General features: G+C 38.5%; 9 protein-coding genes, 2 long non-coding RNA genes and 5 pseudogenes across 13 annotated transcripts; 8 read left to right on the top strand and 8 right to left on the bottom strand.

The window, feature by feature from the left end:
* Nucleotides 1-1,647, bottom strand: part of LOC121993087 — an 8,428-nt pseudogene extending 6,781 nt beyond the window's left edge.
* A 39,426-nt stretch (nucleotides 1,648-41,073) lies between these two features.
* Nucleotides 41,074-43,857, top strand: LOC121993085 (tubulin beta chain-like). The gene is made up of 3 exons (XM_042547757.1): nucleotides 41,074-41,567; nucleotides 42,592-42,861; nucleotides 42,991-43,857. The coding sequence occupies exons 1-3, from the start codon at nucleotides 41,174-41,176 to the stop codon at nucleotides 43,665-43,667; spliced, it is 1,341 nt and encodes a 446-aa protein (XP_042403691.1). The 5' UTR covers nucleotides 41,074-41,173; the 3' UTR covers nucleotides 43,668-43,857.
* Nucleotides 43,858-44,348: 491 nt separating this feature from the next.
* Nucleotides 44,349-61,844, top strand: LOC121991227 (annotated as a pseudogene).
* On the bottom strand, nucleotides 52,737-53,741 carry LOC121993084. The gene is made up of 2 exons (XR_006115065.1): nucleotides 53,683-53,741; nucleotides 52,737-53,520 (listed from the first exon to the last, which is right to left on the bottom strand). It is a non-coding gene; the product is annotated as an uncharacterized LOC121993084 (long non-coding RNA).
* Nucleotides 54,636-55,892, bottom strand: LOC121993083. Its single transcript, XR_006115064.1, has 3 exons — nucleotides 55,165-55,892; nucleotides 54,974-55,076; nucleotides 54,636-54,694 (listed from the first exon to the last, which is right to left on the bottom strand). It is a non-coding gene; the product is annotated as an uncharacterized LOC121993083 (long non-coding RNA).
* LOC121991226 lies at nucleotides 61,845-70,449 on the top strand (annotated as a pseudogene).
* A 6,537-nt stretch (nucleotides 70,450-76,986) lies between these two features.
* Nucleotides 76,987-78,274, top strand: LOC121991225. The gene is made up of 2 exons (XM_042545237.1): nucleotides 76,987-77,366; nucleotides 77,462-78,274. Exons 1-2 carry the CDS (start codon nucleotides 77,334-77,336, stop codon nucleotides 78,272-78,274), a joined length of 846 nt encoding a protein of 281 aa, XP_042401171.1. The 5' UTR covers nucleotides 76,987-77,333.
* Nucleotides 78,275-79,019: 745 nt separating this feature from the next.
* LOC121993082 (tubulin beta-4 chain-like) lies at nucleotides 79,020-82,330 on the top strand. The gene is made up of 5 exons (XM_042547756.1): nucleotides 79,020-79,504; nucleotides 80,605-80,749; nucleotides 81,588-81,702; nucleotides 81,798-81,954; nucleotides 82,069-82,330. The coding sequence occupies exons 1-5, from the start codon at nucleotides 79,111-79,113 to the stop codon at nucleotides 82,164-82,166; spliced, it is 909 nt and encodes a 302-aa protein (XP_042403690.1). The 5' UTR covers nucleotides 79,020-79,110; the 3' UTR covers nucleotides 82,167-82,330.
* A 1,302-nt stretch (nucleotides 82,331-83,632) lies between these two features.
* LOC121993287 lies at nucleotides 83,633-83,763 on the bottom strand (annotated as a pseudogene).
* Nucleotides 83,764-84,097: 334 nt separating this feature from the next.
* LOC121993080 lies at nucleotides 84,098-92,103 on the top strand (annotated as a pseudogene).
* Nucleotides 91,455-95,400, bottom strand: LOC121993079 (uncharacterized protein At1g32220, chloroplastic-like). Its single transcript, XM_042547755.1, has 9 exons — nucleotides 95,248-95,400; nucleotides 94,591-94,646; nucleotides 94,451-94,507; nucleotides 94,203-94,296; nucleotides 93,844-93,923; nucleotides 93,396-93,438; nucleotides 93,125-93,216; nucleotides 92,862-93,031; nucleotides 91,455-91,814 (listed from the first exon to the last, which is right to left on the bottom strand). The coding sequence occupies exons 1-8, from the start codon at nucleotides 95,315-95,317 to the stop codon at nucleotides 92,876-92,878; spliced, it is 648 nt and encodes a 215-aa protein (XP_042403689.1). The 5' UTR covers nucleotides 95,318-95,400; the 3' UTR covers nucleotides 91,455-91,814; nucleotides 92,862-92,875.
* A 1,276-nt stretch (nucleotides 95,401-96,676) lies between these two features.
* LOC121993078 (pentatricopeptide repeat-containing protein At1g30610, chloroplastic-like) lies at nucleotides 96,677-105,306 on the top strand. The gene is made up of 9 exons (XM_042547754.1): nucleotides 96,677-98,464; nucleotides 100,101-100,292; nucleotides 100,494-100,575; nucleotides 100,670-100,861; nucleotides 101,366-101,479; nucleotides 102,402-102,492; nucleotides 102,607-102,764; nucleotides 103,346-103,777; nucleotides 104,345-105,306. Exons 1-9 carry the CDS (start codon nucleotides 96,906-96,908, stop codon nucleotides 104,723-104,725), a joined length of 3,201 nt encoding a protein of 1,066 aa, XP_042403688.1. The 5' UTR covers nucleotides 96,677-96,905; the 3' UTR covers nucleotides 104,726-105,306.
* Nucleotides 105,307-107,412: 2,106 nt separating this feature from the next.
* LOC121993077 (probable UDP-arabinose 4-epimerase 2) lies at nucleotides 107,413-111,197 on the top strand. 3 transcript variants are annotated; one of them, XM_042547753.1, is made up of 11 exons: nucleotides 107,413-107,544; nucleotides 108,087-108,256; nucleotides 108,633-108,757; nucleotides 109,025-109,138; nucleotides 109,244-109,351; nucleotides 109,451-109,542; nucleotides 109,893-110,034; nucleotides 110,137-110,231; nucleotides 110,316-110,445; nucleotides 110,521-110,665; nucleotides 110,768-111,197. In XM_042547753.1, the coding sequence occupies exons 2-11, from the start codon at nucleotides 108,178-108,180 to the stop codon at nucleotides 111,007-111,009; spliced, it is 1,272 nt and encodes a 423-aa protein (XP_042403687.1). In that variant the 5' UTR covers nucleotides 107,413-107,544; nucleotides 108,087-108,177; the 3' UTR covers nucleotides 111,010-111,197. The 3 variants fall into 3 exon arrangements, with proteins under 3 accessions (XP_042403687.1, XP_042403685.1, XP_042403686.1); XM_042547751.1 differs by having other exon boundaries at nucleotides 110,137-110,445; XM_042547752.1 differs by lacking the exon at nucleotides 107,413-107,544 and adding an exon at nucleotides 107,750-107,771 and having other exon boundaries at nucleotides 110,137-110,445.
* Nucleotides 111,198-111,557: 360 nt separating this feature from the next.
* On the bottom strand, nucleotides 111,558-112,661 carry LOC121991224. Its single transcript, XM_042545236.1, has one exon. The coding sequence runs from the start codon at nucleotides 112,659-112,661 to the stop codon at nucleotides 111,558-111,560; it is 1,104 nt and encodes a 367-aa protein (XP_042401170.1).
* Nucleotides 112,662-115,940: 3,279 nt separating this feature from the next.
* Nucleotides 115,941-119,318, bottom strand: LOC121993075 (probable alpha-glucosidase Os06g0675700). Its single transcript, XM_042547749.1, has 5 exons — nucleotides 118,927-119,318; nucleotides 118,191-118,846; nucleotides 117,867-118,097; nucleotides 117,144-117,784; nucleotides 115,941-117,057 (listed from the first exon to the last, which is right to left on the bottom strand). The coding sequence occupies exons 1-5, from the start codon at nucleotides 119,145-119,147 to the stop codon at nucleotides 116,176-116,178; spliced, it is 2,631 nt and encodes an 876-aa protein (XP_042403683.1). The 5' UTR covers nucleotides 119,148-119,318; the 3' UTR covers nucleotides 115,941-116,175.
* Nucleotides 119,319-119,758: 440 nt separating this feature from the next.
* Nucleotides 119,759-124,145, bottom strand: LOC121993076 (cold-responsive protein kinase 1-like). Its single transcript, XM_042547750.1, has 7 exons — nucleotides 123,907-124,145; nucleotides 123,306-123,451; nucleotides 123,063-123,178; nucleotides 122,766-122,976; nucleotides 122,406-122,643; nucleotides 122,013-122,163; nucleotides 119,759-120,374 (listed from the first exon to the last, which is right to left on the bottom strand). The coding sequence occupies exons 2-7, from the start codon at nucleotides 123,373-123,375 to the stop codon at nucleotides 119,985-119,987; spliced, it is 1,176 nt and encodes a 391-aa protein (XP_042403684.1). The 5' UTR covers nucleotides 123,376-123,451; nucleotides 123,907-124,145; the 3' UTR covers nucleotides 119,759-119,984.
* Nucleotides 124,146-143,765: the final 19,620 nt, after the last annotated feature.

Genomic DNA, 143,765 nt, shown 5'->3' with positions numbered 1-143,765 from the left:
TCAAGTTGATCATGCTAAGTAATCATGGTTGGTTTTGGTTTCTCGATTGAGGTATATTGTGTAGTTAAGTTCTTATTTTGATGTTACTTTAGATTGTGTGAGCCAATTGAAGACAACTATTCAATGAATCAACCTTGAGCATAGCATGACAATATATAATATGTAGAGAGTTGGAAACCATTTATCTTCAAGAACAAGTGGAAAATTAAATTACACAATCAAGCACATAAACTATCTTACAGATTAGTGAGGTAGGGTAGATTCTGCAGCTCCAGCGGAATAGTTCCGGTCACATCCAAGGAAAATACCTTTCTGAAAGTGACATGAATAAAATTTACACATATTTACAGGAAAAGGAAAAAATCTAAAAAAAAAAAAAAAAGGGAACACATGTATGAGGTTTAGTACTGGTTCAAACACTATTTGCTCATGTTATAGAGGAGAAAATGTGACTAAGCTTGGTAATGCCAAAAATTGTGGTTTAAAACTATACTACATCATTAGTGGGCCACTCATGCCAAAAAGTGATGCTAAAAAGAAATCTATTGCAACAAATGATGGTACATATAGAGCTGATCCAAACATAAAAAGTATAATGCTTATTATTTCTATATGAATGAAATATGCTTAAGATAAAATTAAGCAAAACTAGTAATCAAGACATACAAGTTGAATGCTCAGAAACGTCATCAGTCACATTGATTTTCCAGTGCTTCAACAAAAACTGAAGCATTACTATGTTAATCATATTTCAAACAGGAAATAGATTTACCTTTAGAACCGTAATTACTGACACAATCTGGTGATTAATTCCTCTAAAGAGGTATAGGAGTAGCAATAATTTAATAACCCAATCATGATTGTTGTATGTGATTTCTTTTCCCTTTCTTTGGATAGGAAAATCAGCATTTGTGACGAGATATGACATAAAACTGCCAACGATTTGCTATAAAGAAGAGTAATAGAAACTCTAAAGTAAGAAATAGCTCTAAATTCACATTATTTTATCATACAGCTTAGTGATATGGCAGGTGTTGTTGTTGTAACCGCAGTCGCATTTGATTCCTGGATTGAAGTCGGCATTATCTATGCTAGTTTCATCCACTGCAGCACCACGGCACGGTTCACCACTAAAATTCCATTTTGACGATGCCTTCAGACCCCATCTCCCAAGAATCTCGTTCAACGCCACAACTAAGTTCAATAAACTCAAGTTAGCCATGGTTAAATGAGTTATTTTCATCTTGTTACCATATAAGGCAATGCCTCTTTATTAGGTCAACGGCTCTCCGAGCCATTAAAATATACGACTCTTTTACTGAACTGTAAAGAATTATGATTGTTTTTACCATAGCACAGGACATGAATATGCAATATCGAGTGAAGGATAATGTAAAGATTTTTAAGAAATAGAGTTCTAGAGAGATTACACCGTTGAGAAGAAGCTTGAACAAAATCCATTCCAGAGACGAAGGGATCTACTCGAATCCAGTGAAGGAAAAGGGCAAAGAGGATAAAACCAGAATCTTTCGCAACTCCGTCTCCGATCCATTCCTTCACATCTGAAGTGTGTTTGTAACTGCGTCTCCAATCCATTCTTCCACATCCGGAGTGTGTTTGTGAGGGTGGCGGATTCGGAAACCGAGACTAAAGTTATTTTTTTTATTTTTAATTGCAGCATATATTCGATTTAAACTGATTAAGATGTTTGCAATTAAGATAAATCAAAATCCATCCATCCTATTTTTAGTCAACCCTCCATTAAATAAAATTCCTCGATGAGAGGTGCTTTTTGCACCCCTCCTGATACGAGAGCATATTTTGGATCATATGTTTTTTTTTTTTTTTTTTTGTTTTTTTTTTTTATCTAGGAGGAGATGAACCAGTCGGATCGTGATCGTGATCGTGATCGTGATCGTGATCCTGTCGTAATTGATTATGATCTCTTTCTGAATTCATCATCCCTATCAGAATATAATTTGGTTCGGAGCGACACCAGTGATGAATAAGTGGTCAGGTTGTTGGGCGTCGAGCGAGGGTCTCCTCCAGGCGGCTTTCGACCGCTCGCTCCAAACCAAACTATAATATGATGGGACGATAAACCCAGAAAAGGATTACAACCAGGGGTGTCAATTCGGATGGGTCGGGTCATGTTGGGTTGGGTTGAGTTTTTTTTTTTAACCCAACCCGAACCCGACCCGAACCCGAGTTCAACCCAAAACACCTCAACCCGAACCCGAACCCGACCAACCCGATCAACCCAAACCCGACCCATATAACCCAAAAATCCGATTCAAAACGATTTTTTTGGACTATTTTCCCTATAATTCTTCACTTTTATCTCAATACTCCATCATTATCATACAAACATCATATTAATATACATTAAAACATCTAAATTTTTAAAATAAAATTTGATTTAACACAAAAAAAAACCTACAAAACCCTATATTTAAGCCAACCCGGGTCAACCCGGGTCAACCCGAACCTGACCCGACCCAACTCGAAATTTTTTTGCTCTCCAACCCTCCAACCCGAACCCGACCCAAACCCGACCCGAACCCGAAAATGCCCAACCCGAACCTGATTTTTTTCGGGTCGACTCGGGTTGGGTCGTCGGGTCGGGTTCATTTTTGACACCCCTAATTACAACTGATTACAACTAGATCGTAGTCATGATTTGACCGCAAATATGAATGGTACATCTTGATCATAAAAAGTCCCATCGTGAATTTTAGTTTTATTTAGGTTTATGCCCTTTTATTGATTTAGTTTTGTTTTTTTATTAGTTTTTTTTTGTTAACTATTTTTTTTATCAGTTTTATTTTTCTTTTTAAATATTTTTTTATTATATGATGATAATCTTTTCTTTGTTTATAAAAAACATATCAAAATAAAAATTATATATATATAAAATAAAAAAATACTAACAACTAATAGTAAATACATGTATAGGTTATGAATAATTTTTTTTCAAATGAAAAAAAACAATAATAATCCAGTTAGTATTTATGGGTTCGGCATCCTTTGATTGTGTGACAATTTAGATATCCTACCGCGACACTATAATCCTAAGGGCATGTAATAATATAAAAAAATAATAATGAAAATATATATAAATAAAATTTTAATCAATATTGTCTCTAAATTCTTCTCTCGACACGTTTAATGGTGTATCTATTATTTCGTATCATAATTGAATATGTGTCCTATAATGAGTGACATCTGTTAAAAATTATATAAAATAAAAAATAAAAAAATTGATGAAAAAAATAATAAATAAAATTGATTAAAAAAATGAAAATAAATAAAATTTAAAAAAAATACAAGTAAAGGTGTTAAAATAACTTGTTATTAGAAGGAAGGGTATCAAGGTCGTTTAAAAAGGAGACCAAAGGGGGTGCTGTGCATGGGAGGGGAGAAGCAATTTGCTTCATCGATTAATGTCATCCTAAAACTCAATCCTTAAGTGTACTACTGTTGAGATACTAAAGTTTTTTAATAAACAACTTCATCACTAAAATTGGATAAACTAGGTGGCCCATTCAATCTTTTTCAAAACCATGCAACTCCATCCTCCCAACTTACTCAACACTATTAATTTGAAAATTCATTAAAAATATTTTTTTGTTAATAAATATTTCTTCATCTCATTGAATTTTACCCATGTTTTAAAATTTAAATCGTATCATAATTTAAATTTATTATCGGAATAATACCATCTTAGTATGTCATATGATTTTGTTATTTTTTAAATATAAAATATATTAATTTAAAAATATTATTATAATATTTGATTACTATAAATACTTATTATTAGATTAAATTAATAGTTTAAAAATTAGAATGGAATAAAAATTAATTTAGAATTAATTTATTTTATTTTATTTTAATCAATTTAAGGTTTTTTATTTAAGGAGGGAAAGAATAAATAAATAAACAATCTTATGTATTTGAGAATAAAAAGAATTTTAAAAATAAAATATGGAGAGGAAGGAACTAAAATTAAAAAGAAATAATTAACTATTAAAAAAATAAAAAACTTAACTGTTAAAACAAGGAAAAAAATCAACATCCTAAATTTATTTTAAAAATATAAATTGAAAAATAAAAAATTCAGCAGTCTCGCGCGAGACCTCACGTAGCCGCAGGGTTCACGGGAGGCCTCCACGTGGCCATGGGATCATTGCGGTCGGCGGATAGAATGATAAATATATCATCCATACCATCCGGTAAGATATAATATTTAAACCATGATTTTAACTTAAGCTGATAACACACACACAGATACCTTCAGCAGGATCTGTCTTAGGTTGAGTTTGGGCCGCTGCTCTCTCCAGCGACGCACAGAGCAGCAAACAGTAGAGGACCGTGAAGAAGGACGCCATTCTTAACCTTGGAAGTTGGCTGCGAAGAAGAAAGCCTCGGCCAGTTTGGTGAGCACCAAGCAGCTGCTTAACAACAAGCTGCTGCATCAAAAGCTTCTTATAATTTGATACGCAGTGGGAAAAACGTCCATATATTTTGCATGGGACCAAAAGGAAGACTTTCAGGATCGAATTTAATGTTTTTTATTGAATGAAAACTAGCATAAAATCCACTGTTTATCCAGCAAAATGAAGCTGATTTGGTTCAGGTTTGAACGAGCCTCAGGTACTTTTTATTATTATGACGTGGTGAGTCTTCAACTTGTAATTATATTAATAAGTAAAATACAAATGGATCCTCATTTCATCCTTGTCCATCAGAATCAAGATGACTGCTGATATGAGGAACTACCATTAGTCAATTAACAGAGTTAGGCAGTGCGCTAATAATAAAATTAAGATTGACTAGCTATATAGATTACTCGAATCCGTATTATATTATTATTTATATTTAAATAAATTTTAATTTATTTTATTATTCCTAACTACGTTTTTTTAGTCAGAGTTTTCTTTCTTTAATTATTTTTGTTTGACTTTCTCTTTATATTTTCCCGTTTAAATTCACATTTGTTCAGACATTCATTTTGACGCCTTAATCCGTGTGATTTTACTCGTGTGAAAGTTGATTTCACATTATAAGCCCCATTAAATTATCAAAATACCTCATTCTTCTTCGTGATGGCATAATATAAATGTATTGGCAGAGTTGGTACGTGGTATTTCTAGTAGATCTTAAGATTAATTTTTAGCGGAGATAAAATATCATCTCTTCTATGTAAAGAGTTTATGTGCTAAAATAAAATATCTCTAATGATTTATTTAACTGTATTTTGTTGTGAGGCCGATGAAACTTGACCGTTTGAGATGAACAAGTCCAATATAAACGTATTCTTCTTCACAAAGGTTACTTAATGATAGAGTTATTAGACGGGTCGACTCATGCGACGGGACGAGGCGAGCCAACCTATTATCTTTGTGGGTTGGAAAATCTCCAATCTTACCCAACTTAAGATGGGTTACGGGTTAAACGGGTCAACCAAAAAGTCCACCAAAAAATAAAATAAAATAAAATAAAAAAGTCTACGACGACTTAAGTTGGCCCGTGAGTTGTTTATCCGGTGAAGAGAAAATGTTCATAAAGCAAATTGAATTCAATACCAATTACTCAGGAAAATTTGTCAAAACAAATTAAGAAAGTTTACCATAAAGATGATTATAAAATAAAAGAGAAGCAAGTGTGCTCTTAACTCCGATGAACACGAGAGAAGCACCAAGGGACCTCTATGACTGTTCAAAGTGCATGAGCAATAACTGCTTCAAAATTTTCTCAACTAGTGGGCCAACCCAAGCCCATCGCGGCCGGACCCATGTGGGTCGCGAGTTCATGCGGGCCAACCCACCTGGACATGACTTTAAATGAGTTAATAAAATTTTAACACAATCCACTTAAATTATTTGGTAGAATGGGTCAATCCGACGAATCTAACCCAAATTGACGGTTATAACTTATACTTAATGAACTTTAGGTCTTCTCCTCTTTGAGTACATGCTGATGTAGTCGATAGTTGCATCATGGTGTTTACTGTAATAGATCCGGGATAAATTCTCAACGGGTGTCATATATTAATGGGCATATGATATTCTTCGTGCAAAAGACCACTATATATATATATATATATATATATATATATATATATAGTGGTCTTTTGCACGAAGAATATATATATTCTCTCTCCCTTTCCACCCTCTATTCAAAACTCCGTCCTCGACTTTTAATCTCTCAACTTTTCCAAATCTAAATTTTCCTTACTCTCACTCCTTCCTTCGTTGTTCGTCTTCCGCTCCATCTTGCTATTGCTGGCAAGCAAAGCAAAGGCGCTACAAGCTAAGCAGTCGCATACTTGTTCTCAAGCTAACTGGAAGCAAGATGAGCTTGCCATCGCAAACAAAGTCGACGCTGCTTTGCTTAGCACCCCTCTAGATTCTCGATCGTAAGTCTTTCCACTCCACTGTCAATTTTTCAGCTCTGTATAATATTTTGTATTAAGATTTATCCTACAATGTACAAACCCTAGTTGCTACAACGTGTAGCAACTACTTGGACAATTTAAACAATATTTTCTTACTATTTTTTTGTTATATAATTTACAAAAAACTTGTCAAACATCATTTTCCATATTTCATAACCAATGGTAAGTCGTTTCATTTTAAATTGTAATTCCTTCTAATCCTAATATATTATTAGGAGTTATGCTACAACGTACAAGCCCGACGCCTGCTACAACACCTACTACAATGTGTAACAGCTACTTGGACAGTTAACTGCTACACATTGTAGCAATTATTTGGATATTTAGCTGCTACAACATGTAGCAGTTACTCATTGCAGTTAAATGTTCAAGTAGCTGCTACACATTATAACGGTTAAATGTCGAAGTAGCTATTATACATTAGAGTAGCTAACTATCTAAGTAGTTGTTACATATTATAGCAGCTAAATGTCCAAGTAGCTATTACAACGTGTAGTACTTGGTAAGTCATCATTTCATTTTAAGTTGTAATTATCTCAAATATTAATATATAATTTATACATGATTATAAATGGTTTATTTAATTAATATAGAGGAAAATATATGTTGTCTTTATTAGGAGTTAGTCGGATGTTAATGACACCTGGATAAAAGCATCTACATAAGTTAATCATTTTAAGAGTGTTATACACTAATCCTTCGAGAGTAAATAAGATGCAATAAGATCTTTTGAAACTTACAACGTACAATCTTACTATATTAGTAATCTTTTTTTGATAAAATTTATTTTTTTTGGTTATATACTTTGCAACAAACTTGCCAATTTAAGTCGTTTCAATTTCCCGTAATTAATTCTATGGTAAGTCATTTTAATTTAAGTTTTAATTCCCTCTAATCCTAATATATATTACTGAGATTTATGCTACAATGTAAATCCCTAACTGCTACACATTATAGGAGTTACTTCGACAGCTAACTACTACACGTTGAAGCAACTACTTCGACAGTTAGCTACTACACGTTGTAGTAGTTACTTTAACAGTTAGCTGTTATACGTTGTAGCAGCTAGTTGAACACTCTAAACAACCTTTTCTTACCATTTTCGGTTATATAATTTTCAAGAAACTTGCTAAACATCATTTTCTATAATTCATTTGATGGTAAGTTATTTCAATTTAAGTAGTAATTCCCTATAATCCTAATATATATTATCCTGCACGGCGTGAAAGTGAAATTATATTATGCAATTACCATTTTACCCTCATGGTTCCAGAAGAGTTTTAACTCCTAAATCGGGCATGCGATAGATATTTCAAAAGATTCTCATTGAAAATATATCAGTGGCCTACGGTGTCTTCGTCTATCAACCTCACCATGATGACTCATTTTTTCCTCCGAAGCTTCGCTTCCATCGTAAGTATTTCATTAGGGTTTAGTATTTGATTCTTCTCCTCTTGTTTAGGGTTTTGATTTTTTAGGATTTTGATTCTTCTCCTAGCTGCTATAATGGTGTTGAATGATTATAAGTCTTTGGATTGAAGATCTACTTTCAAAAAATAGAGGTTTAAAAAAAAAAGGTTGTAATGTTGTAGCAATTACTCGACAGTAGGTGCTACAACGTAGTTAACCCTAATGACTGCTACAACATGGTTAATCCATACCATCCATATTGGCTTGTTGACCGCAACTACTATAACGTGATCAATAGTCATGTTGTAGTAACTAGTAATCGCATTGTAGCAACTAGTCGGCTAATAGACATCATAATGTATCATATTATGATTAAAAAATAACATTGTAATGTATCATATTATGGTTAAAAACTAATAATATTATAATAATGTCAAATGATTATCACTAAGATCTAATGTATTTGTTTGACATAATTAAATGGTGAGCCAGAGAACTTCTGCTTCTCATGCATATTGTAAGAAAGTGTATTGGAAAATTAATTGCCCTCGCTTCAAGATTTTTTTATCATCACTAGACATAAATGACCAGCCAATAGCGTTGATAAATGAAATCTCATTTGCTTGGGTCGTAGCCATGCCTAAAATTGCAAATATCCAAAGCCTTATACAAAATGTATTTGACAATTGGGACGTTGAAATCAAATGTTTTATCTTTCATAATAATGATATTAGCTTCACAAGAAAAGATATTTCACTTATTCTAGGACTCCCAGACTAAGGCGACGAAGTTAATTTGCAATAACATGCAACCGCCACCCCACTATTTCTTCAATGCTTCAGTAATGTGGAGTGTTCACAAAAAGAACTAGAGAATAAGATGATCAACCTCAACAAACAACCTTCATCTACTGAATCTGATACTCTCTTTTGCCTACTTTTAATATTGTATTTCTTTGTTTGTGTTTTATTTACTACTACTAGTAGTATATCTAGATTATCAGTACAATCACTAATTAATTGTATAGATAATTTTAAGAATTTAGGTAGGTATAATTGGTGTAAGACTGTATATGACTATATGAGCCCATAGTTGGGGACATTGGTGTGATACTTTCACAGAGGCCAAAGCAAAGGGCCTTGAAGGAAATTAAGCTCCCATGCTCAAAGGGTTTACACATCTTCTCACTATAAGTTCTTAAATTAGATGATAGATTCATATATTTTATGTATAAAATTTTAAATTTAACCATTGTAATTATATTGTAGAATAATGGATCCTTACAAACAACATATCCTTCAAAGAATATGCAGATAGAAGTGGTTAGACTCTCGTATGAAGACAATACAGTCTAGGATTGTAGAACTACCTACAACCTAAATAATTATTGATTTAAGTTCATCGGATCTAGAGACACATCTGCTCATAAATAATTCCCTAGAAGATGTTGTAGAGCATATAGATCAACAAATTACTGAGGGGTTTATACAACCAATTTCTGAGGAAATCCCTGAATAAGTTCCTAAGCAATTTCTTGAACAGCATGCAGAAGCTCAGGAATATATTACAGAATATGTTCAGGAGAAAACGTCTTATACATTTTGATAAGCAAGGGTGTACGAAATTATTTATTTAGAGTCTCTAGTTGAGGACAATGTCCAACTCATTACAAAGATAGAGACTAAAATTAGTGAGTTAATTGATTAGATTAAAATCTGTGTTAGTGATTTAGAAACTATAATAGCTGTCAAGAACAAAATAATTGAAGAAAAGGATAGAATTAGATCTATAAAATATAAAATTATAGCAGAATAAGAGAGAGAAATAAAAAAAAATCTTCAAAGTCAGTTGCTTGCTAAGAATATAGAGGCATTAGCTACTAATCGGGCAATAACAAGGACAAAGAGGATTACTATAAAGAGAATCACACCCCCACCTGCAAAAGAGATTGAGGGAGTGCCCGTGGCCAAGAGAATTAAAAAAGTAAGTTTTCAAGATGAGTATGAAATGCAGATGGCCAAGGGCAAAGGAGAGGGCATTATCGAGCATCTTGTTAAAGTTCAAGAAGTCCCTGTCTCATCTGCGATAACTGTCACATCTTTAGCATCTAAACTCTTGCATACACTTATCAAACACAAATCTAAAATCATGAAGGTATGATTTAGGTTGGTTAATTATTTTGTCTTCTATTTTTATATGACATTTAATTACTCATGGAGAAAACTTTTGTCTATATATTTTTTCAGTGAGCAAAGTCATATTTTAAGAAAAAAAAAAATGATTTAGTGACAGAGGTATTATTGAAATTGAGTCCACTAAAGTGAGTCAAATGGTGGTTGAGTTATACACTTATTGTAATGCAAATATATGATTAATTATGTTAATAATTATATTGTGAACACATGGATAAATTATATTGGAATTATTTTCTTATTGTATTGTCAAGCAAATATTTCATAATGTTGAATAAATTAAACCACACATATTTAGAAGTTTCTATAACACATATAATTTCCATAGCTGCTACAATTGTTGCAGCAATAGGTACTAGTATTGTAAAACATAATTTATAGATATGTTTTATTTTTTATTTATGTAGGACTACGACAAAGACAATATGACTCAATGAAATGATTTCATTGAATATAACATCTTTCATTACTGTTTTTTGATTGGACTGTACTCATAGATGGCGATTGCATAAATGCATATTTTACAATCATTACAGAGGAAGCCAAAACATCTGGCATACCATAGTGACTATCTATATTTTGTGCTACTAGTTTATTGTAAGTATAACACCAACTGCTACTATCGAATTTTTTTCTCAATATATTCCTCTTACAATGTTTGTCTCTATACACAAGATTTGTTTGAATTGATGTCATTTGAGGCATTTAGTCTACATCAAAAACTATCAATGACAAGTCAATCAGTTATATATTTTGTTCATTAAATAATGTAGATGATCACTGGTATCTACTGATTATAGACATGCAAGAAACTCAATATATGCATTATAACTACCTTGGAGGTTTAGAACTGTATACTTGTAACGCCCGAAAATTCTCAAAATAATTATTAGAAATATCCTAGTATTTTTCGGGAATTTTAGGATATTTTTATGGAATTTTTTTAGAGTAGCGGAAGTAGCAAAAATAAATAGAAAACAAAAATAGCCTACGCGGGAATTGAACCCGAGACCTATTGGGTCCTACGACTTATAGCGGACTCTAGTAACCAAGTGAACCCAGCAGGGCCGTGCTGAAAGGAAAGGGAAACAATTGTATTTATGTTTAAGTTGGGTGAATTTAACCACTTAATATAAATAGGAAATTAAAAGAGGAGTTATTAGATTTTATTTCGTGACTTTTCTCCTCCTCACCCTAACCTCACGTCGCCCCTCCCTCCTGTTCCTCTCTCGGCGCACCAAGCCCTAAGGGCTCTAGCAGCACCTTCCGGCGACGACTCTGACACAAGGACGCTTCTCTCCGCGAGAGGAACCCGTAGACGCGAGAGGATCGTCAAGAAGATCTTCTCCACCGGAAATCTAGCAATTATAATCGTAAGAAACCTAGCACAGGAGGTAAGAAACCCCTCACCTGCAGTATAAGTAGCTTTCGTATGATTGTATGCATTGTTTTAGCCGTATGCAGATTTTTAGCAATAGGGTGTGAATTAGCGCACACCAAGCGTTTGATTAAATGCTTAGCTTAGTTAAATGTCATCCTAGGCATTTTAATAGCTTAGATAAATGCAATAGAAGCATTTTTTTTACAGCTCATATGGTCTTGCTACAGCTTTGATGGAACTAGATGTCCAATGGGTGGGCTCCCACAGTCGCCTCTAGGTTTAGACAACGTAGCTCTAGGTTCAGATAACCTAGAAAGAGCAAGACAAGCAATAATTAGCTATATTCAGTATTTTACTTTCTCAGTGGCACTGTACTGGATTAGATATCCATTGGGTTGGGCTCCCATAGTCGTCCTTAGGTTCAGCTGGCCTAGTAACCCTACTAGATTCGGAATTTGTAACCCCGGGTTTAGTTAGGGATGCGCGCATAGCAAGTACAGTTACCGGGCCCAAACAGCAGCATGATTATGTATTTTCACTTATTATGTAATTAGTTTTCAGAACTTCACAAAATAGCTATGTGAAAGTAGTACAACTCTAGCATTAGTTTAGTATCAGCTTAGTCCAGTCCATGCTCTGTTTAGTTTTCTTATAGAGGCATGTGATAGTCTGATGATCAGTTTGATTTCCATATCGTATGAACCTGTATGCCATGTTTTAGTATTCACGTGTAGTGATTTCAGTGTGCCATGTTTTCTCAAGTTCAGCATATGATTTTGATAGCATTCTTTCAAAAACATAATTCGCATCGTATGCATGTTTTTATGAGGTAGATGGTTTCTTACTAAGCGAAAGCTTACAGATACTTTTTCCTTATACTGCAGATAAAGGTAAAGGAAAGTTGGACTAGCGGAGGCTGGAGGTCAATGCAACGACGAGGATGTGTGTGGATGGAACTTGGGACAAAGATCTTAGAGAATTTCAGTGAGTTTTGTTTTGAACGTTAGAATTGGTTTTAGTATTTTATTATTCCACACTTTAGTATGTTAAATGCCATGAACTAGTGAATCATACACTCTATCATGCTTAAAACATTAGTTACATGATGTTAGAATGTTTTCTAACCATTTCTGAACTTGTATGTGTGATTGAGGCACGAAACAGTGCTGAAATCAGACTTCTGGTACGAAATCAGAAACCCCAATCGATCGGCCGATCGATTGGAGGCTTCTCAATCGATCAACCGATCGATTGAGAAGTTCGTACCGCGAACAGTAGGCCTCTGGATCGATCAGCCGATCGATTCAGCAAATTCTGTCGTGAACAGAAGGCTCTAGGATCGATCACTGGATCGATTGGCCAGTCTGGATCGATCAGCCGATCGATCCAGAATATTGCCCGAGCACAGTAGCGTGCTGGATCGATCACTAGATCGATCCAACCTAGGCCCCACATACAGTAGCCTGCTGAATCGATCATCGGATCGATTCGACCCTTCCAATCGATCTGTGGATCGATTGGGAGGCCTAAAATCAGCCGGGAAACCTTTAGTCCAGCTCCTTGACCATGAGGGATGTAAAATATATTATGAATGGCTTAGATTACACCCTCTAGCACATATAGAATAAAGAAATGATAATAGTTTAGCAAAATTTTAAATAGTACAGTTTCGCAACTAGGTTTAATGATGGTTAGGGGATAGTTTAGCACAGCATAATGTGACGGTCCGACCTTACAGCTTAGTTAGTAGAAGGCGGGTCGTCACAGAGTGGTATCAGAGCAGTTCCCATACTTCCTACACACACATCAGCATTGAACCTGCAGCTTCCAAGTAAGAATACCTCTCACTTTGTTATGTTTATTGCTTTCATGTTGTAGATAACTAAAGTATGCTTATCTGTGATAGTAACTAACATGACAGCATTAGCTATATAAACGTGATAATTTAGTTATGTATGTCCTTTGTTCCTCTAGAAATGGCACGAGGACGCCCAGCTAGAAGGGCACCAGGTACTGAGCCCCAACACGAGGCAGGCAGTTCAGTGCCTCCTCCAGACCTTACAGCATTAGTGGCTCAGTTACAGCAGCAGCTAGCTGAACAGCAACAGGAGATAGCCACCTTAAAGGCTAATCAGCAGAATACTCCCACAGTTACCCCGGAACCAAACTTAACAATGCCAGTAGTCTTAGAGGTTCCACCAGTCCAGCCTGCAGCACCAGTAGCCCCAGCAACAGAGGCAAGAAGAGAAGCCTATCTGATCCAGTGGCAGAGAGTCAAGCCAGAGAATTTCTCAGGCACCAGCAAACCATGGGATGCTCAAGCCTGGTTCAAAACACTGGAGAGCACGATGGAGCTTCTGGACTGGCCAGAGCATGAGAAGGTGAAGTGCGCCTCCTTCTGTCTGACGGGAGATGCAGGCATGTGGTGGGAGAGAATTAGAGCGAAGCACCCAGTAAATCAGATGACATGGGCTGACTTCGAGGAAGAATTCTTCGAGGAGTTCTTTCACATGCGGGTCACGAATCGTCACTACGACGAGTTCACTGAATTTCGCCAGGGCAACCTTTCAGTGGAGGAAGCCGTGAAGAAATTCAACAGATTGGCTCGCCTATGCCCTGAACTAGTCAGTACAGAAAAAGAACAAGTTCGGTTGATGCTCAGGATGCTGAGGCCGGAAATAGCGATGAACGTGGCTGGCGGCATTCATAAGCCACAAACCACCGAAGAACTAGTCAGCAGTGCTCTGACCACCGAGCACTACCAGAGTAATATCAAGCAACATAAGCAAGTCCTCTCAGAGTCCAAGGGACAAGGAGGCTCAGGTACTCAGAAACACCAGGGCCACAGCTCCCACAGCTCTAACTGAAAAGGGAACTCCAGCAACAAGCGCAAACCAGGGAGTTACCCGAAAGGAGGACCAGCTAGCAAATAGCCCAGCTATCCAAAGTGTGCTACTTGTGGGAAATTCTACCCTAGAGTTTGTCGTAAGGGCACACGAGGATGCTTTGAGTGTGGACAAGAAGGGCATATGACCAAGCAGTGTCCGAACAAGATCAGCTTTCCTCCACCACAGCTGATTCAGCATGAAGCCAAGCCAGCACAGTTGCATCAGATGCAGGCCGCTCTAGATGGTCCACACATCAGCCAAGGCAGACTAGAAGCCCCTCCAGCTACGACAAATGCACGGATCTACTCACTGACCAGAGAGGACGTAGCGAATGCCTCGACAGTTGTTTCAGGTCAGATTAGTATACTACAGCAAAGTACAACTGTCTTATTTGATACTGGGGCAACTCATTCTTATATATCCAAGGCATTTACAAGGAAATTAGCGATACCCCCAGAGGTACTCAGTAGTCAGTTTCTGACGACGTTACCTTCAGGAGAAATTATGGCATCCACGCACTGGCTCAGAGCAGTGTCAATCATTATAGCAGACAGAGAACTCTTTTGTGATCTGATAGTGCTAGATATGACTGATTATGATGTCATCCTTGGGATGGACTTCCTGATCAGATACGGTGCCTCTATAGAGTGCCGTAAACAGGAAGTCGTATTCAAACCTAAAGCAGAAGTATAATTCGAGTACATCGGAGAACCGAAGAGAAAGGCCAAGAAGTTTCTCTCAGCTCTAAAAGCACAGAAACTAATGGATTCAGGATGTACGGGGTTCTTAGCACATGTAGTCAATGTCAGTCAGGATAAGGACCAACAGCTAGCGGAGGTCCGAGTCGTATGTGACTACCCAGCAGTCTTCCCTGAAGAGTTACCAGGCCTAGCACCAGACAGGGAGATTGAATTTGAGATAGAACTCATTCCCGGTACGAATCCTATCTCCAAAGCACCTTATCGCATGGCTCCAGCAGAACTGAAGGAACTTCATGAGCAACTACAGGAGCTGCTTGACAAGGGCTTCATACGTCCTAGTCACTCACCATGGGGAGCGCCTGTATTGTTTGTGAAGAAGAAGGACGGGAGCATGCGCTTGTGTATAGATTACAGAGCACTAAACCAAGTCACGATTAAGAACAGGTATCCTCTTCCCAGAATAGATGACATGTTTGATCAGCTGAAGGGAGCAGCAGTGTTCTCTAAGATAGACCTCAGATCAGGTTATCATCAGGTGAAAGTTAAAGAAGGGGATATACCCAAGACAGCATTCAGGACTAGATACGGACACTACGAGTTCGTAGTCATGCCCTTTGGCGTGACGAATGCTCCAGCCACTTTTATGGACCTCATGAACAGAGTATTCAGGGACTACCTAGATAGATTTGTTATTGTTTTTATCGATGACATTCTTATCTATTCAGGAACTCAGGAAGAACACGCAGAGCACCTGAAAATAGTACTGCAAACCCTTCAGCAGAACCAGTTGTACGCCAAGTTCACAAAATGTGCATTTTGGTTAGATCAGGTGTCCTTCCTGGGTCACATCATCTTAAAGTATTGTATTATGGTAGACCCCAGTAAGATAGAAGCTGTGAGTAACTGGAAAAGACCCAAGAACGCTAGCGAGATCAGAAGCTTTCTGGGATTAGCAGGTTATTACAAAAAATTCGTAGAGGATTTCTCCAGGATAGCCTCCCCACTGACAGCTCTCACCAGGAAGAACAGGAAATATCAGTGGACAGAGGACTGCGAGAACAGCTTCAGCGAGCTAAAAAGAAGATTGACCAGTGCACCTATTCTAGCTCTACCCGAGAACACAGACAACTTTGATATTTATAGTGATGCCTCTAAGTTGGGCCTAGGAGCAGTGTTGATACAAGACGGCAAGGTAATCGCCTACGCCTCCAGGCAACTCAAGGATTATGAGAAGAACTATCCTACTCATGATCTTGAGCTTCCAGCAGTAGTGTTCGCTCTCAAAATTTGGAGACATTACTTGTATGGAGCTCAGTGCAAAGTGTATACAGATCATCAGAGTCTGAAGTACTTCTTCACTCAGAAGGATCTGAATATGCGACAGTGCAGATGGCTAGAGCTGGTCAAGGACTACGATATAGACATCCTCTACCACCCAGGAAAGGCAAATAGGGTAGCAGATGCACTTAGCAGAAAGTCCAGTGCTGCCCTATTATCTCTAGCAGCCATGTCACCGCCCCTACAGAAAGAGATCACAGACTTCGATCTTGAACTCATAGTTGGACAGCTCTCTACTATGACGTTAGAGTCTACCTTGCTTGGTGATCTTCAGACAGCTCAGGAACAGGATCCTGAAATTCAGAGAATCAAGCAGGGATTAGCAGAATCAGACAGTGGAGAATTCAGAGTATCTGATAGTGGGGTATTGTACCTTGGTGACAGATTATGTGTTCTAGATTAGGAGGAATTACGCAGGAAGATTCTAGATAAGGCTCACAAGACTCCTTATGCGATACATCCTGGATCCACCAAGATGTACCAGGACTTGAAGAAACATTTTTGGTGGCCCGGGATGAAAAGAGACATCGCTAGATACGTTAGCACCTGTCTGACTTGCCAGAGAGTCAAGGCAGAACATCAGAGACCAGGAGGAGTTCTGCAGCCTATCCAGATTCCAGAGTGGAAGTGGGAAGACATTTCTATGGATTTCATAGTGGGATTACCCAGAACCACGAATGGTTTTGATACCATTTGGGTAATAGTCGACAGGTTGACGAAATCAGCCCACTTATGAGTTATCAGGATATCTTACTCCATGGAACAGCTAGCACAGTTGTATCTCAAGGAGATCGTTAGACTACATGGAGTCCCACGAACCATTATATCAGACAGAGACAGCAGATTCATATCACACTTCTGGGAGTGTATACAGTCAGCTTTGGGCACGAAGTTAAAGTTCAGCACAGCCTTCCATCCTCAGACAGATGGTCAGACGGAGCGAGTAAATCAGGTACTCGAAGATATGCTCCGAGCATGTGCCCTAGACTTCAAAGGAAGTTGGTGCAAATATCTGAGCTTAGCAGAATTTGCATACAACAACAGCTATCAGGCCACTATCGGTATGGCACCTTACGAGGCTCTCTATGGGCGGAGGTGTAGATCTCCAATCTGCTGGTATGAGAGTGGTGAACAAAAAGAACTAGAGCTTCAGACAGATCTAGTAGCAGATACCACAGCAGCTATACAGCAGATCCGCCAGAGGATAAAGATAGCTCAGAGTCGCCAAAAAAGCTATGCTGATACACGGCGCAGACCTTTAGAGTTCTCAGTTGGGGATTCAGTGTTCCTCAGAGTAGCTCCCATGAAGGGAGTAATGCGTTTTGGGAAGAAGGGCAAACTAAGTCCCAGATATGTGGGACCATACCTTATCAGCAGGAGAGTTGGCAAGGTAGCATATGAGCTAGAGCTACCACAGGAGATGTCAGTCATTCATAATGTATTTCATGTCTCTATGCTGAAGAAGCATATCCCAGATGCCACCCAGGTGATTGAGCCCCAATCGGTACAAGTCCGCGAAGACCTCAGCTATGACAGTCGGCCTATTCAGATAATAGACCGAGCAGTTAAGAAATTACGGAACAAGGAAGTATCATTAGTGAAAGTAATTTGGCAAAGTCATACAGCAGAAGAGGCAACCTAAGAGACAGAAGCCAGTATGAGACAGAAGTACCCAGAGTTATTCTAAGTTCGAGGACGAACTTTTTATAAGGTATGGGGGATTGTAACGCCCGAAAATTCTCAAAATAATTATTAGAAATATCCTATTATTTTTCAGGAATTTTAGGATATTTTTATGAAATTTTTTAGAGTAGCGGAAGTAGCAAAAATAAATAGAAAACGAAAATAGCTTACGCGAGAATTGAACCCGAGACCTATTGGGTCCTACGACTTATAGCGGACTCTAGTAACCAAGTGAACCTAGCAGGGCCGTGCTGAAAGGAAAGGGAAACAATTGTATTTATGTTTAAGTTGGGTGAATTTAATCACTTAATATAAATAGGAAATTAAAAGAGGAGTTATTAGATTTTATTCGTGACTTTTCTCCTCCTCACCCTAACCTCACGCCGCCCCTCCCTCCTCTTCCTCTCTCGGTGCACCAAGCCCTAAGGGCTCTAGCAGCACCTTCCGGCGACGACTCTGACACAAGGACGCTTCTCTCCGCGAGAGGAACCCGTAGACGCGAGAGGATCGTCAAGAAGATCTTCTCCACCGGAAATCTAGCGATTAGAATCGTAAGAAACCTAGCACAGGAGGTAAGAAACCCCTCACCTGCAGTATAAGTAGCTTTCGTATGATTGTATGCATTGTTTTAGCCGTATGCAGATTTTTAGCAATAGGGTGTGAATTAGCGCACACCAAGCGTTTGATTAAATGCTTAGCTTAGTTAAATGTCATCCTAGGCATTTTAATAGCTTAGATAAATGCAATAGAAGTATTTTTTTTTACAGCTCATATGGTCTTGCTACAGCTTTGATGGAACTAGATGTCCAATGGGTGGGCTCCCACAGTCGCCTCTAGGTTTAGATAACCTAGCTCTAGGTTCAGATAACCTAGAAAGAGCAAGACAAGCAATAATTAGCTATATTCAGTATTTTACTTTCTCAGTGGCACTGTACTGGATTAGATATCCATTGGGTTGGGCTCCCATAGTCGTCCTTAGGTTCAGCTGGCCTAGTAACCCTACTAGATTCGGAATTTGTAACCCCGGGTTTAGTTACAGTTGCCGGGCCCAAACAGCAGCATGATTATGTATTTTCACTTATTATGTAATTAGTTTTCAGAACTTCACAAAATAGCTATGTGAAAGTAGTACAACTCTAGCATTAGTTTAGTATCAGCTTAGTCTAGTCCATGCTCTGTTTAGTTTTCTTATAGAGGCATGTGATAGTCTGATGATCAGTTTGATTTCCATATCGTATGAACCTGTATGCCATGTTTTAGTATTCACGTGTAGTGATTTCAGTGTGCCATGTTTTCTCAAGTTCAGCATATGATTTTGATAGCATTCTTTCAAAAACATAATTCGCATCGTATGTATGTTTTTGTGAGGTAGATGGTTTCTTACTAAGCGAAAGCTTACAGATACTTTTTCCTTATACTGCAGATAAAGGTAAAGGAAAGATGGACTAGCGGAGACTGGAGATCAATGCAACGACGAGGATGTGTGTGGATGGAACTTGGGACAAAGATCTTAGAGAATTTCAGCGAGTTTTGTTTTGAACGTTAGAATTGGTTTTAGTATTTTATTATTCCGCACTTTAGTATGTTAAATGCTATGAACTAGTGAATCATACACTCTATCATGCTTAAAACATTAGTTACATGATGTTAGAATGTTTTCTAACCATTTCTGAACTTGTATGTGTGATTGAGGCACGAAACAGTGCTGAAATCAGACTTCTGGTATGAAATCAGAAACCCCAATCGATCGGCCGATCGATTGGAGGCTTCTCAATCGATCAACCGATCGATTGAGAAGTTCGTACCGCGAACAGTAGGCCTCTGGATCGATCAGCCGATCGATTCAGCAAATTCTGTCACGAACAGAAGGCTCTAGGATCGATCACTGGATCGATTGGCCAGTCTGGATTGATCAGCCGATCGATCCAGAATATTGCCCGAGCACAGTAGCGTGCTGGATCGATCACTGGATCAATCCAACCTAAGCCCCACATACAGTAGCCTGCTGAATCGATCACCGGATCAATTCGACCCTTCCAATCGATCTGTGGATCAATTGGGAGGCCTGAAATCAGTCGGGAAACCTTTAGTCCAGCTCCTTGACCATGAGGGATGTAAAATATATTATGAATGGCTTAGATTACACCCTCTAGCACATATAGAATAAAGAAATGATAATAGTTTAGCAAAATTTTAAATAGTACAGTTCCGCAACTAGGTTTAATGATGGTCAGGGGATAGTTTAGCACAGCATAATGTGATGGTCCGACCTTACAGCTTAGTTAGTAGAAGGCGGGTCGTCACAATACTTCTAAGTTTCATAGTTCTATAAGTACCTACCATGTTGAAGAATTCAATACGTATCGGCTTTTAGTGTGTATTGCTTATAAACTTCATCCCAATGCAAGTAGACTTTTTTTAAGAATATGGACCAATCTTACTAGGATATGTATCCAAGCCTATAATTGTTAATGTCAAGAGACTTTGATGTATCTATAATCCTGGGTTCAACACAAGTAAAATCGTAAATATGTTCATCCATATTTTTTATACATTTCCATATTCCTATTTACAATTAGATTATTAACGGTAAAAAAAAAACTATATCTTCAAGGTTAGATTGTACATTTTTTGTTATGCGATAAGCCAAGAGTTTAATGTACTGAAAACTAACAAATTTTGGATAAGATGGGATGAGATATACCTTTGTTTTGGTTCCTACGAGGACAGCCCGCTTTCCAATGTCCTGCCTACTTGCAGATGAAGCACTTGCCCTTGGACTTCTTCACTCCAGCTTTAAATCCCGTACTCTGAGATTTATTCACTTTCTTTGCTGAGCCGGCTTGTTTCTTCTTCTTCTTTCCTTTCGGTTTAGAAGTATAACCATTTTCAGCATAGTGAATTTGAGAATTGTGACGAAATAATCCTTCTGCTGCTTGAAGTTCTGTCAGTAGTTCCCCTAATGAATAAATCCTTTTATTCATATTATAGTTCAGGCGGAACTGCTCAAAACTTCTAGGTAGCGTTTGGAGGATCATATCGATCTGGGTTTCCCCATCAATTTCTCCTCCAAGGATCTGTATCTCGTTCAGATAAGCCATCATCTTTAGGATATGATCCCTTACAGGAGTACCCTCTTGCATGGTGGCTGTCATTATCTTTCTCATAGCTTCTTGTCTAGAAGCCCTATCCTGATGACCAAAGAGTTCCTTGAGATTGTTCATAATATCATAAGTAGTTGGTAAATCTTGATGTTGCAATACATTTGACATTGAAGCCAAATGTAACACCGCGTCATCTCATCCGCCTTTACCCATCTCTTATGATATTCAATCTCCTCTTGGGTAGATTCACGATGGGTGCATCGGGACAAGGTTCAGTCAATACAAGCTTTAGTAATGAACAATGTCCAGGTTCCTTTTCCAATCTATGTAATTAGGTCCAGTAAGTCTATTTTGTTGAAGTATGATGGACAGTGGGTTGAAAGTCATCCTAAGAATCACAAATAACTTTTGGTCAGAACTCTAAATTTAGAATAATATTGATTCCTCAAACAATACTATTTTAAATTAACCAACACCTCATAACACCGTGAATTTTGTATGTCACGTTAGTGTGGACGTATACATATTCAACATTTGTAAAAGGAGGATTTTAACCCATTAATTTTATTATCTTGTCAACCTAACTTTTGACAAATAAAATTAATAGTTGGTATTATTTGGTCACGCAAATAATAGCAGTGACTTCGATGGGGAGTATACTATTAGATGTGTCTAAGTGTATACCATTACTTGACACTAAGTCCATTAATAAGATTATGCCCCTTCCGTTGGGGAAGATCACACGCTCTTAATTAACTTCCTATAGTCATCCAAAAATGGAAGTCTGTTCTAGTGATCCGCAAACAAGCTCATCCGTTATGGAGGAAGGCACTCAGAGCCAACGCGCAAGCTTGTTTGCATCACTTACAAACCAGTAATGGAGACCATGGGATTTATTTAAAAATCCCTCTCCCACTTAGTTATTTATAAATGAGGAATTTTAACTATGCTAGCCTACTAAACTTGTAAACTAACATGCACACATAGCACAATATAAAAGCAATAAATAGAAAATCTAATTTTCAACTATTATGGCTTTTATCTCTAGTTGTCCTCCGTGTGTTGTCATCCCAAACTGCTGCCATATTTGGCCACCGCTACCGGGTCTAGCTGTCGTATCCATCTTGCTCCTTGTTCCGCTGCGCCTCTGGTCCTTAGAAGGTTCCACGCTTTGCAAGATTCGATCCGCGACATAGAATTTTATATTTTTTGATCCTATATTCCATAAAAGGAATGTACATGTATCTAGATCAAAAATAAAATCCTAATAAAACTAAATACAGCTCCTGCTGTATTTTAATACAATCATGCACACACATATAAATGCCCTTGACATGTCCAAGGGTCCAATCACACACATAATAACTAAAAGCCATAATAGTTGGATCCTGCATCCACAAAGTTAGCACATCCTACTATTAACCTGCCTAAATTATGTATGACATGTGCATAATTAACCTAATACCAAATACACAGAGGCAAAACCCTAGCTCTGATACCAATTGTTGGTTGCTACTCGGAAAACCTAGAGGTTCCACTGTACAAAATTTTGTACAAAGGTCTGAACCTTTTCCTAGCTACCATGTGTTCTTTTAAATTAAATTTTGGATCGCCTGCGGAACTTAACACGTTTGATCCAAAACTTAATCTATTCGTTCTTTTAGGTTTTGACTTGGATCTCCTGCGGAACTTAACACGTTCGACCCAAATCACCTTAAGTTATTAATTCCATTAAATATTAATTTCCATAATTGGTTCCCAGTACTGACGTGGCGAGGCACACGACCTTCTTGGATATGGGAGCAACCACCACCGACTAGACAAAACCTTTTATAGAAATCTAATATTTAATTTCCTAAAATAACTTTAGGTTAACCAAAAGAACAATCAAATCACAAGGAAAAGAAAAAACAAAAGAACACAACATCGAAAAACATATTCGAAATTCTAGAACGTAAGCCTCTTGTATTTGGTATTATTTCCATAAATAACTAGTATGATGCGGAAAGAAAAATTACTAGTTATACCTTGTAGAAAAACCTCTTGATCTTCTACCGTATTCCTCTTCTAACCTCGGACGTTGTGTGGGCAACGATCTTCCGAGATGAGAAACCATCAACCACCTTCTTCTCCTCCTAGCTAGGTTCGGCCACAAAGAAAGAAGCTTCACCAAGGAAGAAAATCAAAACACTAACCAAGCTCCAAGAGATGCTCGCTTCCTCTCCTTCTTCTTCTTCTTCTCCAAGTAGTATCCGGCCACCACAAGAGCTCCAAGCCTTTGAGAGAGGTTCGGCCACCACAAGAGGAAGAGAGGGAGATGATGATGATGGCCGGCCACACCAAGGAACAAAAGAGGGAGAGAAAATAATAGAGGTTGTATCTCATGAAGGCACCCCTACCCCTTCTTTTATATTCCTTGGCCTAGGCAAATTAGGAAATTTAATTACAATAAAATTTTCTTAATTTCCTTGACATGATTTAATTGAGAAAAATAAAATAAAATTTCCCAAATCAAACTCCAATGGCCGGCCACATCAATGAAGGAAAAAATTAGACAAGTTTTAATCAACAATTAAAACTTCCTAATTTATTTCCGGAAATTTTAAAATAAAATTTCTCTTTAAAAATCTCTTCATGGTTGATAAAAGGAAATTTCTATAATTTTAATTTTATCAACATGTGGATAATTTTAAAGAGAAAATAAAATATCTCATCAATCTACAAATAAGGAAAGAGATCTAATCTCTTTCTTTAATCTTTTGTAGATTTTTTACAAGAGAGATATTTTAATTTTAATTCTCTTTAATAAATTATTTCTTCCACATAATAAAAATTAAAATTAAAATCCCTTTTTAATTTAATTTGGCCGGCCCCCACTAGCTTGGGTTCAAGCTAGGGCCGGCCACCCAATTTTATACCTAGGCCGGCCCTACCTTGGTTCCCAAGCTAGCTTGGCCGGCCCCCCCATTGGTGGGTATAGAAGGTGGGTATAGGTGGATATAGAACTCTATAAATAAGAGGCTACGATAGAGACCGAGAGGAGGAATTGGTTTTGGTCTCCCGATAAAATTAAGCATCCCGTGTTCGCCCCGAACACACAACTTAATTTTATCAATAATAATTTATTCCACTAGAGAACTATTATTGAACTACCGCACCAATCCCAAATTATATTTTTGGGCTCCTTCTTATTATGAGTGTGTTAGTCTCCCTGTGTTTAAGATATCGAATGCCCACTAATTAAGTGAGTTTCTGACAACTCATTTAATTAATATCTAAGTCCAAGAGTAGTACCACTCAACCTTATCGTCATGTCGGACTAAGTCTACCTGCAGGGTTTAACATGACAATTCTTATGAGCTCCTCTTGGGGACATTATCAACCTAGTATCTCTAGGACACAGTTTCCTTCTATAATCAACAACACACACTATAAGTGATATCATTTCTCAACTTATCGAGCTTATTGATTCATCGAACTAAATCTCACCCATTGATAAATTAAAGAAATAAATATCAAATATATATGCTTGTTATTATATTAGGATTAAGAGCACACACTTCCATAATAACTGAGATTTTTATTCCTTTATAAAGTCAGTATAAAAGAAACGACTTCAAATGGTCCTACTCAATACACTCTAAGTGTACTAGTGTAATTATACAGTCAAGATAAACTGATACCTAATTACACTACAACCTTCTAATGATTTGTTCATTTCCATTTTGGTCGTTATAATTTATAAGGTACTGATAACATTATCTTCTGCATGTGACACCACATGCTATGTTATCTACAATATAAATTAATTGAACAACTACAAACAAATGTAGATAATTTGACCAAATGTGATTCTTTATTCAAAACAAATGTTTACAAAAGCTTAGGCTTTCAGTATACACTCCAACAGAACCCGCGAACCAAAAGCAAGACGCAGAACCGAACCAGAGTAAGAAGAAGAACCGACTCAGACGATGACGAGATCACAGCCAAACTCGTAAATATGGTGAGAAAGCTCTACAAAAAAAAGAAGGGCTTCAACAAGAAGGACGTCAAGAAGGTGATCTAGTCCAAGGTGGTTCAACCAAGTTCCAAGATGAAGTTCGAAGTAACTTGCTACGACTACAACCAAAAGGGACATATCAAAGCCAATTGTTCGAATCAAAAGGAGTCAAAGAAGCAAAGAAAGAAGAAAGCTTTAAAGGCAACTTGGGACGAGTCTTCTCCAGAAGAGTCCGACGATGAGCTCGAACAGACGAGTTACCTTGCATTGGTGGCCCGGGACCAAATCAACGAATCTGAAAGCGAGGACGAATCAGAAGCTGAGTTCGAGAGAAGCCACAGATCCATATCCATTTTTGAAGGGCTTAACCCCTCTGTAAGTATCTCTCGGTTGTATAACTTAGTTAGTTATCTTATGCATAAATTAGCTAAGTCCAACGTTCGGATCAAATCATTTCTAAAGGAGGTAACATCCCTTAAAGAAGTGACTAACTCCAAATCCTTGACTGACCCTATTCAGATTGAAACCTCAACTCAAGTCCAAAAGCTTGAGGAAGAGAATTCCAGCTTGAAAACTCAAGTTAAGGATTTGAAGATCACATTGGAACGGTTTACACTGGGTTCCAAGAATCTTAATTTGATTCTTGGAAAACAAAAGGTCGTATACAATAGATCTGGACTAGGATTTAAGACTAAAAGAAAATACTGTTCATATCTGTCACTTGTTAACAGACCAAATAGAAAGGTAGTCCAAGCATGAGTACCCAAGTCTAACTTGGTTAATCAAGTGGGACTTGGACATTATTGGGTCCCCAAAGATAAGATACATTACCTTGATAGACCATATCGAGACTATGATCCAAGAGGAGCCAATAGAAAAACCATCGTTATAAATAAATAGAATTGGTTGATGATTGCTTTGTTTCTTTTGCTTTTATTAAATGCTTAGATTAGGATAGATTAAGGACCCAGGCATAATTTACACTTTATTGGTTAGTTCTAGGAGTTTCAAAAAGAAAATTAAATATGTAATTTCTTTGAAAGGCTTTGTCTAGAAGTGGTGTATGATCCAATATCCAAGAAGGTCTAGTGCCTCGTCACAGCCTGGAAGTCAATCTTCGAAATGTGTATTTAATTGATAAATTGAAAAACCTAAGTCTAACTCAAATGTAAATTAATCCTTAGACATAATCTAAATTAAAGTTAACCATCTCACAACAACATATAAGGTTCCCTGATTGACAATTTAGAATCGAGTGAGATGAACCTAGGATGTGTTGGTGCGGGTAGCACTAACGGTCTAACCCAGGTTTTGATGAATGACAAATAGGTTAAGTTAGTTGTGTTGTTGTCTGACACTTTGATCGAGTGTGCAGGAGAAGTCCAGACAGGTCGACGGGCTGACCAGATGTCTGGCACGAAGTCCAGCGAGAAGTCCAAGCGGGTCGACGGGCTGACCGGACGCTTGGCGAGAAGTCCAGCTAGGTCGACGGGCTGACCGGATAGCTGGCGAGAAGTCCAAGCGGGTCGACGGGCTGACCGGACGCTTGGCAAGAAGTCCAGACGGGTCGACGGGCTGACCGGACGTCTGGCAGGTAAGTGAGGTAAGTCACTGGAGGGGAGTGACTGCGAGGACGCGTTCCCGGGAAGGGAACATTAGGCGTCGATCCGGCTTAGATCCATTTCGGATATCTAAGTCGAGATCGTGACTAGATTCCGGTCTCGGAAAGACGGAATCTAAGTCATACTTTGCTTATCTATAAAACTGTGCTAACAATCTTTGCTGCAGGGTACATTTGCCTCGGACTAACCTTTTCTTGCAGGAGAAGGACTTTCTGGAGAAGAGGGGTCCGGGCGCCCGGAGGGGATCCGGGCGCCCGGAAGGGATCCGGGCGCCCGGAGGCAAGTTTTATCCCCAGGACGACGTTGACACTTGGAGCATGCTGGTTGGGAGTGTTACGTCACATTCCAGGCGCCCGGAGCAGCATATAAAAGAAGCCCTGTGCAGGAGCTTCAACATATCAGTCTTCTGAGAACTCTGAGTCCAATCACTCTGCTGCTCTGCGCTCCAACAACGTTCACAAAGCTCCGACGACTCACTCCGGCTCTCTTTTTAATTCATTGTTTGTCGGTTAGCTTTGTTTTCTTTCTTTTCATTAGCAATATTTGTACGTAAATTGTAATTATCCGAATTGCTAGTGAATTGCTCAACGAAAGTACTCAAGGAGTACGAGCCTTCGAGTAGGAGTCGTCACAGGCTCGAACGAAGTAAAATCACCATGTCTCTACTTTACTTTTCCGCTGCGCTTAACTCGAGATTTTCGAATCGATATTCACCCCCCTCTATCGAATTCAACGGTCTTACAAGTGGTACCGCTCTGATTTGGTGCAACCACCAATCAGATAGGGGGTGAAATCATTTTTTTTACAATTCCAAACTGATATTATTATCTTTTTGGAAGATTTTTTTCTCGTTGCATTTAAAATCTAAATTGGTACAACACCAACTTAGAGTTTCTATTTCTCCCGCACTGCTAATCCAAGACGAAGTCTTGGAATTTTTTTCCAATTAATTTAGTGTGTGCAGGATAAGATGTCTCAACAAGAAGGCTTCAGCACAGTACGTCCTCCCCTATTCAACGGGGATGACTTTTCGTACTGGAAGAGGAGAATGGAGGTCTACATGAAGACAGACTACGACCAATGGATGAGCGTCACAAGGGCTTACAAAATTCCAGTAGACAACTCCGGGAACATAGTAGACCCTGAAGACTGGACAAATGATATAAAGAAAAAGGCATCAATTGAAAACAAAGCCATCAATACTCTACACTGCGGACTAACACGAGAAGAACTGAACCGGGTCGGACCGCATCAAAACGCTAAGGAGCTTTGGGATAAACTGATCGAGCTGCACGAAGGAACAAGCGACGCGAAGGTAACAAAAAGAGATTTGCTGTTAAATAAAATTTTTAATATAAAAATGCAGGAAGGAGAAACGGCAAGTCAGCTCCACGCGAGGGTCTAAGATATCCTCAACGGTCTCCACGCGATAGGCCACCAAATGGAGAACCGAGACTTAATCTGGTACGCGTTAAATGCTTTTCCGCGAAACAATTTGTGGGCATCAATCGTAGATGCCTACAAAATTTCAAAAAATTTATCTAAATTAAAATTGGACGAACTCTTTTGTGAATTAGAACTTCATGAGCAAACTAACGCCGGGGTCGAGAAAGGTGTAGCTCTATTTGCAGGTTCCTCTAAAGAAAAGAAGAACAAGCCCGAATCCGAAGAAGATTCCGATCAAGACTCGGAAGACGAAGAACACCAGGAAAAAGAGAAGCTTCAGCAAACAGGATCTTCAGAAGATCAGTTCGCCAGCCGACTCAAGAAATGTCACATGTTTCGGATGTAACAAAAAGGGGCACTACAAGAACGAATGCCCAAGATTGAAACTTGACAAACCAAAGTCAACAAAGATGAAAGCCCTCAAAGCAACATGGGACGATTCCTCCTCAGACGAATCAGAGGGAGAAAGGCAAAAGCACCAAAGTCACCTCGCGCTGATGGCTCGCGAAGCTGAATCGGAAGACGGGTCCGAACCCGAATCGAGCCACGAGTCCGCACTCGTTTCCGAAGGTTCCAAGAGGTATACCTAAACTTAAATCGTAAATTCTTTAGAATTATCTCGTGTTTAAATAAAAATTAGTTAAATTGGAAAAAAAAAAATCGCTTCTTGAGGAAAATCAAACCTCAAGGAACAATTAAAAAATTCGAATCCAACTCAAGATCGAACACTTGAGGAGGAGAATTTATCATTAAAAAATGAAATTAATAAGTTAAAAGAATTGTTGGAAAAATTCACAACAAGATCTAAAAATTTAGATTTAATTCTAAATAACCAAAAGGCATGCTATAATAAAACCGGACTTGGATATAAGTCAAACTCAAACAAAACCTTTAAATCATTATTAACCCAACACAAAGCAACTAAACAAGCTTGGGTCCCGAAAGCATGCTTAACCACGCAAGTAGGACTTAGTCAATTCTATATACCTAAAGATAAAATACATTATATAAACTTGAATAAATCAGATCAAAAACTAAAATATAAATCTAAATTAAAATCAAAATTCAAAACTCAACAAAATTTAGATTATCACCAAGTTGATTATAACTATAAAGAGAATCGACACAAACCCAAAATCTAAATTAATGGCCAATAATTGGGGGAGGGAATAGCTGGCACCTCCAAAACTAACCTACCCGATAGGGTAAACAAAACCAACTTGGTAATTAGGATTAGTTAAAGAGAGACCAAGTTTAACTTGACTCATGGTACCGTGAAGTTTTTGGATGATAGTACGTTAGGAAGCTTGGGCATCGCATGTCTAGAAAGATATGGCTTCGATCGGTGCATTTGGAAGTGGCCGAAGCTACCCTTAAACGAATCCTAACCAGTTAGACTAAGATTTAGTACTAAGTTCCGTGGATAGGACTATTCGGAAAACTTCGAAAGGTTGGTTACTTCTAATGATGTCCATGTGACTCACCAAGCTTAGAAATTTATCCGAAAAATGCCTATTTGTGGAAACCAAAACTAAGTCTGAATCTAACACACGTTAAACCAAAACTCTATAATTAAAAATCTAATTTCATCTCACAAAATCATAGGATTCCCTGATTGATAATATAGATCGGGTGAGATGAATAAGGATTCAAAATTAAGTTCAAAATTTTAAACTTAAAAATTATTTTCAAAATTTTAACTTAAAAAATCATTTTCAAAATTTTAATTTTAAACTTAAAAATTATTTTCAAAATTTTAACTTAAAAAATCATTTTCAAAATTTTAATTTTAAACTTAAAAAATTATTTTCAAAATTTTAATTTTAAACTTAAAAATTATTTTCAAAATTTTAACTTAAAAAATCATTTTCAAAATTTTAATTTTAAACTTAAAAATTATTTTCAAAATTTTAACATAAAAAATCATTTTCAAAATTTTAATTTTAAACTTAAAAATTATTTTCAAAATTTTAAACTTAAAAATTATTTTCAAAATTTTAACTTAAAAAATCATTTTCAAAATTTTAATTTTAACTTAAAAAATTATTTTCAAAATTTTAAACTTAAAAATTATTTTCAAAATTTTAACTTAAAAAATCATTTTCAAAATTTTAATTTTAAACTTAAAAATTATTTTCAAAATTTTAAACTTAAAAATTATTTTCAAAATTTTAACTTAAAAAATCATTTTCAAAATTTTAAACTTAAAAATTATTTTCAAAATTTTAACTTAAAAATTATTTTCAAAATTTAAACTTAAAAATTATTTTCAAAATTTTAAACTTAAAAATTATTTTCAAAATTTTAAACTTAAAAATTATTTTCAAAATTTTAACTTAAAAAATCATTTTCAAAATTTTAATTTTATACTTAAAAATTATTTTCAAAATTTTAACTTAAAAATTATTTTCAAAATTTTAAACATAAAAATTATTTTCAAAATTTTAACTTAAAAATTATTTTCAAAATTTTAACTTAAAAATTATTTTCAAAATTTTAACTTAAAAATTATTTTCAAAATTTTAACTTAAAAATTATTTTCAAAATTTTAACTTAAAAATTATTTTCAAAATTTTAACTTAAAAATTATTTTCAAATTTTTAACTTAAAAATTATTTTCAAAATTTTAAACTTAAAAATTATTTTCAAAATTTTAACTTAAAAAATCATTTTCAAAATTTTAATTTTAAACTTAAAAATTATTTTCAAAATTTTAACTTAAAAATTATTTTCAAAATTTTAAACTTAAAAATTATTTTCAAAATTTTAACTTAAAAATTATTTTCAAAATTTTAACTTAAAAATTATTTTCAAAATTTTAAACTTAAAAATTATTTTCAAAATTTTAAACTTAAAAATTATTTTCAAAATTTTAACTTAAAAAATCATTTTCAAAATTTTAATTTTAAACTTAAAAATTATTTTCAAAATTTTAACTTAAAAATTATTTTCAAAATTTTAACTTAAAAATTATTTTCAAAATTTTAAACTTAAAAATTATTTTCAAAATTTTAAACTTAAAAATTATTTTCAAAATTTTAACTTAAAAAATCATTTTCAAAATTTTAATTTTAAACTTAAAAAATTATTTTCAAAATTTTAATTTTAAACTTAAAAATTATTTTCAAAATTTTAACTTAAAAATTATTTTGAAAATCTTAAACTTAAAAAAAATTATTTTCAAAATTTTAACTTAAAAAATCATTTTCAAAATTTTAATTTTAAACTTAAAAAATTATTTTCAAAATTTTAATTTTAAACTTAAAAATTATTTTCAAAATTTTAACTTAAAAATTATTTTCAAAATCTTAAACTTAAAAAAATTATTTTCAAAATTTTAAACTTAAAAATTATTTTCAAAATTTTAATTTTTAAAAACTTAAAAATTAATTTCAAAATTTTAAACTTAAATTAATTTAAAACTTAAAATCAATTTCAAAATTTTAATTTCAAAAACTTAAATTAATTTCTAAATTTTAATTTTAAAACTTAAATCAATTTTAAAATTTTAATCTTATAACTTAAATCAATTTCAAAATTTTAATCTAAAAATTTAAAAAAAAAAAAAAAAAAAAGTCAAAAACCAGGGGCGGGCGCCCCTGGTATTCTCGTCGGGGGCGCCCGGAAGGGATTCCAGGCGCCCCGCCCCATCAACCCCGGGCGCCCGGAGTCCCCTATAAATAAGGGGCAGCAGGCGCCCCCAACCTCTGCCCCACTCATTCACACTTTTGCCAAGGTTCACTTTGAACCTCAGTGTGAAAGTACTCTAAATCAAAATTTTCTTGCGGTGAAGACGCTGTTGCGATTCAACCGAGGTCGTCAAATCTATATTTTTTCGATGGCTCCTCGGTAAAACATTCTTCCCCTCTCTAAAATTTTTTTTTTTCTTCTAAATTTTTTTTAATATTCTTTATATACAGTAGGAAACGAACAAATACTGGTGCTGGACCCTCCAATGCTAGTACAGACCCTAGGTTTCCCACAGACGAACTTAGGATTAAATTTGAGTCCACCATTTATAAGGCCATTAGGACTACCTGCATAGATAGAGCGTTCTTCCTTAGGTCATGTCCCTCCGCTTTAGAGGTTATAGGCCACTATAACTTAAGGAACCTCGTCGAATGTACTAGTCCTATAAACATAAGTCTGTGTGCCGAATTTTGTAATAACCTAGTAAAAGTAGACGATCTCACCTATACCACTAGGGCGGCAGGCATTGATATCACATTTTCCCCTAGCACTATCCGAGAGTTCTTAGAGCTGCGTCCGTCTACTTGTTCCTTTTTGTGCTACCCTCCGAGGGATCTACCGTTCGGAGATCCCTACGCACATATTACTCTCGATACGATTTATTCGTATTTCTTTGGAGATCCCACTGTAACACAGTTTAGGTCAGTAGAGCTTCGAGTCCAAGACTACGCTCTTTATAGGGTTGTAGTCCTTTGCATCTTACCACTGACTACTCGAGACATCGCTGTGATGCGCCCTTTCCATTCGTTCTTACTTTATGCCCTGATTCATAGGTTAGAAATTGACATCAGCCTACATATCTTCTCCACCATCATCTATTCAGCTGGATATGTGACTGACAGTAGAGTCCATATGCCATTTGGTCACATTCTGACAGCCTATTTGTCCTCGTTGCACATTGATGTCACTAGGGGAGACGTTGCCCATATGACCGAGTTCGATGTTATAGCCGCTCGGAACTTTTCCCTAGCCGGTATCCATATAGATAGAGATGACGGAACTATGTCTTGGCGGAGGGGGGCACAGCACCAGCCCGATCCAGACGCACAGATGGACGAGTTCATGCTCGCACTATTTCCGGAGGAAGCCGCACCGGCTCCACCACCACCCCCAGCTCGAGCACCACGACACGCTCCCCGCACCCTAGCCGACCGTATGACCGGACTAGAGAGAGCCATGGCGAGTCTCCAGCAGGAGAACTCCGAGTTTCATCGGGACATACGGCGAGAGGTTGCCGAGTTACGAGCTGCCGGGGACACCCGCCACACTGAGCTGATGGCACTTCTTCGATCCTTGGGATCTGGACCACCCCCTTCATCATCTCAGTAGCTTTAGTGATGACCTACTTCTGTAGCTACAATTTTTGTAAAATATTTTGGATTTATCTAGTGGCATTTCAAACTTACATTAAATATGTTCTATCTTAATAGACTAGGTAATTTCAAAAATACTTTCAAAATTGATTTCACCAACTTATAGGCTAAACTTGTTTGTTTTCAAACTTTCCATTTTTTAGACTTTCGAAAACAGTTTTTGCCCTTAGACTAGTTTTGAATCCTTAGAAAGCATGTACCCATAGGTTTAGTTCTTGAGCATCTCACCAACATCTTAGGTTTACCTTGCTTGTGTTTGATAAACATAGAAAGGGGTGAGATGCATAGGCCAACTGTCTGGACTTAAGATGCTTATTTCAGTGCATCAACATAAGTCTGGACATTAAATACAATTCAGATATTAATCAGATTAAAGTTCATCAGTCAAGTCAAACACTGACTGATCATAATTAACTTAATCTGACTAACCAAGTGAAAGCTACTATCTTCTGATAGTTAGTTAGTACCTAATTGGTTAGACAGCTGGTAAGCGTTAAGTATCAAATTCAGGGGGAGAAATAAAACTACTTTAGTTTTTCAAATTAAATTTTAAACTTAATTTTGAAAATCAAAATTTAAAAACAACTTGTTTCAAATTGTGAAATTTTTTTAAGTCACAAACTTTTTATCATTTTTACCTAGTCTTTGAAAACTGAACTTTTCAAGTATTTTAAACCATGGTTTTGAATCTAGTACGTTTAAACTTCAAAAAATTTGATTTCGGAAAACAAATTTTATCAAAACATTCTAAAAAGTAAAGATTTAAATTTAATTTAACCTTACTTTGAAATGTTCCTGAATCTAGTTCTTAACATTTGATTTTACTTAGTTTTGACAATTTGATTTGAAAGTTAAATTTTACAAAACTTATTTTACAAACTAAGCTTCTCAAAAACATTAGTTTTTCAAACTTGATTTTTGAAATTTGAATCTTTTACAAACTTAGTGTTGAAAAATAAATTTCAATTTGTTTGGAAAAATAGATTTTTCAAACTTAGTTTTGAAAGTTTGGTTTTGAAAACTTATGTTTGAAAAGCGTTTCAAAGTTGAAACTTGTTTTGAAAATTTAATCTTGAAATTTAGACCTTATACACTTATGTTTGAAAATTAAACTTAAAAGTTTTCAAATCTTTATACTCCCCCCAGTCAACTTGATTTTTTCTTGGATTTAAAAATTGTACTTTTGTCCTTGAATCCTGAACCAAACTCAGTTATTTTTCAAGATTAAGTGTTATTGTTTTAAGTAACTCTACACTATGATTGTTTACCCTTGTTTTTTTGATGAATGCCAAAGGGGGAGAAGGGTTAGGTGGTTAAGTTAGCTAAACCAATCTGAAAAACACAAACTAAAAACCACACAAATGCATGGTGTTTCGTACATATGCTTTCACTAACTTAACCAGGTTGTCATTCCATCAAAAAGGGGGAGATTGTTGGTGCGGGTAGCACTAACGGTCTAACCCAGGTTTTGATGAATGACAAATAGGTTAAGTTAGTTGTGTTGTTGTCTGACACTTTGATCGAGTGTGCAGGAGAAGTCCAGACAGGTCGACGGGCTGACCAGATGTCTGGCACGAAGTCCAGCTAGGTCGACGGGCTGACCGGATAGCTGGCGAGAAGTCCAAGCGGGTCGACGGGCTGACCGGACGCTTGGCGAGAAGTCCAGCTAGGTCGACGGGCTGACCGGATAGCTGGCGAGAAGTCCAGACGGGTCGAAGGGCTGACCGGACGTCTGGCAGGTAAGTAAGGTAAGTCACTGGAAGGGAGTGACTGCGAGGACGCGTTCCCGGGAAGGGAACATTAGGCGTCGATCCGGCTTAGATCCATTTCGGATATCTAAGTCGAGATCGTGACTAGATTCCGGTCTCGGAAAGACGGAATCTAAGTCATACTTTGCTTATCTATAAAACTGTGCTAACAATCTTTGCTGCAGGGTACATTTGCCTCGGACTAACCTTTTCTTGCAGGAGAAGGACTTTCTGGAGAAGAGGGGTCCGGGCGCCCGGAGGCAAGTTTTATCCCCAGGGCGACGTTGACACTTGGAGCATGCTGGTTGGGAGTGTTACGTCACATTCCAGGCGCCCGGAAGGGATCCAGGCGCCCGGAGCAGCATATAAAAGAAGCCCCAGGCAGGAGCTTCAAGACAAGTCTTCTGAGAACTCTGAGTCCAATCACTCTGCTGCTCTGCGCTCCAACAACGTTCACAAAGCTCCGACGACTCACTCCGGCTCTCTTTTTAATTCATTGTTTGTCGGTTAGCTTTGTTTTCTTTTTTTTTCATTAGCAATATTTGTACGTAAATTGTAATTATCCGAATTGCTAGTGAATTGCCCAACGAAAGTACTCAAGGAGTACGGGCCTTCGAGTAGGAGTCGTCACAGGCTCCGAACGAAGTAAAAATCAACAGTGTTCATCTCTTTACTTCTTTACTTTTCCGCTGCGTTTTAACTCGAGATTTTCGAATCGATATTCACCCCCCCCCTATCGAATTCAACGGTCTTACAGGATGAACTTAGTCGAATTTATTTAACCTAATTTAATTTAATCTAATTAATCAACCTTAATTCAATTTAATCAATTTATTAAATTTAACTTAATTAATTTTAATCTTAATTTCGAAATTATAACAAATTTTAAAATCATAATTATTTTAAAAATCATAATTAATTTCAAAATCTTACTTAATTTTTATAATTAATTAATTAATTAATCATAATTAATTTTAAAATGTTACTTAATTTTTATAAGTAATTTTAAAATCATAATTAATTTCGAAATCTTACTTAAATTTTTTTAAAAAAAATCATAATTAATTTTGAAATCTTACTTAATTTTTATAATTAATTTTAAAATCATAATTAAATTTAAAATCTTACTTAATTCTATAAATATTTTTAAATTATTTTTCAAAATGATCATTACTTTCATATCATTATAATTATCATAATTAGTTTCAAAAAGTTAATTATCTTTAATTAATTTAAAATCTCAATCATAGTAAACGTTCAAAAATCTTAATTATTATAATTATTTTTTTTTAAAATTGTTAATTCTTAGACTTTCAAAAATATTAATTAATTTTCAACTCATACTTAAGATTATCATTTCAAACTTTTTAAATATATTTTTAAAATCTTCAAAATTTTAAATGTTTACTCATTTTTTTAAAAATTCAAACTCATTGAAAATTTAAACTTATATTTTAAGTCTCAATATTTTTCTTAAATATTGATAAAATTAAAATAAAGATAACTCCGTCTCACACTCACTCATAAGCTGAACATACTTAATAACCTAGAATGAGTGAGATGAAAAATTAGGAAAATATAAAATAACTATTTTTTAATTACATGCTTGGACTCTAGAATCCTCAAAATTATTAAGGCATTAATCAAGGGGGAGTGAAGGGAGTCGAGCTAATTTTTTTAAAAAAAAAATCAAAATTTTAATTTATTTTTAAAAAATGAAAAATAAATTATCTACAAAAACAAAGTATTTGCTCAAGTATTTTTCAAATCACTTATTTAGCTAAGCATTTTTACAAGAAAATATTTTTTTAAGTTAAGTTTTTAACTTTAAATCTAAGATTCTATCAAAATATTTTTTAAGCTAAATTTTTTATGAAAATCTATTTTAAGTTGAGTACTTTTAAGTAAGTCCTTCTTCAAAACCTTTACGGTTGAAGCTAAGTATTAAAATTCTCAAAGTGTTTTTAAAGCAAGTCTTTTTAAGGCTAATACTTGACAAAATAATTATCTTCAAAAGTTTAGCTAAGACTTTGATGAAAGTGTTTTCAAAGAAAAAATTTAACTAAGTTTTTTTTTTCAAATATAAGTGTTTATTAAACTCCCTTTTAGCCAAGTTTTTAACTAAGTAATTTTCAAAACTAAACATTAAATTTAATTAAAATATTTTCTAAACTTAGCTATTTAGCAAGGTGTTTTATCAATATAACCATTTTAAAGCTAAAAATTGAGTTTATCTAAGTTTTTGTTGAAAAAATTAAATATTTTTCAAAGCATTTCTAAATTAGCTAAGTATTTTCAAAGCTAAATTTAGTTAAGTGCTACTCTTCGGGGGAGCTTAGAATTACATAGAATATTTTACTATTTTTTTTATCTCTACTCTTTATTTTTTATTTATGTCAAAGGGGGAGAGAAAAGTCAAAGTTAAGCAAATTAAGAATTTAAACAAAATGAAAGGGGAGCATAGCATAAGTTTCATTACATTCATGCTCATGTTTAAAATTTCTTTATTTATTGGTAGTTATATTTTTACTTAACTTTGAACTGTGTTTCCATAATTAAAAAGGGGGAGATTGTTGGTGCGGGAAGCATCCGACGATCGAACGTATGTTTTGATTATGTCAAAGGGTTCAAAGTTAAGTTGTCTTGTTATCTAACATATGTGAATGAGTTTGCAGGAAAGTCCTAAGTGTACTTAGGAAAAAGTCCTTGTTGCAGTTAGGCAAAGGGAAAACCCTAAGGGGCGGTAATGCTAAGTCTTAGGGGGTGGTAACCCTAGGCGGAAAGCCTTGGCAAGTCGAGGTCTTAAGGCAAAAGTCCTAGAGTCGGATACTCTAGGTGAAAATCTCGGTGTCGCGGATCGGGTGGAAAGTCTGGACGGGTCGTGGAGTGGATGTCCAGCAAAAAGATCTGAAGATTTGAGCGCTGAGCAAAAACCCAGTTGATCTGGAGGATCGAACTGGCAACATGCATACTCTCTTGAGTGGAGTAGGTGAGGACGCGTTCCCCGCTGAGAGAACAGTAGGCGTCGGTTCGACCTAGGGTTTTCGGTCGAAAATCCGAAGTCAGAACTGGGCAGTCCGATGACTGTCAAACACTTCTGTTATGTTGTTTATTATGTACTAACTTTGTTTTGCTGGATATGTTGTTGTTTTGTGGACTAACGCATCTTGCAGGGATCAAAGAGCAAGTTTTGCCTCAGATGAACAGTGCCTGATGCGCCCTCCATGGAGCTTGAATGCGCCTCGGGTGCAAGGATGAGGAGTCTTCGCAGCAGAGCTGGAGGCGCCCTCCAAAGGAGCTGGAGGCGCCTCGGGCGACATTGGAGGCACCCTCAAGGGCATCGGAGAAGCCCTCAAGTGGATAGACGAAGACTATTTCGGAGCTGATCCACGCTACGGATCTGGTAGTGATAGAGGCGCCCTCAAGGGGCTTGAAGGCACCCTTAACAGTCTTTATAAGGCAATCTTGAGCAGCAACATAAATAAATCACTTACTGAGCAATCCTTCTTCAGCGCACTACTAACGAGACGATCCGGTTGAGCTACAACAAGACACCGACGACCAAGATCTTCAGTTTTTCGATTCCCTTGTCTCGGTATAGTCTTTCAATACAATTAAATTGTAATAATCTCTTGTACTATTTTACGATTATAGTTGTTGCCCAAAGTAAACGCTCAACGAGCGTGGACCTTGGAGTAAGAGTCGCCCAAGGTTCCGAACCAAGTAAAAATACTTGGGTCTTTCTGTGTTGTGTTTTATATTTCCGCTGCATTTATTCGTTGATTCTCCGAAACGAAAAGTGAAAGTCACGAGCGTTATTCATCCCCCCCTTCAGCGCGTCTCGGTCGAACATTATATAACTAAAAAATGGTAAGAAACTGTTGTTTGGACTGTCCAAGTAGCTGCTGCATGTTGTAGCATCTAGAGCTTGTACATCGTAGAATAAATCTTAATAAAAATCTTGTACAGAGCTGAAAAACTAATAATAGAGTGGAAAGACTTTCTATAGAGAATAGAGAGGAGTGTTAAGCAAAGAAGTATTGGCTATATTTGTAGTGGCAAGCTCATCTCGCTTCTAACCAGCTCAAGAACAAGTATGCGGCTCCTTAACTTACATCGCCTTTACTTTACTTGTCGACAGGAAAGAGATGGAGTGGAAGACTATGACAAATTAAGAAAGGAGCGAGAGTGAGGGAAATTTAGATTTAGGAAAGTCGAGAGATTAAAAGTTGGGGTGATAATTTCTGACCTGACACGAAAACACAACCCAAATCGAATACGAAAAAAATCAGGTTAGTATCAGGTCTTATTGGGTCCGGGTCGGGTTTTGACCAACTTGAAATGACCTGATTACAACCCACAACCCCATTTATAAATTTTTAGGTAAGATTAGGTTTGGATTCTAGTTGAGTTCAAATTAAAATAAACATATTTTAATAAAATGGGTATTTTCGGGTCAGGTTCGAGTTGAGTTTGAGTTAAGATTAAAATATTTTTATACATGTGTCATTTCGAGTTACGTTTGGGTTGGATTCGGGTTGTGGGTCATTTCAAGTCGGATTCAGATCAAATATAGATAAATGGGTCAAGTTCGGGTCGAACAATTTGACCCGAAATATTAATCAGGTCAGGTTCAGGTTTGATGTTCCAACCCGTTAACCTCCCAACCCGAATCCGACCCAAATTATCACCCCTATTAAAAGTTGAGAGTGGGGTTTTAAATAAAGGGTGGAAGGAAAGAGAATAAAAGGAATTTAATAATATAAAGAAATCGAGTTAGCAACGTGTGTATATATATACAGGAGTGCTCTGCTGTAGACAAAATATTGTGTGCCTATGTGTGTCATAGTAATCTAAGTGTCTCGATTGAATCCAGGCATTTGGATTCAAATTTTTTAATTTTTTTTAAATCAATATTTCCTTAAATATGAATACTATACCTCGTGAGCATCTAAATTTTGTAATCTTGAATATTTTAACAAGAGGGAGGTTTAAATCTTAGAAGGAAAATTTTATTAGTTTAAACATATTATAATCCAATTCTTAAATTTTAAAATTTTACACCCTAAATATACTCCGTGAATAGTTAAAATTTATAATTTTGAATACTATAACCTAAAAAGGAAACCTAAATTCTAAGGAAAGATTTTATTAGCTCAAACTTATTATAACTAACTTTTACGTTCGAAAATCTTACGCTATAAATACATATAATATATCTAAAATAAATAAATAATAATAATAATAAAATTTACTGTATGAATCCTAACACTTACATTTATTCCAGGCATTTGGACTAGTGTCACGTAAATACCATTAGAATTTTACAAAGGTATTTTAAAATTCACCTTCCGTTGCAAATGAACCCACGACTTTAAAATTGACGAAAACATTGTTTAGGGAATTTTAACCGTTGTTTTTAAAAAAATAATAATAATATTGGCAATTATTTAGGGAAAAACTAATATGAATGACATGTACTAGCCGAAGGCAATTGCCCAACTAAAATAATAACACACTCAATTAAGTTTCCAAAGTCCAGGTGGCGGAGGACGACAGCCACACGTCGCTTTCTTCTCCCTACCGCGATCCACCGGACGCGACTGCTCATCGGTTCGGACACTGGATTGGGTTCGCGAACCGGACCATTTCGTTCTCAAATGCAGTCGACCTTATCAAAACAGCCGGCGGAGGACGACAGCCACACGTCGCTTTCTTCTCCCTACCGCGCCTCGTGCACGTGACAACAGCTCACCGCTCCCAGGTCTAGGTCGCATACACTTTTCCATACGATCGTTCCAGGAACCGTACGATATTCACCACTTTCGTCTTTCGACCGTCAGATGGCCTTTCTTAGCTGTACTCGGCCTCCTACTGACCGCTTGGTCTGATAATTGAGGAGGTGCGAAGCGGTAAGGTTACTCTTCGGTGAGGAGATCAGAATTACCCTACTATAAAGTGGTGTCCCAGATCTGAAGCTTTCACTCGCTCCTCACCCTGTCTCCGCCTCTAGTTTATTGGTATCCTCCTCTCGCCGGGATCCAGAACCCTAATTTTTTAAAAGCGGAGGAGCGAAGATGAGAGAGATCCTTCACATCCAAGGCGGGCAGTGCGGGAACCAGATCGGGGCCAAGTTTTGGGAGGTAATCTGCGACGAACACGGCATCGACGGCACTGGGAAGTACACCGGCGATTCGGACCTCCAGCTCGAGAGGATCAACGTCTATTACAATGAGGCCAGCGGTGGGCGCTACGTCCCTCGCGCGGTGCTCATGGATCTTGAGCCCGGAACTATGGATTCCGTCCGATCTGGGCCCTTTGGCCAGGTTTTTAGACCGGATAACTTCGTCTTCGGCCAGTCCGGTGCTGGTAACAATTGGGCCAAAGGGCATTACACGGAGGGTGCTGAGCTCATTGACTCGGTGCTTGATGTGGTCAGGAAGGAGGCAGAGAACTGCGACTGCTTGCAGGGTATGACCTTCCTCGTTCAAAATAGGCTTTAGTTCTTATTGGATCTGTGCTATTTTCAAGTACTTTCTGATCGTTGTTAAAATTAGGCTAAAGTGGTGGATCTGTAGGTTTTCCTTTATTTTTCAAACGTCTTGGGTGTTGATTGATCCCCTCTAGTTTGAACCATTTTATCTTAAAATATTCCGAATACTGTGCTCTGTGTTTAAAATTTCATACAAATATATGAAATCAGCGTGTAAAAATGTGAGTTCTTTTCTTTTCTATTGGATAGTATAAGGTTCTGACTCTTCAGTTTTTATCGAAAGATGGTCTTGTGTGTGTGGGATTTACTCTATCCATCGTAGAAATAGAACCGTTTACTGTGAGATTTACCATACCATCAGTCTCCTTTTTTAATTTCTTGTTTTTCTTAAATTTGTCATTGATTATGTGATATCAATGTTGGTACATGAGACATCTGACTAATGTAATTGATGATACTATAGTTATTTTAGCTATTGTTAATAGTGGCGTACATGTTGGCCGACTTATATAAAACTTCTGATCGATCAATATGTGCTAATTGTTGGTAATCCTAGTCCATGTGTATGTTAGATTGTCTAGCATTTGTTTTTTGTTATTCTATTTACTCAACTTTAGTGAATTCTTGTGCCATGGTATGTTGTATAACGTGGTTCTTTTGAGTTATGAAATCATTCCTAGAGTTCGTTCATAGAAACCACTGGTTCTAAACAATCTGTGATGCTAAGAGATTGAATATATATGTAACTGATTCATGAATCTAAACAATCTGTAACTTCTCCGTCTTACTTTGTTGTGGCATCATTTGTTTGCCTTTTCCTATCTCATTTTCCAATCTCAGATGCAGAAAAGGAGCGCAGTGGCCTCTTTCAAAATCCTGTTATTATTGTCATTACATGGAGTTTGTTTACTTTTTATTTATTTATTCTTGGTCACGTCATTGTCCTTTGTCATGTTGCCCGAGAATGTTTTTTTTTAACGTGTTTCTTTCTTTATAATGTAGGGTTCCAAGTGTGCCATTCTTTGGGAGGAGGTACTGGGTCAGGCATGGGGACCCTTCTCATCTCAAAGATCAGAGAGGAATATCCAGATAGAATGATGCTTACCTTCTCAGTGTTCCCCTCTCCCAAGGTGTCTGATACTGTTGTCGAGCCATACAATGCTACACTGTCAGTTCATCAACTTGTTGAGAATGCTGACGAATGTATGGTACTTGACAACGAAGCACTGTATGATATCTGTTTCCGCACCTTGAAGCTTTCAAATCCTACCTGTGAGTATTCCTTTACATGGGGTTCTCAGTTTCTTGTCTATCAATTTTCCATTTTGAATATTGGGATAGTGTTTGTTCCTCTGCTATGATCAATTATCATTTAATGCCAATGTTTCTTTTTAATGTCAGTTGGTGATCTCAATCACTTAATCTCTGCTACAATGAGCGGTGTCACTTGCTGCCTTCGCTTCCCTGGACAGCTTAATTCTGACCTTCGGAAGCTTGCAGTCAACCTCATCCCTTTTCCCCGCCTCCACTTTTTCATGGTAGGATTTGCACCCCTCACATCAAGGGGTTCGCAACAATATCGGGCTCTCACTGTTCCTGAATTAACCCAACAAATGTGGGATGCCAAGAATATGATGTGTGCTGCTGATCCTCGCCATGGCCGATACTTGACCGCTTCAGCCATGTTCCGTGGGAAGATGAGCACTAAGGAAGTTGACGAGCAAATGCTCAATGTTCAGAACAAGAATTCATCCTACTTTGTGGAGTGGATACCAAACAACGTTAAGTCCAGTGTGTGTGATATTCCACCCAAGGGACTCAAGATGGCATCTACTTTCATTGGCAACTCTACCTCCATCCAAGAAATGTTCAGGAGGGTTAGCGAACAATTCACAGCCATGTTCAGGAGGAAAGCTTTCTTGCATTGGTACACTGGAGAAGGTATGGACGAGATGGAGTTCACGGAGGCCGAGAGCAACATGAATGATCTGGTGGCTGAGTACCAGCAGTACCAAGATGCAACTGCAGACGATGAAGAGTACGAGGAAGGGGAAGGCGAGGAGGAGGTGGAAGGCTGAGTAATCCTCCCCTATATTATTAAAAAATGGTTTGCCTTGTTTGCTTGGCTTGCGAGGGATTTGGTTGCTACTGTTAGATATATGCGTCTATGCTTGTTGAGATTGAATTGATTGTGATGTTGAGACTTCTGGATTCTTGACTCTGGCCATGAATCCACTTTGATATTGAATCTTAACTTTCGGTTTGATATCTTGAATACTACACAACCCATCACATTTCGTGTCTTACTGTGATCGAATGTTTTCACACGCAGATTAAGAAACGGCAAAACACTTGCCTACATATAAGGATTTGTGAGATTAGCATGCAGTTATTCGCCAGAAACCACGGATTTTGCGAGGCTCCGTTGGTTATGCCTCAATCATGGCGAACGTCAAAATTTTCCAGCAGTTCCAACTTCTGCCGGAAAAAGTAAAGAGTTTAGTTAAATAGAGAGAGTCTCGGATAAAGAAGAAACAACATTCAAAATAGCAAATTTGACATGTCGAATGGGAAAATGTGCAACACTGTAAGGAACAAGTGGAAACCTTGGGCCTCAAATAACGACTTTCAATACCTTGGGCTCAAATTTTGGCGGATGATTTTCGGCCCATGGGCTGGCCGGACGAAAGAGTGCGACTGATGCGGAGCCCGAATTAGTTGATGACTCCACGGTGAAGGATACGGCAATGTCGCTACGCCCAATCACATGACGATGAGTAAGAAGACGGCGTGGCCGCTCTATCCTTTTCCTGAGCTCCCCGCTGAGGATTTAGCCATCGCGTGCGAGGAAGCCCCTGCGCTTCCTTATGCTCCCGAGTTCGCAGGTCTAATGATCTTCGTTTGCCAATCCCTTTCCCCTTTCTATGATTCCCTAAGCTAGTTCGTCGCTCTGCTGTTCCTGCAAATCCCGGAAGAGATGATGTTGGCGAACAGGCCAATTGGCCTCCTCGGTTCAGGGGATTGCCGGAGTTTTCCTAGGAATGCTTGGTCGAATGTTTCTTCGTTTCAGGGGATTTCGATTCTGCCGAGACGCTTCTTAGGCAGAGCTTCGGTTCTTCGGATGGCAAGGAGAAGACGGGATCTCGACGGAGGAAGTTTCAAAGGCCGAATTTTTTGTGCTTTCGAAATCGAGGATATGGGGAGCGTGTCTGCCTCCAGTAGATTTCTTGAGAAGGAATTCACGTTTACGCCCGCGTTTGATGATTATGTGAAGGTTTTGGAATCGGTGAGGACAGATAGGAGTTGGCATACGGGCGATGGCGAGGAGGAAGGCTCGAAGAAGCAAATGGTGAATAAGGGGAAATCGTTCAGAATGAAGCAGCAACATCGTTCAGTTAGAAATGATGATTCAAAGCAGAGGCCAAATGCGGTGGAAAATAGCTCTCAAAGTGAAAGACTCGCTGTTCGCGGAAGGAATAAGGACTTGGTGTTGGATATTGAGGTTTTAATGGATCAATACGGTTTTATGGAAAAATCGGAATGCCATCAATAGATAAAAGTCGTAATTGACTTCAAAATTAAAATCTACGTTTCGAGTAGATAAATTTAGACTATTAATTTGCTCAAAATCGATTAAAGATGAATAAGAAATTAATTATTTAAAGTCAGCCCAAATAAACATTAATTATTCATTAATGATATATATAAGGAAATGCACGGGAGAATAGTCCCACATCAGAAATTTTCGATGTGCATTCTTTGTTTTATTAATGATGCTAAGTCGATGTGCATTCTTTGTTTTATTAATGATGCTATGTTAATGGAGTTAACTCAGAAAAAAGACCAGGTGCTCTCTTCTCAGGGGCGAGCAAGTGCTCACTCCTGTGAGCCCGCCACCCGCCACGTGCGCAATGAGCGCTTTGTAGTCCAGAGGACATTGCAGTACCTACCTGACACACGGGTGACGTATCAGGCTGATGGCAACCGTTGATCAAAGATGTGTGATGGATCGCTTGTGAAGCGATCTAGAGCGTTGGATCGCGAAGAGTCACGATCTGACCGCTTGGGATGAGACTTGATCTGAAGCGTCAGATCGAATGGATCAGTAGATTCAGATCCGATGGCTGATGACAACAGGCGAGATCTGAGGGTCACAACTCTTCATATATGATGGATGAGATTAAAGTGGGATATGTGAAGGGTTATAACTCTTCAGAATGGACGATCCAGATCGATCCAGCCCAAAGAACACATCCTCTCACCCAAAAAGGCATTCAACCTCTTCATTTGGTATTGAACAATATCGTTTACGGAGATAGTGTTGAACACTAGCCTCGATGATCAGTATCAGTTTACGCACTCCGGGAGATACCGGGAACAACAGTCGTAGACGATATTCTGCAAACTGATATGACTACTTCCAACGACGTTCCGACCGCCATTCCGCCAACATCAATTCCGCACAGAGAAAAGTCGGAGAAATTCAGCGGAGCCGACTTCAAAAGATGGCAGCAGAAAATGCTGTTTTATCTAACGACGCTAAACCTTGTATGGTTTTTACAGGAAAACCTGCCAGCCGCTACGGAAGGTAGTAAGGCTGCTTGCGATGAGTGGTCACACGGAGATTTTTTGTGCCGCAACTATATTCTCAACGCCTTGGACAACACGTTGTATAACGTGTATTGTTCATTGGAGACGGCGAAATCTTTGTGGGAATCACTTGAGAAGAAATACAAGACCAAAAATGTCAGATTGAAGAAATTCATCGTCGGCCGATTTCTGGATTTCGAGATGGTGGACTCTAAGAGCGTCTCAGCTCAAGTCCAAGATATGCAATTAATACTGCATGATCTGGACGCCGAAGGCATGAAGCTGAACGAGTCATTCGCAGTAGCTGCGGTAATTGAGAAGCTCCCTTCGTCATGGAAGGACTTCAAGAATTACCTCAAGCACAAGCAAAAGGAGATGGGACTGGAAGACCTGATCCTGAGGCTACGAATAGAGGAGGATAATCGAAAATTATCCGACTCTAGAGGAACCAAGCGGACAATTGACGAAATGTCCAACCTGGTCAAGCCAAACGCCAAAAAGTCGAAGTAGTTCAAGAAGAAGGCTCAAGTAAAGAAGTTCAAGGGCTCTTGCTACAACTGTGGAAAGTCAGGACACATGTCAAAGGACTGCAGACACCCGAAGAAGCCAACCAAGGGGCCAAAAGATGTTGCAAACCACGTCGCAACCTCTCTTGAGGACTTGGATCTCACTGCGGTCGTCTTTGAATCCAATACAGTGGAGGATAACCCGAAGCAGTGGTGAATCGATACTGGAGCAGCTCGTCATATCTGTTCAGATAAGGCGATGTTCTCCAAGTATACTCCGATAAATGGAAGGAAGCTCTATATAGGCAATTCCACGACATCTCCGATCGTCGGACTCGGAAAAGTTGTTTTGAAGATGACGTCTGGAAAGGAGCTAACTTTGATTGATGTGCTCCATGTTCCCGACATCAGAAAGAACCTAGTTTCTGGATCGGCACTTGTTAAGGCCGGGTTTAGACTAGTATTCCAGTCCAAAAACTTTATCCTTATGAAGAATAGTGTCTTCGTAAGAAAGGGGTACTTAGAACAAAGTCTATTCAAAATGGTTGTAATGACTGTACTCCGAAAATTTGATGGTAATAAAATAATTGCTTCCAGCTATGTGGTTGAGTGTTTTAATTTGTGGCATGATCGACTCGGACATGTGCATAATAATACTCTGAAATGTCTCGTCAAACTAAATTTATTACCGAATGTCAATGTTGACGAAACACACAAATGTGAAGTGTGTGTAGAAGCTAAAATGACGAAACTACCTTTTCATTCGGTGGAAAGGTCAACGACTCCTCTAGAGTTAATACATAGTGATCTATGTGACTTGAAATTTGTGCAAACTAGAGGAGGTAAAAAGTATTTCATTACTTTTATCGATGACTGCACGAGGTTCTGTTATGTCTTTCTTTTAAGAAGTAAAGACGAAGCCTTAGAGACATTCAGAACCTATAAAATGGAAGTTGAAAATCAACTTGACAAACGAATTAAGATAATTCGTAGCGATAGAAGTGGAGAATATGATACACCGTTTGATGAATTTTGTTCAGATTCTGGCATTATCCATCAAACAACGGCGCCTTACTCACTTTAATCAAATGGTGTTGCTGAATGTAAAAATTGGACACTAAAAGAGATGATGAATGTCTTGTTGATAAATTCAGGCTTACCTCAAAACTTGTGGGGGGAAGCAATATTATCGGCAAATCACATTCTCAACAAAATCCCTCATAAGAAAAGTGATAAAACTCCATACGAACTATGGAAAGGCCACAAGCCATCGTACAAATACCTGAAAGTGTGGGGGTGATTGGCAAATGTCGAAGTACCTAAACCAAAGCAAGTAAATATCGGACCTAAAACATTCGATGCAGTATTTGTCGGATATGCCCATAATAGTAGTGCATATCGTTTCCTAGTTCACAAATCAAGCATTCCTGATATTCATGTAGGAACAATCATAGAATCTCATAATGCGATATTCTTTGAAAACGAATTCCCAAATAAGAAGGAAAACATTGAAAATGATAACAACGGAAGTTCAAACGAAAATGACGTTACCGAACTTAGTTGTTATAAAAGAACTATTGACGATCAAAGCGCAGGGTCACGTCGTAGCAAACGGGCTAGAGCTGAGAAATCGTTCAGGCCAGATTTCATGATTTTCATGTTGGAAATGGACCCAAGAACATTAAGTGAAGCTCTCTCTAGTCCCGATGCTCCAATGTGGAAAGAAGCTGTCAACAGTGAAATCGAATCTATCATGAATAATCATACTTAGGAATTAGTAGACCTTCCTTCTGGTAATAAACCATTAGGTTGTAAGTGGATACGAAAACGCAAGTATAAAGCTGATGGATCAATTGACAAGTATAAAGCCAGACTTGTAGCCAAGGGGTACAAGCAAGAGGAAGGTCTTGATTACTTCGATACCTACTCACCGGTGACAAGGATTACGTCCATACGAGTGCTAATAGCTATTACAGCACTGTATGACCTTGAAATACATCAAATGGATGTTAAGACTGCGTTCTTAAATGGTGAGTTGGAAGAAGAAATTTATATAGAGCAACCCAAGGGGTTCGTGGCTCCAGGAAATGAGAAAAATGTGTGTCGACTTATTAAGTCATTATACGGACTTAAGCAAGCGCCTAAACAATGACACGGAAAATTTGACAAAGTAATGCTGTCAAACAAATTCAGAATAAATGAATGTGACAAATGCATTTATGTCAAAGACACACCTAAAGGTTATGTAATCATCTGTCTATACGTAGACGACATGCCAATAATGAGCAGTAATCATGATATAATCATGACTACAAAGAAAATGCTGACCAAAAATTTCGATATGAAAGATATGGGTCAAGCAGATGTTATATTGGGAATTAAAATTCTCAGGACATCAGAAGGGATAGTTCTGATACAATCTCATTATGTAGAGTCAGTATTAAAAAGATTCAATGCGTACGATCTCTCTACAGTAAAAACACTTATGGATCTAGGTCAACACTTAGTGAAAAATCATGGTGAGACCTTATCGCAGGTGGAATATTCTCGAATAATAGGCAGTTTGATGTATCTCACAAACTGTACATGTCCGGATATTGCCTGTGCGATCAACAAGCTGAGTCGTTTTATGAGTGATCCAAACGACACCCATTGGAAAGCATTGATGCGAGTTCTTAGATATTTGAAATATACTATGAAGTATGGATTACATTATGGAAAATATCCCGCTGTGCTGGAGGGATATTGTGATACTAATTGGATATCATATACAAAAGACTTCAAATCCACTAGTGGATATGTTTTCACGATCGGTGGGGGAGTAGTATCTTGGAAATTCACTAAGCAGACATGCATTGCTCGGTCAACTATGGAATCCGAGTTTATAGCACTAGACAAAGCAGCTGAGGAAGCTGAATGACTGTGGAATTTCTTGGAAAATATTCCGAGCTGGACGAAACATGTGCCTGCCGTACTGATCCACTGTGATAGTCAATCGGCAATTGGAAGGACACAGAGTAATATGTACAATGGGAAGTCACGACATATACGTCGTAGACATAATACCATTAGGCAGTTGATCTCGAATGGAGTGATTGCAATCGACTATGTTAAGTTCAAAGATAATTTGACAGATCCTCTTACGAAAGGGTTGAGTCGAGATCAAGTATACTGCTCATAAAGAGAAATGAGATTAAAAATCTACAACTAAAAAATGACTGTAGCGGTAACCCAACCTTGTTGACTGGAGATCCCAAGATCTTGGTTCAATGGGACAACGAAGTTAAAGAAGTTGTGTTACAGCACATGAGATATTTTATCTCTATCCCAATCCTAGGATGAATTTGTGTTGTCCTACCTCATGTAGTGAGGTAAAGCTTATGCTTTTAGTGACTTCTATACCTTATAAGGTGGAGTATGGTAGGATACTCCTGATAGAAGTGTCACCTATATGAGTGTGAAGACAGACCGCTTCAATGAAACACTCATGAATCCAAGATGGTGTACATGGCCGAAACGGAACCAAGCATGAGAACCTAAAGTAGGTGAGATAGGTCTCTGTGTGGGTGTTATTGTCTTAGTATACACCAACAGCTGAGCAGTTCAAGACATCACGTTCACTGCGCAGCCTAGTATACTCGATAACATTCCACTACGGAAAGTTCAAAGCCACAAGCTACCTCTCCCGATGCAGTGACTTATCGATTAGACTCTTGTAAAGTGTCAGCATGCATACACGCATTGCATTAATTTCCATTCATGTGGGGGATTGTTGGATATTGGGGTCTTAATGGACCAATACGATTTTATGAAAAAATCAGAATGCCATGAATAGATAAAAGTCGTAATTGACTTCAAAATTGAAATATACGTTTCGAGTAGATAAATTTAGACTATTAATTTGCTCAAAACCGATTAAAGGTGAATGAGAAATTAATTATTTAAAGTCGGCCCAAATAAATATTAATTATTCATTAATGGTATATATAAGGAAATGCATGAGAGAATAGTCTCACATCGAAAATTTTCGATGTGCATTCTTTGCTTATTAATGATGCTGTGTTAATGGAGTTAACTCAGAAAAAAGATCAGGTGCTCTCTTCTTAGGGGCGAGCAGGTGCTCGCACCTGTGAGCCCGCCACTTGCGCACGTGCGCAATGGGCGCTTTGTAGGCGCACTTTGCACTTCGCACGTACGCGTGGGCAATGCCTAAGTGGCGTCCACGTGGGCAAGAAGAGATGACTGGACTGTTGATTGGGCAAACAGATGACAACCGTTGATCAAAGAGGTGTGATGGATCGCTTGTGAAGCGATCTAGAGTGTTGGATCGCGAAGAGTCACAATCTAACCGCCTGGGATGAGACTTGATCTGAAGCGTCAGATCGAATGAATCAGTAAATCCAGATCCGATGGTTGATGACAATAAGCGAGATCTGAGGGTCACAACTCTTCAAATCTGATGGATGAGATTAAAGTGGGATATGTGAAGGGTTATAACTCTTCAGAATGGACGATCCAGATCGATCCAGCCCAAAGAACACATCCTCTCATCCAAAAAGGCATTCAACCTCTTTTTGGTATAAATAGAACCCTCCAGATGCTGGAAATATCAATCGAATCATCGAATTCATCTATTCTACTCTCTCTTGAGCATTCATCTCATCTTGTGCATTTAAGAGTCCAAAAAGCCTACGAGAAGGTTTGTTGGTCTCGGAATTCGGAGTGCTACGATTCCGAGACGTTCGTCGTTGTATCTTGGGAACGAATTGCTATTATCCGTTAGCACCGTAGCGGAGCAATATCGTTTACGGAGATAGTGTTGAACACTAGCCTCGACGATCAGTATCAGTTTGCGTACTCTGGGAGATACCGGGAATAACACTTGGAAGATGCTACAAGATCAAAAACGAATAGGAGTGAAAGATTTTCCGTTCGTGGAAGGACCAAGGACTTGGAAGATGCTACCAGATCAAAAAAGAATAAAAGTGATGACCGACGAGGTTTGGATGAAGGGCTGTTACAGAAAGGAGCTCCAAGGAGAAACGACAATATTATTAATCTACACAACAATGGTAATGGTAATTCTAGAGCTTTGAGGAAATTTCAATCGCAAGACGAATTAAATGATACAGGAGAAGACGCAGATGTCTACTATTTTGTTAAAAGAAAAGTGAATCATTTTGAGAGATAGATGGATATATCTCAAAAGAATAAGAAAACAGTAGGAGTTGATAAACTTGAAATTTCCAACGAAAATAGTGTCAATCATAGTGGCTACTACCATTCATCAGGGGGTGAACCTCGCCTTAGACGCTCAAAGCCTGTAAGTGGGGAACTAACTGAATCAAACAGGCCATGGTCAAGTAATGATGATTTAAATGGAGGCATTGATGATCATGAGATTAGTTATATCAATGACCATCATCCCAAAGATAGTAAGGTGGCAAAGACTGTGCACGGGTGTGTAATTAATAATTTTATAAAAAGGTTAGATTCTACTGAAGAAAGTATACAGAGAAAGTCAGAGGAATTCGTGATGATAAAAAAGGAACAAAATGCTAAGAAATTTTATGCAAGTGATACAAGCAATGTCAGCCCTGGTTCCAATATGACTACTAATCACAAGCTCCATTTGACAATGGATCATGGATTGACTAATACCAGATTGAGAAGAAGCGGAGAAGAGTTCAAACTTGAGGATGAAAATGATGGGCAGAATATGCATGTCAATAGTTGGGTAGGGAAACGAAATAATGACAAAGAGCAAATAGTGAAGAGGAATAAATTTTCTTTGTCAAAGAAGCATGATGGGTATGATAGGCAAAACTGGAATTCTGGCATGAATGCTAATGGTTTGAATATAAGTAAGATGCTCAATGATGCAAATTTGGACACCAGCAATTTTTCTAGAGATTCTGATTGCTTCGATTTTGAGGACAGAGCTGCATTTAAGACTTTTGAGGTGTTCACTGATGTCAGAAACAGACCAAGGGTATTGCGGATGGAATTGGAAGGGAGGATACAGAACCTAGCAAAGCAGTAAGCCATGAATGTCCAATTTTCCTTTTTTTATTGCACGACGATGTTTATTGCTTGCTACTTGTTCAAATCAGTATTCCATGACATAAACATGCTTTCATTTATTCTAATTTTGCATAACTCTCGGTGTTGTTTTCTTGTGCAACTTCATCTTGCATATCAGTCAAGAGTTCCAGCTCCGCCCTATCATTGAACATACTTCTATCTTTCTTTGCTCATACAATTCTATCTACTCAATATGGCCTTGTTGATCAACTGCAATTGTGGTGTTGTGTTTTTGGCTGCACCAATGAGAGCAAACCAAGCAAGATTGGTACCACCTCCATAGGAATATTACTTTCCAATAGACCATTGTCACGTCCCAGGAGAGTCCCTATCCGAACAAATTTCGACAACACCTCCCCTATACGGATGACAATCTGAAACATTTCTACATACACAATATACATCAGCCACAGGCGGCTGGAACATACACACAACCATGCAGTTTATATACAGCCTACTCGGCTGATACAAAATATGTAACACAACCACGCAGTTATATGTAAAGCAGCACACTCGGCTGTACCAAAAAACAAAATACAGCGGAAAATGATAGAAAACCAAATATACAAGACTTCTAGCTGGCTAGGCTTACACCACACAACAATACAATACTCCGGAAACAAACCGGAACACAAAACCAAATACACACATACCACGATAAACATAAATAAAATGCGAAGACTGGTCTTCTAATGTGACGTGGGGACCGGCAGTCAGGATACTCCAAGCGACTCCATAAACAACCTGATACCTGAAAAAGATAGTGTCTACAGGGATGAGTTTAACAACTCAGCGAATACCAATAGACATGCCTAGTAAGATATATCTAACAGCAATAAACATGGAATACAGCTTCCTAATCATATATAGGAAAAATGCAAGACTGACAGGTAACTAAGGAAGCTGTACTCACCAGGAACTCCTATCCAGAACAAAAGGATCGTCAAACCAGATACACAATATGCCTCCTGTATGCATGTCAAACAAATGCATCCACCAAAATGCAGCATATAAGTGCAGCAAATACAAACAAATAAATGCAATAAATACATATGGTGCCAATGACATGTTCACCCCTGACGCCAGTCAGTCATCTCACACACAATGGTGAGACTGAGTGGATAGGGTTGTGACAACCGTGCACTCTGACATCACTACCCCTTATGAGTGACCGAGTGGACGGGTTGCTGTCGGAGTACACACATACTCCTACCCCAAATCATAAATGGGGGTCTCCCGGTACACCATGACGGGGAGGGATCCCTGATGTGCTACCACGCTGCGTCACACTACCCATGACCCATAAGCGGACCAACGAGCGATGATGCGGCGATATGCTCTGATAATGGAGCGACCTATCACGCATGCAATCATGCGAATTGTGCATGAAACTAAGTATGACAATATCCTGAACCAAATCCACATATATATATAAAAATGTGTACCCTAGTACAAGTAAGTCAAATCCACAGATCTAGGGTATACAGGTCCTCTATGATATAACAACGTAGGTCCTGAACATATCTACCTCCATAAAATATGTACCAACAATATACATGGATCAAAGCAGAAGGTCTAGGTACACAGATCAGGTATGATATAAAAATATAGATACACATGCCAGATAATAAAAATCCAGAATCTAGTCCTAAACTCAGTAAAGCATGGTATGTCACTTACTCTAGGAACTATGGTACTCGTGGCAATAATCACGAAACGTAAACATGGATACATAACAAACACCCAACAGAACATGCTACGGGTAACAAACAGTGACATACCAAAGGCAAACATGATCATTGCTTGTAGCTATAAAATATTATGCATATCCAATTGACGATATCATAAAAGATAAGTCAAGAGGTACCCGCCTCCAATCGAAAAGTCCAAATCTAACGTCGAGATGCTCGTCTCGCATCAAAGTCCTGTATCAATCAATGTGTATATTTTATTTAGCTAAATTCAAAATGTAATAAGCTAAACAAAATTCCAAATTTCATTATGAACATCCATTTGGATTGTCATACACAATCCACCCAAATTAACTAACCCAAATTGGATCCAACTTACTCATTTATCAATCTAATACAAACTAATCATCAATTAACACATCTGTTAATTACCTTAACTCATAATAAATTTAATTCCCTATTAATCCCATAGCAGAAATGGACTGAGCTACAATGATCAGGCAAATAACTAACCTCAATATCTCAACCAGCAAACTGAAATCAGATCGATGCTACATCTACTACCCAGCATTTCTTATCCAAATCCGATGCCTCAACTGCTGAACCAAGAAACACCCTGCATTTCAGTGTCCAGACCAAAATGGAATTCAAGAAATCATCACAGTCAACAACAACCAAATTTTAGAACAATCCGTGCACCTTACCTCTACCTCTAACTACCTGTGAGGACCAAGGATTCGACGAGGAGGTGCTGCTGGAACCTTGTGGCTTCTATGGCAGCAGCCAAAACAAATCGCCAAGGCGGATTTGCAAGCCACCGAGATGAACTCTAGTGCATCGAAAGAACAGCGAACCTTCTCGATGAAATCACCGCTGCTTTGTTCGAATCCGGCAGCGAGAGAGGTTGGCCGCCCTAACCCTTTCGTCGATTACTCCCTTCCGATGACGGGAGTAATCGAGCAGTGGCGGCGGCAGAGGAGATCGAAGGCGGCAGAGGGAGAGAAAGAAATGACAATCGGTGAAATAGATGACAGCCCCCGATGGCGAGGTCGCCCGGATCAGCACCAGCTCCCCGGTGTCCCTAAGCGTCGCATCGTCGAATGCTCGCCGGAGCCCCCTGCCAAGAACTCTGCTTGTGCAGTCGCTCCCGCACGCTCCTCCTCTGGCCGGCTCGAAACGGTAACCTAGCATCAGCCGCCTGCCGCTTTGCTGAGTGAAAGGGAAGAGGTGAAGGGCTCGGGTGGAAGCTAGGGTTTCAGGGAAAGAGGCCTTTCCTTGCTTGTCGTCGCTTGAGAGAGATGGCAGAGAGGGCTTAGACGTTCGCGGAAGAAGGGGAAGAGGAGAGGGAACCGTCGCGTGGCGGTTTTGGCAAGAGTCGGCGTCGGGAGAAAAAGGGGGAAGAGGAGAAGAGTCGGGCGAGTAAAGAAGAAAAGAAAAAGGGAAAAAGAAAAAGAAAATAGAATTTTTCCTCGCTTAAACAAGATAGTCTAAACAGGTTTTTCCGGATCCCGTTTTTATCCCTATAAACTCGTCCATACGGTCTCCAAAAAATTACAGAAATTTTTATAAAAAATCTAGAAAATTCCCTTATCAGTATTCGCCATTTTTTTTCCTAGTATTTTACAGACCATAAGGCTCCTTGAAGGATCCACTCGCCAAATGAAAATCTTTTCCCTAAGACAACACAGCATTAGTATCCACCACTTGAGGGACACCAGCTGACATATAGCAGTTCTGATGCAAGGTTGGCTCGACCAGGCTTGGCTTGACTTGGTTTGGCTTGGCTAGGCTAATTAGTAAATGCATTATGTCTTCAAATGTACAGTCTGTTCATTAAACGATTTCCACTAAGGATTGTGTTTCTTAGTACGTTTGTTTATCTCTCTTTGTCGATACATTCTGATTATTAGATTTGTCTTACTTTTGTATTTGGAATTTTTGGCTTTCTTTTATGATTTAAATAGTCAATTGTTAATCCATATGATATTTTGTCACAGGTTAAATGCAGCTGATATAAATATACCTCAATGGAAGTTTTCTAAGATGATTCACAATGCCAGGATTAAATTCACAGATCATTCAATCTTGAGGATTGTTCAGATATTGGGCACACATGGGAACTGGAGAAGGGTACTACAAGTTGTTGAATGGTTTCAGTCCTGAAAGAGATTTAAGTCACTTAAGAGCAGGTCTATATATGAATTGTTCCTAAAAAAGTTTAAAATTTTGAATTATTATTGTATTTTGCATGCCACATTCCTTACCTGACATTTTCTTCTCATTTGTGTCATCAAAACCTCACACTAGAGATTATTTTTTCAACATTTCTGCTGATTTGGAATTGAAAATTTGTTTAGTTTTGTATATATATTTACGATCCTTTATTACAGATATGTTTACACATCTGTCCTCGATGAGCTTGGGAAGGCAAAGAGACCTATTGAAGCACTCAACATATTCCAAGCTATGCGTGTAATGATCTTAGTTTTGTGATCTATTCACTTTAGAGTTATGATTCTCACTTTGAAGTTACAACTGTGTTCACTATGTTTAAAATTCTGTGCAGCAAGGGTTATCTTGGTACCCTGATCTTGCAGCTTACCATTGTATTGCTGTTACACTGGGCCAAGCAGGACTCATGAAGGAACTATTTGATGTCATGGATTGCATGCAAGCTGTTCCAGAAAAGAAGTTCAACTTGGGCCCTCTTCAGAAGTGGGATCCACGCCTTGAACCAGACCTTGTTGTCTACAATGCAGTTAGTATTCTACTGTTAAAAAATAAAGTGTGATAGTGTTAGAGACTCTGTAAAGAGGAGTGGGAGTGACACAGAGAGGATAACCTCCACATCCTTAAAATGTGCTTTTTAAACTGTGTTTGAATACCAAGAGGTCCTCACCTAAGTGCCTTGACATTAATGCTGGATTGATCTTTCTCTTTAGCTCTAACATGGTATAAGAGTCAGGCTCTCACCTTTAAAAATGAAATTGAGCCTAAGGGGACATATTTTAGGAGTGGGAGTGAGTGAGAGAGAGAGAGAGAACCACCAACCTTTTACTTCCACATTCTAAGAATGGGGGCTCTCAAATATGTTTAAATACTAAGAGTTCCCCACATAAGTGTCTTGGCATTTGGGTTGCATTGGGCTCTCTCTTGAGTTTTAACAGACTTCCAACTCCTCGTGCAGTTTAGTATAAGATAGTTAGAAGTGCCTTGTTGCTTGCTACAGCTAACTAATAATTCCATGCCTTTCTCAATTGTAGGTTTTGAATGCTTGTGTTACGCAGAAACAATGGGAAGGAGCATTTTGGGTTCTACAACAGCTGAAACAGCGGGGTATAAAGCCTTCAAACACAACCTATGGGCTCATCATGGAGGTCTCTGTAGCTCTCTCATTTTGCTGGAATCCTTACCCGGGATAGAATTGTGTTATAGGAATCATCATATGTGAAATGTAGGAACTCGTAGTACAGTTCATCATGATCAGTCTCGTTGTTTCATTTTTTTAATAGACTAAAATACAATTCAATTTATCAGGAATTTAAGTAGGAAAAAACCTGCAAATGGCCACAAATTGAGTTGTAGTTATTTTAACCTAGGAAGTGAATTCTAAACAATGCTCCACAGTTAGTGAGTTCCTGAGTGGTGTAAATTCTTATTTGTTTTTGTAGGATATTTACTTTTCATGTTTGGTTAACTTATTAGAATCTAGTCTCTCTTCTTTCTCTCCTCGGTAAGTTTAGCATGTGATGTTTATCTTGATTAAGTTATTAAAAGAATGTCTGTAAATTTCACCATATACAGTTTGGGCGTTTTCTGATTTAAAAATCAGATAGCTCAATTCATCTTCTTCAAGGAATTTGTTTTTCTGAATTTTAGAATTTCTTAGCAATCTAGTTCTCACCTTAGAACTCTCATTACGTTGTTTTCTTTAGTCTTATTTGTAAGTTCTAGTAACTGCCTATTTTGTTCAAGTTATTGCTGCATTTGTCTCAAATTTCTTGCTCTTTTCATATTGTTAATATATGGATCTTGCCAATAGCCCATTTTATTGACCAAATTTTCTCTCTGAATTAGCTTTTACATTTTTGTTCCTGATCTATTGCCTGCTAGGTTAAAAAGGAAAATCTGTTAGTAAACTATAGTCTTGTATCAGATGTTAATTCTTAGATAATTTCCCATCATCAATACAGTAATACCTAAAGATAAATTTTGACTTTCTACTCATTTCAGCTGTCCGTTGTGTTATTTATGACCCTTTAATGGAGCACAACGCATTTTACTTTTTATTAACAGGTGATGCTGGCATGTGGCAAGTACAGCCTAGTGCATGAGTTTTTTAGGAAAGTTGAGAAAACATCAGTACCTGGAGCTCTGAATTACAAAGGTAACATAGGTTCTGCTGGTAAAAGATCTTTATTGACTATAATTGCTGGTTTGCCATTTTTTTCACATATTTATACATTCTATCAATCCCAAGATTTGGTTACTCAATATGTATCACCCTTATGTTGGCTGCAGTTCTTGTTAATGCTCTATGGAGAGAAGGTAAAATTGATGAAACTGTAGCAGCAGTGCAAGACATGGAAAAGCGTGGAATTATAGGCACAGCCAGTCTTTATTATGATCTAACACGCTGTCTCTGCAACTCAGGGAGGTGTCAAGAAGCTTTACTCCAGGTTTTTATCTTTGACCAGTTTTTGTGTTGGTATTCCAACTTTTTCTTCTAGTGGTGCATTTCTCCCTTCATAACTTTAGTTACACATAACAGTTGGAAGCCATCAAAGCTTTCGAGTTATCCATAAATCTCAACCCATCCTCCCTAGAACTGAAAATGTTAGTGGAAGGCTCTTTATTGTTCTCATGAGATAGATTTAAGGATCTAAAAAATAAATAAATAGTCCCTTATATTTTGCACGAAAATTTTTAAAAAAATGTCATGTTACTTGATTTTTCTTAACTAAATTGGTAGGTCTCTTGAATTAGGAACTATATTGGAGATTTTGGAATTGTTCCTAGGGGCCACACCTAGTATACTCTTAGAATAATATTCAACTATTTTCTCAAAAAATATTCCTGATAACTGAGTGAATATGTTATTGGTCAAAAAGATGGTTTGTGGCCATGTAATTGATTCCTACAACCTACTTGCTCAATTGTTGCAAAACACTTTTAATCATTTCTATCTTTATTGCTGTTAAATAAGATATGCAAGGTTGCAATATTGATTAAATCATTTGACCATTTATATCTCTTTTGCAGATAAAGAAAATATGCAAGGTTGCAAAGAAACCTTTGGTTGTAACATATACTGGATTGATTCAAACCTGTATATACTCTGGAAGCATTGAGAATGGAGCATTTGTCTTTAACCAAATGCATAAATTTTGTTTGCCAAATATTGTAACTTGTAGCATAATGTTGAAGTCATACTTAGGTCATGGGATGCTTGAAGAAGCAAAAGATCTGTTTCAGAAAATATTGGCTGGTGGTTATCAGAATGTGAACAATGATGGCTTGAGTCAAAGAGTTGTTCCTGATAACTTTACATTCAATACCATAATTGAGGCTTATGCTCAAAGACAGAAGTGGGATGATTTTGAGAATGTTTATAGACAAATGCTAAACCAAGGGTTTCACTTCAACACAAAAGGCATATGCGCATGGTGCTTGATGCGTTCAGGGCTGGGAAGGTAATTTCTAATGCAATAAACTCATCATTCTCTCAAGTAATGGAAAATGCTGTCCTATTTCAATGCTGAGTTCTCTAGTAGCCTCAGTTATTGTTTCATATGCAAGTATTTCATTCAAACTTTAGAACTTCCATCTTCATATCTAGGTAGAATAATCATCATCTCCCGATGATGCATGTGATAGCAAGATAAAGCTTGCATTTGAATATGTCTCTTGTTTTACTAGTTAACAGTTCTAGTTTTACTTTATCAACCGCCAGGCAACTTTGATTATTTCTAGGGAGTCAGATGAAGCTACATGAAGCCTAAATTTAGCATCAGCAGCTGGCTCTCCTAGCTTACCTTTTCCAAATACTTATTTCTATCTTTCAATCTAAATTTAGGTTTTGGACCCTATAGTGGAAAAATGGAAATCTACTTTATTATTTAAATCAAGAGCTTGAGACACACTTAGGAGATACTATGGCTGTATTCTTAGCTGATCTTTCTTATACAACTACTGAAGCTTACTTTTTCTTTTCTTTTCTTTTTTCTTGCTTAAATATATTTTCCCTTTGAATTCAGGTACTGGTGCTTGAGTCAACATGGAAGCATTTGGTTCGCTTTGAAAGGGTGCCGCCAATACCTGTTGTCAAGGAAAGATTTTGCATGAAACTAGTGGAAGAAGACCACCCGGCTGCCTTTTCTTGCTTGGACATTCTTCAGGAGATCGACATCCATGCCTTTTCTGAGAGGTCATGGTTGAATTTACTCAACAGCAATGCACATCGCTTTAAGAGCGACACTATTTTAAGGCTGGTTGATGAATTGGATGCCCTCACAGCTCAAAACAGGGAGCTGTCCCAAGTAAAAGAGAATCTGAGAAAAGCTTGCAAACAGTTTGTTTCCCGAGTAAATGATGTTCCAAGATCACCAAATCATCTGGAAGTGGCATGCAATTCATAACTAGAGGAATCTTTCCTTCCGATGCTGTTCCAAGCTTGAGATATATTCCTGAAAGCTCATAAGCAGTGAGGAGAATTATAGTTTTTCAACCAGTAGAGAAGCAGAGGACATTGATGAAATGCAAGCATTTGCTCAGCAAATGCAAGTGGCACAAATGGCATCAAGATATGATTAAAGCAACCTCTACTTTAGAATGTTCTTTCAGCTCAACAATCACGATGCTTCAGAAGTTTACAGGAGCTAAATTCTATGGACCCACAGAGATCTTTTGCAGAAGTGCAGGACACGAATTCAACTAGCTGACAACACTAAATATGAATGGTGCAGCCTGGATTTTTTTTTTTTTTTGGCATCATCTCTGTATGGGAACCTTAAGTTCGTTGAGATTCTTGTGCTCTTTAATCATTCCGCTACCTCTAATGCCACGCCTTCATGAGCAGTCTAAGAAAACCAGCAACAAGCCAACAACCCATGGTGGTCCAAGAATTCATATGGTCCAACTTTGTAGGCGACCCAAGATCATGATGAACTTTACAATATTTTGATTCGTTCAAGAACTCGATCCAAATTTACATATTGTTGTCCCCTGAAATTTACTTCTCCTTTATATTCTTTATCTTACTGCACAGGAAATACTTATAACTCAATCACTGAAGTCCGCAACTAGGGCCTTAGATCCATGCTATAATAGTCAAGTAGATTTATGAGTTGATTGCACATTCTATTGCTGCAGGTATATCTCATGAATCTTTGTTGGGGCATTATATCATCTCCCTAGTTTCCAACCTATGGGAGTGGATTTGCGGATGAATCTTCCTCTGTTTCTGACAATTTTCATCTCTTCTGTTGGTTTTCTTATTTTGTTTCACATCATATTTCTTGGCCTTTGGTATATGGGTCTTGTTTCTCGTGTGGCAAGAAAACGACCAGAATTACTGCCCATCACCCAGAACTGTACAGTGAGTGCTTTAACTGATCCACATATTTGAATCTATGCATGTTCTACTAAAATGTGTGGCTATCTTCCTGTTTCTGTTATAGTGCAGGTCATCAGCATTGCTTGCTGTGTATTCTATAGTCACTGTGGAAACATAGCCATTGTTACAGAAAAACATTTAGATAGGAAGAGTTCAAGTTGGTTTTCCCTCCTATTGTGGAAGAAACAAGATACAAATTCTTGGATATCGAAGTTCATTCGAATGAATGAGTTTAAGGACCAGATTTGTTCTACTTGGTTTGCTCCCGTAGGAACTGCGAGTGACTATCCTTTTTTTTCTAAATGGGTCATCTATGGGGAGGTAACATATTTTATCCACATCATATTGATATTTAATTTTTTTATTTCTAATTTTTTGCGGCCGTTAAAATTTTAAGATCTTCATATTCAGCTAGCATGCAATGGATCATGTCCTGGCCTTTCTGATGAAATATCTCCCATATTTTCATTGTGGGCAACATTTATGGGTCTGTACATGGCTCATTATGTGGTGGAAGTGGAACGATCAACAGGGTACACATTTTTTCAGTATTTAGTTTTCCTAGTTTTACTGTAAAAAGTGGTGTCATAAAGCTTGAGATACTCAACTTATTTTTTGCATTATATAATTACTAGAGTATCCTGATAGAACTGTTGAAGGTGGTTCTCAATTTGTTTATGCACAATTATTTTTATTATATCATTTTCCTTTTGACAACCAATTCTTATTCTCCCTTTGAAGGTGGTTCTCAATTTGTTTATGCACAATTATTTTTATTATATCATTTTCCTTTTGACAACCAATTCTTATTCTCCCTTCTAACTTTGGCTGAGATCTCATAGATGGGCTCTTACACATACTTCGCCCTTATCTGAATATGAGAAGTTGAAAAAACAAATGAAACCTGATTTCTTGGAGATGGTTCCATGGTATTCAGGGTAGGTTGTTAGACTTAGCTAGTTAAAATTCTGAACTATCTACAGAGGCCAAGTTGAAAGTTGAGAGTATTGCTGATTTGCATTGTTATTTATGTCTTCAGAACATCAGCTGATTTATTTAAGACTGTGTTTGACCTCATGGCATCTGTAACTTTGTTTGTCGGTCGATTTGATATGCGCATGATGCAGGTAAAACTTAAATTTCTGTTGTCTTTCTTATCTTTAGTAAATCAATTCATGTTTATTGAAATTTAATTAATCTCCTTACATCAGGCTGCCATGAACAAGGTTCCAGATGAAGCAAAAAATGATGATATTTTCTTTGACCATTTTTCCAAAGGAGATGACTTTTGGTTTGATTTCATTGCTGACACTGGTGATGGTGGAAACTCAACTTATGCAGTGGCTCGATTGCTGGCCAAACCTTCAGTATGTTTGAGGCTTGGTGACTCAAATCGTTCTCTTTCACGTGGGAAATTGCTTCTTATTGGAGGAGACCTTGCGTAAGATTCCTTGTTATCTTGCTCTTGTTGAATAAAAGAAGAATATGTTTTATAAATTTATTTATTTTTTTACAAAAAATGTTTGGAGACAACTGTGGCCTTGACTAAAAGAATTATATTTAATTTGATCTTTTCTATTTATAATTTACTTTGTGGTGAATATTTACCTATCTATCTGATGAGAGATAGTTCTATTTGCGTCTGCTGCTTTACTTTTAATTACATTTTCCGTGAGGATTCTGGTATATATTTCACTATAATCAGACTAATCAATTGATGTGGTAATTTTCATTCTTTTTCGAGCTTGGATTTTTCTCAAGGAATCTGTCTCCTTGTTATTTTGTTATAGTCATTCACAGTCTACACCAGCTTTCCGAAAATATTCAGTAAACATTTTACATGTAAAACTTAGTGTAGTAGTTGTCATGTTCTTTGAACTCGTTGCATCAAGCTAATTGCTCCTGCTATATGATATACTTCTTGTCCAAAGATAATTTTATTGAATTTTATTATTTCAGATGAAGAGGTTGTTTTCATGATTTGTTTGTTTTGGTTGTCAATAGGTACCCAAACCCTTCAGCATATACATACATATGAGAGACGCTTTTTTCTGTCCTTTTGAAGATGCTCTTCAGTCTCCGTCCTGGTACAAACTTGAACATATTGCAGTAAATAAGCCAGAGCTTCCGTATGGGGTGTCTGAACTAAGCAAATATGATGGGCCTCAATGTTTTATAATTCCTGGTAATCATGGTCAGTAGTCATTTACTATAAATTCTACTTGAGGATGTTCAGGATAAACTTTTTAATTTTTGCTCGTATTGAATTAGTTTGGATTGAAGGGGAGTCTTGGCGCAACGATAAAGTTGTTGCTTTGTGTTCAAAAGGTCACGGGTTCGAATCCTAAAAACAACCTGTTGCTAGAGTAAGGCTGCGCACAATGGATCCTTCCCTGGGACCCCGCATAGCTGGAGCTTCGTGCACCGGGCTACTTTTTTTTTTATTATTATTAAATTAGTTTGGATTGCAATCTTGTTGAGCAAGAGCACCAAGTTAATAATTTAAGAGGTATTGATACCATGATCCGTTAATCATTCTACAGATTGGTTTTATGGACTTCATACTTTTATGAGGTACATATGCCATAAAAGCTGGTTGGGTGGGTGGTTTCTTCCACAGAAGAAGAGTTATTTTACTCTGGAACTTCCCAAAGGGTGGTGGATATTTGGTCTTGACCAGGCTCTGCATGGAGATATTGACGTCTATCAGTTCAAGTTTTTCACAGAATTATGCCAGAAAAAGGTTGCTTAGTGTCTCTATTGGTTGATATTGTATGTGTTTGCAATTATCACTGGTTTAATGTCCTCAAAGTTAAAACTTCATGAAATGACATTATTTTTTGTTTGTTGGCTATACTTAAATAATGAAGCAATAACTATACAGCAGCCTGCTAATTGCACAAAAATACACACCAACTCATAATAATAACTAATATTGTAACAAACAAGGAATATAATTCCACTGGATCCTGGTGATTCTGTCTGTGTAGTTAATGTTTGTAGGTTCAAGTGAAATGTGCAATGCAACCACAATGGTGATTCTGTGATCCTGTTTGTAATGGTGGTTTTTCTTACTTTTCTTTTCCTGATCCTGTTTCACTTTCATCTAGTGCTTTGTAAGCTATTTCTTGCAAACATTTGTAGTCAATGATGGAAAATCTGCAGGTGGGAGAGAATGACTGTGTAATTATTATTACTCATGAACCAAGTTGGCTTCTTGATTGGTACTGGAATGATGTCACTGGGAAAAATGTCTCTCATCTGATAAAGGACTACCTGAAAGGAAGATGTAAACTTCGAATGGCTGGAGATTTACACCATTATATGTGCCATTCTTCAGTTCCATCAGACAAACCTGTTTATGTGGAACATTTGCTTGTAAACGGCTGTGGTGGAGCCTTTTTGCATCCTACACATGTCTTCAGAAAGTTCAATAACTTTTATGGAAGTTATTATGAAAGCAAAGCCACTTATCCTTCTTATGACGATTCTAGTAGGGTAAGTCTGACAATGCCTTTGCTCTTTGTCTGTAGTAGCCCATTTCTTTTTATAAATTTATAAAGTTCTATTATTAACATTTATCTGCCCAATTGCTTTAATGTACATTTTTCTTTCGACTTCCTCTCATCTTTCTTTGATTAGTCTTGATTCTCATGCATCTTTTGTGGCAAACATGACCACAGATTGCATTGGGCAATATTTTGAAGTTCAGAAGGAAGAACTGGCAATTTGATTTCATTGGTGGCATCATATACTTTCTATTAGTATTTTCTATGTTTCCGCAGGTGATTTTCTATAAATTTGTTATTTGGCTTAAAATAATAATGCTACGGCTATTGAAATTTCTACTACTACTAAAACACAGTTTTGTTCTTTGACTGAATTTTACACTTTAGGATCTTATTTCTAAAAGTTCTTTTCTTCTAAAAATGAAATACACATTAATTGGATTTCTGTTGTTATAACATTAATAGTTATGCTATGATTTAAAAGCAATAGGTCATATAGGTAACTAAGTTTGGCATTCTTTTAGAGGTGTTATATATGGAAGTTTGACATGGTTTTTTTGGTATATATTGCAATTCCTAGTACTTTTGTGTGTTCCCCTTTCTATCAAGGGTTAGGGCACCCTTCAATTTCTTTAATTCAGTGTATTTGAAACCAACTTATCATTGTTCTTTTTACTTCATGAATTTCATTAATGCATTATAATGACTTGATCCATTAGGAAGCTAAAACTTGAGTTCAGATTATATGATAATGCATAGCACTTCTTATTGATGATGATCTGATGGGTGATGCTTCCAGCATATAAGTGGGAGCCTTAATCCATCAAGTTATGAGAAGGCATGTGCAATTTTCTTATAACAATTTTTCAACACTTAAACTACTAACAAAGCAGCCACAAATTATGAAATGATAATTGTCACATTAATAGCTTGCATGATGGATGATACTTTATACACAATTTTCTTGTATTAATTCTTTGTTTTTTTTATCATCAAACCTTGCAGTAAGGATCAATTCCACAGAAAATTGCCTCTCTTTTTTTCCCCATTTCATCCCTTAGTTCTCCATTCTCCTGACACTTTTGAAACATTCACCAGTGCGAATACATTGAAAATTTGTGAAATAAGAATAAAAATGTATAATTATAGCAGGTAAATATGGAAACTTTTAGTCCACTTGATTTATTGTTTGCCATGAAAATTATGCCTAGTCAATATTGTAATTTATGATATTCGCCTCATGAAAGACTAGTATCATCTTCCTCCTTTAGTATGTTTAATGACACTGATTCTTGAACTGTCTACCTGTTGTGCATATGATATCTTCTTTAGTTGCTTGATATGTAAAAGCATGGATCAATAAGCTTCTAAACTTCTTTTGACTATTTCTCCAGTTTTAAAACATGTTTATTAACCTTTTCAATTAATTTTTCAGTGTGATGTTTTCCGCATCTTGCATCATGATTCATGGTCAGGCCGCATCAATAATTTCTTGAGCACAGTGTGGAAAGCATTCTTGTACATGCTGGATCACTCTTATGTGTCTTCTGCTGCTACACTTGTGTTGACATTGGCATCATTTTCTTCTTGCCTACAAAACTATCACGGAAAAGCCGTGCCATAATCGGTGTTCTTCATGTTTCCGCTCATTTGTTTGCCCATTAATTTTGATGTTGCTTTTGGAATTAAGTATTGATATATGTGTCCACAATCGCCTATTAGCAACTTCAGGTATGATTTTTGGTACCATATTTATATATATTGCTAATAAGTTCATTGCTGCAGTTATTCTGATTTCCTATGCAAGTTGGTCTCTTGACGTTGATTTTATTGTCAAATAGTCAACATTATATGTTAAGTATAAAGTTTATTATTAACAAATTTATTGTATGACTCCCCTTTAAGACTAAGATCAAATTCTAAGATGACCTAAAATGATAGAGGTGCTAAAGTGTAGAGTTGGCAAGTTAGACGCAAGGGTTTAGACAAATCTGATGTTGGCTGTCTCAGCCAAATGCAACTCTTAATATTTTTCATTTCAGCTTGGAATTGAATTTGTAGGACAAAAATTAAAAGTGTCTGCAAAGATAAAATATTGAAAAAAGCAAACAATGATGTTGAAGGTAACTTGTCAAAGTTTTAGTGTGTGAGAGATCTACTTTGAGGTAATGATACATGGAAGTTGCAGACTTCTTGAGGTCTACAAGTTCAATCAATCCACTATTACGAGGCAGCCAAGTCTCACAATTTGTAGCTGTATGGAATGTATTGAAATACTGATTTGATGATATTCCTGACACGTTGTTGGGTTTTACATACCAGTACACTGAATATTTCGCACCTGTGAAAACATGGATAAATCCTACAACAATAGTTATAACTTATAAGGTTTCTTTATTATTTTTGATGAAATATAAGGTTTCTTTATTAGAACTTTGCTCAGGTTGCTGTATTTTTTAGCCTTATCGTTTTTGTGATATTTCAGCTGATAATGGCTTATCCTTAAAGTACCTGAGTTGTCTTATACCCACTTGCAAAAACATGGATAAATCCAACAACAATAATTATAAAACTTCTTTACTAGATTTTTGCCCAGATTACTGTAATTCTTTAGCCTCCAGTATCAATGTTTGTGATATTTCAGCTGATATTGGCTATTTGGTTTATCCTTAAAGTACCTAAGATGCCATTTGCCTCTATCAGGCTATCACACACTTTATGAATGGTATAGATCCATGGAAAGTGAGCATTTTCCTGACCCGAGTGGGCTGCGGGCTCGTATTGAACAATGGACATTTGGACTTTATCCTGCCTGTATAAAGTATCTTATGTCAGCTTTTGATGTTCCTGAGGTGATCAAATTTCTGTACATTTTTTAGATTCAGTTGACTAGTTGCTTTACCATTAGTGGTTTTTTTTCCTTCACAGGTTATGGCTGTTAGCAGAAGTAACATCTGCAGAAAAGGTATTGAGATACTTCCACGGGGTGGTGCTATCATCTACTATGATTCAGTGTTTCTATACTTCTGGGTCCTCTCTACTCCAGTGTTTCTATACTTCTGGCTTACTTGATCATGTATGAATTCTCATTAGCTTACTTTGGAATACAGCATTCACTTTTCTAAAAAAAAGACATAACTTCATACATGATCAAGTTATAGCAGGCTGGTAATTATTATACTAATTTTAAACAGTCATATACCCTCAAAACAATATATTAATTCTTGCTTATTAATTTTAGCTGGCTCTTTGACTCCATTTGTCAATGTTCAATGCCTGCTAAATCTATTGATATGCTTAGGTCATGTTTATTTTTTTGGAATGTATATCAATGTATGGTGTGCACTACTCAATACTATAGTTTTGAGCATGGTTTCAAATTTCATTTTGTGCTGATTGGCATGGGTAAAATTTTTAGTTTTACTTGCTGACTGACGCATGAGAAGCTCCAATACTCCACTATGCCACTGGATGAGTCCTTCCGCGATTCTACCTTCATTGCGACCATCTTTTGTGAGCCTGAGTATCTTTGGCGTGGATGAGACCCTTCTGCATGAGATGCAAGCAACTTTTGATTTAGTTGTGTCCATTCATCAGGACAAAATCCTTTTGCTGGAGTCAGGAGCGCCTTCCCCTTTCCATGAGGGTCTTCCGCCTTTGTCGTGTCTTCTATGTGCCCAAGTTTCTTCCACGAGAACGTAGCACTGATGCTGATGTTACCTCATCATTGAATTTTATGCAAATCTATATCACAGATTATAGATTAAGTAACCATTCTCCAAATCTGTGAGCAGGAAGTTATCCTAATTTGCTTCAATAATGACTTCCATTGTTGGTTTTCTTCATCCGAAGATGCTTGCAGATCTCTATTCTCACAATGCACATGCTTTCTTCCGTATGATAGTTTCCCTAAGATATAACAGCTCTTGGACATTACAACTTCATATAGGAATTTGGTCATTAGGATGCACTTGTTATTTATCTGTTGTGATTTTTTAATTAGATTCTTATCTCTTTGTATCATAAACTGCCAGGTTTGCTGTTTGTGCCTAGTTATCAACATGAGTTATCTAAAATGTCGAAGCTAGATGGCATACTTTTTCCCAAACCATTTTTGAAAAAGGAATTTAAATGCAAGATTGGTCACACTTTATGTTATACCTTAGTGATTGCATTATGAACGGTAATGTCTTACCCCATGTCACATTCACAAAGAAACATGGATCCTTAGAATTGAGGTTTCAAGACTTAAAAATCGAAGATAAACATCTATAAGTAGTGTTTCTTCAGAGGTTATATATTGATGTTTATCCATATATACCTGGTGTAACCTCAGGTTCTTCCTCTTTCCATTAGGTTCCGAAGGACTGGGAGTTAGATCCATATTGGGATGCCGAACCAAAACAGCCACTACAACTGAGCCATGTCAGAAAGTTTCCCAGCAAATGGAGGTCGGCTTATGGTGCAGACCCACTCAAATCTGTGCGTCTTGTTGACCATTTCGTTATCCATCGGAAACCAAACTCTGCTGTCGGTTCAACCAGTTGATTCCAGTTCTAGTTCAGATCTAAACTAATGCATGAACTTTCTTGCAAGCGAACAAATTATCACAGGCAGAACTGTTCCATACACTTCTATTACTGCTCCTGCTGCAGGTTTAGTCATCTTTGTAGCATAGTCAGCCATTATCATCATTCAAACGCCCCTCGAGTCAAACCTGACTTTCATCGGTGGCTTAAGTTCTGATTTGATGTAATTATTAGTATATGTCCAGCAGCCATAGTAACGGAAAAACACGAGAAGGATTATGAAACTCTGGTTTGTATGTATCGAATACTACATTATCAATTGTTACACACAACATCAATTCCTGAGTTAACAGAAGCTTTTTGCACTCTGAACTGATGAGTCTCTTGTAATTCCTTGTTATTATTTTTGTTTTTGCCTATAATTGCATTCTAACGTACTTGTTTTAACTTTAACGATACTAAAATTTCAAAGGAATTTTCTGACTTTTTGGTTTTTTTTTTTTTTTTTTTTTTTCTGTCTTTTCATTTTGTTTTCATAATTGTATCATGCTCAAAAACAGACGTTCATGTGGATGCTGGTCTTGCAATGAAACCTCTCGAACTCTACCATCATTTCGAATAACAAATAAAAAGGCTTCTCCTCTCTATTTTATGTATGAGCTTGCATAGACTAAATTTCAGTAAAAAACATAATTATTTCATCGTCATTGAAATTATATTCATTTGTTTACGAAAATTAGTTGCCTTAATTTATTTCTTTTATTTTCGTCCAATTAAATTTCTTTAGGGTAATTTTATTTTATTTTCTTTTTTTCTAAACAAATTATAAAATTAATAATAATTAATAATTTATTACAATAAAAATCGCGAAAACCTAGTCCTAGTCCTAGTCCTGGCTCCTGACGAATACTTAATTGGCATCGAATCGATACCAAGGTCTGGTGATCTATAGACTAGTCGTCCGGCCGTCGTCGCGCATCTCTAGAAGCCGAGCCCGATGAACACTTTCTTCTCCTCCCTACTGTTCTCCTCCGCTTCGGTTGATCTCTCTTATGTCCCTACTGGTTCTCTCTTACTCATAACTCGCAAATATCAATTACGAAGACATTCAAGAAATCTTTTTTACCGGACTACAGAAAATATTCAAGAAGTCATTTCACAGAGGATTCTTTTTTATCGGAATACAAAAAACATTAAGAACCTATCATCTTCCCCGCAAAGACCGTTCTATACCTAGCTGTTGATACGTACCACCAAGTCCGGTTCGGAGGCTGAGGGAGGCGTTTGTGACGTCGTCTGAGTCTCCTAGGTTTGAATCCGAGTAGTCTGCGACTGACTCTGCTTTTGCGTGGTCGTGATCGTCATCGTCGTTGTCGTTATCTTCTGTGTCGTCGTCGTCGATTGAGTCTGGGATTGAGACGTCGTCGATTGTGTCTGGGATTGAGTCGTAGTCGATTGTGTCTGGATCATGCTGCTATGGCGCCGGGGGTCACGAGCCATTGGATGGTGGAGGGTTGGGGGTTGGGGAGAGATTTATATGCAGATTTGGATGACGTATAAGAGAAAAATGATATGCACACAAAAAAAATTAAAAGAAAGTTCAAGGATAGACATATAAAGTGATAAGGTCCGCAAAAAATAAAATGATGGAACATAATTTTACATGTCTATCTTTTTAGATGTCTATCCTTGAACTTTTCCTTCATCCTATTGCTGTTTTAATTGTAACGGACTCTTGTCCAAGGGAAAATTTTTAAAATAGATATAAACAGTAAAGTTATTACAAAAATAGGTAAAATTAAAATTTTTTACAAATATAGGTGAGAGGTGGTCATATCCGGGATTTAAATCCCGGTTTTTTTTTTATTTTATTAAATTCCGGGATTTAAATCCCGGATATGATGAATATCCGGGATTTAAATCCCGGATATGATGAATTACCGGGATTTAAATCCCGGTAATTTTTTTTAATGTCATTTGCTTAAATTTTATTTTTTTAAAAAAATTATAATTATTAATTTTATATTGTGCCGCATCTGGTTTCGCACTCCGCTTGTGGACAAGTTTAATTTGCATGACGCGACTGCATGCAAAGAGAAATCAAATCGAATCTTAATCACGGAAATTTCGCTGACATACAGCGCGCGGAAATTTCGCTAACATATTACGAGAATCCTGCTGATTGATTAAATGAGCCGGAATCAAATTGGCAGGACAAATTGATTAATTGAGGAACAGTGATTAATTAACATGCGTAGTGCATCAATTCTCTTTATAAATGTGAAGCGAGGCTCTGAAGCGAAAGCTTTCAAAGCAATTGAGGCTGCGAGCTAGGAAGAGCAAAATCGTGATAAAACAGGTAATTTTTTTATCTCGAGAGCATTTCTACAAGTAAATTAAAAATTTATTTATCTTCCGGTATCGGTTGCTTAAATTTTAAATAAATGAATTAAGAACCGGTAAGGATGTTTCATGTGCAATATCCGTAAGCAGATGAGTTCTCAATAATTGTTGCTATTTTTCGCTATGCAAAGGCATGATTCTTATAAACCTAGCTTAGAGGGTATAACGATGTAGCAATTTTAGTGAGGAGAACTTGGTTCATGTCTTGATTGATTATACGGTCTGTTGAGTGATTGAGCAACGTTGTTTTCATAATTGGCATGATCGATTTTTCTATTGAATAGTTAATTTCATAAATTGTGCTAATAAGTTATGCAAGGATGCTAATAATTTTATAAGTCTTTTTTTTTGTTTTATTTTATAATCGTTTATTATAAATTCTTTATAATGTTCTGTTCGTTCTTACTTTTCCTTTTTGGCTTCCTATAACAAGATCAAAAGTATTTAATAAATGCTTATGACAATAATAACAAAAAGAAAAAAAGAAAAAGGATGAAACGAACATGATAATTGTGATCATGAGCTTCTTGTTATATTAAAATTTAGCAAAAAAAACCAGAAAATCATAAGTTGTAAAAAAAAATTGTATTCATATCGAATAACGTTTCCCTTATAACTCAATTAAAACAAGCTGTGTAATAAACAAATGTTATTTTACCTTGGACGAATGCCTCTTTCTTAACATATAATGGGTTCAAAATTAGGAAACTTCTCAGGATCTATCAAATAATCTCAGTTGAATAGGATTTAAAATAATCTTGATCAAGAAAATCATTGCCTTTCAAAAAAGTCTTGTTCAAGAACATCCATAAAGCTAAGAAAAAACATATTAAATAATGTAGTGAAAATATATAGTGTTTGTATCCTATGTAGTTTTTATATTAGATTTGTATTATAACTCGTTAGTAATTTAGTTGTATAGGTTTTTACTTTTTTTTAAGTATTACTAAGCATAATGTAATTAGTACATTTAGTTTATTATTAAATAAAATTTTGATGTGTTTAAAATAACCTTATCTTGACAATAAATTTGAATTTTAAACTAATGAAAAATATTAATTTAAGAGATGTGAAAATAAAAAATAATGTATTTCATTAGTTTAATTAAAAAAACGTGTTATGATATTTTGTTTGTTGAGAATTTCTTTATGTTTATAAATTATAGTTTATTTAAAATTCGGTGTACCATTACTTATTTATTGTAGAATGACTTCAAGAATAAAAGTCCTTGTTAACTATGGAGGCAGGATCGTTGAGGGTGAGAACGGTGCAGATTATGAAGGAGGGTCGCATCGGGTAGTGTTTTTGCAAGAGAATTTTGAGTATAGTGACCTTGTTGAGTCCATAAGCCAGAAATTGGAGCTCCGATCAGATGATATTATATCTGATATAATATACAGATTGCCTTGTATGTCAAATGGAGCCATCCATTATTATTGTATGGAGGTCAAAGATGGTGATGATATACGTGCCCTTGTTGATAGTATTGCTGTTGTTGAAAGTACAAGTTATCCTCAGCTATATGTGAAAACTAGAAAATATCGAGTTAAGGGTAGGAGAAGTGTATGTACTCAGGAGGCAGAGCTGGGTGGTAGACGAAGTTTTTGTGATCGTAGTTTGGGTCTTTTGCATGAACCTGTTATGCAAAGTGGTAGGCATAGTGTATATGCTCCTACTTCAGAGCTAATTGGTGATCCTTTTATACTGCCTAGTCGTCACAGTGTATGTGCTCCAAGTTCTCAACCGTTTGGTGATTCAACTCTACAATGTGATCGACAAAGTGTGTATGTTCCGAATCAGGCATTGTCTGAAGCTCCATTCGAACCAAGTCTCGGCGCAAGTATTTATGATGAGGCTGGTCCATCACATGAAGTTATGGAGTCTTTTCGTGTATTGAGTCATTCAGATGTCCCACTACCTGAAAGCATTGACATACCGATAGCAACAAATGATTGTCAGTCCAACCCTTCAGAAGAGGAAGATAGTGATGGGCTACTCGGTCAAGACGATTGTGAGGAAGAGGCAATGATCGAAGTGCCTGAAGCATTTCAGTTTACTGTGGGAGCCAACTACCCTGTTTCAGCAGATTGGATCGGATCAGTGGGTAACACAGTTGGAATGGTAGGTGGTACAGAATTTAATACAACATTGGAGTTTCAAAAGAAGGAAGATGTAATTAATGCAGTTAAACAGTATTCTTTGAATTGCAGTTGAGAATATGAAGTTGCTGAGTCAAGTTCGCGTGTTTGGTCAGTCGTATGTAGGAACACTAAATATGGGTGTAGTTGGCAGTTACGCGCGGCAAGGCTAAAGAAACTTGGTGGAGGATGGGGCATAACACGATATAAAGGTCCACACACATGTGTTGCGAGGGCTATATCGCTTGATCATAGACAATTGGACTCAAACTTTATATGCAACTGCATATTGGAAGGGGTGAAGAAAGATCCATCCAAGTCAGTTGGAAGTATTATTGTTGAAATTCACAATTGGTTGCATTTCAAACTCTCCTATAGGAAAGCATGGGAGGCTAAACAGAAGGCTATTGCTAGAATTTGGGGTGATTGGGATGAATCATACCAACGTCTACCAAATTTCTTTGCAGCTCTGCAACAGACAAATCCTGGAAGTGTTGTATGGTGGGCATTCGATGATCACACTCATGTCAGGCATCGTGCAATTGAATTCAACAAAAAAATTTTGCGTCGACTATTTTGGTTATTCAAACCAGCTATCGACAGTATCGAGTTCACAAAGCCAGTGATCCAAATTGATGGAACTTTCCTTTATGGTAAGTATAAACATTCACTCCTAATTGCAACAACCATTGATGGAGATAACTCTGTGATTCCACTGGCTTACGCGCTGGTAGAATCGGAGAATGTGGACAGTTGGGGATGGTTCATGGCGCTCCTTCGAACACATGTAGTAAGGTGTGATGGTATATGTGTCATTTCCGATAGACATATTGGAATTATGCAGACAATGAATAACCAATATCTCGGTTGGGATGAAACTCATGCAAAACATCGCTATTGCCTCCGTCATGTGGCCAGCAATTTTAACACACACTTCAAAAATGTTGGACTCAAGAATTTACTCATAAAGGCTGGTACGGTTACAAAACTTCGCAATGCTATTAATACTTATGCATACATGTTTTATATACAACATCTAACCGATGTCACATTATAGGGAGGACGTGTCAAGTAAGAAAGTGTGAGCGAGTTTTGGAGCGGCTAAAAGAGAGGAATGATGAGGCATGGAATTGGATTACATCGCTCCCAATAGAAAAATGGTCAATGTCCCATGATGGGGGTCACAGATATGGGCATGCGAATACAAATGTAGCTGAGTGTGTTAATTCAGTTTTGAAAAATGCACGTCGTTTACCTGTTGCTGCCCTTATCGAGCACACATTTTATAACATGGTCAAGTACTTTGATAACAGAAGAAATGTGTACTCTGATCAGATGGCCAATGACAAAGTGTACACTTCGCAGTGCCTCAAATTGCTTGATAGACGTTTGAAAGTTGTGTACACCCATCAGGTAACCTCTTTTAATCGTGAAGATGGAGTTTTTGAAGTGAAGACTGGATACTCCCGTGAAATGTGAAAAGGAGGTAATAAGCAAATGGTACATCTTCGGCTTCAACATTGTAGTTGTGGAAAATTTCAGGGGACGAAGATACCTTGTTCTCATGCAATAGCAGCATGTATGGCAACTGGAAGAGATTATTTTATCTATATAGATGTTGTGTATTTATTGTCAACTGCGATCAAATGCTATAGAAGTAGTTTTCATCCCTTGGGTAATGAGGCCTATTGGCCAATTGTGGAAGGTGATGATGGTCGATGCCTAATACCTGACCCAGACACGAAGAGAAAAAAGGGTAAGCCAGCGGGAAGAAGGAGAAATGAGATGGGCGTTGGACCATCCACAAGCGGAGTGCAACATTGTCGACGGTGTGGGCAACCTGGACATAATAGAAAAACTTGTCCACGTGTTTAATTCTTTTTGTGCGTGTGTAACTTAAAATATTTTATAACTTTGTAAGACATGTAGTTTTTAATTAACTTTGTAAGACATTATTGATATTATGTATGTCGTACTTATATTTATAAAGATTATGTGTGTAAGTATGATATAATATTTGATATACATATATTCATTTGTATCTGTGTATAGATATGGACCGCAGGCCTGGACGTGCCGATTACCTTAGACATCCAGGTCCAGTATTATATGCTCATTCACTTAATAAAATTATGATTTCAGGTGGGCAGGTAAGAAAGAAGCGCGACAATCACCGCGATTCACGTTGCAGGGATGGAGATATGAATTCGACGTTCAAACACACCACCAAGTAAGATCTTTGTTATTTTAACTTTTGTCGTTTATAATGTTAGCTATATTAATGTAAAGACTAATTGTTATGACCTTATGTAGATCTCTTGGGAGCCATATGCTCAATTTATTCACCAGTTAGATCCTATTTGTCTATCCGGGCAGGACATTTGGACAGCTCGAGTACCCTTGATATGCTTCAATGTCGTCGAATGGTATTATCCAGATAGGGTACGACGGCAATTCGGCTGGCTCCAGTTTATCCCTGTTCCTCCTTTTCGTCATTGTGGTTATCATTCAACCAGTCAAAAGGGAAAGTATGAGGTTGATTGGAGAGTTGAATGGGCAAAAGAGATTAACATCTGGAATAACCGCCAACAATTTGTGGTTCACAGTAATACTAGTTTATTGACCCAACACTATCATAGTCAATATGGAGACTGGTACAGGCAAGTAACACGAAGATTTATGACAATCGAGGGGGCCACTCATGTAGGAAGTGTAAGATATTACCAAATTCTCTAATTGTTTTATAAATTAATATTCAATTGTACTTTAACAACCATTATATATATATATATTTTTTTTTCTGCTAGATTGATACTCACGAGAGAGCATGGATCTCATCATGCTCAGATAATGCTCCGATCGGACGACAGCATAACCGGATGGCTGGGGCTATTCTTGGAGCTTTTGGAGAGCAACGAAGATACATGGACTACCCAAGTGAATATATCATTCAAGATGATATGCATATTCCTGATTATGGGTTCACTCCTACCGCTAATGCACCATCAGGTAGAGGTCCGAGAACTCGTCAACCAAGGCAAAGGTATGTCGATCCTCCTCGTATGAGCTGTGATACTATTTATGAACCGCCAGTCTGGAGAGATCTATCAATGCAAGCTGGCTCATCTTCATTCACACAAGCCCGAACAAGTTTTGGTGGTTATCCCACATCAGGTGGGTTTGGCCACTACTCCGATCCCCAATCATCTTCAGAGACATTTCCGAGTTCATCATCGTTGCCAACCGATAGAGATTTTGGCCACCCGACCACTTTAGATTTTTCAATGTTTGAATCAGGCTCTCACTTTCAGGGTAGTTTGGGACCTGATTATTTTACTCCTTCTACAAATATTTTTGCTCCATTTCAAATGGAACGCATGTCCACAATGTCTAACCTCCAATCAGTAGATATATCTAGTATGCGTTCCCATTTATCTGAAGCTAATGATGATGATCCACAAGAGGGCAATCATGGGGATGACGAAGAGGCTGGAAATGATGCACATAACGACGCTATAGTCCAACAATCACATGAGCAGAATATGGGTGGTAGAATTCCTTTTCTCAGACGATTCCTTCCACACCGAAATCGTCGACGTCCGAGATGTGGTACCGATTGAATATAATTTGTAACATAAATGTTTTTATATTTAGACGTGACAATCTTTTTACCAATAATATAAATGTCGATTTTCCTTATATTTAGATGTGATAATCTTAAATATATTTGCTAAATCTCATAATATCTTTTATTTTCAGTTTATTGAAATTATTTTCTAATATAACTTATAATATATTTAATAAATATAATTATAATTTATTATTATTATTTAAACATTTGTTAATAAAATAAATTAGTTTTGTAAAAGAAATTATAAACAATTATTACTAATTTAAATTTTTTTACAAAATAAAACTTAAGCATGAAAAAAGCAATAAGGTGTTCAAAAAATAAAAAAAAAATACCGGGATTTAAATTTTTTTACAAAATAAAACTTAAGCATGAAAAAAGCAATATGTTCAAAAAATTTTAAAAAAATTACTGGGATTTAAATTTTTTTACAAAATAAAACTTAAGCATGAAAAAAATAATATGTTCAAAAAATTAAAAAAAAATTACCAAGATTTAAATCCCGGTAATTCATCGTATCCGGGATTTAAATCTCGGAATTTAAAAAGAACCGGGATTTAAATCCCGGATATGAGCACCTCTCACCTATATTTGTAAAAAAATTTAATTTTACCTATTTTTGTAATAATTTTACTGTTTATACTTATTTTAAAAATTTTCCCCTTGTCCGAGATTCCAAGAAGCCTGAGAATTACCCTACTATAAAGTGGTGTCCCAGATCTGAAGCTTTCACTCGCTCCTCTACCTGTCTCCGCCTCCAGTTTATTGGTCTCCTTCTCTCGCCGGGATCCAGAACCCTAATTTTTGAAAAGCGGAGGAGCGAAGATGAGAGAGATCCTTCACATGCAGGGTGGGCAGTGCGGGAACCAGATCGGGGCCAAGTTTTGGGAGGTAATCTGCGACGAGCACGGCATCGACGGCACTGGGAAGTACACCGGCGATTCGGACCTACAGCTCGAGAGGATCAACGTCTATTACAATGAGGCCAGCGGTGGGCGCTACGTCCCTCGCGCGGTGCTCATGGATCTTGAGCCCGGAACTATGGATTCCGTCCGATCTGGGTCCTTTGGCCAGGTTTTTAGACCGGATAACTTCGTCTTCGGCCAGTCCGGTGCTGGTAACAATTGGGCCAAAGGGCATTACACGGAGGGTGCTGAGCTCATTGACTCGGTGCTTGATGTGGTCAGGAAGGAGGCAGAGAACTGCGACTGCTTGCAGGGTATGACCTTCCTAGTTCAAAATAGGCTTTAGTTCTTAGTGCATCCGTGCTATTTTCATGTAATTTCTGATCGTTGTTAAAATTAGGCTAAAGTGGTGGATCTGTAGGTTTTCCTTTATTTTTCAAACGTCTTGGGTGTTGATTGATCCCCTCTAGTTTGAACCATTTTATCTTAAAATATTCCGAATACTGTGCTCTGTGTGTAAATTTTCATATAAATATATGAAATCAGCGTGTAAAAATGTGAGTTCTTTTCTTTTCTACTGGATAGTATAAGGATCTGATTCTTCAGTTTTTATCGAAAGATGGTCTTGTGTGTGTGGGGGATTTACTCTATCCATCATAGAAATAGAACCGTTTGCTGTGAGATTTACCATACCATCAGTCTCCATCTTTTTTAATTTCTTGTTTTTCTTAAATTTGTTATTGATTATGTGATATCAATGTTGGTACATCTACATCTGACTAATGTAATTGATGATACTATAGTTATTTTAGCTATTGTTAATAGTGGCATACATGTTGGCCGACTTATATAAAACTTCTGATCGATCAATATGTGTTAATTGTTGGTAATTTTAGCTATTGTTTTTCTTATGTTCCCTTTGACTCTTTTTCTTTGTATGTTAGATTGTCTAGCATTTGTTTTTTTGTTATTCTATTTACTCAACTTTAGTAAATTCTTGTTCCATGGTATGTTGTATAACGTGGTTCTTTTGAGTAATGAAATCATTCCTAGAGTTCGTTCATAGAAACCACTGGTTCTAAACAATCTGCGATGCTAAGAGATTGAATATATATATATATATATATATAACTCATTCATGTAGTAAATAATCTATCCAACAAAAGGGGTGTGCTGTGGATGTCAGACTTTGGAATCTAACTTCTCCGTCTTACTTTGTTGTGGCATCATTTGTTTGCCTTTTCCAATCTCAGATGCAGAAAAGGAGCGCGGTGGCCTCTTTCAAAATCCTTTTATTATTGTCATTACATGGCGTTTGTTTACTTTTTATTTATTTATTCTTGGTCATGTCATTGTCCTTTGTCATGTTGCCCGAGAATGTTTTTTTTAACGTGTTTCTTTCATTATAATGTAGGGTTCCAAGTGTGCCATTCTTTGGGAGGAGGTACTGGGTCAGGCATGGGGACCCTTCTTATCTCAAAGATCAGGGAGGAATATCCAGATAGAATGATGCTTACCTTCTCAGTGTTCCCCTCTCCCAAGGTGTCTGATGCTACCATGTACTAGGTTGCTATGCCTATGCTTGACTATTTTATAAATGCCAATTTACTGATTCTGTTTTTCCTAGTTATATCTGGTTGTAGTTAAGTATTCAATTTAAATTGTCTATAAGCTTAAGACTCAAGCTTCCGGGGATCTAAGAATTTCAAGTATTGTAAGTCAATTTGTTCTGGTGCAACTATATCATTCTTGGTTGTCCTTTTTTTGACATAGTTGGTGATGGAGAGGGCTGCAAAGTAAGGTTGATTAATTTGAAATTATGAAAAAAAACATTTATATTATTACTCAGGCTCGGGCACAAGTATCCAACTCGGATGTGCATGCAAGCCGGTAACACAACAATTTTTTTAATTTTTTTACACTTGATCAATAGACCTACCAAGTGTCTACTCAGAATGTTGGTATCCAAGTGTTGGCCTCCAACATGGGCATGGATGGGTAGATGCAAAGTTAAGTGTCATAGAGGAGACAGATGTATGCAAGGGGAGTCATTCTACAAAAGAAAAGGTCTACTCTATGAGGTTTGGGAGGGATAGTAATGTTTTAATCTGACCAGCATTCTCTTTTTGGAGAAAACAAATCAATTTCACACAAATATGTGATATGCAAAGTTTTTTTTTATTTTAAATTTTCTGTGTTTTTGTCTTGAGATTTGCAGCCGCCATCTGTTATAAGGGTTCCTATTTAACTGTTCAAGATTTTCCATCCAGCCTAACTATTTGATATTTTAAATCTTCCTTTTGGAATTAGGTTGATTCAGTAGCATTGTCAATCATTATGTTAACTATCTCAAAAGCCCCTGGTCAGGGACTCATAAAAGTCATATTTGAAATGCAGTTACCACCTCGCCGAGAAGAAAATTCCCTCTATCCATGGATCCACTGTTGGGTTTAAGCTAGAGCATTTCATCTTTGATGCATTTGCATATGCTCCATCTATGGCACTTTTTGAGGTTGGTTACCATAATTCAAAATCTAGGATAATTTTGATCTCTTCCTTTGCTGATGGCTTAGAAATTCGAATTGCTGCCTATGAACTGGAAAACAGATTTTGAGGGAGGAGGAATTTGCACCAGTTAAGAATGCAAACGGGGCAAGCTATGACACTCCTGACAGTGCCAAACTGATGCTTCTTCGCCTCCACAGTCGCTGGGTAGTCGCTGCTGGAGGATTCCTAACACATTCGGTGCCTCTGTACTTGACTGGTATTCTTCCCATCGCTATAATTTATGTTTCTTCTTGCCAAAGAGATGTTGCAGTAGACCATTGTGGAGACTGGATCAGGCTGCACTAAGCCGTCGACCATTTCTTTCTTGCAGGCGTTGAAATCTCTCCACTTTGCTCCTATGACGGGGAGAACCTCGAAGCCATATGCCATGGAAGGGCATTCCACGCACCTTGTGAGATCACCTACTAGGCATGAGACTGCACTCTACATTCCACTTTGCTCCTTGGATTTTTTAAAATTTTTTTTTTTTTTGTGTTTATTTGTTTTGAAAGTTGTGTGATTGATTATCACATGGAATGTTGAGGCGTGTCTATTTTCTTTAGCCGTCCCATTAACAATATGCTCATCTTTTATGCGTTATGCTTATCTGACAAGTGGGGTGGCACACCTGTCTCTTCACTATTGCGCTGTCCCTTTGGCCAAGCACTGAAGGCGACGAGTCAACAAGTGTAGTGTTCGCCTAGCTTCTCACTCCCACAGCGATCACTGCATGCACAGTTTTTTAAAATAAAAAAGTTATATATTTTACTATTGTGTTTTTTTATATAATTAAATGGGTAAAAATTAAATGGGCATTTGTCATATGTGTTTTTGTCAGACGGATATTTTAGTTTTTATTAAAATCGATTGAACGTCTCATTTAAAATGGTATGTTTAAAATAATTTTATCATTTTGCTATATAGAAGTTAGCAATTAGCTTTACCACAATGGTAGAAGTTAATATCTCATGTCTACACTACATTATCTCATCATTTGGCTGTGTAAAAGTCACAATGTATTATTTGTCGAAACTACTATCTCCACACGTCTATTTACTAGCTTTTATAACAATAACTATATTAATTTTTAATTTTATTTATTTGAGTGATAACTAGTTTAAAATAATATTTTAACTAATAAAATAAATGATTGACACTTCATAACACTTATTACACTTCAAACGAATATTATTTAATCATGATCGAGCATGTAGAAATTAGCATGTAGCTTCTATAACATAAGCTAATTGTTAAATTCTATAATGTGTAGAAGCTAGTTGTTAGCTTCAACCGTGATAATTTTATATCATTTTGATTCTATTTTTTTTGAGTGATAATTAAAATAATATTTTAATGAATAAATCAAACAATAAGGAGTTCATGACAAACATTATATTTCAAATGAATATAATTTAATCATGATCGAGTATGAAGATAGTAAGATTAAAGAGTTCATCAAAATTAGTTATTAAAAGATCAAAATTCTTAATTAAATAGTAAGATGGTAAAATTTTAATTCATGTATCTAATTTTTCTGGTCAATTAATCTTAGAAGACACCAGTTTGACTTTACAAAAATTCATTATCGATCATCAAAATAAATTGAGAAGCATAGATAGATCATAATATAAGGGTTAACATTGTAAGTTTTTCAAACTCTTGCGATATAATATTATAAGTGGAAAAGTTCGTCCCACTTTCTTACTATCGTATTATAGTCCCGACAAGAAAAATATTAGATTATGCTCCAAGAAGTTGGGCCCGCATCATGAGCGTGCACACGCATTGCATTTATATATAATACAATATATGAATACATATAAATTAGTGTCTCATACTCAAAAATTGGACTTGGTAAGAGTACGCTCATGTAATAGTGCAAAAGGGAGACTTGGTAAGAGTACGCTCATGTAATAGTGCAAAAGGGAGAGCTCAAGACGAACTCTCTCTATAAAAACTTAATTTTATCAGATATTAAACTGATAAGAACAAATACTATATTTGATCAAAAGGTCGAAAAAGGTATGTTTTATAACGTCGTTGGTCAAAGATATTTATAAAAACTTCTTTACTCGTGATATTGTCAATCCTAATACTGAGACTAAAGAGAACTATGACACCACAGTACATATTTTTTATATAAAAAATTATCAGAAAAAATTGTTAATAAATTAAAAAATTATTTTTAGTATGAAAAAAATATTATCATAATTTTATTTTAGATTTCATAAAAATTATTTATTAAAGGAGTATATTCTTAATCATATAATAAAAAATATATATAATTTAAAAATATTTTTTTAATAGGGCAGTGGTCTCTTTTAAATAGACCTTATCGACTGCCATTTCTTGTTGCCGTTTCCAGAAAACTCAAATGGACGCTACGGCTCTCGGGCATCTACCGACTGTGATCCATGGCGGATTCCAGCGCCTTCTCTCCTTCTCTGCTACCCATTCTCCCCACTCCATTCCCTCCTTCAATTCCCGGTTCGCCAAATCTTCCTCTAGCATTCGGTGGGCTCCCAATCTCCCTTGCGATTTTGCTTTTTGGGCCGATTTTTCTTTCAGTGCATGCTGATTAATTCTGCTGTTCCAATCTCTAGTTGGATTGTCTTACTGTTTCTGGAATAATTATTGGTTCTCGAGGTAAACGAATTGGCATGTTTGCTCAATTTAAAAATATAGGTTTTTTGGTTACTGTGGCTGCTGATATTCCATCTTCATTTGCTCCGTTCCTTTTTCTTTTCGATCTTTCTTTTGCCTATGTGAGACTAATTTGGCGTGGAGCATCTTAGAACCTTCTCATGATGGTCTGAATGATTTTTCTTGTGCAATCTAAAGTCACAAATTGTCATGATATTGCGGAGTGGACCTATGTTGCCCAAATCCACATTATTTTCTTCTTCTTCATACGTTTCTGGAAAATAAATATGCATGGAAATTTAAACTACGAACTTGACCTATTCGCTTCGAGCTTGTGCAGATGCCAATCAAGTAGTATGGAGAAATCAAAGACGTCAAAGAAAAATCTGCTTGACAATGCAAGCAACCTTCTTACTAATTTGCTAAGTGGGGGTCGCCTTGGATCGTTGCCCACCGCTGAAGGTGCTGTCTCGGATTTGTTTGGCCGGCCACTTTTTTTTCGCTCTGTGATTGGTTTCTCGAGGTACTTCTACCATCTTTTATATATATGTATATAAATTTTTTTATAATGATTTAACATATATTTGGCTCAGTAACCATGTCTACAACTGTTAAGTACAACAAAACTATAATATATAGTCTGGGCGCCATTTCAAGTTTTTCCACTAATTCATTTATGTTTGGTTAGAAATGCAAAGAACCATAAAAGTTCAATTTGACTTATATTTTCCTTGATATTAGCCAAACTAACTGACCCTGCATTTAAATTGTCTTCTTTAATCTAGCTTTCATAATTGAGTTCTTGATGTTAGCTACTGTAGCTCCAAGTACGAATGAGAGTCACAATAAAAAAAGAGAAAATACCCTCAAAAAAATGTCGTGATAACTTGCTCCAAGAATTTCTAATCTTCGAAACTTTTCTTTCAGGAGAAGTTATTTCTTTTATTAAATTGAAGCTATGCACGTCATAAACAATGTTTTAGCAAGAACATAGCAATATTGTGTAGCTAGCAACAACTTAATTCTTTTTCTGTGTTTTAATAGGTTGCAGAATGCTCTTTCTTTCCTGTGTTAATGATGATGTATGTCATGATATTTTATGAGTAGAGAAAACATGCCGCTGTACTAACAAGATTCATATTGTTTAAGCAGCATGGTTCAGTTTACAAGTTAGCCTTTGGGCCTAAATCATTTGTTGTTGTATCCGATCCCATTGTGGCAAGACATGTCCTTCGGGAAAATGCATATTCTTATGATAAGGTATTTAATCTACCATTTCATTCACCCTGCAACTGAAGTTTAATTATATATTCTCCTATTCTTATACATTTCTACACCATTTATTTTGCGGGAAATTAAAGTTAGTTTATACAGTTGTGACTCATAACATCATCCTATTTTCGTTCCTTATGGTGCATTGAATTTGCTATAGGTTCATTAGACTTTCGATTAGTGAGATTTTCTATCAAGAAGATATAAGATAATATATTTGCTAGGATACACCAGCATCTATGATAATTTGACAATACATGAATGACTCTTGATTTATCTTGCAATTTGCCCGGGATAAGGTTGAGTTGGCTGGTGCGGAGTAGAGTTGCTATCATAGGGCAAAGGTTCGAATCTCGGTAAAGTCAAGGAACAGAAGCCCTCCTCCGCACTGGCCAACTACAGCTTCCCGATTTACCTCCTCACAGATGGTCGTGGGGCCAACCGTGTGGGGCCGCTGGGGTGACGAATTCCACCTTTTGCTATCATTGTTTTACCTTGCAATTTTATTGCAATGTTTGGGTTGTCGATACTCTTATATGGCTTTTTCCAGGTTCATTAGTGCTTTTGTGTCTACTGATTATATTGAAAATCAATTATAACACCTAGATATTTGAAGTCCATGTATACTTATGTTAATTATGTGCATTGATTGAGCCTACCATGCCATTTTGCATTTATTGTCAAAAACATCTTCAAAACGGTGCCATACTAAGCTTAAACCTTTGTTGACCAATTTTCATGTTACACATTTTTATATAAATTCTTCCAAAAGTGATTAGCCAATGAATTCGACTTAATCCAGGGAGTTCTCGCCGAAATATTAGAACCAATAATGGGAAAAGGGCTCATACCTGCGGATCTTGGCACTTGGAAACAGAGGAGAAAAGGTTAGAAGTCCATCCAATCTTTAATTTTTTACATAGATTAAGTTTCAAAAGTTTTATTGGATCCTAACTTGTACAGTAAACTCTGTTAGCTAGCACAAGTTAATTTTGGCATGATTTGCTTCTGTTAGCAACAGCCTCACGGTCTATAATGGCTGGTATATTGGAAAGTATAGCAAATATCAGTTTTACTCAAAACTGAGACTTGATTGTCTGGATGACTAGTAGTACCATCCTGGTAGATATGGCTTGCAGGCTCTCTAATTTAGTTGAACTTGACTTAGTATGGAAGAATGATTAAGAAATGTTCTTCTGCTAACTATGATGATGACAACAATTTGTATGTCTTAAATAGAAGTGAGATTTTGTACGAAACATATTGTTTCACCTTAAAAATCTCCTTTGTTTCATTTTGTATAATTTGAGTTTAGAATGTTCTACTCTTTAATTACCATGATGGTAATGTTGAAAAGAAAAAGAAAAACATAGGTGATGAACTTCTTGCGAAAAGTGCTTTTGAATGTTACAAGACAACAACACTTGGAAAAAAATATCTCATATCCTATTATGGTTAAATCATAGCAGCAGTGGGGTCTTCTGGGTTTCTGAACCTAGCACAGATCTTATTTTTTGTGGTTGGCTAAAGGAGGTTAAGATGGGTGGAGTTAGGCAGGATGCAGTTGGAATTGTGTTGAACTTGGCTGTGAATGGTGTTTGATCTAGGTAGATTCTGTTGGATCATCATGATTAGTCATGATGGAGCAAGAAATCATTTTTACATTCTCTTGTGTAGTTGTCTTTTATTCTACTGATGTTTGTGATTTGCAGTTATTGCACCTGGATTTCATTCTTTATTCCTCGAAGCTATGGTAAAAGTTTTCACGGATTGTTCTGAGCGAAGCATATCGAAGTTTGAGAAACTCCTAGAAAGTGAGAATTCTGAAATAGAAGAAATTCAGTTCGATCTTGAGGCTGAATTTTCAAATTTAGCACTTGACATAATTGGGCTGGGGATATTCAACTATGATTTTGGTTCTGTGACTAAAGAATCTCCTGTTATCAAGGTTTGGTCATTTGAATGCTATATATTCTACTTATGTGTTTTCTCTATTTCGCATTTTTTTTTATATTTGAGCATGCACATACTTCAATTACTCTTAAATTTTATCTCAGATATCTTATGTGTAGGCACACTCCCAGTGATCCTGGAAGTGGATGTCAGTTTGTCGTGGTTCATAGAGCTAAATCAGTTTACCAAAAAATTGGGCATCATCATTTATGAATGATTTCAAACATTAGATTGATTGCCCTTGTAGGTAGCGTTATGTGGTAGTGAAAGATAATTTCAGCTAGCTAAAAGCCATTTTGAAGCTTTATCATTACTTGCCTTTAGTGGCATCATTCTACTAGTTGTATCTGGCCGTCTGTACTGATTTTTAGCGGATGTTGATTAAATGTATACTTGACACTGGATTTGTCTATCTTAGATCACTGCTGATAAATTTTAAATATCTATGCCTTAGATTAGCTTCTTGAGTTGAATGTTATCAACCAACACAAGAGACTTCACTTATTTTCTTGTAACAAATAGGCTGTTTATGGAACTCTATTTGAGGCTGAACACCGATCGACCTTCTACATTCCTTACTGGAATCTCCCTTTTGTGAGATGGATAGTTCCTCGGCAGATTAAGTTCCACAATGACCTGAAGATTATAAATGACTGCTTTGATGGGCTTATAAAAAATGCCAAGGAGACAAGACATGTTGGTATTAATTATTAGATTAACATAATTTGTTCCTTAACCTCATAGGTGCTACTATGATAATTCAGAATGCGTAACATGGTTAGATATTTTATTCGTTTGTCTCAATAAGATTGCCCCTTTTGGAACATTATCTTCTTACTAAGTTATTAAATCCATTGACATTTTAACCAAACACATAGTACTGCTTGGGTTGTTAACATGTTGATGCCTTGATGGGAATAGGTTCAACCTCATCGCTAACGTGGATATTAAATCTAGTCTTGGTATTCTAACTGGAAGTATCCTAAGCTATCAGGGATATAACATTTAGTTTGTTGGTCCGCCATGTAGATTTAGTTGTTCATTTTTTTTTACACATGTTAATAATAGTTAACTCTTCACTTAACTCTTGTTTAATGCAAACTACAAACTGATAAAATAAAATCATTTGTGTATACATCCATTCGTTTCAGCTTTTATAAGAGAACGAAAAGTACTCGTTCCAGTAATTTACATCACTAGCCATAGCCAACCAACAGATCAAGTTGTTCTGTGTCATTTAAAGTATTCTACCTGAACATCAAGTGTCCCATTGTTCTTGCCTGTGGAACACATGTTCTGATGGTTGTCCGAGTAAATCTTTTGTTACATGTATAAATTCAACACTTTGATATGTACATTATCTTTTAATTTGGCCTCATGAATCTCTTTTGACTTTTCTACGGTTTTACCTCATCAAGATTTATCACCATTTGATGATGTTTCATTAGCTCTATCCTTGATTTCTTGTTAATCTTATAATGTTATTTTTTTGTTTGTTTTGAAGTGGTTTATCATTCTTGGTACTGATTTTGAGTTTTTGTCAATTGACATAGCAGTTAGCAAAATGCTTTCAAGTTCTTGTGTTTGGCATTTCATTGTTTATTATTATAAAAATATTTAAAATCTTATTTCATCATTATTCATTCTAGGAAGATGATATTGAGATACTTCAGCAAAGAGATTACTCATCTCTCAAGGTTTGTTCATCATATACTCTCTTTACTGCATGATGTCAGTTTCTTCATTTTAGAATAAAAATATATTCTCATGAGGCCTACTATTGAACTTAACGTGAAAAACATGTAGGATGTCAGTTTGCTGCGCTTTCTCGTTGATATGCGCGGTGTCGATGTTGATGATCGCCAGGTAAATTTCACTTGGTCGAACCAACTTTTTGACTTAAAGATCTGAGACTCTGAGTATTAATAGCAACGTACCTTAGAGTTTAATAATATTAAAGAAACCATACAGTCAACCCCAAAATTGTTTGAGCTATTAACTGTAAATCCTTAATATTAATAAATTATTTATATAAGAAATAATTCATTCTGTAGCTAAGGGATGATCTCATGACAATGTTTATTGCGGGTCATGAAACAACTACTGCTGTTCTTACATGGTCAGTGTTTCTACTTGCTCAGGTAATGTGACATTTATTGCAAATGTCAAGATATTTCTTCACTGAGTTAATTGAACGGGTAATCATAGAAGTCTTAGATAATTAAATTTTCTTGTGATGCAGAACCCATCGAAGATGAAAAAGGCCCAGATGGAGGTAGATTTTGTTCTCGGTGGAAAGAAAATAACCCTTGAATGTCTAAAAAAAATGGAGTATGTTATACTACTACTAGTTATAATTAAAATTTTCAGTCTAGACAAATTTGCAATTTGTTGTGTGGCATGCATAATGCTTGGATAAAAAATGATAGTTTTTTTTCCTTTTTGAGACAAATCTTCTACTTATTAGTTCAAATTTTGTTCATGAGATGGTTTCTTAGTTTGTGGGCACAAATTTATACTTTTCTCTATATAGTTACACATTTTGGAGAAAATTATATGCGATTAGAAAACATTGCACAAGTTCATGTATGACAACGTTTTTTGATTGAAACATAAAATGACAGTGATTTTATGAATTCAATAATTTATATCTTCACTTGACCATAAGAATTTGACTTTCACATTAAAAAGGACTCTTCTACTTAGGAGATAAAAGAATCTTATATAATTGAAAATTTCTCAAATGATATGACAAAAAAAAATTATTCACCATACTACACATAGCAATATTTAAAATTTGTAAATTAGTGAGCATATTCTATCAATTCAAGATTGCTTTGATTTAGATCCCATGTAGGAATTGTAAGCAGACATACAATCAGATTGTAGGTTTATAAGATGCTTTGTAATAATACATTTTTTTTGTGATTGTTTCAATAGGGTGTTTGCTCAGGTCCAGTTAACATTATTTTAAATGGCATCGCCCTCTGTTGTTTTCTTATACTACTTCAATAACTGTTACATCTCCAGATACCTGCGTCTTATCATTGTTGAAGCTCTTCGTTTGTATCCTCAGCCTCCATTACTTATTAGACGAGCTCTCAAAGAAGATAAACTTCTTGGTATTTTTCTCTTTTCATATTTAACTAGAATCTTAAGTTATATGATCTCCTTGAATGAACTTTTGATATCATCTGTTTCATATGTTTTTTTTTTTTGGTTCTCATCAAATCTATAAAAATTGGGCCAACATAATTTGAGACATTAGAGATCAAGCCATGCCTGTTGAGCCAACTATCTTGATTGCCTTTTCTTTTAAGCTACAAATTGCATTAAATTTTCCAATATGATTCCTTATCTTCAAACTTTCATTTGATGCATTTACTCTTTACTTTCAGGAGGTTATATGGGTAATGAAGATGGATATGCAATTCCTGCAGGCACATATTTTTATTTCTGTGAGTTAATCCAAGATATATAGTAGGCATTAAATGCACAAGTATTGTTTCAGAATTCTACTAGCTAGCAACAATTAGTAGAGCACCCAATTGTCGTTTAGGAGGTATTAATGGATAATGGATTCATCTACTCAACCATAAATATTTCAATTAAAGAGGAATAAATGATTGTTTGGGATCTCAAATCCCATTGTCCAAATGTCCACTTGTCTTTTATGATGTCTTTGGTTTTCAGGAGTAACATATTCAAATTCCAATTTTATCTACAATCTGAATTTAGGATTTTTTTTTGAATGCTAAAATCTGTCACGAACTAATACATGTCTATGTTGTAGGGTTTAGTGATCTATCTAATGTTTTACATTCATGAAACTGAAACTGCCGTATTCAGGTATACAATCTCCACAGATCACCATATTTCTGGGACAAGCCAGATGAGTTTGCGCCAGAAAGATTTTTAACTCCAAAAGCAAATGAAGGCATTGCCGGATGGGCAGGCTACGATCCAAGTCGCAGCCCTGGAGCGATGTACCCAAACGAGGTTAAGTCGTTACTTCATAAAATTGATAGATTTATAAAGCTTTACTGCTTAATCTTCAGCTATCATCTTTATAGATAACTTCTGGTTTCGCCTTCATACCATTCGGTGGAGGGCCGCATAAGTGTGTCGGCGACCAGTTTGCACTATTGGAATCGACTGTTGCTTTGGCTTTGTTGCTTCAGAAGTTCGATGTCCAACTGAGGGGGTCACCTGATGAAGTACAGTTAATCACTGGCGCAATTATACATACAAAAAGTGGCCTCTGGTGCAAACTGAGGAGCAGGGCTTCAGTAGGAGCTAAGCAAAACCAACTTGTCGAAGTATAAATGTATAAAAATTAACAAACCAAAGAGATCTTTATGTAGTGTCTTATGATCCGTGTAGACTAAATCAATGTTGTAACCTTCCTAGATAGTCGTCATAAGAATTGGACATTAAGTCTTGACATTACAGCTTTCTTCTTCCTTCATGGTAATAAATTTTTTTATTTCCAATGATATTAGTTTCTGATGTGCAAATTACATTTTGATTTCAGTTTTAATCCCATTATTTAGCTGTTAGACTAAACCTTTTTACAGTTTATGAACTAATTCTTCCAGGTATGAAGTTCTTAAGAAAACTTGTAGTAATGGTTCAAGTCTGCAAAATTCTTAATCAACTTCAGCACGCTGGTCTCTTCTTATTTTGACACTGGAGCATTCCTGAGCTAAATAAACCTTGCAAGGTCAAAGGGGAAAACAAGTTTTTGGTTTCGATACGCCTAAAAGTGAACTCGCACACAAGGTAATCTTGTTGAAAGTCATATGGTCTCACAAAGACACGGAAAAGAGATGCGTGCCAATTCCTTTCAGAACCTTAGTTTACAATCTTGATTTGGATAATCTTGTTGAAAGTCATATGGTCTCACAAAGACACGGAAAAGAGATGCGTGCCAATTCCTTTCAGAACCTTAGTTTACAATCTTGATTTGGATAATCTTGTTGAAAGTCATATGGTCTCACAAAGACACGGAAAAGAGATCGTGGCACGCAGAGTTGCACTACAATAGGCTTAAGGAACAAGGTTCTTATCAAAATCGAATTGAAAGAGTATTTCAAACTTTTGTTCGAACGAACCAATGCCAGTTTGCATAGTTCAATTCTCCTCAGCATGCTGAAGAGGAAGGTGGCTTACATTATTAATGAATTGTTCAGGAGATCTAACTCTTTTTATGAGGAAGAAAAAAACCAAGCTAATCCAAGACTAGAGTTAACTCACTTCTGTTTGTCATATCAAAGAATGCCATATGCGTCAACTATGCCCGGAGGAAACACTGGATTGGTAGCAGCTCTGACCGCAACTTTTGCGACAGAGGTGACATTAACCGGAGGTGTGAAGAGAGGACCAACAACCGGGATGCAACTAAGTGGCTTTGCGTGCTGAAGAACCTACATAGTAGAACATGAACCATGTGAGATCAAGTTTCAAATTCTCTGACCATCACAAATGGAGAGATCACAGAAAGACACAATGAGTTGTACCATCTCCAATGGCGATCCAATTAGCCATAGAGGAATCTTTATACTCCCAACTCGGCGCGTTCCATGCACAAAACCAGGCCTGAGAATTACCCCTGTACAAAGCAAATTTTGAAGGAGAATTTTGTAGGAACACATGGCATTGATTCAGATTGAGTTTGAGTTGAGCATGAGTCTAGCCGTTGACAGTGGATGCATACACTTGTGTTCATCGAGGGTAATTATACCCAGTAGCAACTTATTAACATTTATGTGTTCGAATAGGAAGACTGACCCCCAAAGGCGAATTTCAATAATAGTTCTGCTTCAGCATCCCTCTGAACCATAAAATCATGTAAGCAAAATGTTATATAAGAACAAAGTTATTCATGATCAGCTGATATTCTTAAGATAAATTCTGAAAATATATTAGAGAAGTGTATTTGTAGATGCATTTCTTTTACTTGAACCTTTGGAAAAGTCAATTCGATTTATCATGTTACAAAAGGAAGACAGAAGTTCAAGCACAAAAGTAGTCCTTAAGGTTGGCTAGGACTATAAACTCCTACTAATATAGTAGAGCAGACGAAAAATACACGTATCAATTAGGTTAACATGATAAAACTACGATAACAATAAAACAGGCGTGAGATTGATCTACCAACATGTCATGACTGAAAAAACAAAAATCCTTTTTGTAGAAGGCATCTTAGTCAACAAAAAGGATAATTCAGATATCATACCTTCCCTTCATAATATCCTTTCAGAAGATAATTCACTGGACCAAAGTCAGCAGCTGAAACATATACAAATCTTTTTACACCTGCTCAGAAGAACAAAACAATTTGTCAATAGAAGTTCTAGTTTATATGGTATATTTTTACAAGGAAAACTAACAGTCCAACACCTTCAGAATAGCATCCTACAATGAAACTAGAAAGTCAAGAAAAGTGTCTTTTTAAAACTAGTATTGCTTCAATCTATTTCTTCTTATACAGTTCTTTCATTAAAAAAGAAATGTTCATTTAAATAAAAAAAGAAAAATTAAATATTGGTTATTGAAGAATAAAACCGAAAAGAAGATGCAATACCAATGTAATACCTTTTTCAGAAGCAGCTTTGATGACATTGATGTTGGCAATCCCATTGATCTTGTACATGTGAGAATTAGATCCAAAACTCCCAACACAAGATATCTGCAAAAATTTATCTAGAAATTATAAAAGTGCATAACTTATATCATCAAATCATATCAATACCACAATTCAATTTTCAAGGACCACTAATCAACAAAAATCTAATTACATGCCTGGCTAAAATGCATAACCAAGGACTAAAAAACAGGCGTACCACTGCAGTCACATCATTCAAAGCATCCCTCCAAGTTTCAGGTACAAGAAGGCTTTCCTGCCAAATAGAAAGATTAGCCACAGAAAGCTGAACTATATGTTTTTCCTTCATAGGGAAAGAGTCTTCTCTTAATTTTCAACCTTGGCGCCACTCAACTTTATCAGCCCATTGTTCACGTATTGATGATCTTCCAGACCTGGGTAATAAAAAGAGCATCACTCTTGAGCACATTCTTCCTTTAGATAAGTTCAATCAAAACAACATGCAAATGGAAAGAAGATATGGAATGAGCTAAAGTAATTCATCCATTCATACTTTAAAGTCAAAATAAATAATATCAAATTAAGAGAGTAATGCCGTATTTCAGAATATTTTACAGGAATTGATTGTTGGATGATGATACTTTTACAAGAAGAATACAGCAATCATTCCATGAAGGGGCAACATCCATGTATCCCACACCAAATAGTTTCGAACAAACATGAGTTGACAATAATATGATTATAAAAAAACTGTAGGACCACTAGAGGTGCATTAAACAGTGATTAAATAATTCACCATTAATTTACTAACCAGAAATGCTAGTGATCAGATAGATTAAACTCATATACTGAGAAGAGGATAAAATGGAGGGCTCCTAAGAAATTGAGAAGTAACGACTAAAGTTTTCTATTAACGCGGACATCTGATTTTGTTATAGACGAGATTCAGATGTAGAAATACAACAGTGCATTGTGCAATTATAGATAAACTTTCCAGGGTGCCCAGGCTACAAAATTAATTGAGACTGTGTGCACCTGCTGAGACTAGAAACTGATAACCCTTGATCCAAAGCCTCTTTGCAAACATGTGAACCAATGAAACCATTGCCACCCAGTACAAGTAATTGTCATTAGAAGCATATAAATTAGACTAAACAAAAAGAGAAACTCGAAAAAGGTTTACAAACATAATAAAATAAAATAAAACAAAACAAAACAAGGAAATGTCACCTTTTCTAATGGTGGAGGTGGCTTTCTTATAGTTTCTACTTCCTCCAATTTATGAGGCTCGTCCACATGATTCGACTCAGTTGAAATTGATCTTTCATATCTCAACAGACGAGCAGAGTTGTTTAGATCATTCACAAAAATATGTAAGGAAAGGACACAGCTGAAAAACTAATACATTCTGCGCAGGAAAAAAAAACTTTCTTTTAAAGGTTCCATCATCAGTTTGTAAATAGTGAAGGAAATCGAACCATGTGCCATTTAATCGCCACAACACCTTGAACTTTCAGAATCTCATGATCAATATGTACACAATATAAGAACACAATCAGCAACTGACTACGACCATGCCCTAGCCTAAAAGACTGCTTTTTCACCACGATCTCGACTCAGGAAGCCAGAGAAATAGAAAAAGGAGTACCATTAAACTTGGGGTCTGGGGAAAAGCGAATAGGCAAAATGCAAGAGATGCTCACCATGAACGGGGGAAGGAAGAGGGCGAGTGGATCAAACGCGAAGCTATCGATCTCATTCTTGGATCCCTGCTTCTTCTTCTTCTTCTCAATAAGGCGGTGTCTTTCTTCACGGTGATCGAATCGCTGTCGCAGCTTCTCGAGCGACGTCGTTGCTTGTATTGTCATTCATTCTGCGTGGCGTTAAAAAGTAAAATGTCGCTGAAGGCGTGTGTGGCCATCGACCTGGGAACGCAGCGGAAATCAAATCTCCTGTCGACGGTGGACTGGGATGATGAATGGGACACGGGGAGATTTGGGGACAGAGGATTTCAACTCATATCGTGAGTGTCTTGCTGTGATCGAATGTTTTCACATGCAGATTAAGAACCGGCAAAACACTTGCCTACATATAAGGATTTGTGAGATTAGCATGCCGTCATTCGGCAGAAACCACAGATTTGCGAGGCTCTGGTGGTTATGCCTCAAACCTGACGAACGTCGAAATTTTCCATCAGTTCCAACTGCAGAAAAAGTAAGAGTTTAGTTAAATAGAGAGCCTGATAAAGAAGAAACACCATTCAAGATAGTAAATTTGTGACCAACATATCGAATGGGAAAATGTGCAACAGTAAGGAACAAGTGGAAACCTTGTGCCTCGACTTTCAATACCTTGGGCTCAAATTTTGGCGGACTGATTTAGGCCCATGGGCTGGCCGGACGAAGGAGTGCGACTGATGCGGAGCCCGAGCTAGTTGATGACTCAACGGTGAATGATACGGCAACGCCGCTACACCCAATCACATGACGATGAGTAAGAAGACGGCGTGGCCGCTCTATCCTTTTCCCGAGCTCCCCGCTGAGGGTTTAGCCATCGCGCGCGAGGAAGCCCCTGCGCTTCCTTATGCTCCCGAGTTCGCAGGTCTAATGATCTTCGTTTGCTAATCCCTTTCCCCTTTCTATGATTCCTTAAGCTAGTTCGTCGCTCTGCTGTTCCTGCAAATCCCGAAAGAGATGATGTTGGCGAACAGGCCAATTGGCCTCCTCGGTTCAGGGGATTGCCGGAGTTTTTCTAGGAATGCTTGGTCGAATGTTTCTTCGTTTCAGGGGATTTCGATTCTGCCGAGACGCTTCTTAGGCAGAGCTTCGGTTCTTCGGATGGCGAGAAGAAGACGGGATCTCGACGGAGGAAGTTCCAAAGGCCGAATTTTTTGTGCTTTCGAAATCGAGGATATGGGGAGCGTGTCTGCCTCCAGTAGATTTCTTGAGAAGGAATTCACGTTTACGCCCGCTTTTGATGATTATGTGAAGGTTTTGGAATCGGTGAGGACAGATAGGAGTAGGCATACGGGCGATGGCGAGGAGGAAGGCTCGAAGAAGCGACCTGTGAATAAGGGGAAATCGTTCAGAATGAAGCAGCAACATCGATCAGTTAGAAATGATGATTCAAAGCAGAGGCCAAATGCAGTGGAAAATAGCTCTCGGAGTGAAAGACTTGCCGTTCGTGGAAGGAATAAAGACTTGGAAGATGCTACAAGATCAATAACCAATAGGAGTGAAAGATTTTCAGTTCGTGTAAGGACCAAGGACTTGGAAGATGCTACAGGATCAAAAAGGAATAAAAGTGCTGACCGATGGGGTTTGGATGAAGGGCTGTTACAGAAAGGAGCTCCAAGGAGAAAAGGCAATACTAGTAATCTACACAACAATGGTAATGGTAATTCTAGAACTTTGAGGAAATTTCACTCGCAAGACAAATTATATGGTACAGGAGGAGATGCAGAAGGCTACTATTTTGTTAAAGGAAAAGTGAGTCATTTTGAGAGACAGATGGATATATCTCAAAAGAATAGGAAAGTAGTAGGAGTTGATAAACTTGAAACTTCCAAGGGAAATAGTGCCAAACATAGTAGCTACTCCCATTCATCAGGGGGTGAATCTCGTCCTAGACGCTCAAAGCCTGTAAGTGGGGAACTAACTGAATCAAACAGCCCATGGTCAAGTAATGATGATTTAAATGGAGGCATTGATGATCACAGGATTAGTTATATCAATGGCCATCATCCCAACGATAGTAAGGTGGCAAAGACTGTGCACGGGTATGTAATTAATAATTCTGTAAAGATGTTACATTCTACTGAAGAAAGTATACAGAGAAAGTCGGAGGAATTCTTAATGATAAAAAAGGAACAAAATGCTAAGAAATTTTATGCAAGTGATACAAGCAATGTCAGCCCTGGTTCCAATATGACTACTAATCACAAGCTCCATTTGACAAGGGATCGTGGATGGACAAATACCAGATTGAGAAGAAGCGAAGAAGAGTTCAGACTTGAGGATGAAAATGATGGGCAGAATATGCATGTCAATAGTTGGTTAGGGAAACGAAATAATGACAAAGAGATGCTCAGTGATGCTAATTTGGACACCAGCAATTTTTCTAGAGATGCTGATTGCTTCGATTCTGAGGACAGAGCTGCATTTAAGACTTTTGAGGTGTTCACTGATGTCAGAAACAGACCAAGGGTATTGCGGATGGAATTGGAAGAGAGGATACAGAACCTAGCAAAGCAGTAAGCCATGAATGTCCAATTTTCCTTTTTTTTATTGCACGATGATGTTTATTGCTTGCTACTTGTTCAAATCAGTATTCCATGGCATAAACATGCTTTCATTTATTCTAATTTTGCTTAACTCTTGGTGTTGCTTTCTTGTGCAACTTCATCTTGCATATCAGTCAAGAGTTCCAGCTCCGCCCTATCATTGAACATACTTTTATTTTTCTTTGCTCGTACAATTCTAGCTACTCAATATGGCCTTGTTGATCAACTGCAATTGTGGTGTTGTATTTCTGGTTGCACCAATGAGAGCAAACCAAGCAAGATCTACTTTGGTACCACCTCCATAGGAATATTACTTTCCAATAGACCATAAGGCTCCTTGAAGGATCCACTCGCCAAATGAAAATCTTTTCCCTATGACAACACAGCATTAGTATCCACCAATTGAGGGACACTAGCTGACATATGGCAGTTCTGATGCATGCTTGGCTCGACCTGTACGGATGGCAATGGGGCGGGGCGGGGCGGGGCGGGGGCGGGTTTGTCATTCCCATCCCCGCCCCGTTCTCATTTTTTCGGGTTCGGGGATTCCCCGAACCCGAACCCACGGGGATCAAATCCCCGCCCCCATCCCCGCCGCATTCCCAAATTTAATTTATATTATTAGTATTATTATTTAATAATTATTATTAATGATAATATTAATATCAATATTAATAATATTATTATTAATAATATTTTCAAAAAATTTAATATTAATATTAACACTATTATTAATACTTTTTTTTAAAAATCACATTATTATTTATTAATATTAATAATAATAATATTCGGGGCGGGTTCGGGAATGGGGATAGTATTCCCATACCCGCCCTGAACCCGCCCCATCCTCGAAAAATCGGGGATCCCCATCCTCATTTCGGGTTTTCCCTGCGGGGCCCCAAACCCGCGGGGAAAATTGTCATCCCTATCGACCTGGCTTGGCTTGGCTTGGCTAGGCTAGGATAATTAGTGAAATGCATTATTAGGGGTGTAAATGAGCTAAGCCGCTCGTGAGAGCTCGTTTGAGCTTGTTTAATGAGGCTCGTTAAGATAAACAAACCAAGCTCAAAAATCAACTTTTAAATAAAAAAAATAATAGTTTTATTATTAAATTTATAGATTTTACACTCTACTTATGAAAAATATAGATAAATATATTAAATTTATTTATTAGAATAAAATTATAAATTTTAACAAAAATATTATATATTTTTTAAAATATATAATTTATTTTTTAATAAATATTTAAATTTATAATTTATATTTATTAAGCTCATTTAGGCTCGATAAAAGCTCGAATAAGCTCGTGAGCCATGAATATATTTGTTAAATAAAGCTCGAGCTCGGCTCAATTATAAACGAGCCAAACTCAAACATCCAAGAGTTCGGCTCGGCTCGATTACATCCCTATGCATTATGTCTTCAAATGTACAGTTTGTTCATTAAACGATTTCCGCTAAGGATTGTGTTTCTTAGTACGTTTGTTTATCTCTCTTTGTCAATACATTCTGATTATTGGATTCGTCTTACTTTAGTATTTGGAATTTTTTGGCTTTCTTTTATGATTTAAATAATCAATTGTTAATCATATGATATTTTGTCACAGGTTAAATGCAGCTGATATAAATATACCTCAATGGAAGTTTTCTAAGATGATTCACAATGGCAGGATTAAATTCACAGATCATTCAATCTTGAGGATTGTTCAGATATTGGGCACACATGGGAATTGGAGAAGGGTACTACAAGTTGTTGAATGGTTTCAGTCCCGAGAGAGATTTAAGTCACTTAAGAGCAGGTCTATATATGAATCGTTCCTAAAAAAGTTTAAAATTTTGAATTATTATTGTATTTTGCAGGCCATATTCCTTACCTGACATTTTCTTCTCATTTATGTCATCAAAACCTCATACTAGAGATTATTTTTTCAACATTTCTGCTGATTTGGAATTGAAAATTTGTTTATTTTTATATATATATTTACGATCCTTTATTACAGATATGTTTACACATCTGTCCTCGATGTGCTTGGGAAGGCAAAGAGACCTATTGAAGCACTCAACATATTCCAAGCTATGCGTGTAATGATCTTAGTTTTGCGATCTATTCACTTTAGAATTATGATTCTCACTTTGAAGTTACAACTGTGTTGACTATGTTTAAAATTCTGTGCAGCAAGGGTTATCTTCGTACCCTGATCTTGCAGCTTACCATTGTATTGCTGTTACACTGGGCCAAGCAGGACTCATGAAGGAACTATTTGATGTCATGGATTGCATGCAAGCTGTACCAGAAAAGAAATTCAACTTGGGCCCTCTTCAGAAGTGGGATCCACGCCTTGAACCAGACCTTGTTGTCTACAATGCAGTGAGTATTCTACTGTCAGAAAATAAAGTGTGATAGTGTTAGAGACTCTGTAAAAACGAGTGGGAGTGACACAGAGAGGATAACCTCCACATCCTTAAAATGTGCTTTTTAAAATATGTTTGAATACCAAGAGGTCCACACCTAAGTGCCTTGACATTAATGCTGGATTGAGCTTTCTCTTTAGCTCTAACATGGTATAAGAGTCAGGCTCTCACCTTTAAAAATGAAATTGAACCTAAGGGGACATATTATAGTAGTGGCCTAGTGGGAGTGAGAGAGAGAGAACCACCAACCTTTTACTTCCACATTCTAAGAATGAGGGCTCTCAAATATGTTTAAATACCAAGAGTTCCCCACATAAGTGTCTTGGCATTTGGGTTGCATTGGACTCTCTCTTGAGTTTTAACAGACTTCCAACTCCTCGTGCAGTTTAGTATAAGAAGTTAGAAGCGCCTTGTTGCTTGTTACAGCTAACTGATAATTCCATGCCTTTCGCAATTGTAGGTTTTGAATGCTTGTGTTACGCAGAAACAATGGGAAGGAGCATTTTGGGTTCTACAACAGCTGAAACAGCGGGGTATAAAGCCTTCAAACACAACCTATGGGCTCATCATGGAGGTCTCTGCATCTCTCTCATTTTGCTACAATCCTTACTCGGGATAGAATTGTGTTATAGGAATCATCACATGTGAAATGTAGGAACTCATGGTACAGTTCATCATGATCAGTCTCGTTGTTTCATTTTTTTTAATAGACTAAATTACAATTCAATTTATCAGGAATTTAAGTAGGAAAAAACCTGCAAATGGCCACAAATTGAGTTGTAGTTATTTTAACCTAGGAAGTGAATTATAAACAATGCTCCACAGTTAGTGAGTTCCTGAGTGGTGTAAATTCTTATTTGTTTTTGTAGGATATTTACTTTTCATGTTTGGTTAACTTATTAGAATCTACTCTCTCTTCTTTCTCTCCTTGGTAAGTTTAGCAAGTGTGATGTTTTTCTTGATTAAGTTATTAAAAGAATGTCTGTAAATTTCACCATATACAGTTTGGGTGTTTTCTGATTTAAGCATCAGATAGCTCAATTCATCTTCTTCAAGGAATTTGTTTTTCTGAATTTTAGAATTTCTTAGCGATCTAGTTCTCACCTTAGAACTCTCATTACGTTGTTTTCTTTAGTGTTATTTGTAAGTTCTAGTAACTGCCTATTTTGTTCAAGTTATTGCTGCATTTTTCTCAAATTTCTTGCCCTTTTCATATTGTTAATATATGGATCTTGCCAATAACCCATTTTATTGACTAAATTTTCTCTCTCTGAATTAGCTTTTACATTTTTGTTCCTGATCTATTGCCTGCTAGGTAAAAAGGAAAATCTGTTAGTAAAATATAGTCTTGTATCAGATGTTAATTCTTAGATAATTTCCCATCATCAATACAGTAATACCTAAAGATAAACTTTGACTTTCTACTCATTTCAGCTGTCCGTTGTGTTATTTATGACCCTTAATGGAGCACAATGCTTTTTACTTTTTATTAACAGGTGATGTTGGCATGTGGCAAGTACAGCCTAGTGCATGATTTTTTTAGGAAAGTTGAGAAAACATCAGTACCTGGAGCTCTGAATTACAAAGGTAACATAGTTTCTGCTGGTAAAAGATCTTTATTGACTATGATTGCTGGTTTGCCATTTTTTTCAATCCCAAGATTTGGTTACTCAATATGTATCACCCTTATGTTGGCTGCAGTTCTTGTAAATGCTCTATGGAGAGAAGGTAAAATTGATGAAGCTGTAGCAGCAGTGCAAGACATGGAAAAGCGTGGAATTATAGGCACAGCCAGTCTTTATTATGATCTAGCACGCTGTCTCTGCAGCTCAGGGAGGTGCCAAGAAGCTTTACTCCAGGTTTTTATCTTTGACCAGTTTTTGTGATAATATTCCAACTTTTTCTTCTAGTGGTGCATTTCTCCCTTCATAACTTTAGTCACAAATAACAGTTGGAAGCCATCAAAGCTTTCGAGTATCCATAAATCTCAACCCATCCTCCCTAGAACTGAAAATGTTAATGGAAGGCTCTTTATTGTTCTCATGAGATAGATTTAAGGATCTAAAAAATAAATAAATAGTCCCTTATATTTTGCACAAAATTTTTTAAAAAATGTCATGTTACTTGATTTTTCTTAACTAAATTGGTAGGTCTCTTAAATTAGGAACTATATTGGAGATTTTGGAATTGCCCCTAGGGGCTACACATAGTATACTCTTAGAATAATATCCAACTATTTTCTCAAAAAATATTCCTGATAACTGAGTGAATATGTTATTGGTCAAAAAGATGGTTTGTGGCCATGTAATTGATTCCTACAACCTACTTCCTCAATTGTTGCAAAACACTTTTAATCATTTCTATCTTTATTGCTGTTAAATAAGATATGCAAGGTTGCAATATTGATTAAATCATTTGACCATTTATGTCTCTTTTGCAGATAAAGAAAATATGCAAGGTTGCAAAGAAACCTTTGGTTGTAACATATACTGGATTGATTCAAACCTGTATAGACTCTGGAAGCATTGAGAATGGAGCATTTGTCTTTAACCAAATGCATAAATTTTGTTTGCCAAATATTGTAACTTGTAACATAATGTTGAAGTCATACTTAGGTCATGGGATGTTTGAAGAAGCAAAAGATCTGTTTCAGAAAATATTGGCTGGTGGTTATCAGAATGTTGACAGCAATGGCTTGAGTCAAAGGGTTGTTCCTGATAACTTTACATTCAATACCATGATTGAGTCTTATGCTCAAAGACAGAAGTGGGATGATTTTGAGAATGTTTATAGACAAATGCTAAACCAAGGGTTTCACTTCAACACAAAAAGACATATGCGCATGATGCTTGATGCATTCAGGGCTGGGAAGGTAATTTCTAATGCACTAAATTCATCATTCTCTTAAGAAATGGAAATGCTGTCCTATTTCAATGCTGAGTTCTCTAGTAGCCTCAGTTATTGTTTCATATGTAAGTATTATTTCATTCAAACTTTAGAACTTCCATCTTCATATCTAGGTAGAATAATCATCATCACCCGATGATGCATGTGATAGTAAGATAAGACTTGCATTTGAATATGCCTCTTGTTTTACAAGTTAACAGTTCTAGTTTTACTTTATCAACCGCCAAGGCAACTTTGATTATTTCTAGGGAGTCAGATGAAGCTACACGAAGCCTAAATTTAGCATGAGCAGCTGGCTCTCCTATCTTACCTTTTCCAAATACTTATTTCTGTGTCTTTCAATCTAAATTTAGGTTTTGGACCCTATAGTGGAAAAATGGAAATCTACTTTATTATCTAAATCAAGAGCTTGAAACATACTAGGAGATACTATGGCTGTCTGTATTGTTAGCTGATCTTTCTTATACAACTACTGAAGCTTACTTTTTCTTTTCTTTTTTCTTGCGTAAATATATTTTCCGTTTGAATTCAGATCCTGGTGCTTGAGTCAACATGGAAGCATTTGGTTCGCTTTGAAAGGGTGCCGCCAATACCTATTATCAAGGAAAGATTTTGCATGAAACTAGTGGAAGAAGACCACCCGGCTGCCTTTTCTTGCTTGGACATTCTTCAGGAGATCGACATCCATGCCTTTTCTGAGAGGTCATGGTTGAATTTACTCAACAGCAATGCACATCGCTTTAAGAGCGACACTATTTTAAGGCTGGTTGATGAATTGGATGCCCTCACAGCTCAAAACAGGGAGCTGTCCCAAGTAAAAGAGAATCTGAGAAAAGCTTGCAAACAGTTTGTTTCCCAAGTAAATGATGTTCCAAGATCACCAAATCATCTGGAAGTGGCATGCAATTCATAACTGGAGCAATCTTTCCTTCTGATGCAGTTCCAAGCTTGAGATATATTCCTGAAAGCTCATAAGCAATGAGGAGAATTATAGTTTTCAACCAGTAGAGAAGCAGAGGGCATTGATGAAATGCAAGCATTTGCTCAGCAAATGCAAGTGGCACAAATGGCATCAAGATATGATTAAAGCAACCCTACTTTAGCATGTTCTTTCAGCTCAATAATTACTTCATGATGCTTCAGAAGTTTACAGTAGCTAAATTCTATGGACTCACAGAGATCTTTTGCAGAAGTGCAGGACACGAATTCTACTAGCTGACAACACTAAATATGAATGGTGCAGCCTGGATTTTTTTTTTTTTTTTTTTTGGCATCATCTCTGTACGGGAACCTTAAATTCGTTGAGATTCTTGTGCTCTTTAATCATTCCGCTACCTCTAATGCCACGCCTTCATGAGCAAGTCTAAGAAAACCATCAACAAGCCAACAACCCATGGTGGTCCAAGAATTCATATGGTCCAACTTTGTAGGCGAGCCAAGATCATGATGAGCTTTACAATATTTTTATTCGTCCAAGAACTTGATCCAAATTTACAGATTGTTGTACCCTGAAATTTACTTCTCCCTAATATTCTTTATCTTACTGCACAGGAAACACTTGAAACTCAATCACTGAAGTCTGCAACTTGGGCCTTGGGTCCATGCTATATTTTAGAACAATTGTTTACTTCTGCATGCAAATTATTCAAGTTAACTTGGGGGAAAAACTAAAGAATTGTAGCACCTTCTCTCAAATTGCTTTTAATCTTAAAATCAGAAGAACACAGCTATTATATTTGTTTTTACTGATATATCATTGTACACAGCTATTATACTTGTGGGGTGCAGAGGTAAAGTATTTAAGTTATATAAAAGGTGAAATTCATCTGATTGATTTTTCACGATTGTTCCATATTATTAGGAGGAAGTAAATTAAAAAATGACGTTAATCATTACATGAGAGGATAATCATTACATGGAGGATAATTTCTCTATTTTTATCAGGATTCAACTCTTATTCAATTCTATTTTTATCGGGATTCAATTCTATAAATATGTATAACTAACTCAGCTATATATCCTGGGACTTGAGGAACAAATAAAAGGATGTTTGAATCCTAATTTGATTCAAACAAATATTTTGACGCTTCGAATTTATCCGGTAGGCCGTCTACCCTGGAATATATAGGGTCACGTGGACACCACACCATACCTAAGACTTGACCACTCTATGCATTCAAGCATTTCTAAATTCTAGTAGCCTGTCGCCTTCTTTTCTTAATTAACTGGAGCCAAGTCTCTCTTTTTCTTTCCCTTTTTCCTTAATTAAAAGAAAAAAAAAAGAGCATGGGCCAAATTAAAATGAAAGTCATAAAATCAATAACGATGAATAAAAGAAGAAGAAAAAAAAAAACTCATGTATAATTGTGATGCTTACTTTTGGCGGGCACAAATTAACATGATTTGATATAATGATTAAATTAATTCAAAAGTTGGTAGAAGCTTAATAATTGGGAAGCTAACATGAAAGGCTACTAACGTGGCTACCTACTCCTGTGAAAATTATTTAATGCAGAGATGTATAAAGATATTCGTCCTATTTTTAATTAAAATAAAATATTACTATGATGCATGCATATTTTTATTTTTTAATAGGACCAGTCTTTCGGACAGATTTTTTTTATCAGGGTAAAGTGCTAACAGCTTAACAATTCAACATCCCAAGTTAACCTCTAAAATCACTAAAAATAATAAAAAAATTTTTAAAAAGAAATCAATTCACAGTCAATAGTTAACCATCTAGAGATAATTACTTCTATTGAAGAAAAAAAAGAGATAAAATAACCTTTGAAATTTTGTTAATATAAAATTACCTCCTAACATTTCCCTAGTGATAATTTAAAATGACAAAATAAGTATTTGGATTTTAATAGTAAAATAAAAAATGGGTAATTTTGCATGTAGTCTCCATCCATAAAAATCTTTATTTTCACTCCCTAGTCAAACATCTTTACCTAATTATCCATGATATTTTTAGGTATAAAAAATCTAAAAATCAGTATAAATCCTCTTAAATTGAGTATATTAACTTAGAATCTAGTATATTTTCTATCAAATTGAGTACGATTTTTTTTTCACCTCAAAATATACTCGATTTTAGTTTAATGTGCTGAATTTAATAAGAATTATACTCATTTTTAGACTATTTGTACCGAAACATATGAGGGTTAATTTCGATAGAAAATATACTCGATCCTTTTATAAAGTACTATATTATAATGTAAAGTACTGAATTTAACATGAATTATATTTATTTTTAGACTTTTTATACCTAAAAAATAAGAGGGATAATTTTGATAGAAAATATACTCGATTTTTAATATAAAATACTGATTTTAAGAAGAATTATACTCATTTTGGACTTTTTGTACTCAATTTTGAAATTTTGTGGGAGTTGAAATAAGTAATACTTTGCATGCAGGGAGTAGAAATAAAGTTTCGTGGACATGAGGATTACATGCAAAGTTAACATTATGATTGAGAATTTTTCTCTAATTTATCGATAAAAAATATCTATATTAGAAAATATTTTAGGGGTATTTTGATAATTCCCTGAAGAAAAAGGACAAGTGCATGATTTTGGCAATTTTCCACACCTTCCCTGATTCCCCCTGCCAACTTTCTTTCCCTCTTCAGCCAGCTTAAAGTCCACTGCGACTCGGTCCAAACTTTCTCCGCTTGCTTCTCGCGTTTTCCTTCTCCAATTCGGTCTCTCCCCGCCTCCGCCGCCAGGTACGCGTGTCCTTACCGATGCTCGCCTTTCGTTACTCTCCTTGCTTCACGATTCGACTCTATCGGGAGTATTCTGGCGGATTTACGATTTGGATTTGGATTGCTCTGGTTCCGATTCATTTGACTTTAAGGTTCTGCGCTGGATCCGGTTTTCTTGGCTATCGGAGGTTCTTTTCTGTCTGGCATATCGAATTCCGGGTGCCTTTTTGGTCCAATCCGCCTAAAAGGTGGAGATTTTCCCCCGTCGAAACGGAAGTGTCTAGTTGTGTTTCAGTTTGCTCGATGGTTCAGGGTTGTGATTCCTAGTCTTTTGCCGTTTCATTTATTGCGCTCGGTTCCATCTTGAGATTTTTCTGACCTGAGTGATTAACGCTTGTAGTTTCAAGGCACCAAGGTTTTCTGATTTCTGAGAATGGTTAATTGCTATCGACTTGCCGAGTGACTTGTCCTTTTCTTTAATTGAAAGCACGCTTCGATCCTCTCTATCATTCTGAATTTAGCTTTTTCTTACCGAAGTTGTTGTTTTTTTACTTCTGCTGCAGCTCACTTCATCAGGTTTGCAATCGGTGGTTTGGATCATTGGACGTGGAGAGTTGTTTTACCCTAATTTGCATCTGATTCTAGTGGCCTGATATGAAGGACCTCTCTCACATGCTACCTGCAAGTAGAAATCGTAGTCAGCCCAGGGCGAATAGACCTTTGCCCCTATCAGGTTAACATCGATCATTGCTCTTAGCAGACTCACATGTCTTCTTCTTCGGTTGTTTGCATGATTCTCTTTTGCAAGTTAATATGGTAAAATCTACACCTTTTGAGAATTACATCACGCCTTTTGAATTTTTTTAATCTGCATATTTTTTTATGGTGAATTATTTTTATTTATTTACTTCTGATGAATTTTGTTTCTAAAAAAGGGTTTATTATGTAAGAGAATTCAGACGCTTTGTGCAACTTGTCGAATGATGTGAAAATGTCTTTCTCAAGTTTGTTTGATATGTTGGAGGATTAGGCTGGCTTGTCCCTTCTGTTTCAGTTTTTGCAAGTTTTAACTAATCAAAATACTTTGATCTGTTATTGTTTCCTTTCAGGCATCGACTACTCAGAATCACATCGCAAGCCTCAGGTTCTTGGAAAACTTGTTATAGCAGTCATTATTACAGCCGTATGCATACTGATTCTAAAGCAATCCCCAAGCTTTAGTGGCCCCAGCAAGGTATGGTTTATCCAAATCAATTTGGGTCGAGTTTGTTATTTTATTCTTTTTCTTGAAAAAAAAATAATCCTCCTCTGTAGAATTAAAACCATTTTCTATGGTGAAACTATCTCTACCCTACTTACTGTTTCCTCATATGTATCATGACTTTACAGTTCCTTCGAAATTGAACCTGAAGAGATAGTGATAGTTTTAGTAATGTTCATAGCAACTTGTCTGGTGAAATCTCAAAATTCCTTGAAAATTCACTATTGTTTTAATTCACAGTTTTCTCGTCATGAGCCTGGAGTGACTCATGTCTTAGTGACTGGAGGTGCTGGGTATATTGGCTCACATGCTGCACTTCGACTCCTGAAAGACAATTATAGGGTCACCATAGTGGTATGACAACTTCACTAAGATTGTATGAATCTACTATATCTAGATCCTCAGTATAATGGCATCATCTCTGATGCTATAAATATTCCTTGGTGTTTATTTCTACAGGATAACCTTTCCAGAGGAAATCTTGGAGCAATTAGAATTCTTCAACAGCTATTTCCAGAACCTGGAAGACTTCAATTCATTTATGCTGATCTAGGAGATGCCGTAGTTGTATCCTGACCACTTGGCTTTCTAAGAAACTAACATTTTACCCTTGTTGTCATTTTGGTGAACAGTTGTCCATAAGTTTATTCCCTAACAGAGCTCTAGGTCAACAAAATTTTCGCAAAAAATGCATTTGATGCTGTTATGCACTTTGCTGCGGTTGCTTATGTGGGAGAAAGCACACTAGAACCTCTTAGGTATGCCATTTTTCCAAGATAGCAGGAGACTTCCTTTGCAAAATTTCTGTTCTAGATGTAATTGAAATAGTAAATCTTAAAGTGTTTCTTTAGCACCTACTAATGATATTTCCAATAATGACAAATTGTGGGAAAAAAACCTACAATTCCCTTAGTGTATTTCTAATCCTAAAATAAAAGTACTAGCAGACGAGTTTATGTAGCAGTTGTCCCAAGTATTATGATACCTTATTATCTTCCATTCTCCCTGATTCTATATTTTCTCTCTAATTATGTTTTCTAAATTCCCTAGCTTTTAAACATAATATTAGTTTCCTTTTTTTGATTATCAAATTTCTCCCCACCAACAGGTACTATCATAATATCACATCGAATACTTTGGTGATTCTAGAAGCCATGGCAGCGCATGGTGTGAAAACTCTTATTTACTCAAGTACATGTGCAACTTATGGAGAACCAGAAAAAATGCCGATTACAGAAGTAACTCCTCAGGTGAGAATATGCCTGCTTTCTTGAAGAATTTCTGAAATCTTTCCTTCTATTGTCCCACTCATGAAAAGTTGGTTATGTTTACTATGCCATGTACAATTGCAGCATCCTATCAACCCATATGGGAAGGCCAAAAAGATGGCGGAGGATATCATTTTGGATTTCTCAAAGGGATCAGACATGGCAGTCATGATCTTAAGGTCTGTCTCTGATGGTCACTTATGCCTGCCTATCCTGCTAGAGCATGATCTAATCTCTCTCTCTCTCTCTCTCTGCATTGACAGATATTTCAATGCAATTGGATCAGATCCAGAAGGAAGATTAGGTGAAGCTCCGAGACCCGAGTTACGGGAGCACGGGCGTATATCTGGTGCTTGCTTTGATGCAGCATTGGGTATCATACCTGGTCTGAAGGTATCTTCCATTGTTTATCTTTTCTAACATGATGTGCTTTAATATAACCAATACTTTTACTGGTTTCACTCGTAGGTTAAAGGAACAGACTATCCTACAAGTGATGGAACTTGTATTAGAGATTATATCGACGTTACTGATCTTGTCGATGCTCATGTGAAATCCCTCGACAAGGCAAGGCCTAGCAAAGTCGGCATATATAATGTCGGTACCGGAAAAGGTAGGTTTCTTTTCTTTCTCCAATTCTCCTTTCTCCCTCTCATTCCCTCACACACGCATGCACAATAGAGCAATGAGACTGATGAGTGTTGTGTAATTTCAGGCAGGTCCGTCAAGGAATTCGTCGAAGCCTGCAAAAAGGCAACCGGAGTGAGCATCAGAGTGGACTACCTCGAGCGCAGACCCGGTGACTATGCTGAAGTTTACAGCGACCCATCGAAAATCAACCGCGAGCTCAACTGGAGTGCCCGTCGCACTGATCTTCAGGAGAGTCTTTCGATCGCTTGGAGATGGCAGAAGTCGCATCTGAATGGCTACGAGTCGGCTTCAGTTGTGGCGCTTTGATCAGTCTGTTTCAATCTCGTACATTCATTTGTACAAATATGAACTTCTTAAGTCATTTGCAAAATCAAACTTGCTCGATTTAAGGCGGGGGATTAAATTTTCGGTGACGATAGGAAGAATGAAAAATGGTGTGCCTGTACCAGATGTAGATCGCAGCTGATGGTAGTAGAATTCATTTTATCATCTCATCTCGGCATGCATTATTTTTTACTCGTTTTGAATGCGTTCTTTGTTATGGATAACAAAATAAAAATGAAAAGAGGAGGGCTCTTATGCAAAATGAGTGAAAATAGCACATGCGGCTGGAAATTCTCTGGCGTGAGTTACAACAAAGCACAAAGAGACAACGCACCAAGCAAAAGCAGCCCTGCCCCCTGTGTGGCAGTGCATACCGAAAGGTGCGAATTTTAAAGCAGCTTTCCGGCCCAAAAATAGATTTCTGGATCTGGACGGAAAATTAATGGCCGAGAGGAAAAAGGAAATCAAGACCTGTGATGGAACCTTGCGAGCATCGGCATCTTATCTGAAGATTTCGAATGGGAGGGAATCTAGCTCTTGCTCCTCCTCCTGCCGCCGCCGGCGGTTTGGCTTGCTGTTGGATTAGCCTTCTCCTTCTTCTGCGGCGAGAAGAACGGGCCGGCGAACCTGAAGACCGGGCCGGTCTTCGCGAGGGAGCAGACCGGAACGTTGAGGACCGGAGAGACCCGGACGACGTTGGCTGAGTAGGATCGTTCCATCCCCTGCAACCGCGGCCGCGGCCCGCCGGTGAAGCTCCCGGGACTGCTTGAGCTCCGCTCCAGCCCGTGGAACACCACCTTCCCCGACGGGTTCATTCGCGGGCTGTCCACAGGCATCGTGAGCCCGATCCCCGTCGTCGTTTGCCCCTGCCCCGGCGCCATATCGGAAGAGCCGCCCCGCCTGATCCGCCCACGAAGCGGCAGCTCTGCCGTCGCTGGAAGTGGCCGGACCAATCGGAGCATCGGCATGTGGCGGTGGGGCTTGGCAGCGTCTAGGGATAGACGATGGAGGTCCTCATGGTCGCGGCCCGAGGAGCAGGACGAAGAGAGAGAGAGCCGGGAAGAGACTAAGACCGTTTCAGCTTCCGGTTCACGGAGAAGGGGCAAACACATCGCCGGCTCGAGAGCAGAGGACGATTTAGGGCTCCGGTGAAAGAAATGTTTCCGCGACGGCCCGTCCTCCGGACCATGGCTCCTCGATTTGACGGCATTCTCGTGTTCGAGCTTGGGTCCGGCCGCCTTCTTGAGGCGGAGTAGTTGACGCCACCGGATCGCACAGCTCGGCGCGCGAGGAGAGAAGACATACTGGTCCGATCCAGAAGGTGCTTCTGTCCTCCGCCGCGTCTTCAGTTGCCCCACCGAGCGCATGTAGGCCGCACATTCTGACTCACCGCGCGTCGCTGCCGCCAGGTGCAGAGGCACGAGCTTCCCGTCCGCGAAAAGCTCGTCGGCGTGCAGCATCGAGATGGGGTCGTGGAGCCGGAACTCGAAGTCGCCGCCGCCGCCGCTCTCCTCTTCATCGGCTCTCTCCCTGGCCGGCTCAAGGGACTTCTTGGTGGAGAGATGGCAGAATGCAGAGAATGCCGGCGAGCGGCCAAGGAATGCGTCGGGCGAGCGGGCTACGTCGGTGATCATGGCGGTCGCCGTCCTTCAGACCACCAATGGGATGGCTTTTATAAACCGGTTCGGTCCTGCTTCGCGACGAACCAGATTGCGACACGCAAGCGATCATACGTCGCTCGCGAGTATCAATTTTCTCGCCGGAGCTACCGGTACGCGTCGAATCAGTACTCGCCTGCAACACGTCACCACCTGCGTCCTTCTGCGGGACCCACGAGCAACGCCGGGGCGCGGGTAGAAGTGAATGAGAGGGAAGGTGCCATTTATTTTGCTTTTCCACTGTTGCGGTTCTCGTGACGGGCCGCATCGGTAGCTGTCGCGGCGCTCCACCGGGCAGCAGCGGTGGAGTTTGGGTTTCAACTTTGACCGGTACCTCGAGGCGGATGCCATGCCATGCCCCTGAGCACGTGACTAATCGACGGCTCAAAGCGCTCCAAATTTCGTGCTGAATAACAAAGCTACTCGAGTGTCAAATGACATAAATGCCCTCGGCCTTGTAGGTTAATTACATCTTACCTAAAACTTAATGCGGACAAATTTATAACTGAAAAAAAAGTAGTTTTCCGTTAGAAGAGGATAAATTACTCAATTTTTTTACTATTTACTTATTCTATCTGTCCAACGGAAAAATCATATTCCGTTCGCATCTTCACCCCTCAGATGCTTTAGGTCTCTTTCTTTCTAATTTCTACTCTACTCAGAATTGAGAAATATTAGATTATAGATACAACGACCTGTTTGCCCCCGCAACTCAACAGTGGACTTGTCAGGATCTCAAAGGCAGGTTATCGCAGCAATATGATTCTGACATGCAGCTGCAGATAAAGACTGCTCATTATTTACAGCAAAATTTTAATCATTTGATTACGTTTTTGGCACTTGGCCACCATCCAAAAGGACTCAACAGTGGAGCCATCGAGCTGACAATCTACGTGCATTTTGGCATCAGGGACTGATGCATCCTTTTCCTTTGAAATCATGAGCTCAGGAGTGGATTCTTTGCGTGGTTCGGGTAAAACCTGATCACTTTCCTCACCCTCTTTGTGGTAATATTTGTTTTTACATATTCGGTGTCGGTGGTCTGATATACTTATTCAACCATTAAAATCTGGCTGAACCAGCCCGTGACACCGTCCCGGACAGGTTTGCAACGCAGTGTTAGTACTTAGTAGTTAGGTAGGGTACCGGTGAATAAGATCTCAGTTAAATGAAATAATCGAATGAATGATTTAATTTGAAATTTTAATTTGTTTAATGATGTAAGTCCGAAAGTTTAGTAGATGAAACAATAGGTGATGTGGTTGGAATGTTACGTTGATGGAGGAAAGACTTTGAGTTAAGAGTTGTGAATTTATGTACACCATAGACAAAGTTATCAGGAACATTATAGCGAAAATCAAGAAAGATTTTTGGCGCTTAAGTCAAAATAGAAATCGAGCAAAAATGAAGAAGTTTAACAATAGAATAATAAATGTGGATGTGTATAAATATGTATGTCTATGCTTAACTGGCCAACGTAAATGATCTATTGTTATATCTTCTCTTATAATCTCTGTAATAATGAGGCAGCAGAGAATATTTGGCGTCAGAATATGTCGTATGATGAAGGATATGTATCGACTTTCCTCAAGGTAGAGGAAGATTCCATTCCGTGTATATGTCAGAGGAATGGAATATTCTCTGATGAGTAACCGTTATTTTTTGATAGATTGTTGCGATTCTCTGATAATACTACCCTCTAGAGGGAGTCTAATCAGCTTAAAGTGGGCTGGGTTTATGCTGGTACCCTTGTCCATGAGAAGTGGAAAGCTGAACTTTGTAGGTCTAACCAGCTCTGGGGCCGATCGATTGTTGACCGGGAGTCATGCTCATAAGAAGTGGAAAACTAGACCTAGTTGTCTGACGATCTCTGGGACCGACCAGATGTAGGCTGGGAGCCTTACACATGAGAAATGAGGAGCTGAGCACTGGGTATCCGATCGGCTTTGGGGTCGAACCCCGGGTGTCCAGCCGGCTCTAAGGTCGATGAGCTGTAAACTGAAAGTTTTACCTGTGAAAAGTGGAAAGTTGAGCCTTGAGTGTCTGGCCAACTTTAGGACCAATTTGATTATAGACTGGGAGTCTTGCCTATGCGAAGTGGAACGTTGAGTCCTGTATATCCAGCTAGCTTCTAGGGCTACCCAAATTTATATTGAGAGTTTTATCCATGAAAATTGAGAAGATAAGCCCTGTATATTCAATCAACTCTAGAGCTATCTAAATTTATATTGAGAGTCTTATCGATGAAATTATTATCTTATCTTAACTTTGACTTATTATATCACTTTACATTTGATTGCTCTATCATCTTAGCTATGGACCCTTATTATATTTGGAACCACTCTCAATACCCATAATACGTCATATCAGTTAATTCATAAATCTATTAATATGTCATATCAGTTAATTCAGAAGTTTATTATATATATATATATAGAGATTTATTTGATTTAGTGGCAATTAGAAAATTTAAAATTAAATTAAATCGATATCGTACTTATGACAATTGATGCATTATGATTAATTGATTGTCCAATATGAAATTTAACAGTCCAGTAACACAGTGATTGCCATTCACAAATCGGATATAATAAATTTTAAAATGGATTGATACAGTCGAGTCAATAGTTAATTAATGACGCAACACTAAATTACAATTGATTTAATAATTGATTTAATCTGTTATAAATTAATCAATTTCATATCACTCAATTATTAAAAAAAAAATCTATTCAATTTCAATTAATTTAATTTGATGTCCATGGGATTCAATTCAATTCTAATCTAATGCTCACTCTAAAATAGAAAATCAATCAAATGCCCTGGGACTAGAGTATAGCAATCAAGATTCTCTAATGATTAACTAGAGATTAAGATTTGATTCTCAACTATGTTCTGATTTATACAGATAAAAAATTTACGTGGAATCGAATTCATCATCTTTAAAATTAATATATAGGTTGGAAAAATTAATATCCGAATTTAAAAAAAAATCAATAGAACGCTCACCTATAGCTAGGGGGAGAAGGGACACTTCGTCAATAGCAACGAAGTTTAGGTCATGTGATTTTTGAGCCATAGGTGACTAGGTCATGTGATTTGGGAACAGAACTTTAGATAGTGCTGTGTCAGATAATAGAATTGAAGATCTCCTCACTATTTCTGACGATTTTCAGGAATAGTTAGCAGCATGGAATCACGCATTGCAGCCCGACATTGTTTTAATTTCCCATTTCTTTTTTTATAGCAATTCGATTGGTTATAAGTCAGTAGTCTCTTTGAGGCATAATCATATATTCTATATATAACAAGTTAAGCCTTCATAAATAACCACCCTCAATAACTTTCATAACAAACAAAGTGGTTCTATGAAGCACATAAAAACTTTCATAAGTTTTCGATATTCCTCATTAAAATGGAAATTAAAATGAAAATGCTTGATAGATAACGCATAGGAGGAGTGCTGTGAAAGTTGAACTGCTTGTGATTCTCACTTGGCCTTGTCAATGATCTCAAATTTGAGCCCAAACTCCTCCCCCATGAGCTGTGACAAGCCATTAATTTCCACAACACTGAATTCATCGACTCTGATTGAGTTCAAGAACACAGAAGAAGAAGAACAAGAAGAAGAAATCGAAATCTGAGATGATTCATTCAGTGGCAATCCGAGAATCACCACTTTTTCGATCACCAATGTGTTCTTCTTAGCATAAGCGCCATTGATGACCTCCGACCTCAGCTTCAGATCTTTCCCTTCCAGGTGACTCCTGAACCTTACCAAGCTCCAGTCATTCCCCTCCCCTCCCATCTCCACCTCCTCGCCGTCGTCGAGGAACACCTCCCCCGTCGCGGCTCCTCCCTCGTCGAGCGCCACCAGGAGCTCGAACGGGCTCCGCCGCGCCTGCCCGGTGGTGAGCTCCTCCCCCTGCATTGCCAGCACGTGCCCTCCCTTCACATGAACGTTGATGCTCTCTTCGGGCGCGTTCAGCACCACGTACCTTCCCTTCTCGCCGGTCGCCACTGAGTCGGAGTGGTTGAACAGGTTGAACCACTTGCCCTTGGGGAAGTAGGCTTCGACGGTGGTGGCGTTTGGCTGCAGCGCCGGGGACACCATCACGCCGGCGCCGACCAGGAACTGCGTGCTGATGTCGTAGGTCGCCGGGTCGTCGGGGAAGGAGAAGAAGAGCGGGCGCGCGATGGGCGCGCCCGTCACGTGCGCCTCGTACATGGACGTGTAGAAGTAGGGGAGGAGGCGGTACCGGAGACCGAGCGCCCTGCGCGCCGACCGGGCCACTGAGTCCCAGAGGTAGAGCTCTTGGCGGATCGAGTGGATGTCCGAGTGATCTCTCGAAAATGGATAGAATGCTCCCAGCTTCGATCAAATTACACGAATTTAGCTTCCGTGGAATCGTTCGACCACGTCAAAATCTAATCTTGTTGGGGGAATCTATCGTCTACCTGAATCCACCGCCGGCAGAGCTCCTCTGTCGTGTCTCCGCTGAAGCCGCAGATGTCGGCTCCGACCATCGGAATCCCGAAGATTCCGGAGTTGAGAACGGAGGGGATCGAGTAGGCGAGATCCTCCCACTTGGCCGCGTTGTCGCCGGTCCAGTGCGCCGCATACTTGCCGGAGCCGACGAAGCTCGAGCGGCTGAGCACGAAGGGCCGCTTCCCCGTCGCCCGGACAAGTCCGTCTCGCGTCGCCCTCGACTCCAGGAACCCGTAGAGGTTGTGCACGTCGTACTCCGTCGCGTTCCCGTAGTGGACCGCCGACGCCGGCACCGTATTGTTGTTGATGGGCCGCCGGACGCCGGCGTTGTTGATGCTGTACGGAGGCTCGTCCAGCTGGCTCTCCGGCGGCGAGGTGATGAAGTTGGAGATCTCGTTCATGTCGATCCACAGCCCGTCCACCTCCAGCGTCCGCCGGAAAATGGCGATCTCCTCCGCCCAGAACCGGGCGGCGGCCGGATTCAAGAAGTCAGGGAAGTAGACAGGCCCGGGCCAGACGCTTCCGAGGTAATAACTTCCCCCTCTCTCGATGAAGATGCCTTGTTCCAATCCTCTGAGGAATGTTCCATACGTGTAGTTGACATTAATGCCTGAAACAATCCATCACAAACATCTCACGCAGTTCTACCGATTGTAGCGAATTGCAATTTTTGCAGGAGCTCGATCGATTACCTGGATCGAGAATGACTACGTATTTTTGCCCATTCTTGTGAAGGCGATTCACGAATTTCTTCATCTTCTCCGCAGGGAAGTTGATCGGATCGAGCGTGAAATCCTTGAAGGCATCCATGTGATCGATGTCCGTCCACATCACTTCCAGAGGAATTCGAGCTTCGGCGTACCGTCGGACGACGTACTCGAGCTCGGAGACGTTCCTGTATCCGTATCGACACTGGTGGAATCCTGCATCGCGACGAGTTGGATCTATCACGGGGAGCTCTCAAAATTGGATTTTTAAGACGATGGCGTTTAGTTTAGATGAGTTAGTCTACGGACCGAAGGACCAGTACGGCATCGGCGCCGGTCGGCCGATGAGCTCGGTGTACTGGTTCATGACCGCCAGCGGTGACGGCCCGGCGAAGAAGTAGAAATCGAGGACGCCCCCGATCGCCTTGTAGGTGATGTAGGATCCTCCGTAGACGACGTCCATTCCGTTGCTGTTGAGGAGGAGCACCCCGTGGGTGGCTCCCGGCGGCGACGACCTCAGGTCGATGTAGAACGGGTGCGAGCCGTAGAGGTTCTGGTCGAGGTTGGCGGCGCCGATGTCGGCGTTCCACAGCGTCAGCGTGTCGTTGGGAGCCAGCCTGAAGGTCCTCTTGGTGTGCTCGCCGAGGCCGTAGAGCGACGCCCTGTCCGCCGGCAGCGACGAGGAGAGCTCCAAGTAGCGGTCCTTGAAGACGAGCGCGGGGAGCGTGGAGAAGAGGACGTCGCCGGAGGAGCGCCGGGAGACGGTGAAGGTGAACGGGGAGGTAGCGGCGAGCGTGAGCACGAGGTCGGACCCCTCGGCGGAGAAGACATGGCCGCCGCCGGAGCGGAGCGCGGCCACAATAGTCGACGCCTTGGAGGAGCGAGGGATGACGGAGTCGGGGACTTCCCATCGCCGGCGATCGGCGTCGGTGATTCGAACGCGTAACCGGTCGCCGGTCTCATAGCTGAATCAATTCAACAACATCGATCAAAATCCTTTAACAAAAGACTTAACGTTGACTATCAATGGAAGCCGCTGACTAACCTTGCGAAGAGGTGGAGGTTTTCGATGTCGGCGCCGTAGACCGGCGATTGGCGGATGAGGGCGAGCTCGGCGGTCAACGCCTTTCCCGACGGATCGGCGTTGACCGATCGGAGATTGTATCCATGTCCAGCGGCTTCTCCATCATGAAGAGAAGAGCACGTACTGAGGAAGAAGAAGAGGAGGAGGAAGAGGAAGAAGGAAGAATCCATCATCTCCATCATCCTCTATTGGAAAATATCTACTTATATATTAAATTTATACTCTTTTTTTAGGTGGAATAATTTAGATTTAATTGTCGTCGACTTTCTACAAACTCGAACTTGTTAGGATTGTTAGCCTCAAATTGAAGATATGGATTTGGATTGAGCAATGTTAGCTAATGGAAGCGATTGAATGAGAAGACAAAAAAAGACAGCAGGTGCTTTTACAGAAGGGCAAAAGGTCGCCAACTTTTTATCACTATCTTTTGCCTAAAGTGCATGTGGAAATTAGCTTGTTTCATCTGTGCGTTACATAATTTGAGTAACTTATTCTTTAGAAAAGAAAGTATCAAGTTTAGCAAAGGACAAAAAAGAAAAGAAAAGCATAGAATATGACGAAGCAAAGGATATGACTCTTTAATGGTGTCTGTTTATCCTTGACCCAATTGATTTGATTTGCTCTACTTATTTTCATGAAAGGAATCTTTGCCATAATAGTAAAATTGTTACTTGATTTAAAAGTTATCAGTTCAAATCCTGTAAATAGTTTCTTACAAAAGATCGCCAAATTTTTATCGTTATAGATTGACTCAATCAAACATGTTCTCTGCTGGCCCATGTAACACAGATGCTAAATAAGAATGGCAAGCTCTGTTTAAATCAAGAATCTACAATCTAGTTCTGATTAAATCAAGAAAAAAAAATCCACATTCTTCAAATTTATGCACAATCAAGTTCAGTTTCAATCGCAGTCCTAGTATATTTCCACAGCCAAGAAATAAACTCGGGGAAAAGAATTTCAAAGATTGTATATGGCTTTGTTATGTACCCTGAGAGTTAGCTCTTCGAATTTCAGTGTTAACTTATCCTCAGTCGGGATGCATGCGTCGTGTTGTCTGAGGATGAGGGTGTGCCTGGAACAGATGGTGCGTTAGAGGATATGTTCACTTGGTCAGCCTTGTTTTTGCTTCTAATTTTAAGGTCCATTAAGTCATTAATGATACCAGGCCTTGTGATCACCACAGAGTTCACATCCATTTTACCAGTCAGCATACTGACAACAGTCGACATTGAGGGCCGAAGCTTCATGTCCTCTTGTGCGCATAGCAGTCCAACCTTCAAGAATTTACATGCTTCTTCAGCATCCAACTCATCTGTCAAAGAAGTATCTATGATATCCAGCAGCCTGCCAGATTCGTATAACGCCCACGTCTGCAAGACGAGAAGCCCATTTGTGATTCCTGGGGTCTGTACAACAGCGAACCATATTTTAAGATTTAGGTCAGTCGATTCATCAGCAGAAGAACTTATTTTTATCTAAGTTGTCTTACATTCAATTGCATTCAAAGATAATTTGCAAGTAAGATGCAAAATAGCTTAATTGTGCACAAAGAACAACTAACTCAGTAGATTAAAACACTTCTAAGTAACAGAATTCATAGCTCATGTTTCTTAACCATTTATTTACTCAGCAGATTTCTTTACCGAAAAAACTGACGACGACGACGACGACAAGCAAATTATGGAGCTCCAGCTACTTGTGGTTGGTTATTAACCAAGAGAAAGAGAGCACAGACAGTGTTGAGTTCTCTTGTTTCACAATCACAATTCAAGAAACTTCCACACTAAAGTTGTCCTTAAGCGACTTTGAACAAAACTTATGATAACAGATTTCCTCATTGAGATCCAATTTTAACCAAATTTTAAGCCCGGCCTAGATGAACCAGACCTAGAAACGGTAAAGAACTCCAGTCCTAATGCCATGGGCATAGCGATACACATAGCCTACCCTAATTCAACTGATACATTGTATTATCTAGATGGAAAATGGATAAAACTGATTTTCCTCCATAGAAAAAGGACAAAAGTGACTTAAATCTTTATATGTAATTTAACTCTAAGTTCTAGCTGAAATAAGAAAGTGTGGCATTCCCATTTGGCCAAGCTAGTTCAAAGTGTCACATCGGGACTCTCAGAATATGCTCCCTACTGACCCAAGTATAGATAGATTTTAGGTTAGATGAGGGGAAATTTTTGAGCTCAACACCAATAATAATTATCCACTTGAAGTGATCCATTTAAGTGACAAACTTACAGACCTTTGCCTGAACTTCTGCGATAGGGTAGGTAGGAAGTCTGTTCGTCTACCTCCTTTCGCTGCCTCAAACCTGGATTGCAAGTGGCTTTAAGTATATGTATTCGTTCACTCAATAGGACTAATGTATGCAATGGAGCTGCTAAAGATAATTAACAAGTAACCAATAGGATTGACCCAAAAATACTATTAACATGAAAGTCTGAGGAATCAGCATAATAGGGCAAAACACAATTATGAAAGGACAGTATTGAATATATACTTCCAAATGAGGTCGAGAGAGAAAGAGTGTATCTGTGTTTTAACCAAACAAGTCCAAATATAAAATTCAGTAAGCTCCAACACGAATTCAATATAACGTGTGTAAACACAAACCAATATCCTTTTCTTAGCTGGTCATACCCAACAATTTGAACTTAAAACATTATCCAAGATAATTTCTAAAGAATCTTATTTAGTGTATCAGGGTTTCAAGATAATTGTGTTAATAGTTTATACTGGCACACGAAGCAAAATTTGACAACATTATGAGCAAACACCAGGAGAGTGTTTCACTTTAAGTTTTGTAAACATAAACTTATGAAAATATAGAGTTTCTCATGCGTGCAATGCTTCAGTGTCATTTTCAAAACCAGTTGCCAGAAACTGTGAACTAGTGTATCCAACCTAAACAGAATTCTCAAGACAAAGACCAATCTTTCAGAAACAACAAAATTGTTTCTGGAAAAATTACTTTATGTGCAACTCGAAGTCACCATCCATTTTATATTTAATTTATATACTTCTCTTACCCTTTCAAGAAGATTTTGATCTTGATAAGGTAGTCGTGCATTCGTGTTGCATCTTCCACTGACAATCTCCAGCAGAAGAATGCCATAACTGTAAATATCTGCCTTCCTTGTCACTTGTCCACGGATGGCGTACTCAGGTGCCAAGTATCCTCTGCACAAAGAAAGTGAAGATTTGTGAGCCCGTCATCAAAGTAGGATGACATATGTCACTGGCCTTATTTTATTATGCAGCAAAAATTATGTTTGTTACAAGGACCAGCCTCAAAGAACAGTTTACATTTTCTCAATTGGAGTTCATTGATGGCAGATACTTGCATATACTACATCAAGCAAGGGTTGGTTTTGCATTTCCTACAAATAGATCAATACTATTTCAGAAAAGAGGACACCTACATTGTTCCAGCCACTCGAGTACTGACATGTGTTATATTTGCTGGTAGAAGCTTTGCTAAACCAAAATCAGCAATTTTTGGTGTTAGATCCTTATCAAGAAGAATGTTGCTTGCTTTAATATCTCTGTGAACTATATGTGGCTGCACTTCTTCATGAAGAAATGCAAGCCCACGAGCAACACCAACGCAAATTTTGACTGTTGATCTCCAGTTGAAATAAATGTTATTGCGGTTGGAAGCTGAAACAAAGCAGGAACCAGAACATTGTTATGTGCTATAAAATGAGAACCTGGCTGCTAGTCTGATACTAAGTCAAGACATGAATACTAATATAGAAAAGCATAAGAAATGTATTAGGTACCAAGAAGGAATTTTGCGAGGCTATTGTTCTCGAGATAGTTGTAAACGAGAATTCTGTGAGATCCCTCTACACAGCAGCCATACAGCTTGACAAGATTGTCATGAATTATGCCAGAGATCACTGTGATTTCAGTCAGAAACTCACGTGCTCCCTGCTTTGACTCGGAGGAAAGCACCTTTACAGCAATAGCTTTTCCATTTCTAAGTCTTCCCTATATCAATGAACTAATATTAAAGGTACTTCTCTAAAATTAATAGCTTTGATCAAGTCTACAGTCTACAGAAATTAGTAAATCACCTTATATACTGAACCAAAACCTCCCTCTCCAATTTTGTTAGCTGGATTAAAACCATCGGTTGCATTTGTCAGTTCCTTGAAAGTGTAAATTGTAGCACTTTCAATTCCAGGAACGTCTGACAAAAATAAACATGTCAAGCTTCAAAGAAGGTGGAATAAGCTATTCTTAGCATCAAAGGAAATGAGTTAAAATGGTAGGACAACATCAAGTTAAGTAGCAGAAAAACATCAAGAATATGTTACCTTCACTAAATTGATTATGTTGCCGGCGTAAAGTTGCTTTCCTCCTAAATATGCAAGCAAAGCAAGCCATTGCTGAATGATATATTTATCAAGTTTGTTTGTTTTTTAAGAGACGTAGATTGCTGGAGATAACAGGCAAGAGTTCTCTGCAAGAGCAGACATAAGTAAGGGAAATATGGCATGGTAAGTTTAAGAGCTAAGACCAACCAAGGTCATAGGTGCGCTTATTTATTAAAAACAATAACAGACATTCCAACCATTTGTCAAAGCTTGTAAATCACCTTATATACAGTCTGACATCATTGAAATCGAAAAAAAGATTTGTAGACTACCAAAGCATGTGGACAAAAGTCAACAAAGATGTTTGCACGGAATGGGCTACCAAAAGTCAATCAAGTGATAAACTTCTTCGGCATAGTAATTGATAAGCTCTCGGTCAAAATTATCAATACTGTTTCTCCTGTTTGGAGTTTGGACTAGAGAATTCATGCTGTCTCCTTCTATGAATCCAACTTAACAATACAGATCAAAACATGCCATGATAATCTGATCCTAAGACTTTCTTCGCTGGAAAAGGATATTTTTTTTAAGCTGAATTTACCTGGGATCTGGACGCCACGACGAAATGTCTTCAAATCAAATACACAAGCTCTCCTCCCTCCCAGAAGCGGCCGCCCCCACGCGGTGCCTTCTCACTCCCGTCAATCGCAATATCTAAAAGCGATGAGATAAGAGAAGCACTGAGGAATTGATCATAGAGAGCCGAGACCACCGGTGAGCGCCGACGAGAGGGGAGAGAACCGCTGCCGCGAGCAAGGGGGAGCTCGTTAGCGCCCGCCGATAGCTTATTATATTAACTAATCGCCGTGGTAACCAGAGTTCCCGCACGGCTTGACCGAGCCGCCGATTTTGATCCCGCGTGAACCCGGTCTCACTCTCGTTCAATCCGAGTCAGACTTCGAACGGAGACGTGGCTGGCGGCTTGACTTGGCATGCATTACGTGCTTTTAAGTATCAAGATTAATAAATTACAAACTATTTATTTATTTATTCCATTTTACATTCTCAAATAATTAGGGTAATTTACCATCACCTAACTTTTATATTTATCAATAGATACAGTTTTTTTTTTTAAAAAAAAATCTTTTTGAAAAAAAAAGAGAACTTCTCCTTTAAAATATTTATGATCGGTCGCTGCATTTTTTTTTTCATCACAATTTTATTTATTATTTATTTTTCTAGGAGGGGGAAATATTGGAAATGATATTTTGAATCGAAGCTTATTTTTAATATTTTTTTAAAAAATAAGTAAAATTATCCAAATAATTACAGGTGATTATTAGCACGGATTAGATAATTAATTAATTAATCAATCAATCATAATTAGGACATTTTCAATACGAAATTTATAATAGCTTTGTAAAACCTAAAATGTTAAATAAAAATTTTTGAACGATTATAGATTATAGAGATGAAGTTTAAGGTTTATAATTCAAAAAGTAATAGTAAATAAAAAAATTTATATATATGAATAAAAAAAATTTATTTAGAGCTCTAATGACATGTGTAATAGGATTTATAGCATGAGATTTATATTTTAAATCTTTTATTATAAACCTCACCCCCACTATATGGTGAGATTTATAATTTTTTTCTATAAACCGATCCCAAAATCTTAAGACCGGATTTATATATTTTTTTTAAAGAAAAAAATACAAAGAGAATTTATGCTCTCCCACTTGATCAGTGTGAAATCGGCATGGTTCACTACCCTATTTAATGTTTTTAATTTTTTTTTATTTATTTATATTTTTTAACATTTATTTATTTTTATTGAATTATTATTTTTAAAATACTAATATAATTATAAATATTAAAATAAAATATTAATTAATATTATTCATAGTAAATAAAATTATAAATACTAATAAATGTAAAATATAAATAGCAGCTCGATCGTAGAGAGCTGAGACCACCGGTGAGCGCCGACGAGAGGGGGGAGAGAGAACCGCTGCCGTCGACGCGAGCAAGAAGAAGAAGGGGGAGCTCGTTAGCGCCCGACGATAGCTTATTATATTAACTAATCGCCGTGGGAACCAGAGTTCCTGCACGCCTTGCCTGAGCCGTCGATTTTGATCCCGCGTGAACCCGGTCTCACTCTCGTTCAATCCGAGTCAGACTTTGAACAGAGACGTGGCTAAGGGTAGGCATAATTCGGTTCAAACCTGAAAAACCGATCGAACCGAAAAATTTCGATTTTTTTTGTTCAGTTTTTTCGATGTTTCGGTCGGTTTCGATTTAAGTTTTTTAAATTTCGATTATTCTGTTTGGTTTACGATTTTGACTCCCAAAAAATCGAAAAAATCGAACCGACCGTATTATACTTAAAACATTATTTTTATAGATATTGGATCATACAAGTGGATTAGTTTCTAATCATTTATAATATAATAGCATAATCAAATTATATATTTATATTTATTTATTGTTATCGGATAACAAAATTTTAATATTACTTTAAATTCATAATTATTTTAATAAATTGATATTTTTTCTTTGTCTCTAAACTAATATTTGTAGTAGCACAAAATCAATTTAATTCAGTATATAAACCGTATATAACCAACCGTATAAATCGGACCATATTACAATAAAAATCGGACTGAACCTTAATAAAATGGTTTGATTTTGGATAAAAAATCTTTAAAATCGAAATTGAAAAAATAAAATCGTAGTAGGGTAAAATCGGATCAAATCGGTCGATGCCCACCCCTAGATGTGGCTAGCGGCTTGACTCGGCATGCATTACAGGCTTTTAAGTATCAAGATTAATAAATTACAAACTATTTATTTATTTATTTATTCCATTTTACATTCTCAAATAATTAGGGTAATTTACCATCACATAACTTTTATATTTATCAATAGATACAGTTATTTTTTTTTAAAAAAAAATATCTTTTTGAAAAAAAGAGAACTTCTCCTTAAAAATATTTACGATTTTCATACAATCGGTCGCTGCATTTTTTTTCTTCACAATTTTATTTATTATTTATTTTTCTAGGAGGGAAAAATGTTGGAAATGATATTTTGAACCGAAGGTGCTTATTTTGAATAATTTTTTAAAAAATAAGTAACATTATCCAAATAATTACAGGCTATCCTGTGCATAATTAGGACATTTTCAATACTAAATTTATAATAGTTTTGTAAAATCTAAAAAATTAAATAAAAAAATTTGAACCATTATAAAGATGAAATTTAAGGTTTATAATAAAAAAATAGTAGTGAATATATATATATATATATATATATATATATATATATATATATATATATATATATATATATATATATATATATATATAATTTATTTAGAGCTCTAATGGCATGTGTAATGGGATTTACAGCATGAGATTTATATTTTAAATCTTTTATTATAAACTTCACCTCCACGATATCGGTGGGATTTATAATTTTTTTCTATAAATCGATCCCAAAATCTTAACACCGGATTTATATTTTTTTAAAGAAAAAAATATAAAGAGGATTTATGCTCTCCTCGTGATAAGTGGGTAACCGGCATGGTTCACTATCCTATTTAATATTTTTAATTTGTTTTTGTTTATTTATATTTTTAAATTTTTATTTATTTTTATTGAATTATTATTTTTAAAATACTAATATAATTATAAATATTAAAATAAAATATTAATTAATATTATACATAGTAAATAAAATTATAAATACTGATAAATGTAAAATATAAATAAAAATAAGTAAATTGTCACTAGAGTCATTGAAAATATTTGTTGAAGAAGCTTATGATAGTGATTAGGTTTTTAAAATGAGTGGGGTTTTTAACATTTAATGTGACATTAACATCGGAATATAAATTCCTTGATTATGAATGTTCTAATTATTAGAGATATTTCAATAAATTTCGTATTATTAACGTAGTTAGTGACTAGACCGCTCGTTTACAAAACGAGCCTTGTTTCTTACTACGTCAAATACTGCTCCTTAATATTTACAATTTTTACCTTTGAATATTGGATATTCTTTAGAATTTACCCACGACTCCTCTAGAATTTTATATTATGCAAAGTAAAAGGAGTATTTAAAAAAATCTACTTCAAACGTGCTATGTTACTCGTGTTTCATGTTGATCCTCTTCGAGAATGAGTCGACGGACGTTGAGGAAATGTCGCTCATGTTGACTGGAAATCGATTGAAGATGACGTGGACCTCCAATAAACTGAGCCTGCAACCACAAGTCGTTAGTGCCGAACCAAGGAGGAGTTTTCTGACGACGGTCCTCCGATGCTCAAATCAGTTATCAGCGGTAGGCGAATGAAAAAAGAAAGAAGCAGCAGTGTAACTGTAGCTATAATAGTGAACATACCTCCGTCGAACCCTGGGGGGCCTTATATAGGATTACCAGGAGGCGTGTGCACGCTTCCCAAGGCATGCGCACGCTTCCCAAGGCGTGCACACGCTTCCCAAGCATACATGTGTATGACGTCATACCTGAACTGCCCGAGCATATCCCTGACGTGACAGTGGAAGCTTCCCTTGTACGATTCTCTACCCGACCATGCCGCTAATCATGCAGCCCGTCGGTGACACTGGTCCCTAGGAAAATATCGTCAACTGCCCCTTTTGTTTGTCATTGGGCCGAGCGGGAGAGTCGCTGGGCCAGTTTGTTGTCTGGGTGATACCATGGTCGGGTCGAGTGTTCGCTCGGCCAATGATCTGTTATCCGGCTCCACCTTGTCGGGCGAGGGAGCCCTGTCTGCCGGGTCGGGACTGCGTCCACTGCTTAGCCGAGCGGGACAGACACTCGACCTTCGTCCCTCCCTGCCTTGAGCTTTATGAGCGCCGGAAGCTCGGTGTCTGACCGAGCTGTCGAAGTGTCGGACTAGCTACTCTTCCTGCTGATCGGGAAGGTAGTTCGCCCGATCGGGCGCCTACCTAGGACGTTGACCACTTTGACCTCCTGCTGGGCGGGCCCCGCCTCACCACTGGATCACGTGCCTCCCCCTCAAGTCTAGTCGAAAGAGGCTACAAGTCAGACTGATTCTACAAGTAGTCTAGTGACCGATTGGTCGATCTACCAATGGGTGGGTTGGATCCCGATCGCCCTGTGTAGGACTGATCTTTCTCTGCCGGTCGATGCTTTGAGCCTTTGTACTTGGATATTTTTTCCTCATTGTTCCCGGAGGGACGCGAATCGGGCAGTCAATGCTAACACCACTCGCATATCCTCGGGATACGCGTAAATCATCCCCATTAAGGCCGAGCACGCACCCACACCCATTAAATGCTGCCCTGTGGGAGGGTGCCACGTGTCACTGCCGCAGTCGCCGCACGTCCGAGGTGACAACTGCTGATGTGACGTTTGGCGGTTTGCATTCAGCGGCTGGATGTGCGCTCCGATTCCCGTGCCCTAGATCGGACGGCTCTGGTCGGTCAAGCCATTCTTTATAAAATCGTCGCTTCCTCCTCTTCGCTTACTTCGCTGCTTTTTCCCTGCTAATCGCCGGCGACTCTCGAGTGATCTATGCTCCGTTGCTCACCAGGTTCCTTCAGCGGCGACTGCATTCACCCTTCTTGTAAGCTCCTCCTCCTTGCCTGATCTTTCACAGTTCTTTCCGCCTCCATAGCTTTCAATTTTTTGTGTTTTCCGGCCATCTTTCCCGTCAAACCTTCTGCCTTTTCGTTTTCTGGCAATGGCGAGCTCTTTGCAACCATCCGACCTCGCTCCCGGTCTCTGGTATGCTACCATGGAGACCCGGTTCGACGCGGGCGACGCCGCGAGTCTGATAAACACCTTTAACATCCCTTCTGACCATGAAATAGTTCTAGCATCCCCGTCCGATCGGCACGATTTGTTTCTTCCGAGACCAGTTCGTGGCCGGTCTTTGGTTTCCCGTCCACCCTTTCATAACCAAGGTTTGCAACTACTTCCGTGTCTCGCTCGCCCAGCTTGTCCCTAATTCCTTCCGCCTGCTGTGCGGTGTGGTAGTGTTGTTCCGAGTGCACAACATTCCACTAACCCCTCATGTCTTCCACTACTTCTATTATCCCAAACAGTATGAGCTGGACACTTACCTTTTCCAATCCCGAATCGGTCTAGTCTTTTTTGACAAAATGCTCACTTCCAACAAACACTGGAATGAGTACTTTTTCTTTCTAAGACTCCCCGAGCGGCCAAGCTTCCGAACCAATGGCAGGTCGGGCTTCCTCCTCAACCCGATTTGAAGAAGTACAAGATCCGACCAGACTACCTCCATGCTGCAAACATACTGGCCGGCCTGAAGTTCGACATCCATAAGTTGTTGTCGGAGGGTGTGATGTACGTGTTCGGGCTGAGTCCGATCCAAACGAAGCTCCCGAGCAACCTAGGTATGAAATTTCTCAACCTTCTTCCCTTGAGTCTAATTGATTCTTTTCTTCTTTTGCAGCCGACATCATGATGCACGCTCGGGCAGCCGGCATAATGAAGGCCAAGCAAGCTGAGATTGACACAGCTGCAGCCAAGGAGATGGAACGGCTCGACTTAACCCCCGTCGACTCACAGGAGGGTACAGGTGGGGAGACCCCAACTGTGGGTGAGGGGACCGCCGAACGGATGCCCAGCGTATGAGGGGCGGCTGACCTGCGCTCAGTCCGAGAAGTGTCGCCCGCTGTCCATACTTAGGGCTCGAGGTCTTCGGGCGATGAGGTACCGCTGACTCGAAAAAGACGCCGAACGGACGCGCCCTCTCGCTCCGCCACTTCGGTCGTACAAGCTTCCGCATGGGGAGGCACCCCGTCTCCTGCCGCCCCCGAAACAGTGGAGGCTACTTCCTCTGATCGGACTCCATCTTTGGCTGAGCTACCAGAGCCGCTCGCCATTCAGCCGATCACTTCCTTGCCTCTGGCTAAGCGGAGGATAAAACGGTATGCTATTCTTCCAGTCCCTCCCGCCCAGGCTTCCGGCCCGACAGCCTCTTCTCAATCGGCGCCGTGCGGGCGACGATCCATCACCGCCACGCTTCGCCTACCGACGAAAGACCTTCTTGCGCCGGGCAACCAACCCAGCTCTCCCCAGCATCAGGTCTATATTCGTGGTCGGCTCGCTCGTATCTGGGAGGAAGCAAGGGCACGAGCAGTGGTGAAACCCCCTGGCGCGCTTGCCGATAGTCATCTGGAAATGTCCACTGGGGTTAATATTCTCAACTATCAATTAATGAGTTACCTCCGATCGGCACTAATACTTTCTTGTAGTTCTGGGTGGAGAACATTGTCATGTGCCGGCGGTTGGCTCAAGTGGAGGACGAGCTTAAGAGGCTCAAGATCTCTGGAGGTGCTTCTTCCTCCCAGGGGCCACCAATCGCTCAGGTGCAGGCCGACCTAGAAAAGGCCCGACAACTTCTCGCGGTGGAATAGCAGAAGTCAACTGACTAGGCTAGCAGGTTGGGTCAGATCGAGGTACAACTGAAGACTTATGACCGGAAGCTCGAGTTGGATTCCAAAAGGAAACAGCGGGCCATCGTCGACCTGGAACTGAAGAACTAGGAGGCTCGTCAGTTGGCCGAGAAGCTCAAGAATGAGGATGACTCCCTAGTTGCCGAGCGAGAGAGCCGCTCGGCTAAGGAGGCTGAGCTCCAGGATCAGGTGAAGCACCTCGAAGAGGATCTGAAGGCCTCCCGTGCTGCATTGACAGCCTACCAGGAGGCTGAACCGGGCCGCTTCGTGGTCCTGATGCAATAATACCTCCGCTCAGACCAATTCCTAGAAAAGGCGACCAATCGGATTGTCCGATCGTTTGAGATGGCCATCGACACGACGGTCAGCCAGCTGAAGGCGAATGACCACGTCTCCAAAGCCCTGTCTGATAGCAATGTTAACCGCGTCCAGCTCCTCGACTCCATTCTCGACGAAGCCTTCGACTATATCGAGTGAGAGGGGGTCTGTAGAGAATATTTTTGGAAGCTCTGAATGTATTCCTGCCGCTCGACAGTGTTTGACTTATTATCAATGAAATCCTTTTGTGATTTTTCTTCATATGTTGTGTTTTTGCTAGTATCTGGTTGTATAGTCCCGATCGGATGCTACGACCGTATTTTCATTATTAGTAGATTTGCTAGGATCATACCTTCTGGGTTTAAGGTCGCTATTCGACCCGGGGGTTTATAGTCGCCACTCGACTCTGGGATTTAACGTCGCCGCTCGACGATTTGGTGAAGACCGGGGTTTAAGGTCGCCGCTCAACCGTTGATGGAGACCTAGGTTTAACGTCGCCGCTTGACAATTTGGTGAAGACCAGGGTTTAAGGTCGCCACTCGACCGTCGGTGGAGACCTGGGTTTAACGTCGTTGCTCGACGATTTGATGAACACCGGGGTTTAAGGTCACCGCTCGACCATCGGTGGAGACCTGGGTTTAACGTCGTGGCTCGATGATTTGGTGAAGACCGGGGTTTAAGGTCGCCGCTCGACCGTCGGTGGAGACCTAGGTTTAACGTCGCCGCTCGACGATTTGGTGAAGACCGGGGTTTAAGGTCGTCGCTCGACCATCGGTGGAGACCTGGGTTTAACGTCACCGCTCGACGATTTGGTGAAGATTGGGGTTTAAGGTCGTTGCTAGACAATCGGTGGAGACTTGGGTTTAATGTGGCCGCTCGACGAGAATTTTGGTAACCTTTCATTTTTCATTCCAATCCTGCGCTCAAAGGAAACAAGAAAAATGGAGAGTACACCTCAATTACATTGGCGCACCTTTCATCCAACTCGGTACGGCTGGAGATGGATCGTGCTCCAAGGACGTTCTAGTTGCCGCCCGTCTTTGTCCTCTAGGTAGTAGGCGCCTAAGCGAAGCTTCTCCACGACTTTGAATGGTCCGACCGACGGAGCTTCTAGTTTAGTGACGTCATCGACCGGCTTCACCTTCTTCCACATGAGGTCGCCGACCTGGAATGACCTCAGGATCACTCGTCGATTGTAGTTCTATCTCATCCTCTGCTTATAATCCATCAGCTGAACGGCTGCTTTGTTGCGCGTCTTATCTACAAAGTCCAGCTCCAGAAGCCTCCGTTCGGCGTTGTCTTCGCTGTAGTACTGTATTCGATTGGATTCGATTCCGACCTCGACCGGAACGACCGCTTCACAGCCGTACACCATGTGGAACGGGGTTACCCCCGTGCCTTCCTTGGGGGTCGTGCGGATTTCCCATAACACACCGGGGAGATCGTCCACCCAGCTCCCTCCAACGTGGTCAAGTCGAACTCGTAAAATCCGTAAGATCTCCTGATTGGCGACCTCAACCTGTCCGTTGCTCTGAGGGTATGCCACAGAGGTGAAGGTCTGCTGGATGTCATACTCCTCGCACCACTCTTTGAGTTTCCGTCCGATGAACTGTCTGTCATTGTCTGAGATGAGTTGACGCGGAATGCCGAACCGACAGATGATATGCTGCCAGATGAATTTTGGACCATCTGCTCGGTTATTCTCGCCAGCAGCTCGGCTTCAACCCACTTGGAGAAGTAGTCCACTGCGACGAGCAAAAACTTTCACTGCCCCGGTCGCCATGGGGAAGTGTCCCACAATATCCATGGCTTATTGGTCGAATGGGCACGACACAGTGGAAGCCCTCATCTCTTCAGTCGATCGGTGGGAGAGGTGGTGGCACTTCTGGTGGGACATGCAGTTAGCTACTGTCCGAGAGGCATCTTCCTATAGAGTCGGCCAGAAGTACCCGGCCAACAGAATCTTCCTTGCTAGCGACCGACCGCCCGGATGCCCTCCACAGGAGCCTTGATGTACTTCTTGCAGTATATAGTTGGTGTCCCCCGATCCGACGCATTTAAGCAATGGCCTGAAGAATGCCTTCTTGTAGAGTTGGTCCCCAACTAGGGTGAAACGACCAGCTCTTCTTCTCAATAAGCGAGCTTCCTCCCGATCGGACGGCGTAGCTCCCGATCGTAGAAACTCGACTATGGTCGTTCTCTAATTGCTAGGGAAAGTGAGGTCCTCCATCCTATCGACGTGCGCCACCAAAGATACTTGCTCAATCGGCTGCATAATGACGACCGACGAGAGTGAGCTTGCCGATTTGGCCAGCTCGTTCGCCGCTTGATTTTCTACCCGAGGGATCTTCTGGATAATCACCTCCCGAAAGTTTGCCTTCAGCTTTTCGAAGGCTTCAGCGTACAACTTGAACCGTGTGTTACTGATCTCGAATGCTCCAATCAGCTGCTGAGCGGCTAATTGTGAGTCAGAGTGGATAAGCACCTTGCCAGCGCCGACATGCCGAGCGGCTTGTAGTCCGGCTATAAGCGCCTCGTATTCAACTTCATTATTAGTTGCTCGGTATTCTAACCGAACAAACAACTGAACCCGCTCTTCTTGCGGGGAGATAAGAAGTATCCCGATCCCATTGCCTTGCCGGGTGAACGACCCATCCACATATACCTTCCAGATCGAGTCAGGTTCAGGGTTTTGTACCTCCTTGACAAAATCCGCCAAGGACTGCGCCTTGATGGTCGTTCGGGGTTGATATTGGATATCGAACTCGCTGAGCTCCGTTACCCATTTGATCAACCGACTGGACGCCTCTGGGTTAAGTAGGACTCTTCCCAGAGGGTTGTTGGTCATCACAATGATAGTGTGAGCGAGGAAATAAGGACGGAGCCTCCGAGCAGCGAGTACCAATGCAAACACTAGCTTCTCAAGACCGGTGTAGCGAGATTCAACATCCTTTAATATATGACTCAAGAAGTACAATGGCTGTTCTTCATCATTCGACCGAACCAGCGCCGAGCCGACAGCGTGCTCGGTTGAAGACAGATATATTCGGAGTGGTTCACCGGCAGTAGGCTTCAATTTTATTATTTAATCAATCGGTATACAAGTTATCATGATAATCTCGACATGTATATCCATAGTCTAAATCTGATAAATCAACTAAAAAGTGAATCACCGGAGCCAATATCATCAGAGTGTAATATCATATGGATAGGCTAAATGCCTCCTCAGAGTATAAGACTGTCGCATACGTCATCTGACGTACGGGCTATCAACCCTCAAGGTGGAAGACATAATAAATACTGACCGAGGGCTACATCACGCCACCACACTTCGGGTGCACGATCAGGTACTCTGGACCACGGGTCGCCACACTACCACAATAACCTGTGAGCGGTCCAGTACTCTAGTATAAAGCTCTAGTACAAAGCTAGGCTCATGGTCTTCACTTTTTAATATTCTTCATTTACCATCTTTCTTATTTCACTTTAAGGATTTCATTTTATCCATTTATTATAATTATTCTTTTTTCATAACAAATGGTCAATCAAGGTAATATTTTCGTATCAAGTCTGTTAATTTATCAATATAGGGTTCACAAATAAAAAGCTATAAGTATCAACATATAGAGTATCAAAAGCATGAAGTATGAAAGGCCAAGCAAGTCAAAAAGACAAGGTATCAACAGAAGAGTAATTCAGAATATTTCTTTAATTTTTAAAAACAACCCTTCCCATATCAATCCCAATATGAACCCACATATGAACAAGAAATAATATCACTTATTTACCCTCCAATGATTTTAATATTTTAACCTATTTCGCTATTTATAATATCAGTTTAATCCCCATTTTGAAAACACTGATACAACATATACATAATACAATTTATATATTTATTCATGCACAAGGAAATATACAAGAGTAGATGTATCCACCTTATATACAGCAAAATTTGCGGGTGTCGGCAGGTCATCGCGCTCCACTCGAGCTCGTGTCTACAAATATAATACAACATAACTCAAATAGTCAAAATACTATCTAATAAGAACCCTGACATGAACATCTAAATTTTTTTATCTACAACTTTGATCTCGCTTTCTCGTACCATTTCACATTCCTAAAAGACACCTCCATTATTATCTAATTCTTTACCCATCTTAACCATAATTCGATCAACATAAGGTATATAAAAAATACCTTCTATGGATCACTGTGGTTGCTGGAAGAAGAGGGTAGCAACTAGGGTTTGTCGTTGGCCGTCTCAGCTAGCTCCGGCGAGCTCCGGCGAACTCCGGCGGTGCTGTCAAGAAAAAGACAGTAACTAGGGCTGCTGGTTGGAGAAGACAAAAGGCAGCAAGGTGCTACTGTTGGTGGGGAAAAGGAGAGAGCAACTAGGGCTTTATTTTCCCCCCTTTCCTAGTGGTCCGGCGAGCTCCGGCACACTCCGAGGAGCTCCGACGATGCTGCCGAGAAGCAGGATAGCAGCAAGGAAGAAGAAACTTGTTGCTTGTGGCCGTTGGAGAAGAGAAAAGCATAAGAGAAGGGGGTTGCAAGCTTGGAGAAGAAGAACAGGGAGAGCCCTGTTGTTCGGTGGAGCAACAGGGAGAAATGAAGAAGAAGAAGAGAGGGTTTAAGGCTTCGGTGGAGAAGAGAAGAAAAGAGGAAGGAAGAAAAAGGAGGAGGTGGGGGAAGGGGCGTGCACGTGGGTATGCATGGGTGTATTTGTTTTTTTTTTTAATACTTAACACTGGACAAGCTCATGAAACAAATGTTGTTGGTAGCCCATATTGAGAGACAGGCTGACCTGAAATTACAATGTGATTTTAGAATGCATTTAATCTCATTTCTTCAACAAGGAATATTACCAGTCGGCTGGGAACAGACATGTGTGATGAAGAAGAGAGTCGGTCGGTTCACTTTGATTGGGGATAATCTATACAAAGGGGATTTTTCTGCACTTTACTTAAGTGCATTAGACCAGATGAGGTGCAGTATATTTTATAAGAAGTACATCAAGGTTCATGTGAAAGTCATTAGGGTGCTCGATTGCTCACTTGGAAAATCTTTCTAGCTGGGTATTTTTGGTCCACTTTATAGGTAGACTCCGTCCGATTGGTATCAACTTATTTATCATCTTAGGAGCATCAAAATATTCCTCACCACCCTACAAAGTTATTAAAAACCTCGATTATCTCCTGCCCATTCGATCAATGGGGTATGAAAATTATGGGGCCTTTTCCTATGGCACCTGCTTAAAAAAAAAATCTTGCTCGTAGCTGTAGATTATTTTTTTAAGTGGGTGGAAGCTGAGCCACTGGCTAAAATAACTGAGCGGGTGATTATCAAGTTCTTTTGGCAGAACATTATCTGCTAGTTTGGGATTCCATATACAAGCTCATCTCCGACAATGGAAGGCAGTTTCAAGGGCGAAAAAATCGAGAATGGTATTCGAGTTATGACATCACACAAGCTTTTACATATGTAAAATATCCTCAGAGCAATAGTCAAGCTGAAGTCACCAATAGGGAAATAATTAGAGGACTCAAAACTAAGCTTGATCATGTTGGAGGAAGCTAGGTTGAAGAACTACCTATTGTTGTGGGCTTATCGTACCAACCCACGAGAAGCGACATGTATAACTCCTTTTAATCTTGTTTATGGTGGTGAAGCAGTTGTCCAATGAAGTTGGAGTAGAGTTCGATCGGAGTTAACTATATGGCGAAGATAATGCCAACCAACGCGTTATGGAGCTCGATCTAATTGAGGAGGTCAGAGACAAGGCAACAACTTAGCCGACGACATATCACTTATGGATGAAGTAAAACTATAATAGAAGGGTTATTATGAGATTTATTCAAGTGGGGGAATAGGTCTGAAAGCGGATCAAGCCGGTTAGGGATGTTAATAAATTGGAGCCATGATGTGACCCTTTTAGCATGTCACTACGCACCTCAAAATTAATAAAGATCGGAAACCATTAAAACTCAAGAAAAGAGATATAGTAAGGAGTCCCGAGTCGTATTTTTTTACAATGATAACTAATAAGTATGTGCTTGATTTAGATGTAAAAGTTCTTTTTGGGTTTTCTATTTAACATCTGGAAAGTTGGTTTATTTTTAAGTTTAAAAGACATATGTAAGCTATATATTCAAAGAATGATGAATTATACTAATTTAGTATAGAAATGATCTGCGATTCTATGATCAATTAACTAGCATCAAGATTTTCTTCATCTAGCTTTAAAGATTAAATTCAATCAGTTGAAATAATCTTGCAAATTAAGCAGAATAAATTCAAACTCTATCTCCCTATGCACACAACTTGAGCACTAGCTCTCATGATCCTCTATCATCTCATTAAATTAGCAACAATAAAATTCAAATTTAACACATCATTAAATTTGAACTAAAGATTTCAGTTTTAACAGCTCCAGCTAAAACATTCAACATTTAAATCTTCTAGTGCCAATGCAGATTAATCAAATAACCATTAAGAACTTGCTTCCGAATTAAGCTAATGAATGTAATTCTTCTGATTTCAGATTCTCATCAGATTAACCAATGCAAATCATCACACAACTAGCTCATGCTTCGAGTGGTTAAAACTCAAAAGTAGACTGCAAACAATTTAACTAGCTCAAACAAGATATAGAATGTTGAAATTCAAACAAGGACAAAATTGCAAAGTTAAGAAATCAGATCATCAGATTTGAGCAGTCAAAATTGGAAGCATAAGTAAAGAAAAATTGTTCCACAACTCAAATCCAAGGTTAAAACTTCTTCTCTCTGTTGTAACACAGAGATGCTCTTGGAGACCTCCCTTTAAGCAATCATCGGAGAAAATCCAGTCTCCCAGCTTGTTCAGTCGATGCTGACAGCTCTTGGGAACCTCTCTTCAAGCTCGCGATCGACTGGTACAAAGAATCAGAGTCTCGTAACTGGTACTTGCAACCCTGATCGATTGATCTGATCTATTCAGAAGTCGCGGGCGAAATGACTGTCAGAATGAAATCAGAAATGTCAGGAAAACATCACTGACATCTTCATTAGAAAGTGAAAATCAAAGAACGAAGAAAACTCCCTTCGATCCGCAGCAAGTCAGGGAAACGCAAGGAACAAGATCGCGATCGGAGAAACTCCGCCTGATGTGCTCAAACTTTTAGACGATGGTAGCCAGTAGCTCAACGTTCACCGGAGATGAAGAAGACCGATTCTCAAATCTGGAAGTGGAGCGGGAGCATCGAGCGTTGGAGGAAGACGAAGATGAACAGTAAAAAATATCGCGGGAAGAGAAACACAGAGCCCCCATATCACTATAGCTTCTCACGGCTTTTAAATAAACTTCCAATCTGATCGAACGATCTAGAATTCTTCCATCTTGATCAACGATCCAAACATCTCAGATTTGGATCAAAAGCTCTGGATCTTCATCAATGGTTGTGATCTACTTCCACATGGCTCGGATGGAGTAGATCTTCGATGAATAGCTCATATATCTCTTGATCTTAGATGGACGGTCCAAATTGCTCTAAAGCTTGATCGTTTTGTTTGAACTCTAATTCGAGCACAAATTTGGTTCAAATTAATTCGAGTCCAAGATCCTTTGATGCCTACAAAATAACAATCAAATATTAGCATCAAATAACACAATAATAAGATAATTTGTAATTAAGTCCAAGAACAAATATAATGCATGAAAATGTGATGTAAATATGAGTTTCATCTATGAACAAGACATCAAATTATGCATGTATGAATCAAAATAGTGTAACAAAATCATGGTTATCAAGCCACAGTGGGGCGGGTCATACAAAGCAGTGCAAAAGCTCACCTTGGGCTCCTACTATCTCCAGGATGCAGATGGAAAGAACTTGGAGTAGCCGTGGAGCACAAATCATCTACAGTCTTATAGGGCCTGAAAGTACACTTGTATTGCATTAATGTAGCATGATGAATATTACACTTAATGAAAATGCAGTAATTTTATCTCGAAAGTTCTATATTCCAGCCTCTCGGGTTGTCCGATCAAATTATAAGCAAGCATACTCTCGCATCATGTCCTAGACTCCCGAGCTGCTCGACCGAGTTATAAATGAGCATGATCTTGCACCATATCCCAGACTCTCAAGCTGCTCGACCGAATTATAAGTGAGCATGCTCTTGCGCCATGTCCCAGACTCCCGAGTTGTCTGGCCCAGTTATAAACGAGCATGCTCTCGCGCCATGTCCCAGACTCCAAAGCCGCTCGGCTAGGTTATAAGCGAGCATGCTCTTACACCATATTTCAGACCCCCAAGTCGTTCGATCGAGTTATAATCAAGCATGCCCTTGCGCCTATCTCCAGGCTCCTGAGCCGTCCAACAGAGTTATAATCGAGTATGCTCTTGCACCATGTGCCAGACTCTCGAGTCATCCGGCCAGGTTAAAAGCGAGCATTCTCTCCCGCTATGCCCTAGATTCTCAAGTCGTTCGACCAAGATATAAGCGAGTGTGCTCTCACGCCTATCTTCTAGACTCTCGGGTCATTTGATCGAGTTATAAGTGAGCATGCACTCGCACCTATCTTCCAAACTCCTAAGTCATTCGGCCAAGTTATAAGCGAGTATACTCTCATGCCTATCTTCTAAACTCCCGAGTCATTAGGCTGAATTAAAAGAGATCATGCACTCACACATATCTTCCAAGCTCCTAAGTCATTTGGTTGGATTATAAGAGAGCGTGCTCTTGTGCCTATGTTTTAGACTCTCAGGTTGTTCAGTTGGGTTATAAGCGAGCATGCTCTCACGCCTATCTTCCAAACTCTCAAGTCGTTCATCCGGATTATAAGTGAGCGTGCTCTCATGCTTATCTTCCAAACTCTTGGGTAGTTCGACCGAGTTATAAGCTAACATACTCTCACACCTATCTTTCGGACTCTTGAGTCGTTTAACTGGGTTATAAGCTAGCATATTGTCACGCCTATCTTCCAGACTCCCAAGATGTTCTGCTGGGTTATAAGCAAGCATACTCTCATGCATATCTTCTAGACTCCCGAGCCATTCTACAGGGTTATAAGCGAGCATGCTCTCATTCCTATCTTCCAAACTCCCGAGTCATTCGATCGGGATATAACCAAGTGCACTCTCATGTCTATCTTCCAAACTCCCAAATTGTTCAGCTAGGTTATAAGTGAGCATACCCTCATGTTGTCTTAAAACTCTTGAGTCGTTCGATCAAGTTGTAAGCGAGCTAGCTTTTGTGCCCATATTCTGAATGCCTAAGCCGTTAGATTGGGTTATAAGCAAGTTTACTCTTGCATTTATCTTATTCACATTCTACCAAAGTTAATTTTTTTGCCTAGATTAGGTTGCTCGAAGGATAGAGGAATTATTTTGCTATATCATTCGACCTAATTATATCGGCCGGTCAAATCATATGTGTGTTTGCTCACACATTTACATATCAAATATTTATGCCACTCGGCCTAATTATTCTGCCCGACTCAGTTACGGAGGAGATCACTTGTGCTTCCAAACTCTTGAGCCCCGTGTTATCGAACATTTCTTGCGGAATGACATTCACTCGGACTTCATTTTACAAACCCAAAGAATGAATCAACAAATTAGGAAAATACATGAATAGTTAGGTATGATTTAACAAAGGTCAATACATATTTTACATTTTAATTCCATGCCCTCCCCTCAGCGGGCGTGCGACACAAAGATAATCATAGTATGCATTTAATCGAGCTTGCTTAAGAGGTCTCTAGGTAGACCATCTAAAAGTCGCTAGTGATTTATGAAACATCTCGGTGGCTCTGCCGATAGGAAGCCACCCTCACAGAGTTGTTGGACCGCTCCTTTAGCTCCATAGATAAGCATCCTAATGGTGAGCTCATCAAATTTCAAACCAAACTCGCGAGATTTAGGATAGGCTTTCCACAGGATCTCAAGACGTGTGTCCTCTCCATTTTGGTATGATGTTAGTTTGGACTTAGCATATTCTAACTCAGCGGTCTGCATTGATTCTAATCGGGCTTCTTATTTATTCAAGTTTTGTTGCTGCTCCATAATTAGCATATTCTTGGTTGATAATTCTTTAGTTCACTCAACTGATCCCGAGGCATGAGAAACCTTCAGTTCCTCCAGCAGAGCAGTTTTCGATGTCAAGTATAATAGGGCTTTGGATTTTATAGCAGTTTCTGCCAGCAGCTTGTATTCAACAGTGATTCTGTCCGAACGCTGAATCGATGGACGCTGGGCACGTGGCTCTCTTCCAACTGATGACGTGGGTCTCTGACCGGCCGTATGGAGCTCCGGCGAACCTGCAAAGAAGTCGGGCCAGGAAGGGGTTCCCGGCGACGACTCTCCGACGCTCAAGTCAGGCAAGAGGAAAATGCAGAGGTGGCGTTGAATCTCAGAGAATGCGTACCTCCGGCGAAGTATGTGGACCCTTATATAGAGCTGTGAGGAGGCTTATGCACACATACCGAGGCATACACGTGTCCTCTCACCATACCTCAGTATGGGCTTACCAGAGGAGCTTGCCTGACACCATACTGCTACAGTCCGAGCACCTATCTGATGGGACAGTAGAACCTTCCGTCATAGGATTCTGTGTATGGCTTGGTCTTCGCACATGCTTGTTGTCAGAGAATGTTCCTTTGTCCTTTTGTCTCTTCTCTCCCCGCGCCGAGCATCCAGCCGCTCGGCATCCCCATCATGTCCGACCGGAACGCTCGGGAGATTCCCGGTCATGTGCTCAGCTGAGACTATTCATGGCATTGCTGCCGTATGCCTCGGCCGAGCGGGCTACCCGCTCGGCCTGGCGGCCTTGTTCACCATGAGCGTCGGAAACCCGACTCCCCGCCGGGTTGTCTTTGATTCTGTTCTGACCCGTTCGGCCGGTTGACCCGACCCTTTCCCGATCGGCCGAACCTCATCTTGCCCTTGGACTTTTGACCTCTACGTGTCATTGACTTCCCTCAAAGGGGGTCCCCCGTCCTTACTGCCGGATCACTTGCCTCCCCTTCAAGTCTAGTCGAAGGAGGCGATTAGTCCGACTGACTGGACCGTAGGTAACTCCGAGCGGCACATCTATGAAATCATCTTCCGCTCGGCCCCAGTGGGGGTGACCATGGCATCAGTCGACACTATTCCTCGGATCTTCTCAGAATTTGCGCCAAATCCTCTCCATTAAAGTCGTGCACGCGCGCTGCACGCGATAAGGGCGCTCATTAAATGTGACCTATGTCGCAGCGCCACGTGGCACCCCCGATGCTGTTAGCGTACGGCGGCGGCGTTACCTTCGATGGGGCCGCCTTAGTTTGAAATGAACGGCTAGATGCGGGCTTTGGTTCCCGTGACCTGCAATTGACGGCTGAGGCCGCTCGAGCTTAACCCTATAAAACCTTCGTCTTCTTCCACCGCCACACCTTTGCTCTCGCGTGCTCCGCTATTCCTCTCTAGTTTCCAACACTCTGGCGACCCTGCTTTTCTATCTGCCGGCGATCTTCAGCGACGTTCTTTCGATCCTCCATCTCTTTGTAAGGTTCTCCTTCCTTTCCTTTCCATTAACCTCGTGTTTTTCGTCGAGTTTGGAGTCTTGTGGTCGCTATTTTGTCCGTCTTCCTCTTCAGTTCGTCATTTTCCTTTTGTCTTTTGCCTGTTCATCCGCTCGGTCAATGGCTAGTTCCTCTCAGCCTCAAGACCAAACCCTCGGCTCATGGTATACTACCATGGAGTCGCGCTTCGATCGGCGCGACGCCGATGTTCTGATGGATAATTTTGACATCCCATCCGACTTTGAAATTATCTTACCTTCTCCCTCCGCTCGGCCACACAAACCGCCGCTCGGAGCTTTTTGTGTTTTCCGCGACCAGTTCACAGCCGGTCTGCGATTTCCAATTCATCCTTTCATCTCTGAAGTTTGTAATTTTTTCGGCATTCCGCTCGGAAGCCTAGTCCCCAACACTTTCCGCCTTCTGTGCGGCGTTGTCGTCCTGTTCAAAATCCACAACATTCCCCTCCGACCGGAGGTCTTCTACTATTTCTAGTACCCTAAACAGTCTGAGCTAGGCACTTACATGTTCCAGGCTCGGCCCGGTTTAGTTTTCTTTAGTAAACTGCCTTCTTCCAATAAGCATTGGAAAGAATATTATTTCTACCTCCGTATGCCCGAACGGGCCTCCTTCCGAACCCAGTGGCAGGTCGGACCACCAATCTCCCCTGAGCTAAAGAGGTTCAAGACCCGACCGGAGTATCTTCACGCTGCCAACATGCTAGCCGGTCTGAAGCTCAATATCAACAAGTTCTTACCAGAAGGGGTGATGTACATATTTGGCTTGAGTCCGATCAAGACCCCCCTTCCGAGCGGCTTCGGTAAGAATTTTACTTGTACATTTACCTTGATTGCTAACTGATTTTCTCTTTTTTCCTTTGCAGCGGACATTGTCATGGAGTCCGTGATGGCCGGCATTTTGAAGAGGAAGGCGGCGGCGCTCGAGGCCGTGGCTGCCAAAGAAATGGAGACTCTTGGCATTGAGCTGGTCGGCTCACATGAAGGAGAGAGCGATACGAATGCGGGGGAGTCGGCCGCTCAGGCTTCTCTCCAGGAGACAGCGGCTGGCGCAACTGTTAGTCGAGAGCCTTCCGTCCGGGAGGAAGGCTCGGATCAAGAGGAAGAGCGCCCC

This window comes from Zingiber officinale, chromosome 6B, assembly GCF_018446385.1.
Source record: "Zingiber officinale cultivar Zhangliang chromosome 6B, Zo_v1.1, whole genome shotgun sequence".
NCBI lineage: Eukaryota > Viridiplantae > Streptophyta > Magnoliopsida > Zingiberales > Zingiberaceae > Zingiber > Zingiber officinale.
Note: the sequence above shows the minus strand (reverse complement) of the source record. Positions and strands in the feature narration are given on the sequence as shown.

Bases quoted from the DNA above. Each gene is read 5' to 3' on its own strand.
- LOC121993085 (XM_042547757.1), top strand. From the start codon at position 41,174: ATGAGAGAGATCCTTCACATCCAAGGCGGGCAGTGCGGGAACCAGATC. The intron at 41,568-42,591 runs GTATGACCTTCC...TTTATAATGTAG, and splicing joins GAACTGCGACTGCTTGCAGG to GGTTCCAAGTGTGCCATTCT. The intron at 42,862-42,990 runs GTGAGTATTCCT...TTTTAATGTCAG, and splicing joins GAAGCTTTCAAATCCTACCT to TTGGTGATCTCAATCACTTA.
- LOC121991225 (XM_042545237.1), top strand. From the start codon at position 77,334: ATGACAATCGAGGGGGCCACTCATGTAGGAAGT. The intron at 77,367-77,461 runs GTAAGATATTAC...TTTTTCTGCTAG, and splicing joins GGGCCACTCATGTAGGAAGT to ATTGATACTCACGAGAGAGC.
- LOC121993082 (XM_042547756.1), top strand. From the start codon at position 79,111: ATGAGAGAGATCCTTCACATGCAGGGTGGGCAGTGCGGGAACCAGATC. The intron at 80,750-81,587 runs GTACTAGGTTGC...TTTGAAATGCAG, and splicing joins AAGGTGTCTGATGCTACCAT to TTACCACCTCGCCGAGAAGA. The intron at 81,955-82,068 runs GTATTCTTCCCA...TCTTTCTTGCAG, and splicing joins GGTGCCTCTGTACTTGACTG to GCGTTGAAATCTCTCCACTT.
- LOC121993079 (XM_042547755.1), bottom strand. From the start codon at position 95,317: ATGGTTTCATTGGTTCACATGTTTGCAAAGAGGCTTTGGATCAAGGGT. The intron at 94,647-95,247 runs GTGCACACAGTC...TTTATTACCCAG, and splicing joins TCAGTTTCTAGTCTCAGCAG to GTCTGGAAGATCATCAATAC. The intron at 93,032-93,124 runs GTACAACTCATT...TCTACTATGTAG, and splicing joins TTGGATCGCCATTGGAGATG to GTTCTTCAGCACGCAAAGCC.
- LOC121993078 (XM_042547754.1), top strand. From the start codon at position 96,906: ATGATGTTGGCGAACAGGCCAATTGGCCTCCTCGGTTCAGGGGATTGC. The intron at 98,465-100,100 runs GTAAGCCATGAA...ATTTTGTCACAG, and splicing joins ATACAGAACCTAGCAAAGCA to GTTAAATGCAGCTGATATAA. The intron at 100,862-101,365 runs GTGAGTATTCTA...TCGCAATTGTAG, and splicing joins ACCTTGTTGTCTACAATGCA to GTTTTGAATGCTTGTGTTAC.
- LOC121993077 (XM_042547751.1), top strand. From the start codon at position 108,178: ATGAAGGACCTCTCTCACATGCTACCTGCAAGTAGAAATCGTAGTCAG. The intron at 108,257-108,632 runs GTTAACATCGAT...GTTTCCTTTCAG, and splicing joins TAGACCTTTGCCCCTATCAG to GCATCGACTACTCAGAATCA. The intron at 109,352-109,450 runs GTATCCTGACCA...ACAGAGCTCTAG, and splicing joins ATCTAGGAGATGCCGTAGTT to GTCAACAAAATTTTCGCAAA.
- LOC121991224 (XM_042545236.1), bottom strand. From the start codon at position 112,661: ATGATCACCGACGTAGCCCGCTCGCCCGACGCATTCCTTGGCCGCTCG.
- LOC121993075 (XM_042547749.1), bottom strand. From the start codon at position 119,147: ATGATGGAGATGATGGATTCTTCCTTCTTCCTCTTCCTCCTCCTCTTC. The intron at 118,847-118,926 runs GTTAGTCAGCGG...GAATTGATTCAG, and splicing joins AACCTCCACCTCTTCGCAAG to CTATGAGACCGGCGACCGGT. The intron at 118,098-118,190 runs GTCCGTAGACTA...GTCGCGATGCAG, and splicing joins GATGCCGTACTGGTCCTTCG to GATTCCACCAGTGTCGATAC.
- LOC121993076 (XM_042547750.1), bottom strand. From the start codon at position 123,375: ATGGCTTGCTTTGCTTGCATATTTAGGAGGAAAGCAACTTTACGCCGG. The intron at 123,179-123,305 runs GTAACATATTCT...TATTTTTGTCAG, and splicing joins ACATAATCAATTTAGTGAAG to ACGTTCCTGGAATTGAAAGT. The intron at 120,375-122,012 runs GTAAGAGAAGTA...GCTGTTGTACAG, and splicing joins ATCAAAATCTTCTTGAAAGG to ACCCCAGGAATCACAAATGG.